This window comes from Canis lupus, chromosome 5 (genome assembly GCF_048164855.1).
Source record: "Canis lupus baileyi chromosome 5, mCanLup2.hap1, whole genome shotgun sequence".
Classification (NCBI taxonomy): Eukaryota; Metazoa; Chordata; class Mammalia; order Carnivora; family Canidae; genus Canis; species Canis lupus.
The window spans coordinates 73,353,105-73,493,898 of NC_132842.1; the positions used below are offsets into that span (position 1 = coordinate 73,353,105).

Consider the following 140,794-nt stretch of genomic DNA (forward strand, 5'->3'; position numbering starts at 1 on the left):
GGGAGGTTAAATGACTCCCGTAAGGTAAACAGCTAGCAAGTGGTAGGACCAGGATTTGAATCTTGACAGGCATTGTAGAACAGTACTTGGCACCAGAGAGGACCATATAAATAATTGTCCAATAAAGGTACTTAATCTCCTTTGGTCCCATCCATCCCCCCACACTCAATCCAGCAATCAATCAGCCTGTAGAACTATCTTCTAATTATTTCTGGAGACTGTTCACGGCTCTCCACCCACATGCCCCCCCCCTTTTTTTTAAAGATTTTATTTATTTATTCATGAGGGACACAGGGAGAGAGAGAGAGAGAGAGAGAGGCAGAGACATAGGCCGAGGGAGAGGCAGGCTGCATTCAGGGAACCCAATGTGGGACTGGATCCCAGGACCCCAGTATCACCATCTGAGCCAAAGGCAGACACTCAACGGCTGAGCCATCCAGGTATCCCTTTGGCCCCCCTCTCATCATCTAGCTCACTACCCTCAGTCCTGGAGGTCACCTACAAGGTCTTCCTAATGGGTTTCCCTGTGTCCACTCTTGTATATTCTCCACACAGAGTCAAGAAGATCTTAAAGCACAACAAAGTGACCCCCCCTTCCAGCTTAAAGTCCCCCAGTAGGTGCCCGTCACACTTAAAATTCTACTCCCTAAAAAAAAAAAAAAAAATTCTACTCCCTTACTCTAGTCTTCACAGTCTTGAATAATCTGCTCCTCCAAAGCTCCAGAGTCTTTCTTCACCTTGCTTCCCCTCCCCCAACTCTCTTCCAGCCATACTGGCCTCTTTTCCCTTTCCAGAACCCTCCAAGTGCCTGCCAACCTCAATGCCTTTACACAAGCCCTTCCCTCTGCCTGGAACACTTTTGTTGCTTCAGGAGTCAGCTCGAACGTAACTTCTCCAGAGATCCGAGCCCCCAATCTAAATTAAACACTCCGTTATCCCAGCAGCCTGTACCTTATGTTCCTAGAATGGATCACGATTGTAATAAAAGCATGATTGGTGTAAGCATTTGTTACTGTCAGACTTCCTCACTAGACTCCGAGCTCCCTGAACACAAGCACAGAGTTCATCATTATTTATCGCTAGCACCCAGCTCAGCTCCAGGCACACAGCAGGCGCCCAATAGCTAGGGTGAGTGGATGGTCCAGATGGATGGACAGACGGATGGGTGGATGAAGTGTGATCGAGGGAGCACATACATTTTCAAGTTAGGAGACTATTCCCCTTGTCTGTATTTCTCAGGGCAGGTACACAGTGTGCGATTCACACGGGGGTTATTGCCACCCCAGAGGAGCCCGCTGCCCCCCGCCCCGCAAGGCCTTTCCCAGGCAAGGCCACTGGGCGGGGCTTCCTGGGCTGCTGCGTGACGTCACGGGGGAGGCGTGGCCGGAGCCCGCCCCTGCTCCCTAATTGGCGGGCGCGGGGTGGAGGCAGCCGCGCTCAGCGGCGCTGCGGGCCGAGCGGCTGTGCGGGGAGTGGAGACGTGGAGGAGTGCGGCTTCGTGTCCGCATAGACGGCCGCCTGGCCCTGCCGCAGCGGCCCCGGCCTCAGCCCTCCGGGGCACCCGGGGCACGTCCACGGCGCGCCGAACGTTTGGCCAAGTTCAAGCCGTTCTCGGGGAAGATGGGACGCGCGCATCGGGCGGGGCAGATGACGCGTGGCCAAGCTTCGGGGGCCCACTGGAGCGCAACTGTTTCGGGGCTCTGACCTCAGAGGAAAGTCCCAGAAACGCAGCCCCACCCTCCCCCTCACTCTCGGAGACGCCCCGCCTCCTACCCCCTCCCCCCCACCTAACGTAGACCCGAAAGTGCTGCAGGACAAGGAGACTGCACACTTGGTTTCCAGCCCTATCCAGTCCCGGGGACGAGAGCCCTACCATCTGCACCTCAGTCTGCTCATCTGCAAAATGAAGCGGTACTTGCCTCACGATCTGGTGTATAAAGAGCCCAGCACTGAACTGGCGCTTGCTGGGTGCTCAGTAGATACTAGTTTCCTTCTCCCTGGCCCTGCCCCTGCCACTGATGTGCTCTGTGGTCCGGAGCAATTTCATTTCACCTCTGTCTGGGGGGCCTCACTTCCCCATCTTATGATGAGAGAATCGTCCTTCCAGCCCCTACCTTCTGAGAGCTCAGACTTACTGACTCACTGAATCAGCGATGAACTGAGACCAGAGCCCACCTCCAGGTGTCACTTGACGTCTCTGAGGTTCCTCAGACAAATCAACTTCCTCATCCTTCCTGAGATGCCTCTAAGGGGGTTTCCGCCAAAGAGAGCTGGACTCCTCAGAGTTTCTGCGGGGTCTTAGGGTCTGCAGGGACTTAAAAGGGCATCCCAGACTACCTTCCTCACTTGGGTCACTACCCTCCCCCCACTTCCACTACCACGGAAAACCCTTTGGTGGCTCCCAGTGGCCCTCAGGCTACTCAGCAAGACCCCTAAGGCTCTAGTCTCAGCCTCGCAGCTCCCCTCTCTCCCAGCCGGCCTCCAGCCAGACTGAGGAGGAGCTCTCAGCTCTCTCTCCTCTCTTCCAGGTGTTTTCAAAGATGTGCTCTATGTTCCCTCCATGTGCTATCCTCTCTCACCTGGCTCACTCCTCATCCTTGACCATCATGGGACAGGGTGGATCCTGACCCCTAAGATGGGTCCCCTTTTTAGATGAGGACTGGTGACTTCTGACCTCACCCAACTCAGCCAGTTTGCTTCCTACCTTCCCACTATGCTAAACCTCTAGTTCCTTCAAAATGCAGGGCTCTCCCTTGCCTCTAGGCATTACACTTCCTGTTCTCTCAGACCTAAACACTCTTCTCTTCCCTATTTTACCTCATACTGGTCCTCCATATCTCAGTTTAGAAGCCCTTGACCAGCCCTCGCACATCAAGTACCCACTTTCTTGCTGCTACATGTCTGTTGAGGAGTGAATCCTTGCCCAGGGCTTGTCCAGTCTCTGCTTACGCACTTCAGAGACAGGGAGCTCACTACTATTGAAGCAGCCTACTTCATCTGCCTATTCTTTGTTAAGATTTTATTTCGGGATCCCTGGGTGGCTCAATGGTTTAGCCCCTGCCCCTGGAGCCGCAGGATCGAGTCCCACATCGGTCTCCCTGCATAGAGCCTGCTTCTCCCTCTGCCTGTGTCTCTGCTTCTCTGTGTGTGTGTGTGTGTGTGTGTGTCTCATGAATAAATAAATAACATCTTAAAAAAAGATTTTATTTATTCATGAGAGACACAGAGACAGAGAGGCAGAGACATAGGCAGAGGGAGAAGCAGGCTCCATGCAGGGAGCCCGATGTGGGACTCCATCCTAGGACCCCAGGATCACACCCTGAGCCTAAGGCAGAGGCTTAACTGCTGAGTCACCCGGGCATCCCATCATCTGCCTATTAGAAGGCCTCTAATTCCTGCCCATTCTCAACCAGTACTCAAGAAATTGCCTGGAACTGAGGCCCGGAGTGAGCCAGTACTTTGAGGTACTTGGTACAGAGCGGGGTCCACCCACCTGTCCTGAGGGCTTGTGGCAGCTCCCCTGACCCTAACAGGCATCAGCACTGGCCAGATCCCCCATAGCCTGGATCCATTCATAGGCCTGGGACTTGAGACAGGGATACAACTCATGTTCCCTTTCACCTAGGAGGAGTGGATCAGCCTCTGCTGGCAACAGGATACCAGCACCCTAGTCTGGGTGGGGAAAGGCCAGGAAGGAAGCACTTTCAGGTAGCACTGGACTCCTATTACCTCATTCAACCCCATGCCAGCCCTGTGAAGATGCTGTTCCCATTTTACAGATGCACAAACTGAGGTTTCTGGAGAGATGCCATTTACCTAAAGTCACACAGTGAGATTGTGGCAAAGCCAAGCTCTTTTTCCTCTGCCCGTTAGCTTGATGCCTCTTATCTACCTGCCCTGCTCCCAGGCCCATTCTGCTCAAAGCATCCTGAAGTCCTGAAGGATCCCATTCTCCTATTCCCCATAGCTGAGTCCTACCCCCCACTGGGGCATCAGCAGCTGTGCCTGGGCAGCAGCTAAGGGCTGGCTGAATGCCAGGAGTCACCTCTTCCTTCTGTATCTGCTCACTCCCCCAAACTGCAGAGGGGCCCAGACCAAAATTAGGCACTGGCCAAGGAACTATCTTATACATACCAAGTCCCTGCAACTGGGCTGGGCCACTTATTTGCAGTGTGACCTTGGGTGAGTTCCTTTCCTTTTTGGAACCTCAATTTATCATCTGTAAAGAGGACAAATTATCCCTCCCTAGGGCCTCAGTGTGCCAGAATTCAGGAAAGCTACTCTCTTTCCCAGGCTATCTCACCCTTGAACCCTCCATCCTTGAGGAACAGAGCATCTCTCCAGGGTCCCTGTGAAAGCAAAACTCCAGCCTAAACTGCACCCTGCCTGGCCTCCATGTGGGGGTTGCAGATCCTGGGTTGGGTGGGCACCAGGTTGGGAGGACTAGCTTCACCAGCTTTAGCCCTTTCCAGCCTTCATCCCTGCCAGGCAGCGCTGGCTCTGTTATCACCACGTCTGCTCCCTCTACTGTCTGTGGCCTTTGCAGAGCCATTCCCCAGGGAGTGCCTCTCCCGCCTCCTCTCGAGTCTCTCCTCCCTCCCTTCTTCCTCCCACAAATGTTTGTCCATGCCTACGCTGTGCAGAGTAAGCTCAGTGCCTGTCCTTGTAAAGCTCACAGTTTAGTGGGGGAGACAGACAAGGAAACTGAGTTACAATCCACTCACCCATCCCAAATCCTGCCGCCTTCCCTGCTGCTGCCCTCACCTGTATTGGTCTGTTCTCCACACTGCAGCCTGCTGAAAGGGAGGTCAGAACCCATTACTCTGCTGTTCAGTCCCTCCCGTGGCGCCCCATCTCCAAGGAAGAGCCAGCGTCCTTGCTGTGACCTGCGAGGCCTGCATGAGCTACCTCATCGCCTCCCACTCTCCCATCTGAACACTCCGGTCCGGCTGCACTCTCTGCCCTGCTGTTTTCAACATGCCAGGCATGCTCCTGGCTCCGGCCTTTGCATTTGTCCTTGGTCCTGCTAGGAATGTCTTCGGCCAGGTATCCCTGTGGCCTCCATCCCTTCACTCAGGTGTATTCACCTCATCCAGGAGCCTTCCCTAGCTACCCACCTAAATAAGACTCCCTGCTTGCCTTCTGTCCTTTTATCGGCTTTATTGTTTTTCTTGGCACTACCAAGTGACATGTAATTATTGTTTATTGTCTGTTCCCCCCTAGAGTATAAGTCCCATGATATCTCCTAAAGTTCCTTACCCTCAGAAAAAAAAAAGGGGGTGGCGTGGAGGGGGGGAAGAATACCAGGAAACTGTATGGTGGGGGAGAGAACAAGTACACTAACTTCACTACCATAGATAATATTTAAACTATTAGTAATTAAAACAACTTGATTTGGATGCAGGAGGAGACAAACAATCCAATAGACTGTCCAGAAATAGACTCAATGCACAGTTATTTAGGATGTGATAAACGTGGCATCTCAAAGTGGAGAATGGCCTCTAAGTTGTTAAGACAACTAGGTAGCCAACTGGAAAAAAAAATTGGATCGGTACGTCACAGCGAGTACCTCACCAAGGATAAGCTCCGAAGGGATCAAATATTTAAATATTAAAAACAAAAACAAAAAAATAAAAAAATAAAAACAAAATCATAAAAGCACTTGAGGAAGACATTAGAGAATCCATAATTTCAGAGTGGAAAGGTCTAACCATGACTCAAGACTAAAAGTTCATTTTTTTTTTTAAGATTTTATCTATTCATTCATGAGAGACATGAGACATAAAGAGGCAAAGACATAGGCAGAGGGAGAAGCAGGCTCCCGGTAGGGAGCCCACTGCGGAACTCAATCCCAGGACCCTGGGATGAGGACGTAAGCCAAAGACAGATGCTCAACCACTGAGCCACCCAGGTGCTCCTATAAGGTCATTTTTAAAAGTTTAATTAGGGAGCCTGCTCAGTCAGTTAAGTGTCTGCCTTTGGCTCAGGTCATGATCTCTGAGTCCTGGGATCAAGTCCTGTGTGTTGTCCTCGTAGGGGTTCCCTGCTCAGTGGGGAGCCTGCTTCTCCCTCTCTCTATGCCTCTCTCCCCATTCATGCTTACTGTGTGTGTCTTTTTAAGACAAATGACAAACTAAAGGAACATATATGCAACTCAGATCACAGACAAAGGGTCATCTCTCTAATTTATAAAGCATTTCTGAAATATCATTAAAGGAACCAACAACCTAAAAGAAGCAGACACAGGATATGAATTGACAGTTCCCAGAAAGGTAAATACAAATGGCTTCTCAACATATGAAAAGAAGCTCAAATTCAGAAGAAAGGAAAATCAGGAAAAACACACTAAGATACCATACCATTTCTTATCAGTCTGGCAAAAGATCCCGAAGTTTAATAATATAATCTGTAGCTATTTCTGTAAGGAAACCATACTCTTGTACATGGTGTCAAAGAGTATTCTCACACACATGAATATAAATTGGTATAGGCCCCCAAAAGGGCATTTTGGCAAAATCTATCAAAATTCTCAATGCATCTGGATATCCTGATTCTGGGAATTTATCCTTCAGATATGCTCACACAAGTGAGAAATGAAGTCTGTATAAAGTTATTCTCTGCAGCACTGTTGTCAATAGCAAAAGACTCAAAATAACCCAATTGTCCATTAGTAAGAAGTTAAGTTAGGTAGAGGACAGTCTACTCATTAAATGGGATACTATGCAACTATGAAAAAGAATGAGGGAGAACTGTATGTCCTGGTAGGGAAAGGGAAAGTTCTTTTTTTTTTTTTTTTAAGATTTATTTATTTATTTGAGAGAGAGAGAGTATGAGCAACCAGAGGGGCAGAGGGAGAGAGTCCTCAAGAAGACTCCCCACTAACGGTGGAGCCCAAAGAAGGTCTCAATCCCATGACCCATGAGATCAAGACCTGAGCTGAAATCAAGAGTTGGTCATTCAGGGCAGCCCGGGTGGCTCAGCAGTTTAGTGCCGCCTTCAGCCCAGGGTGTGATCCTGGAGACCCAAGATCAAGTCCCATGTCAGGCTCCCTGCATGGAGCCTGCTTCTGCCTCTGCCTATGTCTCTGCCTCTCTCTCTCTCTCTCTCTGGTCTATCATGAATAAATAAATAAAATATTAAAAAAAAAAAGAGTTGGTCATTCAACTAACTGAGGCATCTCACTTTTAAAACTTAGTATCCCTTAAAAACCTTGCTGGGGTACCTGGGTGGCTTAGTCAGTTGAGCAACCAGCTTTTGATTTCCACTCAGGTCATGATCTCAGGGTCCTAGGATCAATCCCATCCCCACTACGTCCTCCCCATGGAGTCTTAAGATTCTTGCTCTCCCTCTTCCTCTGCCCCTCCCCCTGCGCGGGAGCACTCTGTAAATAAATAAATAAATTTGTATTTTATTTTTTTTTAAGATTTTATTTATTTATTCATGAGAATACACAGAGAGGAGAGAGAGAGGCAGAAACACAGGCAGAGGGAGAAGCAGGCTCCGTGCAGGGAGCCCGACGTGGGACTCGATCCCGGGTCCCCAGGATCACGCCCTGGGCCGAAGGTGGCGCTAAACCACTGAGCAACCCGGGCTGCCCAAATAAATAAATAAATAAATAAATAAATAAATAAAATATTTAAAAAGTAAAGTATGTGGTGCTTGCCTGGTTTGATGGGTAGAGCATGCTACTGTTGATCTCAGGATCGTGAGATCAAGCCCCACACTGGGTGTAGAGCTTACTTAAAAAAAATAAGTAGGGGTGCCTGAGTAGCTCAGTTGGTTGAGCATCTGCCTTTGGCTCAGGTCGTGATCCTGGGATCCTGGGATCCTGGGATCCTGGGATCGAGCCCCATGTCTGGCTCCCTGCTCAGCAGAGAGTCTGCTTCTCCCTCTCCCTCTGCCTCTCCCAATGCTTGTGCTCTCTCTCTCTCAACAAATAAATAAATTAAATCTTTTAAAAAAATAAGTAAAAAGCAAGGTACAGAGAAGCATATATGATATTCCACTGTTTGTAGAAAAAGAGGATTTTAATATTTTTTGTTTATATATATTTATAATCCTACTGAGTGACAGCATAACCAGTGATTAGGAGCCCAGACTCAGAAGCCAGATTGCCTTAGTTCAAATACACATTCTAGTACTATACTGGGTTGAGTCATGTTACAGTCCACCTGAAATCTCTTAATGTGACCTCATTTGGAAATAGGATCTTTGCAGGTCAAGTTAAAGTCATACCTGACTAGGGCAGTCTCTTAATTCAACACGAGGGACGCCTGGGTGGCCCAGTGGTTGAGCGTCTGTCTTTGGTTCAGGGTGTGATCCTGGGGTTCCAGGATCAAGTCTCACATCGGGCTCCCTGTGAGGAGCCTGCTTCTCCCTCTGCTTCTTATGAATAAATAAATTAAATCTTTAAATAAATAAATAAATAAATCCAACACAACTGGTGTCCTTTTTTTTTTTTTTTTCAACTGGTGTCCTTATAAGAAGAGGAATATTTGGACACAGACACACAGTAGAAAATGCCATATGAAAACAGAGGCAGAGATGGGGGAGATGCATCTACAAGCCAATGAATGCCAAAAGTTGCTGGCAACCATCCGAAGTGGGGAGACAGGCATGGGACAAATTCTCCCTAGAGCCTCTAAAAAGAATGAACCCTCTTGACTCCTCAGTTTTGGACTTCTAGCCTCCAGAACTATGAGAGAATAAATTGTTCTTATTTGAAGCCATCCAGTTTGTGGTAATTTGTTATGACAGCCCTAGAAAACAAATATGGCTATTTAGATAGCTGTGCAATCTTGGGCAATAATTTAGCTTCTCTGTGCCCTAGTTTCCTCATCTGTGAAGTAGAGCTAATAGTATTTACTGTGTAGGGTTGAGTTAAGAGGATTAAATGAGTTAATCTTTTAAAGAATTTAGAATAAAGTCTGACACATAGTAAGTGCTACATAAATGTTAATTAAATATATTCATGCATTTGTATAAAGAGATCTTAGGGCAGCCTGGGTGGCCCAGCGGTTTAGTGCCACCTTCAGCCCAAGGTGTGATCCTGGAGACCCAGGATCAGGTCCCACATCTGGCTCCCTGCATGGAGCCTGCTTCTCCCTCTGCCTGTGTCTCTGCCTCTCTCTCTCTCTCTGTGTCTCTCATAAATAAATAAATAAAAACTTAAAAAAAAAAAAAAAAAAAAGAGCACCCACAACAAAGAATCCTCAGATGGAGACTTCTGTGCTAATAGCTGACATGTCTTACAAGCTCATGATGTGCCAGGCACACCTAGTTCCCACAATAACCCTAGGAGGTAATGGTATTTAGTGCCCCATTTTGCAGACAAGGGGGACCCTGAGGCTTCTTGGCCAATCCAAGGTCTGGCTCCCTGCATGGAGCCTGCTTCTCCTTCTGCCTGTGTCTCTGCCTCTCCCTGTTTCTCTCATGAATAGATAAATAAAACCTAAAAAAGGGATCCCTGAGTGGCGCAGCGGTTTGGCGCCTGCCTTTGGCCCAGGGCGCGATCCTGGAGACCCAGGATTGAATCCCACGCCGGGCTCCCGGTGCATGGAGCCTGCTTCTCCCTCTGCCTGTGTCTCTGCCTCTCTCTCTTCTCTCTCTGTGACTATCATAAATAAATAAAATAATTTAAAAAAAAACCAAGAAAGAAAGAAAGAAAGAAAGAAAGAAAGAAAGAAAGAAAGAAAGAAATCTTAGAAGGACAACCAAGAAACTAATACGTGTGATTGGTGCAAGAGAAGGAATAAGAGGATAAAGGGGAATAAGAATTTGCAGGGCCTTTGCATTTTGGGTATTATTACCCAATGTAATATCTGTTTAAAAATTAAATTAAGGGTGCCTGGGTGGCTCAGTTGGTTGAGTGTCTGCCTCAGCTCAGGTCATGATCCCAGGGTCCTAGGATGGAGATGGAAGCTGGGCTCCCTGCTCAGTGAAGAGCTTGCTTCTCCCTCTCCCTCTGCTGCTCCACCAGCTTGTGCTCTCTTTTTCTCTCTGTCAAATAAACAAATCTTAACAACAACAGCAAAAAGAACTGACATCATAAATTTTTTTTAAATTAAAAAATACAAATTAAATTAATGGGCGCCTGGCTGGCTCCGTCAGTGAGGTGTGAGACGCTTGATCTCTTAGGGTCAAGATTTTAGTATTGTAAGTTATCAAGGTTGCTTAAAAATAAAATCTTAAAAAATATTTTAAAAAATAAATCATATTATTCTCCTTTTTTTTTTTTTTAAAGATTCTATTTATTTGAAAGAGAGAGAGAGAGTACAAGCAGGGGAAACAGCAGGAGAGGGAGAAACAGGCTTTCCACTGAGTAGGGAGTCCAACACAGAGCTTGATCCCAGACTCCTGGGATCATCATGACTTGAGCCGAAGGCAGACAATCGACTGAGCCACCCAGGCATCCCCATATTACTCTCCTGCTCAAAAACCCTCCAGTGGTTTCCCATCACATTATAACAAAATCACATACCGTGCTGTGGCTGACCGGTGCACACCAGAATGTGTGCACCTCTCTCCTCTCAGCTCTGGTTCACATCCCTTATTCACATTCACAGGCGGCTTGTTGTTCCCAGGGCCTACCAGGCACACTCCCACCTCAGGGCCTTTGCACTGGCGATCCTCACACTTTATTCAGATCTCTACTTAATGTCACCTCTGTAAAGAGGCCTTCTCTCACATACATACATACATACAGGGCAGCCCTGGTGGCGCAGCCTGCAGCCCAGGGTGTGATCCTGGAGACCCAGGATCGAGTCCCACGTCAGGCTCCCTGCATGGAGCCTGCTTCTCCCTCTGCCTGCATCTCTGCCTCCGTCTCCCTCTCTGTGTCTCTCATGAATAAATAAATAATAAAATCTTAAAAAAAATAATAAATAAAAATACATACATACATAAATAAATAATAAAGCAGTCCTGACTCCCAATTGCCACCTTGCTCCATCTCCTTCCCTGCTTTACTTTTCTTCAAAGCATGTATCACCCTTGATATTACATATGTGTTGATTGTCTCTTCCCCCTTCTAAGGTCCAATGGGAGGGGGACTGTGTCTGCCTTGTTCACAGCTATAGCCTTAGAGCCTGGCCCACTCCATAAATATCTGTTGGATGGATGGATGAAACGGCACACCACATGTAAAGTGCCAAGTGTGGTGCCTGGCATACAGCCGAAGGTTCCCTACTGGGGCACCTGGGTGGCTCAGTGGTTGAGCGTCTGCCTTTGACTCAGGTTGTGATCCCGGGGTCCTGGGATCAAGTGGGGAGCCTGATTCTCCCTCTGCCTGTGTCTTGCCTCTATGTGTCTCTCATGAATAAATAAATAAAATCTTAAAAAAAAAAAAAAAGATTCCCTATTACTCCCTTCACTTGCCTTGGAGATCCTCACGCTCTTGTTACCCACTCTGCACCCCAGGAATACCTCCCGTGTGATTGCATGAGTTCCTTTTCTCGGCCCCCATCTCCCTCAATTCTCCTCTTTCCTCTCCGGTTGCCTCACACTTGGCTATTGTCCTGGGGGTGTGATAAGTCTCCTCCATTAGGCAACGGCCCCCCCTTTGCAGGAAGTGTGGGGACTGTGGTTCAGCCTCATTCTCGCTCCTTCCTTTCCCAGGTCACGGCCTGTGGAGCCACCCACAGGGACCACCTTGTCATTTCCAACTCTAGTAAGGAACTTCAGGCTTGTTCCCCTCTCTGTTGGTAAGTCCCTTCTGCAGTCTAACAGAAATCAGGCTCACTACAATAAAGAATGAACTTCCTCCTAGTTCCCCAGGATTTCTGAGAGAGCAGCTGGGCAATGTTTTCCTATGTTCTTTGTTGGTTGTCAGAGACTTGGAGATGGGCCCTCATCATGGAATTTCCAGGTCAGGTTCTCTGGTAGAGCCACACCGACCAGATGCTTGGCAGGAAAGATTTCTCCTTTATTCACCTCAGAGAATGTCAACAGGCCCCACAGAGCTGCCAGGTCTCTAGGACGGTGTCCATCAGGTAGTCGGGGGCCAGGCACAAGGTGTGGTGGGCATGGTTGTGATAGTTAATAAAGCTGGATGAGGGGAGAGACTGACCCCTGTGACCTTCACCTCCTTGCCTCCACCTCCCCCTTCTTAATGTATCCATCCATTCATTCAGCCTTTCAGAGTAAAAGGAGCACCAACTACGTGCCAGATACCCACTTCTTATCATCTCTAACCTCAATTTCACTGTTTATAAAACAGGAATAGTAATGTCCTCTTCTATGGCCACTGTGAAGATCAAATGAATGAATGTGCAAATGTACAAAAAGCCCTTAGCGTAATACTTGGCTCATTGTAAATACTCAATAAACATGTTGTTTTCAACATAATCAGCACTGAGAGATGCCAGCTCTGGGCCAGGCTGTCAAGGATCCAGTGGGAAAGGCTCATATAGAAACAATATTTAGGAAATAAACTCCAAGTAACAGGGTATAGTACTTGGGGGCAAGGTGGGGCTGGGAGCTTATGATCCATTCCTTAACACCTCGTCCCTTCTCCTGCACCTGATGAACTCATAAGTGGAGTGATTTCTGCCACCTTGATTAGCCTCTCCCAAGGCAGGATCCCTAGGCAGAGCTTTGTCTCTTTCTTGAAACTGCGGGGCAGGGCTTTGTCTCTTCCCTATGTTCCAAATATTGGCATTACCTAACATTTACTCTGAACACTGAAGTACAACAGGCACTTCACATGCATCATCTTAGTTCATCATATAACATAGATTTTTATTAATATACCCATTTTACAGATCAGGAGACTGAGGTGTCAGGAGTTAAAGAATTTGTTCAAGGTCATTCAGCCAATAGGTAGAGAAATGAGGATTTGTCCAGTGGCCCACATCAGGGTTATGGATGAAGGCAGTGCTAGTCAGTTCAGGTAGACCCTGGGCCAAAATCCAGCTTTTTTACTTATTTGTTAGCTGTGTGACCTTGAGCAAGTCTCTGGAGGTCCCTTGCCTCGGTTTCCCTATCCCTATAAAAGGAAGAACAGCTCTACTTCACAGGGAAATAATGCATGTAGAATGTCTAAAATAAGGCCTGATACACAGAAGGTGCTCGATACAAAGTGATCCCTCTTCCCTTTCTTCTTTTCTTCCTCTGTCAGGGACTCCATGCCTGGGCATATGCCAAGCCAGGCTGACCTAGCTGTCTCAGAGACAATATTTGTGTTCTGTCTTCCCATACTGATAAGGCCTGGAGGACTGCAGGGGGCCCCCCACCCTCACCCCCACCATCTCTCCATTCCCAGGGAGCCTCAGTCTGCTGGGAGGTGAGAAGATAGTCTTTAGTTTGTTGGAGACAGCACATTCAGAGAGGGGAGATACTGGCCCCAGGCCTGACACTGGTGAGAAACCACAGCATCGTGCCACATCATTGCACAGAGCGTGTTGCTAGGATGTAGACACAGAAGGTAGAAATGCTGGTGCGCTGGCAGGGAGGATGTGTGGGGCTCTGTCCTATGGTTTTTGTTTTTTTTGTTTTTTGTTTTTTTTTTTTTTTTGCTCTGTCCTATGTTAAGTGAGCTGGGGCCACTCACCCTTTGGAAGGTGGAACGTGTCATGCGTACAGCAGTTGGAAAAGTTGGCATAGTCCAGCTGATACTTGGTGAAGTGACAGCCCAGTGGGTAGCTAAAGTCTGCACAGTAGAACAAACAGGAATTGACCTCTGAGGGCTGAGGCAACCCAGAATTGGCACACGATCTTCTGCCCACTGCCTACTGACACCCTCTCCAGCACTGAGCCCTCTTGGACCCCATGGGCCTCAGATCTCACAGGCAGCACAGGGTACCAGGGAGCACTGAGGCAGAGTAGGATCCGCCACCCCAACAGGGCTCCCATACTGAGGAAATCAGCAAGCTGTCCCCCTATCAGTGCAGAAGGGACTGTGGGTAGACTGCAAAGAGACTCCTGGAACCAGAAGGGTCTTTGCCCATCAGTGTTCCCTACTTCAACTGGGAATCTCACTCTTGGAAGGGAGTCTCGCCCAGAGGCAGAGGAATAGTCAAGTTGGTCTGACTCTTGTCTGAAAACCCTAGAGCTCAGGTGGGAGTTTGCACTGGGACTGGCTTCTCCTTGGTGCCATTGACTTGGAGGCAACAGCGGATGTTGGTTCCCAAGGCCATGGTCACTAGCATCTCGTTGTAGCCCGTACCACCTATGACTCAAGTGGAGGTGATGACCTGTTCTGGGAGGAGGCAGAAAAGAGCATGAGACTAGACTCCCAGGGATGCCCCTGGAATCCTTGGACTGCAGATTCAGGGCTACGGGGGCTTTCCAGACAGCCTCAGGGCCACATGCAATCCCCCCTACCATGCTCACTCACCTCTGAGATATCCCATCCCACCTTGTAAAAGACTCCAGCCCCCTGTGAAGTACTCCTGCTCCCTCAAGTAATCCAGCCTTTCCCAGGAGACTTTAGCCTTCACCATAATATCCCAGCCTCCCTCTGAGATGCTCTAGATCTTCCTCTTTCCCTGTAACATTCTAGCACCTTGTGAAATAACCCAGCCCTTAGTGACATTCTGTAAACCCCCCTGTACAATACCTTATTTTCTCTGAAGTACTCCAGACCCTGCTGTGAAGCTTCAGATCAACCTTTTTTTATAATTGTTTTGATTTTTTCGTATTTTTTAACCAATTCTTTTTGTTTTTAATTATTTATTCATGAGAGACACACACAGAGAGAAGCAGAGACACAGGCAGAGGGAGAAGCAGGCTCCATGCAGGGAGCCCAATGTGGGACTCGATCCCAGGACTCCAGGATCACGCCCTGGGCTGAAGGCAGATGCTCAACCGCTGAGCCACCCAGGCGTGCCCAGATCAACTTTTTTGGGGGGTGGTTTAGTTTATTATTTATTTATTTATTATTTATTTATTTATTATTTATTATTATTATTTATTATTATTTATTTAGTTTATTTAGCCGCAAAGTTTATTGAGCAATAGTAAAGCAAAGTTTTTTGAGCTGTATAGTACAGAGCTCCTGAAGAGGGAGGGGACCCAAGAGGGTTGCCTTTTAGCTCAACTTTAAAACATGTGCTCTAACTTTCATACCCCAGTCCCCCAACAAACATACCAACACACATAATATTCTGTACCCCACTTTAATACCCTAGCTCTCTCTCTCATTACAGTCCTCCACCCCCAGTGAAAACTCTGCTGCCCCTTCAGGAACACTCTACCCCACTCAGGTACCCAGCACCTCTGTAATGCTCTGTCCTGCCCCCAGGGAAAGAGAGATTCCAAGGCCTGCCCAGGGCATACTGAGCGGTAATACACAATCAGGTTCTTGCTGGTTCTCCTGTCCTCTCAGGCCTCAAATAGCTCCTGGAGATCCGTGTAGGGGAATGTCAACACTCTCGTGGGAGGGATCTGGGAGATGATCTCACTGCCTTCCACATCGTGCTCCCAGTCAAGCACTGCCCTCCTCTAAAAACCTTCCCCTTGGGAAGCCTGGGTGGCTCAGTGGTTGATCATGTGCCTTCTGCTCAAGTTGTGACCCAGGGTCCTGGGATCGAGTTCCACACTGGGCTTCCTGTGGGGAGCCTGCTTCTCCCTCTGCCTATGTCTCTGACTCTCCCTCTATGTCTGTCATGAATAAATAAATAAAATCTTTTAAAAAATAAGAATTGAGATCCCTGGGTGCTCAGCAGTTTAGAGCCTGCCTTCAGCCCAGGGTGTGATCTTGGAATCCCAGGATCGAGTCCCACATCAGACTTCCTGCATGGAGCCTGCTTCTGTCTCTGTCTCTCTCTCTTTCTCTGTGGCTCTTGTGAATAAATGAATAAAATCTTTAAAATAAATAAATAAATAAAAAATAAAAATAAAAACCTTCCCCTCACCCCCAGGATAAGAGCCCCACTAACCAGAAACATGGAAGTAGTCCCCAAAGATTGGGATCACCTAGGCCCTGGGGTAGCATACCCCTGACCTGTCAGGTCAACTTGTCATGAGTCCCCTGGCTGAGCCCAGAGGCAGTCCCACAGGCTCAGGCAGCCCCAATACTCTGCCAGTTTTCCCACTGTCCTACTCTGGGACACCTATCCTGGGGCTCCATGGGTCTGTTGATTAACAGGCAGCTAAGCCAAAGCCAAGCTCCCACTCTGTCGAAGGAGCAGAGCCTCTAGGCTATCAAGGAGCAGAGCTGAACCCTTAGACTTGGGGGGGGGGGGCCCTATCTGTCCCGCTTTGTGCTTGTCCAAGTACTGCCTGCCATGTCACCCTTATGTGAGGGTGAATATGGGCAGAGTCTGGCAAGTCCCTGACCACAAATGGCTGCATGGAACCCATAACTGCAGGGTCTCAGGTATGGGTTCTGCAAGCCAAGGAGCCAGGTTCCAAACCTAGCTCTCCTGTGTTACATTAGGCAAATCATTTTCCCTCTCTGAGCTGCAGTGGCTTTACCCTTGCAACAGAGAAAACCATTATCTTGCCCCTTCCCAGTTTGCTTCAAGGCTCTGAGACAGTGGTTATAGAATATACCTTACATTTATCAAGTATTTAGGTGCCTACTATGTGCTAGGTCTGCTTTAGACATAGACAGAGGGATGCCTGGGTGGCTCAGTGGTTGAGCGTCTGCCTTTGGCTTGGGGCATGATTCTGGAGTCCCAAGATCAGGTCCTGCACTGGGCTCCCTGCATGGAGCCTGCTTCTCCCTCTGCCTATGTCTACCCCTCTCTCTGTGTCTTTCTTTCTTTTTTTTTTTTTTAGTCTCTGTGTCTTTCATGAATAAATAATATCTTTTTAAAAAGATATTATTTATTTATTTATTTATTCTTATTAAAATATTTTTTAAAAAGACATAGAAAGTATTTATGATTTTTTCCCTTATCAATCAGCTTATGAGCACGGAACAACTAGGGTAAGGAGCAGTTGGGGGAGAGATTCTAAAACTCCCGATAGACTGCCCTCCCTGGCTCCTGGAGGCTGGTTTCTATATCTGGTAAAGGTGCTTTCAAAGCGATCATTTCTTCTACTCCTCCTCCTGGAAGATAGGTATTACTGTTCTGATTTTATTGGTGTAGAAGCTAAAGTCTAGACTTGTTAAGTCACTTGCCTAAGATAACACAGCTGGTAACTTGTAGGGCCAGAATGAACCACGCTGCCTTTGACAAGGAAGGAGTTCAGAGCATCACCACAGACACAACAGCCACCACCCCACCCCACCCCACCCCACCCCCCTGGTTCCTGTGCTCTGTGGAGACCAGCCACCGTCTCTTCCTGGGTGTCTGGCAGAGGGGCTTCAGCCAGTACTCTCCCTGTCCTCTGGGAGTCCCCAGTCATCTATAGGCCAAGAGGACCAGACAGGCTTCAAGCAAGACGTCTGGAGATTGAAGAGCCCTCGTTGGATGTCTTGTTCCACCTTGTCCTTGTACATATCAGGAAGCAGAAGCCCAGAGACAACATACTTTCTCAAGGTCATACAGCCTGTGAGAAGCCCTGCCTCTAAACCTGGTGGACTTGACTGCCCATAAAAGGCAAGCATGCCGAACGCCCCCTACTGGTGCAGACAAGAAGTGCTTAAGGTTCAGAGAAAGGAGAAACCACCTGCCTAGAGTCTGAGCCTGGGCAAAAAAAAGAGGCCAACTACGGCAGGCACCTTGGTACAAAGGATTGGTGGTGGGACTTGTTGTGATGTGTATTATCATGCAGGCCCACCCCTTGCCCACTTGTAGATCTCCTCTGCTTGCTCACTCTGGGGCCTCCTGAGACCAACAACTCTGGGGCTGAGCTGTTCTGACCATTATAGTTCTTCCTTCTCTTGATCTGAAACTCTGCCTGCCTGAGCCTCCACCCACTAGTCAGAGTTCTGCTTGTCGCCTGGGGCCCCCGGAATGAGTGTCATCCCTGGCCTCTGAGCCGAGTGGAGTTGTGGTGGGGGTCGTATCAGAAGTTTTGCCTGTGGGCAGTCTCTTTTTTATCCTTCAGAACCCACTTAGATGCTCTCTCCTCTGGGAGGTCACCTCTGTCCCTCAAGCAAAACTGACTCCTTTTTTCATTCCTATTTTCAACCAGCGTCTATCAAGCACCTACTAGGTGTCAGGCACTTGAAAGGTGCTGGGTAGATTTAGAGACAAAACTCCTGCCTTAGTGGAGCTGAAAATCTAGGAGAGAGAGAAAAACACTCTGACCACTACCTTCAATAGTAGGTTTTTCTCCAAAAATATCTAACCAAGGTTCACACGCAATGTTTGGTGGTGATGCCTCTTTGGTCTCTTTTAATTTAGAACGGTTACCCCCTTCCTGCCTTTTTTTTTTTTTTTTTTTAATGACAGCAACTTTGAAAGTGAGCAGGTCAGTTGTCTCATAGAATATTTCATACTGCAGATGGGTTTGAAATTCCCCTCCTAAAAAAAAAAAAAAAAGAAAAAAAGAAATTCCCCTCCTAGTGTTGTTTACCTTAGCCCTCTAACCCCTGTATCTCTTGTACCTGAAGTTAGGTGGAGAGCAGAGGTTGGCACACTTTCTATAAACCCAACTAAATCTTTTTGGCTTTGCAGATCATAGAGCCTGTGTTGCAACCATTCAATCTGCATGGTAACATGAAAGCAGCCACACGTCATACGGATGCCACTGGAGCATGGCTATGCTTCGATACAACTTATTTATAGACATTGAAATTTGGATTTACCATAATTATCATATGTCATGCAATATTATTCTTCCTTTGAGTTTTAAAATATTTATTTATTTGAGGGAGAGAGAGAGGGGAAGAGGAACCAAGCAAGAGGTGGTGGGGGAGGGGGCGGGGAGTAGAGGAAGAGGGACAGGCCGGACACTGAGCTGAGCACGGAGCCCCATGTGAGCTGAGCAGGACCCTGAGATCATGACCTGAGCCGAAAACAAGAGTCTGCCGCTCAACTGACTGAGCCACCCAGGAGCTCCTCTTCCTTCAATTTTTTGGAACCATTTAAAAATGTAAGCCAAAAAAAAAAAAAAAAAAGTAAAAGCCATTCTTAAATTAGAGGATGCACAAAAACAGGCAGAGGGTCATATATGACTTATAATTTGTTGACCCCTTGATTGCTTTTAGATTAAGCACCTGTAGTGAGAATTCTCCCCAGTGATGATGTATACTTTAATAGTCATTACAAGAGAAGGCACATAGTGCCAGCTTACTCCAGTTATGAGATGTCTACTGGGGCTCTCCACTGAAAAGGAGAGGTCCCTTTCGCAAATACCAGGTCAGTTGTTTGGTGCTCCCTCAGCACTGTGTGAACATTCTGTTCTTTAAAACCTTTTCACCTGGTATTTTTAGCATCAACTATTCACTGAATTGTGTTCCCCCCAAATTCATACGTGGAAGACTTAATCCTCGATGTGACTACATTTGAAGATAGGGCACTTAGGAAAGTAATTAGAGTTAAATAAAGTAATGAGGGTAGGGCTCTAATCCAAGCAGACAGGGGTCCTTCTAAGAAGAGACACCAAAGAGTTCACCTTCCCAGGTGCCTTGGTGGTGCAGTCATGAAAGGACTGGACTCTTGATATATCCACAGCTCTGCTCGTGGTCTCAGGGTCATAGTCTCAGGGTCATGAGACCGAGCCTGAGAAATGAAGCCCGTGGAGTCTGTTTGTCCCTTTCCCTCCCTGTCTCTGCTCCTCTCTCATGCTCTCTCTCTCTTTCTTGAATAAAATCTTCCAAAAAAAAAAAGTTTTTCTTAAAAAAAAGAAAAGAAAGAGTTCACCTTCTCTCTACCATGTAAGAATGCATCAGGGGAGTGTCTGTCTGCAAGCCTGGAAGAGAACGCTCACCAGAAACCAGTCCCACCAGACCTAGATCTGGGACTTCCAGCCCCCCAAACTGTAAGAAATAAATTGTTGTTTGAGCCACCCAGTCTACACTCATGGTGGCCCAAGCTAACTCACACATCATTGATGATTCTTGACCAAATCAATTATCTAATTGGAGCTGCAAATGGGGTTTTTCTAGTTCTCACATTCCTCTTGGTGTATTAGTTGGCATTTTTCTGCACACACACACACACACACACACACACACAGGCTTTCCCTCATCAACTAGGAATGAACTGCAGTTCCTCCTAAGAAGGCAGGATAAATGCTTAATTCTCTAAGGGAAGGTTTTTGTTTTTTTTCTTTTCAAATGGGAAATTCTAGAACTTATTTGTATGCTGCAAGGATAATTCTGTGGAGAGGGAGAGATGGATGATGCTTGAGAGGGGGTTACAGAAGGTGGGAAGTGCTCAAAAGGTGAGGGCATTTAGAGGGCCAGTGGGGAGCAGGAGGGGGAAAGGTGGAAGACAAGGAAGGACTTGAGCTGGTTCTCTGGGCAGACGTATAGGGCCAGGTTACTAGGAAACGCACTGGAGGATTGCTACATTAGGTTCATGTCCTTTTGAGGCTGGTAGTTGTGACCCTGCCCGCCCGGTAGGTGCTTTTCTCCTCCACACCCAGAGAAGGTGGGTGGTTGGATTGCTGCAGGCTTGGGGACTTCCAGGCAAGTGTGCTGGAAGGGAAGGGCGGCAAAGCAGAGACCAAGGAGGATATAAGGACTGATGACAGAATGTAGGCTGCTTCAAAACAGAAGTGAGAACAGGAGAATAATGGCTAGATGGAAAATGGATGGCAGGTCTCAGCGGGCTTGCTGGATTTTGATATTTGGTTTTGGTAGAGTTTTCAGAATTGTTTTAAAGGAAAATGTGAGTGGGGGGGCTAGAAGGATAGTGGGGGATTTCAACAGGCCTCTCCTTTTTTAAAGAAAGACTTTATGTATGTATTTATTTATTTGACACACAGAGAGAATCTGCCTGTGTGCACACAAGCAGGGGAGGGACAGAGGGGGAGGGAGAAGCAGGCTCCCTGCTGGCAAGGAGCCCTATGTGGGGCTCCTTCCCAGGACCCTGAGATCATGGCCTGAGCCAAAGGCAGATGCTTAACTGACTAAGCCACCCAGGCACCCCTAATAGGCACCTTTGCCTATTAGGCATGGCCTCTTTGCCCCTATGGCTACCAGTCTTCTGTGCCACATAGAGGGCAAGGACTGGAGCTCGATTCCTATTTGAGACCTCTGCACCCAGCCTGGCACAGAGAAGTCTCAGGAAAGATCTGAGTTTGATTAAATGTTTTTTTCAAAAAGATTTATTTATTTATTCATTCATTCAGAGAGAGAGAGAGGGAGAAGCAGGCTCCATGCAGGAAGCCCAACATGGGACTCGATCCCAGGTCTCCAGGATCACACCCTAGGCTGCAGGTGGTGTTAAACCACTGCACCACCGGGGCTGCCCTTGATTAAATGTTTGAATGAATGATAGCAAACACTCCTATGGCACTTGCTACGTGCTTAGCACTAGTCTAACAGCTCATTGATTTTTCCCAAGACTCCTATAAACTGGGGTGTACTAGTACTCCCATTTTATGGATGGAGAAACTGAAGCACAGAAAGGTAAAAGGTAAAATAATTTGTTCAAGGTCATAGAGTAAGGAAGAGGCAGAGTTGGTCTACAAATCAGGCAGTCTGGGCTCAGAGTCTGGGTCCCTGGCCACTTGGTTATTCTGAATAGATAGATGAAATTCCTAGATTCACCTGCCTGCCTGCCTGTCCTGAGTGATGCTGGTTATCTCTTGAGGTCAGAGCCCTGACCTGAGAAATATATGAACCGAGACTCTTGGAGTCTCATATTTATATATGAAATAAATGAACTGAGAAATATACAATTTTAGATTGTGACAACTGCCACGAAGGAGACAAACTAGGTGCCAAGAGCAGACATGAGGGGACCTCCTCCTTAGATGAAGTGATCAGAGAAGGATTCTCTGAGGAGGTAGCATTTTGGGTCAAAGAGTGACAGGAGTCAGTACTGTGGAAAGCAAGAAGAGTGTCCTAGGAAGAAGGAACAGCACATGAAAAAGCCCTGAAGCAAAAATTCAATGTTTTTCTGGAAACTGAAGGAAGATTCCAGTGTAGCTGAGGGGAACTAGACAGGGAGACAGGGATAAGGCCCACAAGGCCTAGGAGGCCATGACAAGACACTTGAATTTTATCATCCTTTACTATTAGTGCATTTCATTTTATGTTTATTATTCCAAGCAAACTGGGAGATAAGCCATTGGAGAATTTTAAACATGGAACTTATGTGGTCCAATTTGTATTTTAAAAGCATAAGCAGAAAAAAAAAAGCATAAGCAGTTTTGTTCTTCCATTCATTTGCTTATTCAGTCATTGATTCTTAAATTTTTTTCATTCATTCCTTAATTCTTACCTTCAATTATTTATTTTTTCATTGGGCTTCATTTGTTCATCTGTTAATTCCTTTGTTCCTTGATTGATTCATACATTCCTATGCCCAGAGAACATGCTACTCTGTGTCAGTACTACTTTGGGTGCTGGGAGCATTGATGAGAGTCAGAGTCACTCTGAAAATAATAAATGATATGTTAATTAATTGAATTTAAATTTTTTAAAAAAGAGGCAGATTCAGTCCTTGCCCTTGAGGAAAACCCAGGAACCAGTGGTCACTGGTAGAAGTGAGTGCTTCTCACTTCATTCACTCACAGAATGAGTGCTCATTCTGCTGGGGATAGGGGTGGCAGTCAGGGAAGACTTCCTAAGGAGCCAGAACTTGAAGGATACCAGAGAGAACCTAGTAGATTGGGGGATCCCTTAGGGACAGGGACCAGTCTCATTAATCTCTGTATCCCTTAAGCCTGGTACCTGAGAGGTAATGATAAATATTTGTTTGTTAACTGAACACATGGACCAATAGCCAGGTAGGGAAAGCTTGCTGGTGGCTGTGATGCTGCCCAGCTAACCTGAGACCACCATTCCTAAGCTCCTGTGCCTCTACCTCGTCCCCTGTGTCTTCTTCACAAATCCCTCCTTCTGTTTTCCTGAGAGAAACGCATTCTTACCTACATTTCACAATCACATTGGGACATACCTGAGCAGGCGTGCACACGAGTGCACACACACACACGGACATTCACACACATCCCTGCTCAGACATAGAAAACACATGTGTCTGTAAAACGTGTCCCAGTTGTTGATTACAAAATTGCAGTCATCAATTTCATTGCCTACAATCACTCACACACACACACATCTGTGCTCACACACCCTCTCTCCTTTCCCATCATATGCCAATAAACATACTTCTCCACCAAACAGCCCTCCCACACACACACATCTCCTCCTCCCCGGAGGAGGAGGGATTTTCCTAGTCCTTGGTTAAAAGCTGAAGTAACAGTGGTGGGAGGTAGGATTGAACTCCAGGTTGGGGGGTGGGGGGGTGGGTGTGGATCAGGGATCCTTCCTAGTCCCATAGGCTAGGGGAACCATGTTAAAGGATGATGCTCAGTTTCTCTAAATCTTGGGTGTAGGGGGGGAGGCTGACAGCTTCTCCTTCCTCAGTGTGGCCTGAGGGCTGATTCCTCTCAAAAGCAGTCTCCTGAGAGAAAAGTCCCCCGCTGCTCCCCACTGTCCTACATCCCTGTACCCCCGACTTGTCCAGCTCCTGAGGGAGACCAGGGATCTTCAGTGGCTCTGGTGACAGCAATCTGAAGCCAACGGGCTGTGGAGAACTTGGGTAAGGCTTGCCCGCATCTGGAGCACAGTTTTTCCAGCTGCAAAAAGGGGTGGGGGTGGGCTTCAGGGCTAGAGAAAAGCTGCTTCTTAACCTGAAATCCAATCGATCTAAAACAGCAGGTGCTTCTGGGATTGAGGAACCTGCCCCGTCGGAGGGGACCTTTGGGAAGGCTGCCCTGGGGGTTCAGATCGGGGGGGAGGAGTTGGGGTGCAGGCAGAGACGTTCAGGGCTGCGAGGGGGGAGGCACCGGGGGAGGCTGGCAGTGGGAGCGGGCGGGCCTGCGATCCCGAGGGCCCCTCCCCGCCTGGGGCAGCCGGCCTGGGGCTGGGGCGTGACTGTGAATTCTCCCCGCCGCCGCCGCCGCCCCCTTCAATAAGAGAAGTCCGAGGCGGCTTCCTCCTCCCGGCCCAGCGCAGGCGGCGGGCTGAGGCGAGCAGCGCCCCAGGGGCCCCCCGCCCCCCACGACGTCGGCTCTCGCGGCTGCCGGGAGCCCGGCCCGCTCGCCTGGGGCCGGTCGGCGGCGGCGCCCCCCCACCCCCGGGGACCAGGTAGGCGGCCGGCAGGTGCAGCCGGACGCGCCGCGCGGCGCCCCGCGGGGACTGCAGGGGGGCGGAGGGCGGAGCTGGAGGAGCAGGGACCTCGCCCCGGAAAGGACCCCCGGAGGACACCTGGAGAAGGGGACTGACAATCCCTGGGGAGGGGGCCGGAGGAATACGATGAAGCAGAGTAAAGGGACCGGCCCCCTAGAAAGGTCTGGTAGGGAAAGCGGAGGGAACCTGTCGAGGGGAATTGATAGAAATTGGGAAGGGGGCTGAGTCAGGGGTGAGGGACCAAGGGGACCCCCCCCCCCAGAGGGGCAGGAGAATAAGCTGAGGGCGCCGTGAGAGGGAGGATGGGGGAGAAGCTGAGGGTTCTGGAAGAGGGTAAGGGGGGGAGGACCAGGTGAGGGAGTTCGCTGCAGGAGGTCAAGGAGAACCATTTCTGGAAGATGCAGAACAATTCCGAGGGTCCAGGAAGTCCCCTATCCCAAAAGAGGAGAAGTCGCAGGGGAAGCCTGTAGCCCGGTGGGGCGGGGAGGCTGCCCAAACTGCCGCCACCTGCACCCTCCCTTCCCCTCCTGGTGGGCGGGTCCCGGATGGCGAGGGGACTCCTCCAAGAAGCTAGAGGCGTGGGTCCCGGCTTCCTGGGGAAGTCCCCGCCCTCCGCAGGGATGGGCCTCTCTGGGTGCCCCCTTCCCGCCCCCAGTGGCGGCCTCGGTCCACGTTCCCCCTGGGATCCGGGAATTGCTGGCAGCCCCGACGGAAATCCTGCTTTTGACCGCAATTGCCCGGAGAGGCTGTCTCCGTAGCAACCAGAGGGTGGAGAGCCGGAGCCCCGCGAGCTCCGCTGCTGTTGGGCACGTCGCCCACGCAGCCCCCCTTGGTACCCCCACCGCCCCCATTTGGGGGTCCTCAGTCCAGGGGTAGGCTTTTGGACAGAGGAGTAAGGCCATGATGCTGAGTGTTCAGGCATCCTGGGGGGAGGCTCAGCAGTCGCAGGGACTCAGACAGCCCGGGGCCCTTGATTGCTGTGTGACTTTAGACAAGTTACAGGCCTTCTCTGGGCCTGTAATTAGCGAGGGGGAAGGCATTACCTTTGCCCCTACTCAGCCCCTATCCCCCACCCCATCCTAAATCCCCAGAATCAGGTGCTTTAGAAAGCACTTTTGCAGAGTGTCCTGGAGGGGTTAAGAGTTCTTACTGCCCTGGAGGGATCCTTTCTTTCACCTTCTCAAAAGCATGGAGGGGGTACAGAAAGCCTGACAGGGACTCCAGGACCAGCACACAAAGTGACATCTAATAAATAAATGTTTGTGAATCTGTTGAAGTCCCATTCTGGGAAAGTCAACAGGTTTGAGGGTCTATCCTCAACCCCTACAGTACCACACCCAGGGACCTCTGAGTCTTTTGGCATCCTTCCCCTGTGGTGGTGGTGGGAGAACAGAGCTGTTCTCACTTCACAGATAGGAAGAGGGAGGTTCAGCGGTCAAGGGCTAATAGGGCCAGAAGTGGGGACTTGGAATCCAGGGCATCTTGCCCATGATGTAGTGAAAGAAGTAGGTGGAACCGAAGCTTGAGATCCCTCCTCATCCCTACTAAATCCCTTGAAGCCTTGTGGAAAGAGGAGTGGGTGACTGGCGAATTGTCGGAGAAGGTGGGGAGTGTATGGGCTGCATGAACCCTGTGGGCTTGAAGCTATGAGCGAGGTGTCAGTGTTTGTGAGTCTGGTTTGGGCTTTGAGTGAATGAGCACGAGCAGCTGTGTGGGTGTTTGGGTGTTCTCTACAGCCACCTGGAGCTAATGTGGCAAAGGAAGTGGCCAGACCTTGGGAGGCTGGTTAGGGGGACCCCAGAGCTGGAGAAGGAGAAGCCAGGGCCCTTTGTGCACCAAGCATACCAGCAGACCACCTGGTTTGAAGGTTTGACCTGGTATGAGGTGGAACCAGGGGAGGAGGCTTCCTGTCTGACCACATCATGGAATCTAGACTCCTATTCCCTCAGATCTCCCTGGACCACCCATGGCTCCCATCTCCTTAAAACTGGAATCCCTGAAGACCCTTGAAATAGAAGCTGGTGGGTGGGTTTTCAGAAACAGATGAGAAACCACCATGACCCCACACAAGTGGAGAAGATTCAGCTGACACCTTCAGGATCATGTGGAGGATAAAGCTAGTGTGGCAAAGATAGGGCCCCTCTCTCACATGCCCCCACCACACCTGGTGGTAGAGTCAGACTCGGGAATGTCTTCTTGGGGCCTGGGTGTTAGGGGTGGGGTGCTATAAGGCCTCAAGAAAGAATGGTGTGGGATGGGTAGAGGTTCAATGAGAGATGAGGCCTCAGTGAAAGAGATGAGGGTTAGTAAGAGACAGTGGAGTTCAGTGAGGGACAGAGGGCCTCTGCGAATGAGAGATAAAAGCCTCTGGTCAGAGGGCTCCAGTATTGGTGAGGGGATGGGGCGCAGTGCCCTGCCCCTGGCCAGCCCAGAGCCCTGAAGAGTAGCCGGAACTCTTGCAGGATGGTGGTTTCCTGCTGCTGCCCAAAGTCCCAGTTCCCTCTTTCTGAAATCCCCCCAGCGACCTAACCAGCTCAGCCCTCCCACCTCACTCTGGGAACTTCTCTTTCTTCTCCACCCTGCTGCTCCCCCTCCCTGGGCCTTGGAGGGGCCTTCCTCGAGGGAAAGGAGCAGAAGTGAAAGTTCACTGCACACCAGCTGTGTGCCTGGTGCTTTCACATTTGATGCTCCGAAACAACCCCATGAGGTAGAGATTTATATTCCTATTTTCTATAAGGCAAAGAAACTACAGCTCAGAGAGGTGAACCGACTTCCCCAATGTTTCAAGCTAGTTGTCAGGCTGCATAGAAATAAGCTTAAATCTGTCTCCAGGTTTCACAGACACTTGGCAGGGGTTAGGGGGGAACAGGACATCCTGTGTCTACATCGAAGCCCTGACATGGCTTCGGGAAGCATGGACCTCAAGAAAGAATGGGTGGGCCTAGGACTCCTATGTTCAGGAGTAGGGCTAGGCCTAAGGCTGGCTCCCTGCTGAGTGGCCAGCTGCCCTTTGGCAGGAGTGGCATGTTCACTTGGCCATGGGCTGGAAATATGACGTATACTAGTCAGAGACAGCATGACCTGTGCAGGCTCTGAAGAACACAGGGTGTTCACACGGTGTGAACTGAACTCTGGACCTGAATTAATGGTCCTGGCTTTGAATCCCCTGTGGCTGTCTGACCTCGAGCAAGTCTCTTTCCCTTCTACACACAAGAGGGAGATGAACTGATAAATGGTCCCTGGATGAGGGGCATTCTAGCTTTGCTGCTTATGGTTTTCAGCCTCACTTGGCCATTGCACACTGGGTAAAAGCCACATCTCTTCAAGCCTTCCCAGCAACTGCACAGAAGGTACAGATGCAAAACCGGAGGCTCAGAGGGCTTATATCATTCATCTAGAGTCCCGGAGCTAATAATATAATATAAAGAACAGGGATGCCTGGCTGGCTCAGTCGGTAGAGCATGCGACTCTTGATCTGGGGGTCATGAGTTCAAGCCCCATGTTGGGCATAGAGCTTACTTTAAAAAAAAAAAAAAAAGTAAAAGAACAGAGCTAGGTAAGGCTACACAGAGGGAGATGTTGAAGGCAGGAGCACCCTGGTCCAGGGGTGGACCTCAGCTCTAATACCTACCACTTGATTTTGACACAGATGAGGCTATGGAAACTAACTCCTATCAACCAGATATTTAAGAGACATAATCTTAAATATCTGTGCAGGCTCTGAAGAACACAGCCATGGTGTGAACTGAACTCTGGACCTGAAGTAACCAGAATGAACCTGAGTAACCAGAATGCTTATGGCCACTCTTTGAGCTGCTTCCTTTCTGGTGTTAGTAGGCAGCTGGCTCAACTCTGAGGAAAGAGAGGTCTGGATTCAGATTCTAAGGCTATGAAAATCACAGTTGCCTGAGAGAACCCAGGCTTCCCCTCTCTAGGCTATCATGAGGACTTAGAGCATGTAGCACAGGGCCTGGCTCGTTGTACCTCTCAGAGGGACACACATTATTGCTTCTACAGGGGCTGCAAAATAGAAGAGTGCTTATTGTGGGATTGGAGCCAAATGGATTGGGGTTGCATTTTTGTTTTATTTATTTATTTATTTTAAGATTTTTATTTGTGAGAGAGAGAGAGCCCGAGAGAGCACTCACAGGAGTGGGGTGGGGGGTAGAGGGAAAAGCAGACTCCCTGCTGAGCAGGGAGCCCCTGGGATCATGATCTGAGCCACCCCAGGCCCCTGGGGTTGCATTTTGGCCTCCCCTTACTTGCGGTGTGGTCTTGGAGAAGTTACTTACCATTTCTGTGACTTGGGTTGCTTATCTGTAAAAGAGGAGGTAGTAATAAAGCCTATTTCCTCGGGTAACTAAATGAGATCATGCATGGGAATGCGTGCATAATGCCAGGCACTGAGTATTTAATAAATTAGAAACTTTAAACTCATAGTTATTGCCACCCAGACTTCTAGGAAGTCAAATTACTCTCCGAAGAGGGGGGGCAACCACTTAGGACATGAGGCAGACAAAGAGGAAGAGTCCTGGGGGCTGTCTGTCTGCAGACACCTGAGCCCAAGCTGCCTCTTCTGCCTTTTCTCCTCTGCCTTTGACTCTTTAATTCTCCAAGTTTCTCCTAATTTCTCCCTATCTCTTTTTCTGTCTCTGTCACTCTCTGTTGTCATTCTGTTTCTCGTTTTTATCTCTGTTTGCCTCTTTTTATTCCTTCCTGGCAGTGAGCTGCTGGAGCCAGCTAGTCCTGGCTCTGGGGAGCTGATTGTATGAATCTCTTCCCAGCCCAGTGTTCAAGAAGTCACCTCAGTTACTTGAAATCAGCCATGGTAAGAATATTTATACAACAGAAATCAGCAAATGCTACAAATCAGGGCCCTTTTTTTTTTTCATTTTGAGAATCAGTATGCCAGCACACCACGCTGTGTTTCTCTTTGTACTTGTCTCACTCTTTACCTCTCTGTATCTCTCAGCCTCTGTCTCTGTCTTTTCTTTCTCTGTCTCTCCCATCTCTCTCTTTCCTCTGACAGAGCCACATGAGTATGGTCACATATTGCGTGTCTCCCTCAATGCCTTGGATTGTGCAGGTCCCAGACCTTGTGCCCAACCCCCCTCACCCATATCCTCCAACCACTTCTGCATGCTGGCACCCAGAGAGCCATGCTTAACCCTGGACTTCAGTCCCCATCAGGCTGGGAGTGCCAAGTCCTAAGAGCTGCTCCCTACTGTCTGTTCCCTGCACTCTCCACCCTGCCCAGAGCTCTTCCTCAGCCCACAGAACCCTCTGGCTCCTTCTCAGAGGCTCACAGTTTTTGAACCATCCCCACCCCCATTCCAGGCATGCAGAACTTGGGAATCTCATTAGGCTGCCTTAAAAATGTTGTGATAGGGCACCGGGCTGGCTCAGTTAGTGGAGCATGCCACTCTTGATCTTTTGTGAGTTTGAGCCCCACGTTGGGCCTACAGCCTACTTTTATTTTATTTTTATTTATTTATTTTTAAGATTTTATTTATTTATTCATGAGAGACACACACACAGAGAGAGAGAGAGAGAGGCAGAGACACAGGCAGAGGGAGAAGCAGGCTCCATGCAGGAAGCTCAAAGATGCAGGACTCTATCCGGGGTCTCCAGGATCATGCCCTGGGCTGGAGGGGGCGCTAAACTGCTGAATCACCCGGGCTGCCCTACAGCCTACTTTTAAAAAAGAGTTAAAGTGCACCTGGGTGGGTCACTGGTTGAGTGTCTGCCTTTGGCTTGGGTCATGATCCTGGTGTCCTGGGATCGAGTCCCACATCAGTCTCCATGGGGAGCCTGCTTCTTCCTCTGCCTGTGTCTCTTCCTCTCTCTGTGTCTCATGAATAAATGAATAAAATATTTTTATAAAAAGAATTTTAAAAATGTTGTGATATTTATCTGGGTATTTTAGGAAGTGGCAACCTCGTATCTATGTGGGGACCCAAGAAGTTGCACACATTTGTGTCTCTTATAGAGAGGTGCTCTGTGTGGGTCTGTGAATCAGCACAGGGCTCTGTATATCTCTGTGTGTCCCTCTGGGGGCTCTGTGCATCTGTGCATGCTTGCAGGAATGGCTGTAATTATCCGTGTCTGTGACCAGGCATGGGAGAGAAGTGGCTCAGATTCTAGAGCCAAACGTCAGGATTCATTATGTATGTGACCAGGCTCTAAAACTCTCTGTGCCTCAGTTGCCTTATAGTAATAGGCAGCAATAGTAATAGGTCAGAGTGTTGTTATGAGAATAAAATGCAGTAATATATGTAAAGTGTTTAATGCAGTGGCTGGCACCTAGTAAGTGCTAAAATCCTGTATATGCTGTTCTTGTGGAGAGGCTGTGTGTATGGTGTGTGTATGTGCATGTGTGTAGGTGGGTGGGGGCCGGGGGTGTCTGTATATGGGGATGTGGGTATTTGAAGATGTCTGTGTATAGAGGAGCTCAGAGTCTCTGTGAGGTGCTGTGTGGAGCTGAGGTAATGTGTGTATCCAAGAATGTGTCAGGAGGGCTATGTGGATCTGGGTAGAGGCCCTGTGTGCCATTTGAGATGGGTCTGTGTCTTTCTGTGAGAAAACCTCCATTCTCACCCTGTAACCTTTGTTTTCATCCTATCCCCATCTGTCCCCTCAATGCCTGAAATCCCTTCCTTTCCCAGGTCCGGGATGCCCCCCACCTCCACCTATTTTCTCTCCTCAGGCCCAACCAACCCTCAGTGTCCTGGAGACTTTCAGACACAGTGGTTGCACCCCAGGGGAGGGGTCCTGAGGTGAAAAGCACGACAATGGCTTAGTGAACACAGGCTATTTTAGGGCTCTTACCACAGCCTGCTTCACAGTTCGCCAGATGGGTGTCACCCCCCCCATACACATGGGAGAACAGTTACAGTGAAGAGTGAGAGGGGCTGGTGGGTCTAGAGGAAGGGTGGGTCTAATGTGACAGAGCCATCCTCTGAGCGGCTGGATCTGGTGGAGCCAGGAAGGCTTCCTGGAAGAGGTGAGTATCCTCAGTAGGAGGGGCAGGACCCGGAGGGAAGATGAGGAGGATGTCCCTACGGGAACTGGACTTGGGGGCCGAGAGATGTCAGGTGGGAGCACCTGTCACAAGGGTCCTTCCTCAGCCCTCTGGGGGAAATCAGGGTTCACTGGGTTAGCCCCACCCTATAACTCTCCATTCCTCTCACATCTTAAGAAACTGAGCCCTCTCCCCAGCAGTTCCTCTCTAAGTGTTGCAATGGCAGAGTTTCTGGTGGGGTGTGGGGAGCCCTTGCTCAATGATCTGCCTGCCCCGTTGCTCAGAGGACATCACTATCGGGAAAGCCTTAGCTCATTGGAGGGGCTCCTCCCCAAGGGATTCTGGGGGCCCTAGTTCTGATCTGGGCCTTTACCTGATGTGTGGGATTAGGAGCGAGCTCTGGAGGTAGGTGTCCACTTTCAGCCTGCCACCAGATGTAACCCTGGGACTGCTGGAGCTTACGGAGCCCAGGTGGGAGCAGAGGCAGCATGAGAAGGAAGGGCTGGTTTTTAGGAGCCAGTGACCGGGGGGCCTGTGAGTGAGATGAGCATGGCTTGACAGAAATCCAATGAGAGAGGTGGGCCTAACACAAAATTGTGAGGATGAGTCTGTCAACCTATCAGGCAGCCTGTGTGCCTGTGTATGTGTGCGTGTATCTGGGCGGCAGAGCTTGGACTTGCGTGAGAGTTAGTTTGTGTCAGCGTGTTGGTGTTATTGGTGAGCACACTCATGCGAATGTATGCTGTGGGTGTTGGTGTGTGACTGTGTGCTGGGGTGTGTGTGTGTGTCAGGGAGTTGGTGTGTCAGGTGGATATGAGTGTGAGAGAGTTGGTGTGGGTGGTGTGTCCTGTGTGAGGGTGGACATGTAAGTTTGCCAGGGGCGGTGGGAAGGAAAAAGAAGGCAGAAGTCATGCTGGGACAGAGCCCAGGCCTGGCTTCCTGAAGAGGGCAGAAGCTGGCAGCTGGCTTGCAGGAACCTTGGCAGAGCCTTCATCTTCCATGTCCTTGTCTCTCGCCTTCAGGTCTCTGGCCCCTCCTGAGGACCATGCCGCAGCCCCACTGACCCAGGAGTAGGAGCCGAAGGGGTGAGTGGGGAGAGAGGGGGCTGAAGGCTTTCAGGGTCAGGAAAAGGGGTGGGGTGGCCTTCCTGAGCCCCACAACTCTGCATGGCTCCCTCCTCCTACAAGAGCCCTGTTGCTAGGTAACAGATGGGGGAGCCACAAAGAGGCAGCTTGAGAGGCCAGAGGCTGGACCCACAACAGGAAATGGCCTTGATCCCCCTCTGCAGGGAATCTCCAGGTGCAGACACACGGAGCCCTCACACACACTCACACACCAACATGTCTCCATACATAGACATGCACATACACAGAGAGCTACACGCACACATACACACAGGGACATTCACACATACTTTCACAGACCTGTATGCACAGAGACACACATGCATAGACAGGCACGTAGGATCCCACGCAGGGTTATGCATGTGGTCATACACACAGATGCAGAGGCACCTACTCACACAGACCACCTACACGCACAGAGATACATGCGCGCACACACAGGAACACACATACACACTTGCACGGCAACAGTGTACATATGTATATGCTCCTAAGACATGAACACACAGAGCTACCACGTGCACAGGGACACGTACCCACCCACACTTGTATACTCACACAGACACACAAATATCCACAAGAGGCTGCGCACACATAGGCACACCCACAGGCAAACTCACAAATACTTAGAGACACACAAAAGACACACACGTACAAGCACTCTGAAGAAGTGACAAAAACACAACTTTATCGAAGCAATAGGAGGCAGAAATATATAAATAAACACAAGCAGCATCCCAAAGCTGAAAACCAGCCCATTAAGGATATACATCCTCCCTCCAACCATACTCAGGCAGCTGGGAGGTAGACCCAAAGGTGGCCCTGCCCCACCTTTATCCTTCACCAGGGAAGACCCTGAGAGGGGAAACTGCATGCCTGTGTGAGTGTGCGAGGGTGGCCTATCTGGTAGGGGCCCCAGAGTGAGGCATACCCCGTTCTGTAGCAGGGCACCTGGAATGGGCTGTGTGTTCTGCAAGAAGTCGGAGCCGGGGCTCAAGGACGATGTTGGCCTGGAAGGGGAATTCAGGGGCAGTGGGGCTGCGGACCGCTATGGCCCTGACCCTACTCAGGCCCGGGGCGTGTCCTCCTTTGCCCATATCCCCAACTACAACAACTTTCCCACTCAGTCCACCAACCCCACCTTCCTCGATGGGGGCACCATCAGGGGCATCTCAGGTGAGTCTCATGGCTGAAGGCAGACGCTGCGTGGACCCTGGAAGAACCTGGGGGAAGGAGACAGCTGTACGGGGCTCCACTATGACGTGGGAGACACAGCCCCACTTTCAGACCACAGATGGAAACTGTACGGCCCTACCTCAGAAATCCCAGTCTGAGGGGAAGACATAGCTCTGTTTCCATCTGAGATAGGGACCCTGATGACAGGCCTGGGTGGGAAGTCTTGATGGAGAAGAGGAAGAATGGGTGACTTGGGAACTCCTCAGGGTGGGAGGGACGAGCTGGAAGGCATGTACCCTGAATCCATGGGGAACCAAGCTATGAAACCCAAGTCAGAAATCCACTGGACACCAAAAGCCTCTGAGAACCAGGCATTGCAGCTGTGGGGAGGCACAGCACCTGGCTGGGGAGTAAGACTCTGGGGGGTTCAGGCCCCTTGGAGCCCCTTGTCCCATGCCCTACTCTGCTGAGTAGCCCTGACTCTGCAGGGACTGGGGTGACCCTGTTCATCGCCCTGTATGACTATGAGGCCCGGACAGAGGATGACCTCACCTTCACCAAGGGTGAGAAGTTCCACATCCTGAACAACACGTAAGTAACCAGGCCACCTGGCTCAGGACACAGCCTGGGCTGGGAGCAGGACCCAGAGAGGAGTCCTACCTAGTCCCTCAGAAAGCTCCAGTCTAGTTGGGGACATAGATATATGACAATAACAACTCAGAGTAATTGCTACTATGTAGGGGGAACATGAGGACATATGGGCCCAGAAAAGACACTAACTATGGTCTTAAGGCTAGTGATCAGGGCAAGCTTCCTGGAGGAGGTGATTTCTAAGGTGAGACTAGAAAAATACATACAAGAAGTGAGGAGAAGAGGAAAAGAGAGTGAGAGAGAATGAGAATAAAGGATGACTTCTAGAAACCACCAAATGGTTCAGTCTAGGTAGATCATAAGGCATGAGGTGTAGAGTGGAGAGGCCAGAAGCTAGAGAGGCGGGTGGAAACAGATTCTGCAAGGCCTTTTTTTTTTTTAATATTTTATTTATTTATTAATGAGAGACAGAGAGAAAGCACAGAGACACAGGCAGAGGGAGAAGCAGGCTTCACGCAGGGAGTCCGAAGTGGGACTCGCTCCCGGGACTCCAGGATCAGGCCCTGGGCCGAAAGCGGCACTAAACTGCTGAGCCACCTGGGCCACCCTCTGCAGGCCTTTTTAAGCCATGTTGAAGAATCTAGATTTTATCCAAAAGGAAATATGGAAATCATTGGGGGTAGGGGAAGATTTCAATGGGGGACAAAGTGACTGAGTTAGCTGTCCACTGCCTACCCAAACCCCGGCCCAGCTGAGGAGCCAAAGGAGAAAGCCAGGAGGCCCACATGTCCCCAGACATGTTGCTTCTGCAGGGAAAAGTTTCCTGGGGCAGCATCAGTGGCTGAGAGCAGAACAGACAATACCCTGGAGGGGTGTGTGTGTGTGTGTGTCCAAGGTGAGGGGCTGGCAAGGGTAGTCTCCACCTGACCCTTCACAAGGCCCTGCCTGGCCCCAGGGTACTCCAGGGGGCTGGGTTGCCACTGACCCACTGTGTTCTGTGCCTGCAGTGAGGGTGACTGGTGGGAAGCTCGGTCTCTCAGCTCCGGACGAACTGGCTATATTCCCAGCAACTATGTGGCCCCTGTGGACTCTATCCAGGCTGAAGAGTGAGTAGTGGGGGTGGGAGGTTGCAATCCCTATGGACAGGACAGGATTCTGGAATCCAAGGCCACCTCTGAGTCACAGCCCCATTCTGAGCCTATCTTCTTACCTATAATTCTGTGAGGTCATTGTAAGAATAAGAGAATAATGATGATTATGACAATAACTAATATTTATGTAGCATGTATTATGTTCTGGGCACTATTCAAAGTGCTTTCTGTGCATTAACAGAGTTAAGAACTAATATTATTCTCTTTATGAATGAGGCAACTGAGGCACAGAGAAGTGAAATATCCTACCCAAGCTCATATGGCTAGTAAATAGGTGGAGTTGGTATTTGAACCCAGATAGGTCTGGCTGCACTTGTTATGCATTATACATATTGACTCACTGATAACAACAGCATATGAGCTTTTAAAAATTGTAAAAATGCTACACAAATGCAAGGGGACATTGCTTAGAATTAATTCTGTTAAAGGGGTGCCTGGGTGGCTCAGTTGGTTAAGCATCCAACTCTTTTTTTTTTAAGGATTCATTTATTTGTTTTAGAAAGAGAGTATGTGCATGCACCAGCAGGGGGAGGGACAGAGGGAGGGAGAGACAGAGAGAGAGAAGTAGACTCATGGCTGAACTCAGAGCTGGATCCCATGACCCTGAGACTACAACCCCAGCCAAAACCAAGAGTCAGATACCAGCCGACCAAGCCACCCATGTGCCCCGCCATCTGACTCATGATTTCAGCTCAGGTCATGATCTCAGGGTCCTGGTGTAGAGCCCTGAGTCTTGCTCCTAGCTGAGCAGAGTCGCTTGTCCCTCTCCATCTGCCCTTCTCTCTGCTTACACACACACTCTCTCTTGCTCTCTCCCTAAAATAAATAAAATCTTGAAAAAAAAAGAAGTAATTCTGTTCAGGAGGCAGGGAATCATCATTCGTGGTGTACCATTATAGCCTGAGATATGATGACAGGGACTTTACCTACCTTGAGTCATTTAATTCTTACAGTCACACCATTGATATTTTGTCCCCATTTTACAGATGAGAAAACCGAGGCTCATAAACAACTTTTTTATCTATGTGCATATATATATGTATACACACACATATATATATAATTATATATATATACACACACATATACATATATAATTATATATATATGGATCAGAGAGACTGCAGTGCAGGAGTCACCAGGATTTGTTACTAATTTGCCATTGGTTATAAGGAACAGGAGGAATTAAGTGTGATCCAAAGTCTTCTTGAGGAACTAAGTGGGTGATGGTGCCATTTGCTAACGTGGGGAACACAGGAGCAGGTATAGATACCTGGGTTCTGGTGGGGGACTTGCTGAGTTGAGGTCTGTAGAGAAGAACACCCAGGTGAAGGACACTGCCAGGAATTGGATTAGGCTGTGCTTCGTATGAGAGGGCCAGGCTGCTGACTTAGCCCAGAGGAGAGGGCATCTTTTCCTACTTGGCACTAAGGCTCTTTGTTTGCTGTAGCTCTTGCAGAGGGCACAACTGGGCTGGTGTAGAAATCTGGGAGTCTCCAGGATGGAGGTGACAATTAAAGCTGCACAGGAGGGTGAAGGAAGAGGAGAAGAGTGAGAAAGAAATTGGCCCTAGGACTCAACTTTGGAGAAAGCTGCCTTGAAAGAGAAGTTGCCGTTAGGAAACCAGGCCAAGCCAAGTCAGAACAGCCAAGAGGGTGGAGGAGAGGTTTCAGGAAACAAGAAAGGGAGTGTCAGAGGCTGCCACTGGATTTGGCAATGGGGTGACCTTGGTGAGAGATGTCTCTGTGTGAAGTGGGGGTGGAGGCCAGACAGCAGAGCCTGGGAGGGAGTAGGAGGTGAGGAAGTGAAGACCCAAGTGTGAAGTGCTTTTTCAAGTGAAGAGAAGGTGAGAGATATAACAGAATGTTGATGGCAAGTTAGGGCTTAGAACAGTTTTTTTGGGGGGAAGGAAGAAATGTGGGCATATGTAGAGGTTGGTGGGATGGAGAGGCTGCAGGTGGGGGCTGGTTTGTAGGGGAGAGGTGTCCCTGAGCGAAGGGAAGTGGTTGGGGTCCTGAGCTCAGAGGAGGTGAGGCCTTCATCCAGAGAAAGTGGTAGGAGTCATGGAAAAGAGAAGGGTGATGATGCAGAAGGTGGGAGGTGTGGGAGGTTCATGCTTGTGTCCGCATCTTAGAAGCAGTGTCACGAAGCTCTGAGAGACACTCATTGCAGTGCCATGGTTAAGAGCAGCGTTGTGGTTAAGACTGCAGGCCATTGAGCGACAACTGGTGTTCCTATTCTGGCCAACACAGCTTAAGAGCGTGTGGCCTTGGGCAAGTTGCTTAACCACTAGGTATCTCAATTTCCTCATCTGTCTAATGGAGGTTAATAATAGGACCTACCTCACAACGTTGTTATAAGAACTAAATGAATATAAGGTGTTTTAAAGCAGAGCATGAAAAAAAAAATAAAGCAGAGCATGACATAAAATAAGTACTGTTATTATTAAATTAATTATTAAGGAGGTAACTACTCCCATGGGTATGGGTGGGGGCACGGCTTTGAAAAAACTTGCGAATGTGTCCTGTCTACATAGGCCTTCTACAGTTCCTCTTTCCCCATCCTGCCTGCCCACCTGGACACTCTACTTGCCAGTACCTTCCTGTCCCCCAAATTATGCCCAGTACCCAGGTGTAAACTGGTTTATTTATTTATTTATTTTAAATATTTTATTTAGTTATTTGAGAGAGAGAGAGTGCACACATGCACACACATGCATGCACACACACACACACATAAGAGCTAGTGAGGAGGGGGTCGGGTAGCTAGTGGTGAGAAGCAGAGTGAGAGAGGGAGAAACAGACTCCTCACTGAGCAGGAAGTGACACAGGGTTCAAGCTGAGGACCTTCCAGATCATGACCTGAGCTGAAGGCAGCCAGGCGCCCCAGATTGGCCAATTTTGTAATCAAAGGACATCTGAGTCTTCTATGGCACTTGTGGGGCCACTCTGGTTCTCCCAGTGTATTTTCACAGTTGATTTAAGGCTACAGTTCAGTCTTAGGAAAAATATCCAAGACAAAGAAGGAATGCCTGACATCTGAGGTTGAAATCTAGCTTTATAAGAATATCCAAGTTAAAGAGAGTGGAGGAAAACCAGCAGTCAGAGCCAGGCAGGAGCAGTCATGAAGAGGGGAAGAGAAGCAGGAAAGGCTGTTGTTTGGAAGTCATAGGAGGAAAGGATTTGGGGGTAGGGATGGATGGGGAGAAGATTGCCTAGGTGGTGGGAAAAGAACTAGGCTGGGAAGTAAAGCATTTCACGTAGACCTCATCAACCAGTCCTGAGGGAAGGTCACTTCTCCTCTCTGAGCCTCAAGTTCCACATCTGCAAAATGAGCCCTTGGAGGAGTGGTAGTGAGATGCATTCAGAAACTGGTAGCACCCTGATGAGGTCATTAGTGACTGGGGTCCTAGTGATTTTAGTTGAAGGGAAACCCAGAGAGTGGAGAGAAGTCTAACCTTTACTGGGTGGCTACCACAAGCCAAGCATTCCACATTCCTGGTCTCTGTGCACCTCACGGCCGGGCTGTGAAGCAGGTGTATGAGCCCCATTTCACGAGTGAGGAAATTGAATCTTGGCTAGTGAGGTGGTTTTCCCCAGGAGGCTGAGTTGTGGGTTGAACTGGGTGTATCTGGGTGTATCTGACTCTTGCTGGCCCTTCCCAACAGGTGGTACTTTGGAAAGATCGGGAGGAAGGATGCTGAGAGGCAGCTGCTCTCCCCTGGGAACCCCCGGGGGGCCTTTCTTATTCGTGAGAGTGAGACTACCAAAGGTGGGGGCCTGGGAAGGGGCAAATGGGAAGCTCAGCTGTTAGGGTGGGGCTAGGAACAGTGGTGAGGGGCTTGGGTCATGGGGGAGTGGGCAGATGGGACAGGGGTGGAGGTTCAGAGATTTGACTAGGACCGAGTTCAAGGGATGTGGCCATCCAAGTTCTGAGTCCCCAGGCATTTGGGTGTCTCAGGCTCCAAAATGATGAGCGAGGAGGAAAGCAGACTCGAAAACAACCCTTGCCCACAGGTGCCTACTCCCTGTCCATCCGGGATTGGGACCAGACCAGAGGCGACCATGTGAAGCATTACAAAATTCGCAAACTGGACACGGGCGGCTACTACATCACCACACGGGCCCAGTTCCACTCGGTGCAGGAGCTGGTACAGCATTACATGGGTGAGGGCTGGCTTCCAGGGCTGGTGTGTGCTTTGGGTCCCTGAACTAACCCACTAAGAATTAGGGCCAGAGAAGGAAAGGGGTTCCCAAAGCAGTAGTGGCTGGAGCAAAACTGGAACCCAAGGGTTTGGGTTCCCAGCCCAGGATCCTGCTCTGTAGGATTCCAGAGGGAACAGGTGTGAGACTGTCCACGTCAGAAGGGCGCCCCCTAATGTCTAGCTGGGCAGGAAGCCAAATAGACCTGACTTGGAGGATGGGCTGTAGGGTTGAGAGGAAGCTGGGAATCAATGCCCAGGTTTCTGCTTTAGTTATACCAAAGGTGAGGTGCAGGGAAGGGCGAGGGCCTCATGTCCACACCACTGTCTCGAATCCCCAACTCATTTCTACCTGTCAGAATCCCACCTTAACCCTGAAGGCCCAGCTGGAGGCCACCTCCTATGGAGAGGACTCCAAACCCTGCAGGGATCATCCTTCCTTCCCTGGGCACCAACATGTTCACCTACTCAGTGGGTCAGGTTGCCTTTGGCCCCGGCGTGTGACCTCCCCTGTGGCCTAGTTCCTTTCCACTGATGGGGGAGGGGAGCAGGGGAAGGGCTGCGCCTGGGACAGGATGAGGAATGGGTGGGGCGTCCTGGCCTGCCCACTACCTGCAACAGCCCCCCACCCCCCACCCCCGCCAGAGGTGAACGACGGGCTCTGCCACCTGCTCTCGGTGGCCTGCACCACCATGAAGCCGCAGACAATGGGCCTGGCCAAGGATGCTTGGGAGATTAGCCGCAGCTCCATCGCGCTCGAGCGCCGGCTGGGCACCGGCTGCTTCGGGGACGTGTGGCTGGGTACGGAGGTCCCGGGGGCGGGGCGCGGGCTTGGGACAACCGGGAGCCGGTGCTGACGAACCACGACCACCTGGCAGGCATGTGGAACGGCAGCACGAAGGTGGCGGTGAAGACGCTGAAGCCGGGAACCATGTCCCCGAAGGCCTTCCTGGCGGAGGCGCAGATCATGAAGCTGCTGCGGCACGACAAGCTGGTGCAGCTGTACGCCGTGGTGTCGGAGGAGCCCATCTACATCGTGACCGAGTTCATGTGCCACGGTGAGGGGCGGGGTCAGGAGGCGGAGTCCGGGGGTGTTCAGAGAGGTGTCTCTGGGGGAGGGACCCGAGTGGCGATCTGTGATGGGACAGGGGACTTTGGGCAGAGTCCGAGAGTGAGGCCGGGGTGAGGGAAACCACGTGAGTCCTGAGAGTGGAGGCGGGCCCATATTTAGACCGGGCTAGGGGCCGGGGCTGGGGGCGGAGCCTCGGTCGCTGGGGGCGGGGTGGTCAGTTGGTGGGTGGGGTTTGGGGGAGCGGAGACCGAATCTGGGATGAGGGAGGATCTGGGGCGGAGTCTGAGTGGGGCGTGTCTAGGGGGACGGAGGCAGGGAAGAAACGAGCTGTGGGCTGAGTCTGGGTGTCTGTGGGAGCGGGTCCTGGGCGAGATCTGTGAGGGTCTGAGGCAGCTGGCTGGATCCCGAGTGGGGGCGGGTCTAAGGGAGAGGGCTGGGGCCAGGGGGCGGGGCCAAGCTGGGTGAGAAGGAACCTGGCTGGGGGCGGGGCCAAGCGAGGGAAGGCTGGCTTGGAGCTGGGGGTAGTCTTGCCGCTGATTTTCTGAGTTCCTTTCCTCAGGTAGCTTGCTGGAGTTCCTCAAGGACCGGAAAGGCCAGGATTTGACACTGCCCCAGTTGGTGGATATGGCAGCCCAGGTAAACTGGGACAGCAGCCTTTATCTCAGACTGCCCTCCTATTAACCTCCGGAAACCCCTGTGCCCTTAAACACTTGCCCCTGGAAGTACAGTCCCATCCACTGGATCATCTGTGCTACCTGAGGCAGGGCAATGCTCCTCTCTGAGCTTCAGTCTCCTCATCTGGAAAGTGGGGTTTTCAAGTGACCTCATGTACAAGCCATGGTGTTCCCATCTGTCCATACCTTGGCCCCCCCCCCCCCCCCAGGTAGCTGAGGGCATGGCCTACATGGAACGTATGAACTACATCCACCGGGACCTGAGAGCAGCCAACATCCTTGTTGGGGAACGACTGGTGTGCAAGATAGCTGACTTCGGGCTGGCTCGTCTCATTGAGGATGATGAGTACAATCCCCAGCAAGGTGCCCTGCCTCTCCTCACCTTCCGAGAGTTACCCAGTGCACCAAGGGGCTGCATATTCGGGAACCATTCCTCCTACTCCTAGACCACCTGGGGTACTCCCATCCTGAAGTAGTATAAGAGGCCACTCTAAGTTTGAATCCCAACTCCTCTACTTACTAGCCAAGTGACCTTGGGCAAGTCACCTAACCTCTGTGAGCTGTTTTTTTCTCATCTATAAAATGAAAATATTCAGACAAAAGTAAGTCAACAGATATCTATCAGGCACCTACTATATGCCAAGCATTGCTATAATTCTCAAGTGAAAGACAATAGAGTCTAGCTAGAATGTCTGGGAATGAATCCTAGCTACTTATAAACTATGTAAGCTGGGCCAGTTACTTAACTAGTCAGTGCCTCCTTTTCCAAATCTGTACAATGGGGATAATAATAAAAATAATATTTATTTCAAAAAATAATAATAATAATAATATTTATTTCACGGGCTTTTTGTAAGGTTAAGTGAGTTAATGCATGTAAACCACTTTAAAACAGTGCCTGGCAGGGGCGCCTAACCAGATTGGTTGGAAGAGCATGCAACTCTTGATTTCAGGCTTGTGAGTTTTTTTAAGTTTATTTATTCATGAAATCTCTACACTCAACATGGGGCTCAAACTCACAACCCCAAGATCAAAAGTCACATGCCCTTCTGACTGAGCCAGTCAGGTTCCCCAACATGCCATTCTCTTAATCCAGCTATCCCCAGGGACCTCCCCAATACCCTTCCCTTCTCTCCCAATCTCTGCAGGGGCCAAGTTCCCCATCAAGTGGACAGCCCCGGAGGCTGCTCTCTTTGGCAAATTCACCATCAAGTCAGATGTGTGGTCCTTTGGGATTCTGCTCACTGAGCTCATCAGCAAGGGCCGAGTCCCCTATCCAGGTTTGCTGGGGTGGGGAGGTGGAAGGGTGGGTGGTCATGGAGGGGCTTTTCCTGGTTGCCTCTTTCAGAGGGACTAGGCCCCCTGAATGACAAAGCCCCACCCTCCAGGCATGAATAACCGGGAAGTGTTGGAACAGGTGGAGCATGGCTACCACATGCCATGCCCCCCAGGCTGCCCAGCATCCCTATATGAAGCCATGGAGCAGACCTGGCGTATGGACCCAGAGGAGAGGCCTACCTTCGAGTACCTGCAGTCCTTCCTTGAAGACTACTTCACTTCTACAGAACCCCAGTACCAGCCTGGGGATCAGACATAGCCTATTTGGTCATCAACCACCTTTCTGGGGTACCCACCAATCCCCCTTCCAATCCCCAGGGCTCTGATCCCAAAGCTCCCAGGCTTAGAACCCTTTAGGGTCCTAGCATTTCAGAGCAACCTGCTTGCCCCTCTAGGGCAACAATCCTCTCATTTTAAAGATGGGGCCAGTAGAGGCTTAGAGATCATCCCTCACTCTGGCTCCAAGCACTATTTCTCCTCTTCCCACTTAGGCGCCTACCTCTAGATTCTCTTCCCACCTCTCCCTCAAAAGAAATGCTCAGACCTTGTCTAGTTATTTATAAAACTGTATATCCTTTCCCTCACTTACCTCCTATCTCTGCTTTTTTACCCTATCCATCCCACTCTGAATTTACCTCCTACTCAATTCTCTTGTGTCTGTTAATTGCAAGACAGGGAAAGTTTTTGCTGGATCCCTTTCCTGCTGGGTGGACACTGTAGTCCAGGACTGAGGTCCAAGCCCAGGGTGAGGGAAGGCTTGCTGAGGGCTCACCATCTCTCTGAATCATGTGTGTGTTTATTGCTTTTTGTAAATAAGAAAAGTGACAATACGAATCCTTGAGCCATAAAAATCCCTTCTGTTAGGGGAAATGGTGGCCAGAGGAAGGGGAGTGTGACTGCTTTGGCTGCTGGGAGGAGGGAGAGGTAAGAGAGTACCCTAATGCCTACTGAACAGAGGGAACTCAAAGTGTGTTTTGGGATACTCAGAAGTCCTGATGCTCATCCCCATGTGAGTTTAGGACAAGCTGAGAGATGGATACAGAAGATAGGCAGGCAGAGATCAAAATGTCCCCCTTCATTACTAAAGTGGCTTTCAATCTATGTGCAGTGGGTCTGCTAATTCTCTACTTGATTTCAGCAGATATACCATTCATCACAGGCAGAAGAGCATAACCTGTTAGACCTCTTTTGACAGGGACAGTGGGGAAGACCACAGAGGACTCTCTGCAGCTCCTCAAAAAAAGACAGAAGGGAAGGGAAAGTAGAGGTCTGAGAGCTAGTCTACCTCATTGGATTTCACTCCAGGCAACTCTGCTCCCTAAGGGGCTTTGGAGAGGGTGGAAGGCACTTTCGTTGGTCACAAGGACTGGGGGCTCCTACGGGCATGTCGTGGGCAGGGATTGGGGATACTAAATAACCTGCCATGCACCTGTGCAATGAAGAATATTCCTGTGCCCTTGCTGCCGCTTTGAGAGACTCTGGCAGCTGATGTGCTTCCAAGCGGAAACAAAAGTAACGGAATAAGGGTTCCCACCTCTCCCATCAGGAAATCACAGACCCCTGACTTCCTCAGGGAATGGACTGGGGGAGGATGGTGGGGAAGAGTCTGGGAGCTAGGAATCACTGCTGCAACTGGCCAACAGTTACGAAACATAACTCTGGGAAGGGCCCTTTGGTAGGTAGGACCCCAGGAAAACAAACTCCAACAAGACCTATCTGTCCCAGAGGAGTCCACAACCAGGCTGGGGAGAAATAGTAATAATAACTCACTTGTTAATTGTCTGCTGCATGCCAGATGTGTTTACATCCATCTTTTCATTTAATCCTGAGTCTGGTTCTATGTCCAGCCCCAATTTACAGATGAGGAAACTGAGGCTCAGGGGTTACGTGATGTATCAAGGTCAGCCGGGTGCATGTGACAGAGCTGGGACTTGAACCCAGGTCTCACACCAAAGACCATGATCTTTCTAGACTTCAGTCTTTGAAGGGATCTTATCTGCCCCACGTAGATATTTGGAAGATCTTTCTCCCTCTAGATATTGGTAGAAAGGTTCCCAGAAATCCCTCCAAGTTGAGGATCCTAAGGAAAGGAGACAAGGTGACCAATGCAGATGGAGTGTCCTGCGCTGAGCCCTGTGTTGGAGACTGCTGCATGGGAGCAGTAAGATGAAGAGGCCAATTGGCTGCTGAGAGAGGTGGTCAGAGGGGTGGGAGCCCTGTACATTTGTGCTCTCTACACACTTGAACTCAGGGGCCATGGCTTTCTGAGAGCCTGTTTCTGGCTGACTAAACTCACAAGAGCCTGACACAGAAGCCAGAGGCCAGTGTGTCCGCTTGCCATGGAGTAAACAGATAACTGCACAGCTCTGGAGCTGCAGTGCCTGGTGTGAAACCTGCCTCCACCATTCACTTGTGAGTGAGGCAAATTATTAATCTCTCCAAGCCTCAATTTCCTCCTCTGTGAAAGGACAATAAAATGTTCAACTCATGTTCACCCTCTTTGTCACGTCCATTTATAAATTACTTATCCTATTTATTTCAAATGAAGGCCCAGCAGAATAGTGAGCCTCCTGGAGTTTACCAGGCCCTTGGTGCTCCCCAGCAGAGACCAGAGCCTGGAATCCCTGTATCTACTGGTTCCCTGTCCCTCCCTCTGGTGCAGCCAAATGAATTCTCCCTTGTACCCCCTTTTCTGTGCATCCTTCTGTTCCCTTCTGATAGAGCACAATGCAATTGATTAGGCCTCTGTTTTCTCAATTTCAATCACATCCTGGCCCTGCCTCCCTGAGATTACAGGCGGGTCACCTTGATTGCGGTTTCCACTGTTCACAAAACTCTTCAGTCGTTTACAAAACCATCTCTCGCCTCATTCACTCCCCCACCTGGCTCTTCTCCTCCGTGATGCTGTGTGGATTTTACTGGCTTAAGACTCAGAGGGCAATTTTATTTCCAAGTTCATGGTGGGGGAGGAGGATACCTAATTGGCTAATGCTGGGTGTTTCACATGCATCATCTAATTTGATCCTCACCACAATGAGTGCAGAAGGGTGATTATTCCCATTTTACAAAACAGGAAATGAAGACTCCGAGAGGCTACAACATTTGCCCAAGGTGACACAGTTGGATGATAAGAGTCAGGATTTTAGCCTATGGACTTCAAAGTCTCATGCATCGCACTGTATCATATTTATTCCTTATTTGATGGAGCAGTATGGGAACATATAATACTAACCCAGAGTCAAGTTCAGGGAGAGCATGGTACAGACAGGGGTCTGGAGTAGCCCCATATATATACATAGGATTATATTCATAAGAGAACCAAGTCATTTATTAATTTTGCACACATTTACTGATGTCTCCTGTAGGCTGGTCCTGTCCAGGAGGCAAAACAGTAAACCATTACAACACTTAGGGGGCAAGGCCAGAGTGGAGGCCAGGGGAGACTTCTTGGAGGATGTGAAAGAAAAGTCAGCCCAATGAAGCAGCCAGAAGGTGAGATCATCTCCCATGGAGGGAACAGCATGTGCAAAGGCTCAGAGATACCGTAGAGCATGGCCAAGTCAGGCAAGTGCAAACAGTTATGTATGGGAGGATTGAGGGTACAGATGCAGCGCGGAAGAAGGTTGGAAGGTCAGAGGCAAAAGGGTCGGGAATCCAAGGGGTATGGAGTGTGGAGAAAAGTAAGAAAAGAAATGTGTGGGCAGGACTTACTGGGGGGGAGTCTATCCTGAATCCTATTGTTCGCGTACTAAGCTGGGTGGACCTATTATCTACTCCAGTAGTTCTCTCCCCCTTCCCATCTCTCTCTCTCCCTCCCCATCTCTCTCTCTCTCTCTCTCTCTCTCTCTCTCTCTCTCTCTCACACACACACACACACACACACACGCCCCAGCTCCTGGATGGTCCTGCAGTGATGTCCATACTCCCTCTAGTGTCAATTCTGGGTACTACACCAAGAACTCCAGGAAACTTTCCCCTGGGATGGGAAGACTAGGTCCCTTTAGGAACTTCCCACCACAGGACCGGAGCTAAGGCACAGTTCCTGCTCTCAGAGCTCACAGTTTAATGGCGGTGAGGTGAATAGGACCGGAATGGGCTGAAAATTTAGAATAAAGGGCGTGTGGGAGAACAGGGGAGGGTCCTAACCCAGTTGGACAGGGGGAAGTCTGGAAGACTTCTCAGTGGAGGTGTTGCTTCATTGGAGATTTGCAAAAGGAGTAAAAGTCTGCTTGATAAAGAAGAAAGAGAAGGACATTCTAGACTTGACAGAATTAAGTGAGCTCAGAGGCAGGAAATAGGACCGTGCAGGGAGTTTCAATTAGGTAGGTGTGACTGGAGTGTGAAATTTGAGGGGCATTAGTGGCTAAAGATGAAGAGAGCCAGGTAGGCATGGGTCATGTCTGCCATGCATTCAGGCTGGGATTGCAAGCCTTGGACAAGGGGAAGCCATAGGATTTTGATCAGGGGAGTAACAAAGTCAGATTCCTTTTTCAGAATGAACCCTCTTGTGACCAGAGGAAGGAGGGGAGGGGAAGCGGCAGGAGAAGGAGATCCCTCTTGATGCAAAGAATCACACCGGGTCATACTAATAGGAGGATACATAGCTCTGAACAAATCTGTGAACGATACATATCCATACATGTGATCTCACCTACAAACATGTCAGTGAGATCCCAGGCTGAGCACCCACAGACAAACAAATCCATACTGATAAACACTCAGATGCACAAGGCAGACCCGTGAGCCCAAGGGAACCAAGGACATACAATTACCTCCAGACACAGGCTAATGGTGAGAACCACATGTATGCTGACAGACCCAGGAATTCACACACACACACACACACACACACACACACACTCACACACACTCACACCCGCAGTGTGGCTGTCAAGGGTCCTACCCTGCCCCCCTTCGTGTCCCCATCCCCCCTCCCACCCCCGTCCTTCACCACCTCCAGCAGGAACAAAGCTGACCTTTGCCCTCTGGCCTCTGGCCTCTCCTCCCACACCCCCTGCCCAGAGGGAGGAGCTGTTTGAAGTCTGGGCTGCAGCTGGGGTTTCCTGTTGCCTGGAGGAATGTGGAAGGACCTGTGAAAGGAGGGGGGGCGCCTAGCCCAGGAGGAGGGATAATGGGGGCCCGGGGACCTTAGTTCCCCTGTACCACAAGGAGGAGGGGCTTCCTGCTTCCCTGGTCTCTTGGGTCCCAGCTCTGAGCTGTTCCCATCCTAAGGAGGGGAAGACCAAGGCCAATCCAGTGGGCCTCTTGATCCTGGATCTGTGGCTCAGAGGCTTAGAAGAGTCCTTCAGTCTCTCTCAGCCTCAGTTTCTCCTTCTGCGGACTGGGCTGAACCACTCTAGCAAACCACACCTCCCCTGAGGTGAGCTCCAAGAGTGGGGCTAGCCCTCAAACTTCTGTAATCGGGGAAGGCAGTGTCCACTCCCACCCAAGGCTCACTTCATTCTGCTCTCTCCATGAGCCCCAAGGGCCTGGCTCCAGGCTGCTGTGACCTCATCATTATAGTCATGATTATTATCATGACTCAATCCCTCAGCAGGCCCTTGTCAGTTTTCAAAGTGCTTTCATATCCTTGTGCTCAATCTCCCCAGCCCTGCCTGTAAGACAGGGAAGGAATTACTCTTCTATTTTATACATATGGGAATTGAGACTCGCAGAGGTGAAGGACACACTAGTAGAAGCAGAATCAGAACAGGTCTGGCTGGCTCCTCTTCCACATGGCCTCCAAAAGCCTATAGCCCCACAGTTTTATCCCTAGAATCTCACCTCCACTTCCCTAAGGTCTAGGTATACCTCCTGCTACCTTGTAACAAAGGGGGTTGGAGTGAGCTGAGCTCAGAAAGGGATGATGCAGGTTTTTCCAGAACCTGGGTCCTCTCCTTCAAGCCTACCCTCTGGGGGAACTTCCAGCCACCCTGCCCAGCCTGCGGTGACCCTGACACCGTTTCTGAAGACTGGGTTAGCCCCCCTTTCAGTCTGCAGCTTCTGGAGCAGACATGGAGATTAGACACTAGGTGGCAGCAGCAGCCCATAGGAAGAATCAGCTTGCGCTCCGCTGGAAGGACCGCCCCCCCCCCAACCCAACACAATTTAAAGAAGCTCCAGGAGAAAGACCAGCCTCTAAATGACTGGAAAACCTGGTAATGCGTCAGTTCCAGCGATGTTCAATACCTAAGGGGCTAACAGTACCCACCTTCTCTGTGAAGGGGGCAGCTGAAATAGCCTGGAGCCGAAGGTGCTTGCTTGTAAAACACAACCAAACTTCTCTTTCTCACACAAGGGGCCATGGCCCACCCAGCTGATTTTGCCCTCTGTACCTCCTCACCACACCTCTCCCTTTTCAGGCCTTTCCCAAATTCCTTTTCATCTCAATCTACTTGGGGTTTCCCTCTCCCCTAAATGATCCTGGACTACCCCACCCAACGTCCTCCCAAAACTTGATTCAGACTAGGTAGGCTCTTCTGGGTCTGTGGCAAAGCCTAACTGGTAAGCATGTATGGGGGGGGCGGCGGGGGGGGGGGGGAGGATGTGAAAGAAAGGGGAACCTGAGCCTCTTCCACCCTTCCAGTGCTAAAGTCTCTCCTATAGGGTACCTGCTAGAGTAAGATGCTAAAGCCTCATCTATTTCCAATAATTCTAGACTCAGGCTTTGGACCCGAAAGGCCCCTAACAACCTAAACCACTGCTTTCATGAATATCTGACCTTATCGTACTCCCCATTCCATGAATAAATCTTTGAGTCCAAGGTTTGCCTGCAAAGAGAACCTGCTCCCAAGTGAGGGGCCTCTCCAGCTGGCCATGCCAGCCCCCTAATGCCAGATCAATAGGTGGAGTGTTTAGAACCCTAGATCTCTCTCACTGCTGCTGCCTCCTCACTCACTTCCTCCCATCAAAGGGTAAATAGAGAGTTCCCCCCAGAACCCTCTTCTTTTGTCCTTCAGGGGTTTCAGACTGTCCTAAAGGAGGTGCCTGGAAGGGGTAGGGGTGTAGGGAAGGTGGTGACAGGCAGTTGCAGTTGGAGAAATGTCACCACCTGCCTTTGTCACACTTTGGCCATCACCCTGCTGGGCCAAAGGAGGAGTCAGAAACAGCTGGGCCAAGGACAAAGGCACTGCTGGAGGAACTTCAGACATGGGGCAAGACAGACAAGGCCAGGGGACATAGGGCAAAGGAATGTCAGACACACTGACGAAATGGGGCTAGCAGAGTATGGGGCAAGGCTGATGTTGGTAGATATGTAGGACTGCATTATTCCTCTCAGTGTCCCCAGTGAGCCCATATCTTAGTTAACATCTGTTGAGTTAAAGTACCAAGGGAGGACACACAGATGTTGAGAGTGAAGGTCAGACAGACCTGGGAGTCACAACTCCCAGCCACAGCCCAGAGGTTTAAAAGTGGGCTCTGGGATCAGATAATCCCCGGTCTAGCCAGGCTTTACCACTTCCAAATGAGGGGACCTGGGCCTCACTGCCCTCATCTCTAAAATGTAAATGACAATAGCACCATTTCAGGGGGTCTTTGCAGCTGATCAAGGGGCCCTGTTGTGTCCAGTAATTGGCAGCAGCAGCAGCAGCAGCAACAGCAGCAGCAGTTTCCCTTCCAGGGCCGCCAGCTACTTTCCCCTTGGTAACTAGGCCCAGGCAGGGCACATTCCCATCTGGGGGGATAGGCCAGGCAGGGGGCCTGGAGCTAGGGGCTGGATAACAGATGTGACCTGAAGAGGAGGTAGGTGAAAGTGCTGAGCCCAGCCCCCTGGCCGCAGCAGGAGCTCTGAACTGTTGAATCTGAATCTTGCTTCCTGACACTACCAAAATGCGCAAATTCAGGAAGGGGGAGGGGTGCTGTTTGTGGATCATCCAGGACTTTTGTGCCCTGGTCAGCCTCGGATTTTTAGGAAAACTAGGAATTGGAGGGGCTAAACCGAAAGCTCCGAGCCTGGACGGGGGTCCCTGAATGAGGTGGAAGCAGCAGTGGAGCTCTGAGATTTCTGGAGCAGCCCTCCCGTCAAGAACGTCGTGCTTTATTCAATAGGAAACCTTTTCAGAAAGGTAGAACGTCCCTTTCTTAGAAAGGCCGTCCTCGCCTCTCTCTTCTTGGTCTATCATTTAATTGGGGCGCCCCAGAAAGTCGCAGGCCCTTTGGCTAATCCCTTGATTCCCTATTCGACTCATTCCATTCTCAGACCCCGCCCCTTCGCTCCCACCCACAACCTCCGCTCCAGCCAGAGCCCCCCGCAGGGAACAAGGAACGTGGGAAACAACACTAATCCTGCGGGAGAACCAGCACCCGTGGCAAACCAGGACGCGCTCCCGCCTTCCCCCACGAAGGGACGGCGCGCAGTCCCCGCGGGCTCCCGGCCGCGCCGTCGGGGCAGCGGGCTCGGCCCCGCCCGCCCCGCACGCCGAGCGGCCGGGGTGGGGACTACAAGTCCCGGCGTGCCGCGCGCGCGCTCCCCCCTGGGGTTCCGGATGGTGAGCGGCGAAGGTAAGGCGAGCTCGCAGAGGCAGCGGCGGCGGCGGCGGAGACGGAGAGAGGCAGGCAGGCAGGGCGAGGGCGAGAGACGGAGGGAGGGAGCGAGCGAGGCAGACCAGACAGACAGACAGGCGGGCGGGCGGGCGGGCGGGCAGAGCGAGCCACCCGCCAGGCTGCGCTCAGCCCCGCTCGCAGCGGAGAGAGCAGAAGGCAGGAGGAGGGAGGGGAGGAGGAGGAGGGAGGGAGAGAGGGAATCCAGCTACCACCACCCAAAGCCAGCGTCTGCTTTCTGTCCTCATTTCCTTTTCCCACCCAGCTCGGAAAGCAGAGAAAGGCAGAGAGAGCGAGAGATAGAGACAGTCAGAGAGACAGACAGACAGCCGGAGAGCGGGAGGGAGGAGGGCGGAGGAGGAGGAGCAGGAGGAGGACTACGCGGGGCGCGTTCCCTCCCAGGTTTGCAATGGGGGGGTGGGGGCGGGGGTGTCCAGGGCTGTGAGAGTGTGTGCGCGGCGGGGGGAGCGAGGGGGGCGCAGGGAGCGAAGGAGTGATCGAGGTGGGGGGGGCGCCGCGGGAGCGGGGGGCCGTGTCCAGCGGAGTTAGCGGCGGAGAATGTGAGCCGAGACGCGAGCCATGCTGTCAGCAACGGCGGGCGGCTCAGGGCTCCTCCACGACTCCTCTCCCCAGCAGCCGGGCGCCCGCGTCGCTGCCGCCGCCGGAAGACAGACGCCCCCCAAAGCCCCTCGCCTGGCTCGGACCCACGGAGCCGGCAGCCCAGCACTCCGGTGAGTGGCGCCTCCTCCCGAGCCCTAGACCCCGCTGGGGACCGGCCGGCCGGGCTCTTTTGTGCAGCGCGCCGGGGGTGGGGGGGCCCGCGCCCCCTCCGCGCGCCCCGGTCCGGTCCGCGGGACCCGGTGGCTGCGGTGCCCGCGGTGCGATCGGTCTTTGTTTCCACCGGGGCCCGCGGCTCGGCTGGGCTCGGCTCGAAGCCTGGCAGGCAGCGCCGGGAAGGGGGAGGGGGAGGTGGACGAGAAGGGGGGGCGGGGAGGGGGGGTTCTCGGGTTTCCTGGCCGCCCCGCAGCTCCCCCGGCTCGGGGGCGAGGTGCGCGCCCAGCGCTGCCGCGCGCCCCCTCCTCCTTCCTCCTCCCTCGGTCTTTGGATTTAAAACTGCAATTTGCTCTCCAGCTTGCTGAGAATGGGGGGGGGGGGAATGAAGGGGGGACCGTGGGAGCGGAGAACAAGGCTGGATTTTAGGAACGGCGCTGGGAAAGGGGGAGACTGCGGAGGGAGGAGCCCCTCCCCTCCAACCCCCAAATCCCAAGGTTCCGCTGGTGCTCTGGGAGTTGAGGGGCGGGGACCTAATGACCCGGAGGGGGTGTGGGGCGGAGGAGGGATTTGGGGGTGGCCAGGGCCGGAGGGGTTGGGCCGCGTGCCCGGTTACCTGGCGAACAAAGTCGGCTCACTTTTGCATAAATAAATAAATAATCGCCTATCAATGCGTTTCCTCTGGGGCTCTGATTGAATCGGGCCCCCTCTTCCCCAGGGGGTGGGGTGCTGAGTGACAGCTGTCAGCCCCCTGGGCCGGGAGCTGGGGGTGAATTGCTGAATCCCTATGCCTTTTGGCTAAGGGCGCCTTCTCCTGCTGGGTCCTGGTCCCCCGGCAGAGCCAGAGGGGCAGGGGGCTGGCTCTGAGTCTAGGAAATAACCTTGTTTCCTGTTCTACAGGAAAAGGGACAGTGACCCAGAGTTTGGGGGCTGGGGATGAGGACTAATGGGAGCTGGAGGGGTTCTCTAGCAGCCTGACCCCCCCAGCCTCCTGCCAGGCGAAGGGGCCAGCTGAGGGAGGAAGGATGTGGGCCTTGCTGGCCGGAGGCGGGAGCTGGGGCTGTCCCTGAGGCGGGCAGCGGGCACAGAGCGGGAGGAGGGAGAGAGAGAGAGAGAGAGAGAGAAGCGGGGGCGGGAATTCTCTACCGCAGACCCTGGGGGCCAGGGCCAGATGTGGAGGGGTGGGGAGTCCCCCCTCCCTCCTAGCTTGGGGGCCCTGAGGCTGGGCTGGGAGGGGCTGAGCCTGGTGCCCTCGGTTCTGCACCAGTGCCTGACTGGCAGGGCCAGCTGAATTTGGGCCCAGGCGTCACCCTGGGAGGCAGGGCCAGGCTGCACCAGCCTGGTCCCTGAGCACAAGGAGGGACCCTTGGGGGGCCTGTGCCTGTCTGGCTGGGCAGGCGTTTCCCGCCGGACCAGTTGGTGTCAGGCGGGACTTGGCCCCAGCTCCCTGGGCAGAGCTCAGGGTGTGAGGACAAGCTTTGCCTCCGGGTCAGGGTGGCCACATTTTGTCCGCTGCTGCTGCTGCTGCTGCTGCTGGCGGGGCGGGGGCATGTGCCCGGGCCTGGGCAGAGTCCTGCCAGGAGTATTTGGGGTGTTTCTATTGTTGGCTTGTTCCTGTTCCGTGTGGCCCCGTGCCTGTGTGTGTGTGTGTGTGTGTGTGTGTGTGTGTAGCTGTGTGAGCTGGGGCTTTTAAGTGAAAGATTACCAGTCTGTCCATCCCCCCCACCCCTGGCTTGGATGGGGGGGCAGGCTGGGTTGTGGTGGTGAGCTGTGGGGGGACCCCCCAGGTGGCATGTGCATGCCGCTTGCCATCTCCCTTCTTTGAGCAGATGTATATTTATTTTTATAGCAATGGAAAATCAAACTGGATAGTAAGTTGAATTCATTTTTTTTTCTCCTGCTGTGTCAATAGTTGGAATAACCCCCAGAGACTGGTGGTGAACTTCTTGCCCCAGAGCTGCCACCCTTCAAAGGTTGCAGAGATCAGTGAGGGTGTGAGCTTAGGGGGACTAGTGGGCAGCAGTCCAAACCAGTGACTCTTGTCCCTCTGGGTCTGGCACTGGGGCAGGTGCCCGGGTGGGCAGGTATTGCCCCCATCCCAAACATTCCCCCCCTATACCCCAGGGTGTTGTCTGGCCTCATAGCCACCCTCCGTGGTCAGCACCTAAGCTGTGCCTGAGCCCTCGGGAACGTTCTCCTGGTGGGCTCCCTCCTCCTGCCTGGGCTCCCAGCCCACGTGCTGATATTTATTTTCTGTAGTAAAATCCATTTTTAATGCCGTTACTTTTGAAATAATATAGAGAGAAACAAATGTGATGTGTTTAAGGTGCCCTCTGTGAGTTTTTAATGTGATCTATGGCTGAGGTGGTGATGGAAGGGGAGCTGCTGGGCTTGGAGAAATTTGGTGTCATAAAGCAAAAGAGCTTGCTGTTTATTACATTTGCTGGGCTGGGGGGGTCTGGAACAGGGTTGGGGGGCAGGGAACCCCAGCACCCCCACATGCTGTGGACAGACAAGGTGGCTTCTCCGTTTGGGGGTGTGCGCAGTCCAGGGTTATCTCTCAATTGCTTCCCAGACCTTGACCGGGACTTTGGTGAGGGGGCTTGGGAGTTGGGGGGCTCTGTTAACCCCATTCCACCTGCCTAGATCTTGGCTGGGAGGCTTCTGGACCCCCTGCTGAGCTAAGTGGAGGTAGACTGTTGGGAGGTTGGACTTGGACCCTACGGGAGATTAAGGGATGGGATCTCCTCCCGAGGTTGTGGCTGTGCTCCAGGCTTGAGGGGCCAAGTGTCCCTGGCTGGAAACTTGGGAGGGGGCGGTGCTGCTCTGGACTGGCCGAGTCCTAGAGGGACATTGCTGGTTCTCAGATCAGCCTGGAGCATTGACTTCCAGCCACTCCCTCTACTTGCTTCTGTTTCTCATTGGATAGGGGCTTTCTCCAGGCAAACCTGATCTCCCTTGTTTCCCTTCAAACCCCCACATCCCACCCCCCAGGCCAACTTTTTTGTTGGTTTGTTTGTGGAATACAGAGCTCTGTGTCTCATGCCAGTCACCCAAGACCAGGGGGTGCCGTGCCATGCCTTCATACCAGATGCCCAGACACTTCTGGTCTGGTTGAGTGAGGTCAAGCAGACTCACTATTATGGGATGGAGCCCAGCTCTGTGTCTGGGTCCCCTGGGTCTCCCGGGACAGCTCCACAGAGGGGGCAGCTGGGATGGGGACTACAGGAGGGAGCAAGGATAACGTTGTTGCTAATGTCAGCAGATGGGCCCCCCCAGGGAGAGAGCCAGGGGATGGAGGAGAGGGGAAGAGAGAGACCCAGACAGCCACGTGCCAGGTGGAGAGAGAAAGATGGTGGCAGAAGCCAGGGATGAGGGAGTAAGAGAGCAAACAGTCAAGAAGGAGAGCCAGGATCACAGCCCCTGGTGGGGGGGGGCCCTAGGGGACCCAGAAGGCCTAGGCTTGTGCCATTCCCTACCCCACAGCCTGGAATGAGCAGGCATTGTTTTTGGAGGAGAGACAAGCAAATGTCTCTGGGAAGAGGGAGGCGGACAGGTGGAAGAGAGGGAGAAACTCCCACACGGGAAGGGAGGATAGGGAGACCCCGGGGATTCCAGGGGTCACTTGACTAATAGTCCTGCCCCAGGGCAGCGTCTCCCCTCTGCCTTCTTGGCGAGTCTGGGAACAGAGAGGAGCTATTCTTTGGACCTGGGGGGCGGGGCCTGAGGCAGGTACAGTGCCCCACAGGTTGTGTGTGCTCTGTGCCAAGAGGTGCCTGGGATTTTAAAGGCGGGGAACATTAGGGTCCAGGGGCATCATCCAGTTGGATCCCCCTCACGCATTGTTCTACAGGAGAAAACCAAGTCTAGAGAAGGGAGCCATTTGCCCAGGGTCACAGATACTTGGCAATGCCAGGCCTGGGACCTAGGCTGTCTGCACTCTAGCACTCTGTAGTGAGAGAAGAAGGACAGCTGCAGGGGGCCTCCTGGGTGCAGAGGGGAGCTGGAGCCCAGAGGGAGAGGAGCAGGCGGGCACCCTTGTGGCCAGAGCCCCCCCAGGGGAGGGGGAGGCGCCGCCGCTGGGAGAGAGAGGGAGGGAGGGGAGAGGGGAGGGGAAACAGTGAGTCAGGCTTCCAAGAGCTGAGGATGAGAGAGCCAGAGCTGGGAGGGAGAGGGCAGGGAGGACTGCTCAGAAGCTCAGGGAGGGAGGGGGCCCAGCCGGGGGCAAGGAGAGCTCTAGAGGGAGGGAGCCAGCCTCTGGCCCCGGCCCAGTTGTAGAGCAGTGCAGAGGGAGCAAGCCAATATGGACTTTGCTCGTGACAGGTCAGCGTCCCTTTCTCTGCGATTCCATGCCAGGGTCTCCGAGGCATAGCTCTCTGGCCTCTCCTCCCTTCCTCAGTTTCCCCATCTGTGGTGGGACGGCAGGGATTTGGACTATTCTTGGAGAGGGAACAGGAGGCACAGAGCAGCCTGGGAGGGGACTGAGGGATGTCACCTCTAGCTGCTGGCTGTGTGCTGGGGAGACTCTTGGAGCCTGCCACCAGTGCGGGGTAGGGTGCAGGTCTCTGGGGGAGGGCGCCTTCTCAAGTCCTCTGAGTTGCTGGATGGGAGAGTGGGGGTAGCAGGCCATGAATGCTGGGGTGCATTTCTGCGCGCGCTTGTGTGTGTGACAGAGAGAGAGAATAAGGTGCTGGTCTGGCAGTAGTAGGTGGGCTACCTGGGGCCTCTCAGGATGGCCAGTGCCCTGACAGGATCAAGATCCCCATGGACCAGAACCAACCTCTGCTTGGGGAGGGGAGATACTCCTATATTCCCCCTGTATCCCTGTGGGTCAGAGGCTCTGGAGAAGCAAGCTGGGAGGCGGAAATGGCCCCTGTGGGAGCCAGTGAGGACTGCCCATGCAGCTCCACATGCCTGGAGCTGGAACCAGAACTAGAGCCATCCCCAGGGACTGCCTGGAAGGGAGGAGAGAAGGACACCCCCCCCTCCAACAGCTGACAAGAAACTGTGAGCTCTTAGCCCCTCCTTCTCCCAAGGTCTGGCACCCCCCCCACACAGCCCCTCCCTCCTGGATCCCAGCATCTCTGCCTTTGGCTAGGGGATAAGTAAGGTGGGTACAGAAGATCCCTCTCCTGCAGGGCCTAGCTTGGGGGGGGGATTGGTGAAGTGAGGGTAAAGTGAGGCCCCCCTGCCTCCCCCCCCTTACAGAGGCATACACTAACTCACTGCAGCAAGGCCCTGCTTTCTCTCCTCTTTCTGCTCTGGGGTCCTTGGCCTGGGAGCCCAGAGGAGGGGCCGCTTCTGCAGCTGGCTGGCCCCGAACTCCCAGCTCAGCCCAGCTGCTACTGAAGCTTCCAGAAGCTGCAGCTCTGCATCCCCTCCCCACCCCCTGAGCCGGGAGAGGCCTTTGCTGACCTGGGGGAGGGTACCTTGGGGAGCGAGTGGGCACCCTTAGAAGGACTCACACAGACAACCAGACAGATGGGTGGTGGAACAGATGGACAGGGACACCCACGCGCAGGCAGACGGAGAGAGACGGACAGATGGACCAGGACAGGGAGAGACGGACAGACAGAGGTGCTGGCAGAGAGAGGAGGAGTTTGAAAAATGGAAGGGCCTGGGGAGAAAGAAACAGAGAGCCTGAGACACGGAGACATGGAGATTCCAGAGGGGAGACAAGGTGACTGAGATAGGAGGAGGAGAGACACGAGGAGTGAGAGACAGGAAGAGATAAAGAAAGGGGAAACCCAGACAGAAAGAGAGAGGGAGAGAGAGAGGGAGGAGAGGCAGAGAGGCTTGAGGCTACAGACCACAAACAGGGATTTGATGAGAATCTGGAAGGTGTTTTCTCCTGCTTCCCTCCCCAAACCCCAGGGCCAGCCAAGTCTCCATTGCTTCCACCCCCGGCTCAGTTTCCAGCTGCTAAAGAGGTCAGAGAGAAAGAGAACAAGAGAGAGAGAAGCACGGAGAGACCCCTCCTCCCTGCTCTTTTTGTAGGGGAGGGAGTTAACCAGAGCAATGCTCCCAGCCCTGACCCCCACTCCAAGACAGGCATGTCTCTTGTGTCAGAAAATACCACATTCAGCACTCACTGGGTGTCTCCTTGTGTAAATGCACCCCTACATTCATACCTGTCTGCACAGGCCTTCATACACACATGCACACACACACACACACACACACACACACACACACTTTGTGACACATGAATCTCTAACCCTCACACTCATCCTGCATCTTATGAATGTAACTGGGGAACGCAGACCTATGCTTCCTTATCCATATAGGCAGTGACACACATACCTCTTCACGGGGTCTTAGGACATGTTGACACACACGCACACACAATCACACTTTCACATATACGGTGGCATTCACACCAGAGCAGAGGGAGGGTTCTTTCTTGAGGTGAAGATCAGTGTTCCTAGGTGTCTGGGTAAGGGTGGTATGCCCTCCCCCCTCCCTCCCAGCTGACAGAGTGGGGAGGCTGGGGGCCCTTCTCAGCCAGTGGGAGCCTTCCTAGGGGTTGGCTGGTGGGTTGAGTGCCGTGAAAGCTATCTGAGAGTTGGTAAGGGTGAATGTGTGCACATACAAACACGTGCACATATGTACAGGTTCAACACAGCAAGTGTCTGTCATGGTGTGTGTGAGAAAGAGATGGTCGCCTGTGGGATATGGGTGTGACAGGGCGATGGAAGGTGCATGGAGTGTGTGGGTGTGTATCACGTATGTATGTGCAGATGTATATGTCACAGGTATATGTGACCACCTGGTTTTGCAGAGTGGGTGTGTGTGTAGTGGGTGTAGGTACATGAGAGTACAGGGCCCCAGGAGTGAGCTGCATGTGTGTGAGGGTGCAGTGCTATGCAGATGTGAAGGTGGGGGGGGTTGTGTGTGGGTGTAGGCAGTGTGTATGTGTGAGGGGTAGCTGCCTGTGTGAGGCTGTGAGCTTGCAGCCAGGGCTGGAGGGCTGTTTTCCAAGGCCAGGATGCTGCTTGAACAGAGGCCATCAGCATGAACACATGCGAAGGGGCTCTGAGGCTCACAGTTGGGCACTGACCCACACAGACGCACAAGGACAGACATACCCGCCCCTGTCCTCCCTCTTCCTCTCTCCTGGCGTCAGTGGTTTTCAAAGGAGCCTCCACGAGGACTGTTTGCTGTGTGGTTCCCCCCACCCCCCAGCCTGTGCCTCTTCAAACACAGTGATGCCCTCCAGGCAGCTTTGTGGAGGCTCCTGCCTCAACCATCTGAAGGCAGATGGGTGGGTTGAGATCCGCTGCTGCCCCCCAGGGAGCGAGGAGGCGGCTCTGCTCCTCTGGCCTGGGCACAGGCTGAGACAGATGGACGAACCCCCCCTTCCCGTTCTCCACACCCCCGCACCGGGTCTGGGGGTGGGCAGGCACCCCACCCCCCCAGAAGAGGGGTTCTAGCAGGCAGCCCCTGAGCAAAGGCGAGGACTCTGCCCATCATCTCCCCAGAGGGGCACCTCCCCTCACCCTGAGCCCCATTGAGCATCTGAGCGAAGGGACCCAACTGTAGCCCCTGACACCTGAATATACAGCTGCCCCTGCTATGCTCACGGCTCGCACAGCCCTAAACACACAACTGCTCCACTTACAAACACATAGCCCCAACACTTCCACAAACATGCCACCTTTCTGACATCCAGGTGCCCCATAGGCTCACTTAGCCCCCCCATGCCCTCCAAACATGCAACCGCCACACACCTTCCCACACAGACGCATAGTTACAGCCCTAGTAATGAACCAAAACCCAGATTTTTATGATCCCCAGCACACTCCCAACACACACACACATTTATCAACTCCCTCTTCAATCCAGAACCTCCCCGAACCCTAATACCTTCCACATATTCAGACTCTCAGAGCACTAACACCTCACCAGACACACACATAGGCCCTCCACATAGCCCCAACATTTTCCCCCCAGCCACAGCCCAGCACCTCCCTAAACACACCAATCCAACCGCTATACCTTTCCAAACACCCAGTCCTCCCCCCCGCCCACATCACACACACGCTGCCCACTCAACACCCACTCAAACAAGAACACTCTCTTCAGCCACACCATTTACCTCAAAGACAGACATAGCTTCAGTTCTAGTATACTTCTAAACAGATACCGTCCCCCCAGCTTCTCATGCCTTCCCAGGCATGCACATGCACGCACACCTGCACACACACGCACGCGCCCCCATAGACCCAACACCTCAACAGGCTGTCCTCTGTATGTCCCCAGCAAGCCCCAGCTCCAGTCCTTTCCTTAGCCACATAAGGGCCCCAGACCAGCCCCCTACCTCTCCAGGCACACACAGACAGCCTCAGCTCAGTGACAGCCCTGTGCCCCCATTCACCCCTTGGAGCTCACCAGCAGCTCTTCCCTGCCTGCCCCCACCAGACCCCCCCCCCACCTCACCAGGTCACATACCCCAGCTCAGTTCCTCTGCAGCTCTCACTCCAGGCCCCACACATACCAGCACACCTCCCCCCACAGCACTCTCCATCACGGCTCTCTCACCCCACCTCTTCTCCAGGTCCCCCTCCCCCAGACAGCCTCAGTCAACCCTGCACACACACTTGCTCACTCTTATGTGCTCTCTCTCCCTGTCTGCTGTCCAGTCCTCCCCCACTTCCCAGAGCCTCCCCTGCCTGGGGAGGCGTCTTCACCCCCCCTCACTGCCCCAGGCCTTTCATTCCTGGACAGTGAGGCTGTACATCTGGTTCAAAGCTGCCCCACCCAAGACCCTGTGCTCTGGGCACCCTGGCCTGGGCTTTGGGGGTTTGGGGCCTCTTTGGGGGCTCTTGGCACCTGGTCACTCTAGTCTCTCAGCCAAGAACTCTGAGTACCCAGCCCTGCCCTGGCTCTGGCATGTATGTTGGGGGTGTGGGGGGTGTAGGGGGATTTACCCCCAGCCTGCACATTCTCAGGTACTTGCCAACCTGCCCCCACCCTCAGCTTACCTGAGAGGGACAATGGGCCTGGGGCTTCAGGGAGAGATGGGTGAGGTGTTGGCTTGATATGCTCCCCACTCCCCCCCCCATCTGGGCTTCGGGGCTTGGTCTCCCTGGGAGTCAGTTCCGACAGTGAAGGTTACTTTACTAGATGCATGATTTTAAACGGAATCTCCACCATCTGTTCCACCCCCTAATTACAGATGCACAGAATCCGCCTCAGAGGGCAGCATGAGGGGAGTGATTTAGAGGCTGAGCTGCTTCTGCCTGCATTAGGGCTGGGGAGATTGGGGGGGGGGCTCTGGGTATTGCTCACAGCCCCCCAGATCCCATTTCTTTCCCAGGGGCCCCTCATGCCTCTTCTTGCTGGGGAAAGGCTCAAAGAAAGTTTCCCCCGACCCCAAGACCTGAAAGAGGAAGCAACTGCAGTGCTGAGGAAGGGGTCCCCAAGCCACTGTCTGTGTCCCAGGCCCCAAGTCCTGGGATGCCAGCTCCATTAGAGCCTTAAAAAATTCAGTGGATCGATCTCCTGCCTGCTTCTTTGCCCTGGGGAGCCACAGACTCTGGCCTGGCCCAGCTGTCTGCCCACCCCAGGGGTAGCAGAGATTGGTGAGGCAGAGTGGGGGTCAGAGCAGAGGTGGGGGCAGCTAGGTTCTGGCAGGCATTCCAAGACCCATCAGGTGTGTTTGCAGGTATGTGCCCATCTACCTTGGCACAACTGCATGCCTGACCCCAGCTTGAGCCATGCTCCGCGGGGCTAGCCCAGCGCTGGGGACCGGAGAGGATGTGCCAGGGCCTGGGCCTCAGGGTGCTGAGCGCCACTGGGTCCCATACACACCGAGGACCGATCCACCTCTGCCCAGAGGTGCCAGGGACCTGGCCCCCGGCCTGCTTGGTGGTGGCAGCGGCGGGCACACTGCGGTAAATGCTGGAGCAGTCACTGCAGGGAGAAAGGGAGCAAGGTTGGGCTGGAGGAATTTTAAAGATTGCTGCAGGCAGGAGGGTCTCTGGAACCCCGTGGAGCGGGCAGTCATGCAGAAGTAATCCTATCGCCGCCTGCCTGGAGGAGTGCAGGGGAGAGGGGGCAGGGAGGGGAAGGATGGAGCTGCTGGCCCTTTCCCACTTCGTCCCTTCCCCAGCCAGCTGTGGAGGGCACCAAGGACCCCAGGGGCCTTCCCTGAGGGGCACCTCGTCTTCTTGGTTCCACTGTGGCACATGCCCCCTGGAGGAGCAGCATGGCAGCTGTTGCTCAGCTCCAAGCTCTGGGTATTATAAATAATGCAGCCCAGAGGTGGGGGCCCAGCTCAGCCCCCGGTCACCTTGGGTCACCCAGTGTGGCGTCTCCAGCTGGCAGTCTTGTGGCGGAGCCCCTCACCCTTCCAGCCGGCTCCTCCTCTATTGCTGTGTGAGCTTGGGGCAGAGGCCCAGCCTCTCTGGGCAGGGGCAGGGTGGGGGCCCAGGGCCAAGGAGTCTGGAAGAACCCAGAAAGCCCTGTCCTTGTGTCCCACCCCCTGGCCCTCACAGGTTAGCTGGTAGCTGGCTCAGCCAATCCAGGCCAGAGAAGGCTGGCCTGCTCTATAGGGGCTTCACCCATTCTGGCTCCTCCATTTTGCAGATGGAGTCACCGAGTCCAGAGAGGGAAGGATGGCCAAGGCCAGCCAGCTGATGAACCCCTCCTTCCTTCCTGCCCCATTCTGCTGTCACTCAGGCTCTTCTCAGCCTCAGCTCAGCTAAGAGCAGGGCCTGGGGGGGGGGGTGGGCGGGGGATGTTTGGGAAAGTGGTTGCGGCTGAGAGGTTGCCATGGCGATGCTGCAGGATGCCGAGCTGAAGTGGGGGTCCTACAGGGTCTCTGGGGCCCCCAGCTCCACACCCCTGTGGTCTTCTCCTCCCCATCTCCTGTCCCCCACCCAGATGCCTGTCAGGCGGCTTTGGTGACAGGCCGGGTGGGTGACAGGTGGTGCAGGTGATGGGCTGGGTGGGTGACGAGCTGGGTGGGTGACAGGTGGTGCGGGTGCGAGGCAGGCAGGTGACAAGCTGGGTGGTGACGGGCCCTGCTGATGACAGGCAGGGGGTGTGGTTGGCGAGGATGCCGTCTCCTGGCTGGTGGCCTGTTGCAGCCCCCCACCCTCATGCGTGTGCACACACATAGACTCTGGGCACAGAGCTTGGGGCTAAGATACTAATGAGGCTTATTACGTGTGGAGGGGCAGGTGCCCAGGCTCACTAATGAGAGGCCTTTAACAAATAGGGGAGACAGCTGGGGGCTTCAAGGAATTTGGCTGGCCCTCCTGAGCTGGGGCCCTGGGAGTCCCAATATGGCTGGAGGATGGCTCATTCTCCAGCCAGGTTGGGACCTCTCCCCCCCTCCCCTGTGGCCACTTGGGTTTCTGTTAGTACTGCCACAATCGTGATAGTTACCATCATTCAGGCATTTGCCACGCTGCACCAAACGCTTAACGTGCATTTTCTCATTTCAACTCAACAGTTACAGGAGGAAGGCCCTATTGCCCTTTCTACAGATGTGGAAACTGAGGCTGAGAGAAGGCAAGGGACTTTTCACATGGTTTCTGGTGCAGCTGGAATTTTAACTCAGGTCTTTCTGTCTCCAGAGAACATGCCCTTTACCACCCCTCGAGTAGAAGTCAGGTTATGGTCCAGACTCAGACCCTTTTTCAGGGCCTCAGTTTTGCTCTTCTGGAAAATGGATGTGTGGTGGAGGGGTCATCACCATGAGCTCATCAGCTCTGACTTGGGTGGCTTCAGGGACTCCTCCAGGTAGCTGCCCCAGTCTTACCCCGAGTGGCCCAGATTCTGGACTGGAGAGGGGTCAGGGCTAAGTGCTAAGGGCACTGTGCTGAAGAGGGGACACCTGGGATATGTGAGCCACTTCCTGCATCCTGCGGTGGGGAGGCTGAGGCCTGGAAAGGAGCAGCAACCGCCCAAGGTCACACACCCTGTGAGCTGGAGGGCCTGCAGGATCCCAGGTCTCCTGGCCTCTTGAAAGGGCGGGGCTGGGTGTGGTGCCTGAGCTGGGAGGCACCCTCCTCCTCGGCCCCACCCACCAGCCTTAGCGCCTTCCCTGGAGTTTCTGAGCCAGCTCCTAGGAGGGTGTCAGGGGCTGTTGGCTACCTCTTTAGGGCCATGCCCCCTCGCCATCAATCTGGGTCCCTAGTGTCAGTTGGGCCCCTCCCTTTGGAACCCATTGGGGTGGAAACTCCCTGGCAACAGCTGATGGATGGGTTAGGGCCCTGACATTGGCCTAGGGCCACAGCATGACCTGGAGGGACCAGGCTGGGGCTGGGGCTGGGGGCTTGGAGGGGAATTTAAGGGAGAAGAATTAGACTCATAAATCTTGGAGCAACTCAGTTCTCCTCCTCCACCTTAATCTCTTACCAAACCTGCTCTCCAGCTGTGCATCCAAGGCTGGGGGTTGAGGGATTCCCATTCCCCTTACCCTCCAACTGATGCTCGGCCCCTCCCAAAATTGTACCCCCTATAGGGAAGAAAGAGTTGCAGCCACTGCTGTTGGGCAGGATTAAGACCTTGTGTGTCAAGACTACTGGATTTGGCCTTTGATTCAGAGTGGCAGGTAGGGCAGAGGGCTTCAGTGCCTCAATTTCCCTAGCCTTGAGTTTGAAATTTTCTCTTGGTGCCTGTCTGCTCAATCAGGAAGGAGCATTAAGACCAAAAGGGATTTCGCAGCTGCAGGACACATGGCCCTGTCCTCAGAAGCCCCAGTCTGAGATGAGAAGCACAGCCCTGGCCTTGGGAGCCCTCAAACCCAGAGGTGAGGTCTAGAACCCAGGCTGGGTGTGTGCTGAGGTTCAGGTGGGGAGCGGGTGGTGCTGGGTGCCTGGCCGGTGATGGCTTCCTGAAGCAAAGGCTTGGGCTAGGGGGAGGCCGAAGGACGGGTGGTGATTTGCCTAGGGGCCTGGAGAGCCATCTTTGGTTGAAGGGTCGGTGGGGAGCCTGGAAGTGTCTGGCTTTCCCACAGGCCTGGGCAGCAATAAACTGGAGTTCTGGGGCCCTTCTGGCTCCCCAGGGAACCCACTGCTGCCTGGCCCTGGGGACCCAGGCGTCCTGGCGGGTGAGGGCGGGTCTCCAGCAGGCGCCCTGCCAAACCCCGCAGCCTGCTCACCAGGAATCTTGTTGCTGAGAGATGGAAAATCCCGGCCGGGCCTGCAGCTCATCCCTCCCCTCCGGGAGGAGGAGGGGCCCAAAGATTCCTTCCTGCATTCCCCCTCCCATTTGGGGCAGGGCTCTCCTTGGTAGTGGGTGGGGCTGGGGGGCCCAGGACAGGCCTCTAAGGCTCTCGGTCACATGTCCTGGAGCCCAGCCCAGCCCAGCCCACAGTGGGCACCAGGGCACTCCAGAGGCAGAATGGGCCTGGTGCGGCTGAGGAGAGGTGGGGGTGGGGTGCTGAAGCCAGAGGGGGCCTGGATGAGGGCCGAGCCTGGCCCTGGCCCCACTGGCTCCCCCAGGGCGGAGGGTGAAGAGTTGGTTCTCTTCTTGGACAGGAAGACGAATGATCCCATTATGGGAGCGTGATTTTATTCCACGTGTCACGGAGTCTGAGATTAACTTGCTCACCAGTCTGTGACAAACCCCTCACACCCTCACACCCTACACACACGCGCACACACACACACACACACAGAGACACACACATCCTTGGTCTTACAAGCGCACATCCCACAGGCACAGATAAACATTTCCATACTACAACACACAGCAGAGTGTCAGATACAGAGACACAAGAAAGCACTCACACTTCGATCTAGACCCACAGCCTCAAAAGCACAACATTCCCTCGCACCAAGGCCGCATAGACCCACAGCTACAAACAGGCAGTCCAGGGGGATGCTTGCAGCCCTACTTAGACAGGCACAGACACAGGACGCACGGTGCTCCGTAGACACGGATAAACTTAGACACACACACACCCAGACACAGTCATGCGGACAGGCACAGACCAACAGCCACACACACTGAGACAAAGGCCCAGATACGTACAGAGACAAAGACAGGCACAGACACACAGCGGCAGTGCGCACACAAGCACAGGCGTGCACACCCGGACACAGACAAAGACAAATAAATGCCCAGAGGTTTGGCTGTGGACAGATGTAAGGAGCACGCACATCTGGGCCTCTTCGACCTCCTTGCCTGGGGACATGGTAATCTGGCGCCTGTGGCTCCAGGGAGAACTCTGAGGAATCTTGCAGTCAGAGCCCCCCACCCTGGGCCCAGGGCCAGCCCCCACCTCTGGCACAGGGCCCGTGGCCGGGGCCATGGCAGCCACACCCTCAGCAGAGCTCTGACATCTCTCACCCTACCCTGCCCGTTGGACACACACAGGCACGCCATCTCCCCCTGCATAGGCTCACAGCTCTCCCCCGCCCCCCTGCCCCAGGGCCCACACAGTTTCTCAGGCGCACCCCTCCTCCGGTGTCCTCTTCTTGCCTGTGGTCTTTCTCAGACACTCTCCCCCACCACTGCCCGGCCCCGACCCCGAGCACACATGCACAGATTTGAGCACATACACCCACAGCCCTCATGACACACACCCTCACCTTGCCTCACACAGACCCACAGATCTAGCACACAGGCTCTCTTTCACATGCACCCTCGCCTTCTCACCCAGACCCCCACAAGCCCACACACATGCACTCCTTTACATCCTCACCCTCTCTCTCACAGACTCATTCACAAATGCAACACACACACACGCACTCCCCGACACACATCCTCACCACTTTCTCACATGCGTGCATGCGCGCGCACACACACACTTTCAGAGCCTCCCTCACACCATCGCTTCCCTTCCTCTGTCTCTCACAAACACTCCCTCTGCCAAGAGTGTAGCTCTGCTGCAGAGCAGCCCCTGACAGTATTTGTCACTGTTCTCCACCACGTCCTTGGCCTTCCTGGCCCCGGTCTCTTCCCCTCCACCTCCAGCCCTGGACACTGTGGCCTTGTATTCTTCTGTCCTTTCTCTGTTTAGCCAACAATTATACACGGAGCATTCATTCAACAGTGTTGACTGAGCACTGGTTATAGGTTAAGTGTTGGGGACACCGGTGACACAGGCCCCTCTCTCATAGGGCTGTCAATTCTGGGACCAATTGGTTTGTTGCTTATCTCACCTGATGAGATTTTGAGGTAACCCTTGATCTTGTATGTTGAGGTCTGTGTAGGAATTCACAAGAGGAAAAATCTGGGGAAGGTGGTCCAGACAGAGGGAACAGCATATGCAAAGCCTGGAAATAAAGTGTGGCAGGAAAATGGGGATCAGAGGGGAAGCTACATATAGGGCAGAAGCCAGAGATGTCACAGAGTTTAGGTGCCTTGCTCACAGATTTGGATTTTGTCTAGTGGGCCACAAGGACTCATGGGAAATCTCTAGGGACAAGACAAGGTGGGGAGAGACTGGAGACAGGGAGGCTGGTTGAGAGGCTTGAGGAGTACAGACGGGAGATGATGGTGGTCTGATCTAGATGAGGGATGGAAGAGGAGACTCATTTAGGAGCAAGGACCTGTGGCATTCCAGTTCTAGGGCTGTGACCTCAGGAAAGTCACTCCAGCTGTAAGCCGGGTCCCTCAGGTGAGGATGGGACAGTATAGGAGCTGGGATCTAGTAAATGCCCAGTCGGTGGTAGGCATTGTTGTTAGCATCACTAGGGCAAGGGGGACATCGGGTGAGGAGGCAATTTACTGAGCACCTATGGAGTGCTGAGTACTGTGCCAGGTGCTGGGGCCCAGAGGTGAGGTGGTCTGCGGCTCTGGGGAGCTCACACTCCCGATAAGCACAGCTCACACAGACCGGAGAGGGCTGAGCATGGGGCACGCAAAGCACTCTGGAAGGCCAAAGGAGGATCAGAAGCACCCAACAAGGTCTGGGTGGCTCGTGGAGGACCTGGCATTGAGCCAGACCCCAAAGAGGCTGACCTAGGCAGAGGTGGAGGGAGGAGCTTCAGGTTTAGGGAACCATGTGGCCAGCAGCCCAAGGGCAGGCCAAGGAGTCTAATCCAGCTGCTGTGTGAGACGCAAGACTGGGGAGTCTTGGAATGGGATTATGGAAGAGAGGCTGGCGGGTGGTCAGCATGGGGTTGAGGTGCATTCTAGAAACCTGATTTGTTGGTAGTGAAGTGGAGTGCCCATTAGAGACTCTGCTGCAGGCTCTGCTGCTATGCCATTGGATGACTTCAAATAAATGCCTTGTCCTCCTTGGTCTCAGTTTCCCCACCTCTGTGGTGAGGTGATAAGTCTTATATAGGAGGGGATTCTGGTATCACGTCCTAGGGGTTGGTCTAGCCAGCTTTGTAGGGCATCTTCTAGCCTGGAATTCTGGGCTTCAGCAGCACTTTCTTAGCATTCTGAGCAGAAGAAAGGAACAAATGGTTCCCCCAGAGATAGGTTTGGGGCCCTCCCAGTGAGGAGCCAGGAGCTTAGCATGAAAAAGAGGCGTCTTTGCCAGGATCTGACTCCTAAGTCCGAGAGGGAACCAGAAGAAAGAGAAGGCCAAGGTCCCTCTTCTCTCCTGCCCTGACCCCATGTAGTGGTAGATGTGGGCCTTGTGCCCAATCCTTGGCCCAAGGGGTGTCAGGACCCTTCCTGCCTGCTAAGGAAGGAACAGGGCTGGAATTCAGGAAAGTGGCCTAGGGCTTGGAATCCCTTGGGGCTGAGGAGCCAGGAGGCCCATCTCAGGGTGACAGAGGCAAGTGAATGCCTATGGGTTCCGCTGTTGATATTTGGGGGTGCCAGGAGTTGTGGTATAAGGCAGGTTCTGGTCACCCCCCCACCCCCCGCCCTGGATCCTAGCTGCAAGGGGCCCTTTAAGCATCTCACCTGTGAGGTGGGGCTGGTAGAGAATTAATTTCCTGTGCTATTTTAATTTTGCTGTATTTAATTCGCTGTTTATTTTAATTAATTAACGGCGGGTAATCCTCTATCCTAACTTGCTGCCGCTGGCTCCTCTTCCTTTTCAGAGGGGTGGAAGGCCAGGCCAGGTGATTGCTGAGTTAGCTGTGGGAGAAGAGAGAGAGAGCCCTGGGGGCATGTCCCGTTTCCCCTTTCCCCATCTCAACCCAGGGATCTTCTCCACTCTCCCTGCTTCTCCTCCAAAGAGCCTACCCCTCCCTCCTCGCCTGTGGGCCCTCCTACTCCTCCTTTCTCTTTCCCCAGCATGGCTTCAGGGCTTCATGTTCAGTAACTTGGTGAAGAGAGCCCTGACACAAGGCCCCTGCTTACCCCCCAGCAAATATACTTTAATGTCAGGGTGGTTGTTTCAAGGATAGGAAGCTTGGCTTGCAACCCAAGTAGTCCTTAGGGGCTACTTGGGAAAAATTTCAAAGAGGGTCTGCTTTTTGAATGGCAGCCCCCTTGCCCACTCCAGTGCCCAAACAGCACACCTATCTATGTGGTCAGGCCTGTAGGACACTAGCATGTCCACCCACCTGTGAACACACCCTTGGCACGTTCTCCATTATTAGTTAATCTTTAGGATGGACCTCTAGGAGAGGATGATCCCCTGTAGAGATGAGGAAGCGCAGCTCTGAAAGGCTAAGTGACTCGCCCAAGGTCACATAGCAACCAAGAGAAACAGGGCCTGGGTTCTGGATGTAATCTGGCTGCATAGAAAGAGTTAACAGTTGGAGGGCTGGGAGGGGAAGTGGCTTGGAGATTAGGGTAGGGGGTATTAGGACCAGGAAATGGGGTCCTCTGGCTTTGGAGGATGTGGGGAGAGGAGGAGTGGGTCCTTGCCACAAGGGGCTTTCCGAGGTATGAGGTCTCAGCCACCTGCTTCCATTTCCCTGTGTGTCTTCGGTTGTCCGTTTGGAACTAGGGTTTGCTCTGTCACTCGCACTGTACCCTACCAGGGGGACCCTTCCGTGGCTAGGTGGAACCCTATTTTTTTTTTTTTTTAACAAACACTTACATAGCATTTACCATGTTCCAGGCACTCTCTAGCTTTATAAATAGATATTCATTTAATCACCTAGCAGCCCTATTATTATCATCCTTATCTTGCATATCAGAAAACCGAGGCTTACGAAGGTGAAGTAGCTTGCCCAAGGTCCCACAGCTTGTACCTGGTGGACAGCCTTTGAACTTGGACCACTGGGATCCAGAGTCCTTGTTCTGAACTACCATACTGCCCTCTCCACTTCATGCTGTGGTTGGGAGATAGCCCTGAATTCCCCAGAGATAGGGCATCCTGGGGGAGCCTCTTGCCTAGGCTGAAAGGGAGATCCACCCACCCTCAGCACCCTGAGTCTACTCGTTGCATTGGGGAAGCAGTCAGAACATCAGGGTGTGCCTGGCTGGGAGGTGCGGATCAGCAATTGGAAAGCCTCCGATGGAACCTGGACCATGCTGTGCAGTGCTGGCTGGGGTAGGGTGGGGGGACAGCAAAGGTGGGCCTCAGATGACACCCTCAGAGAGCTTGCCTTCGGGCTGGACAAACGGTGTCTGAACAGTTACCAGCAGTTGTATAAGATAGCAGGAGAAACACGTGATGCAGAGAAAAAGAATTTTGAGCTCTGAATCCCATGTAACTTAGTTACTTGATGCCTTTCTGAGCCTCTGTTTCCCCATTTGTCAAGGGGAAGTAAACATGGCATTGACTCTATAGGATTTTATGAGGCTCAAATGAGATAAAGTGGGAAGGGTTTGAGTTCAGAAGTGGGGGCTCGGTGAACATCTCTCTAGATGCTGAGGTCCAATTTCTGGAGTAGGAGAGGGTCCCACCCCTGGGACTGCCATTGGAGCAGGTCAGGATGGGAACAGTAAGGATGTGGAAGGCAATGAGAGTCTCACCTTTGGGGTCAGGCTGCTTGGGTTTAAATCCCAAACATGCTGAGCCACTTGCCCTCTATGGGCCTTGATTTCCTTGTCTGCAAAATGGGTATTATAATAGTACCTCCCCCCATAAGGTGTTATGAGTATTAAACCAGTTAATCTCCTTATTCAGTAAGCAATACTGAGCACTTGCTAGGTGCCAAACATACTACTACCTGCTGCGGATAATAAGTGGTAAATACATGTTAGCAATCTTATTATTGTCATCATCATTCATATTGGGGGTGGCTGTTCAGAGAGGAGGCTGAGGCTTCTAGATCAGGGATGAGTGACACAGTAAAATGCTACAGAAGTAATAACAGGCTGATTTATTATTGAGCACTTACTATGTGCCAGGCATATCAGCTCATGGGGCACGTACTTGTCCCCATTTTGCAGATGGGAAGCAAGTTCAAAGAGGTAGAGTGAACTGCCCAGAGAAACACAGCTAGTAAGGGGTAGAGCTGGAGACTGAGAGACTCAAAAGCCAGGCTCTTAATCACAGAGCTATAAACCTGCTTAAGAGATGGAGTAGGGTAGGGGCAGTGATCCAGCAGAGGAAAGAGGGAGAAACCTGGCCAGGAGAGGGAGAAAACTGAGCGAGACCTCCAAATTCAGGAAACAATGAGGGAATGGACCAAGTCAGCATATGCTCCCCCAGTAGCCTATCCCAGCAGTAAACAAGGCATGAACTCAGGGACAGGAGCGAGTGAAGACCGGAAGAGGTAGCTCTCGAGAAAAGGGCACAGTTGAAAGAGATGGGGAGCCAGCTCAGTCCAGGTGGAGGACACTGTTACTGTATCAGCAAAGGCTCTGAGGTGAGAATGAGGAGCTTGGCTTAGGGCCAAGAAGCGGAGGAAATGGCTGAGAGAGGTCAGAATGAGGGTTGGGAGGACTGATGGCCTCAGGGGCAGAGGGACAGTGACAGCCCTAGGGAAATAGGGAGGGTGACGATTTGAGAGACTTCACTAATGGAGAAATAGAAATAACCCCCCATCTGGACAGGAAATAGAGCATAGTGATCAAGAGGGCAGGCTCTGGAGTCAAATCCTAGCCAGGCTGCTTCCTACCGTGTGATCAGAGCAAGTCATTTGAGGTCTCATTTTTCAAAATGAGGAGTAATGAAAGTACCCATCTAAGATGGAATGATCTGTGAGAATTGGTTAGCATGGCACCTGGCACATGGGGAGCACTTGATTCATTCATTCATTCATTTGCCTCAACTCCCAAGTGCATATTTAGTGTCAGGTACTTTCCTAGGGCACACGGCAGAGAACAAAGTAGATAAAAATCCCTGCCCTCAAGAAGCTTAAATTTAGAGGGTGAAACAGTTAACACAAAAAGAAGTAAAACACACAGTATGTTAGATATTGTTAAGTGCCAAGGAGAAAAATGAAACAGGGAAAGAAAGGGCTTGGGGAAGGCCAGGGTTTTGAGGCGATTGGAGTTTTCAGTAAACTTATAAATGGGGGTTATTTTTAATATTATTCATATAGTAGAGTTTTTTTTTAATGTTTTTCTTTCTTTTTTTTTTTTTAAGATTTTATTCATTTATTCATGAGAGACACAGAGAGATAGGCAGAGGGAGAATCAGGCTCCCTGTGGGGAGCCCGATGAGGGACTTGGTCCTAGGACCCCTGGATCACGCCTTGAGCCAAAGGCAGATGCTCAACCACTGGGCCACCCAGGTGTCCCCATATAGCAGGTTTTTAGTATAAAGAGTACCTTTCAGTTTTGTAAGGTAGTTTTCCTTCCTGAGAATCACTCAAGGTGTAGGTATTGCTGTCCCCATTTTATAGATGGGGACACTGAGGCTCAAAGAGAAGACGCTGACCCAGGAGTCATAACTCTGAGGACAGTGCTGACTCCCTGGGACTCCCAGGGACAAGGGAGTGTTATTCCCAAAAGTCTAGAGGACCAAAGTTTCATTGAGGTGGGTCAGTGTCCGGGGATGGAGCGGAGCTGGAGAGCAGAGGCAGAGGCCTGCTTCCTGGAGCCAGAGCTGCAGTCAGCACACCCCAGCGTGGCCTGATCAGGGTTAGTTCAGAGAGTGGCTGGACCCAGGGGCAACCCTGAGGGCAGAGCGGGGGCAGCGGGCTGGGCCTGAGACACTGTGTGATTGAGCAAAGGGGCAGAATCTGTCCAGAACTGAGTGAGTGTGTGGGTGGTATGGAGACTGTGGGGGGGGGGGGGGAGAGAAGAGAGGGAGAAGTCAGCTCCACTGACCAGACAGGAGGCCAGAGCGAGGAGGAGGAGGTTTGGTGGGGGCCAGAGCTGGCTGTGAAGGCTCTTGAATGTCCCGCAGAAGACCTCGGCAGCAATAGGGAGCCATTACAGGTTTTTGGAGCAGGGACATTGTGTCATGAAAGTGAGACTGAGGAAGATGAATGTGGCACGAGGTGGAGGAGGTTCAATGGAGGCATTCTGGAGGTGGGGAGCCTCCTGGGGGACCCTCATTGCTGAGCCAGCGAGAAATGGTGAGGTCAGATCCGAGAGACAGCTTAGACCTATGGAAAGAGGAGCCTCAGAGACAAATTCCTGGCCACTAGCCTTCTGAAGTCTGCCTCACATTTTCTGAGGGGCCCTCTACTAATCCTTTTCCATCTGTGTGCTCATTTCCCCATTTGGATTGAACTAAAGACCCTTTTTCCTCTTTTTTTTTTTTTTAAGATTTTATTTATTTATTCACGAGAGGCACAGAGAGAGAGGGAGGCAGAGACACAGGCAGAGGGAGAAGCAGGCTCCATGCAGGGAGCCTGATGTGGGACTCGATCTCGGGTCTCCAGGGTCATGCCCTGGGCTGAAGGCGGCGCTAAACCACTGGGCCACCGGAGCTGCCCTCCTCTTTTTTTTTTTTTTTTTTATTTTAAGATTTTATTCATTAATATGAGAGAGAGAGAAAGAGAGAGAGAGGGAGAGAGAAAGAGAGAGAGAACGCGTGTGCGAGCGTGCACATGCACACGTGAGGGGGGGTGGGAGGGAGAAGCAGACTCCCCGCTAAACAAGGAGTTGGATGTGGGACTCTGACCCTAGGACCCTGAGATCATGACCTGAGCCAAAAGCAGATGCTTAACTGACTGAGCTACCCAGATACACCCAAGACCTCTTTTCTTTTCTAAACATTTGAGCTAAGGATCCATTTTGAGAAGATGATAGGCCTTCTCTTCAGAAAAAAATACAAAAACAAATTTGGGTTAAAATTCTGTGAGGTTTACAAACCTGCCAAAGTCCATCCATGGAACCAAACTAGATGATCCATAGTAATAAAAATAGAAATAGCAGCTAGCACTAAATGCTTGTTATGGGCCAGGGGCTGGGCAAAGTAATAGACCTCATGATCTTGTTAAGTCCGGTAGGTAGGTACCGTTATTACTATTCTGACTTACAAATGGGGAAACTGAGGAAGCCTAGAGAGGTGGAATGATTTGTTCAAAGTCAAACCTAGAATGGAAGCCTGGGTCTGTCAGCTTGAGAGCCCAAGATCTTCACCGCTAAAATTAAGGCAAGAATTCTAGAATGGGGGAAGGGGACATGGCAAGGAGGGGGCAGATGTGGGAGGATTTTCAAAGAAAGCTGTGGAAAAGCAGAGCTAGAAGCAAACTGTGGGAAAGGGGCATAATGGTGCCACTCAATCCTGAGGTGACAGGCATCCGGTGGTTGGAGGTGTGGAGCTAGAGATGAAGACTCCATTTGAAGCCTGGTCTAGCTTTTGGGGGGTTGGTATCTATCCCGCATGACTCCCAACTAAGTGACCTGCTCTGGAGCCAGCTGGGAAGAAGTAGGGTGTGGGGCTACCCTGTCTTCTAGGTCAGATTCTGCTCTGACTGGGAGGGCTTACTCCTGACTCTTTGACTCCGCTTCCAGTGCTGTCCCTGAAATCAACCCTCCTTCCCCATTCCCAAAGCCTGACTCTTTGACTCCGCTTCCAGTGCTGTCCCTGAAATCAACCCTCCTTCCCCATTCCCAAAGCCACTGAGAAGGGTCATTGGGCTTTGATCCCACTAGGGGAGTTCAGAAGTAGAGACACCCTTTGCATCCCAGAAAAGAGCGCTGGGGCCCATCTCCTGAGATCAGAGTGGAATCTGGAACCCAAACAGCATGTGGTGCATGTTAGGTTCTGGTTTAGACCCTAAACCAGGAGGAGGTGATCTAGATTAGACTAGACCATAGTATTAGGCTGGAATCTACATTTATGGTGGGTTGGATTTGTTGGTCATTTTGAACAGAGTTTGGCAAAGAGTTGGATAGTAAAAAAAAAAAAACTTTAGGCTTTGTAGACCACTGGGTCTCGGTCATGAGTACTCAACTCTGCTATTGTACTTTGAAAGCAGTCATAGAAAATGCATAAATGGATGAGTATGGCTGCATTCCCATCAAACTAGAATCATAAAGACAGATACCAGGTTGGATTTGGTTCTCGGGCCATAGTTTGCCATCCTTTTATCTAGAACCTCATTCTTCCTAAGGGTGTCTAGTCTAGATCTTAAATCTTACTAGACAATGATCTAAGCAAATAAGGTTGTGGTGTCAGACTATAAATAAGGTTGATTAACGTGGAAGATGATATAGATCCACAGTCTTGCTGGGATCTAGACATTGGGAATTGGTGAACAAGAAATGTACTAGACAGTGGTTTAAAACAGATTATAAGCCATAATCTCCGGCTGAGCCTAAATTCACAGAAAGCTGAGGTGGGGTGGTGTGGAGTGGTGAGATTTAGACCAACACATAAGGTTGTGGTCTGAATATAGGGAAGTGGGTGAACTAAAGCCACACAGATATTGATCTAGAGCAGGCAAAGTCTTGGCCCTAAGCCAGAGTACCATATGATCTAGAACAACATTGTCCAATGGAAATGTGATGGGAGCCATATATATAATCTAAAATTTTTGGTGTCCACATTAAGTAAAAAGAAATAAGTGAATTGATGTGAATAATGTATCTCCTGTAACCCAATATATCCAAAATATTATCATTTTAACATAGTCTTTATAAAAAGTATTGAGGTGTTTTTTTTCTTTCATATTTAGACTTCAAAATCTGATGCATGTTCTATGCTTGCGGCACATCTTAATTCCAACTATCCACGTTCCCAGTGCTCAGTAGTTAGTTTCTACCATATTGGGCAGCATAGGTTTAGAAATGGACTTTTCTTTGGGACCAGGATCCAGAGGAGTCATAAGCCAGAATGATCTGGAGTAAATAGAGGTTACACTCTTAGCAGACTTGAACTAGGTGTTGACTAGCTCACTCTGAGAGAGCATCTTTTGGCTCTGGGTTGGGAGTTGGAGGGGGTCCCTCCTTTGTAGTCCTGACCAGGTGGCCTCCAGCTCTTCCCTCCCTCATCGAAGTGTCACCTCTGAATCTGGAGTCTGGTTTGGGCTGGCAGGTGGGGGTGGGGCAGGGTAGCAGCTGGACCCTTGAGGGAACAGGAGCTCCACCCCTCCAAGCCAGCTGCTGCCAGCCTTCCTGGACTGGCTCTGTGGAAACAGGGGGCCCAGAGACAGAAATAAACTGCCAGGTTTCCGGGGCGGAGTGGGGGGCCTGCCAGCCTTTGTGCTTCCTTGCTGGAGGTTAGGGGGGGCAGGAAGCAACTCCATGCCCTGTCCTAGGCTGTTACCCCTCCATGCCATCTCCCCTCATCCCCAGGTGCCTCCAACCTCCATGGCTAGGCAAAGTCTAGAATTTAGTGGACTAGTGAACCCTGTGGGCCCAGAAGGCTGCTGGGTCAGTCCCCTGGGAACAAAGGGTGATTCCCTGGGGCCCTGGACACAGCTTTGTGGCCACGGGGATAGTGCCTGTGTGCTCATTTCTAGGACTCCACCCTGGGAACCCTGTTAGCTGCTCCAGGGCAGAAGCAGAACAGATTCAGAGGGCTGCAGTGAGGTATTAGACGAGGAATTGGAAGATCTGCGTTGGATGCTCACCTCTGCCACTAACTACCCAAAGGCAACTTTGGGCAAATGACACTTTGAGCCTCAGTTTTCCCCACTATAAGAAAGCGGGCTGTGTTTGTCCTGCTTGTCTCAGGGCACTGTGGTTCAGTGGCTAGCTCAGACTCTGGAGGCGAAGTTTATCGGACTCTGGCCTCTGCTAGTGTGTGACCTTTGGTAGGTCAGTTACCCTTCCAGGGCCTCAGTTTCTTCATCAGCCAAAGGGGGATATTAACCTACTTTCTGGGAACCTTATATTCAAGTGAGTTAATGCATTTAGGGCAAGTGCTCAGTGTTGGCTATTACTGTCGGGTAGTTGATAAGTTCAACTGGGTTGTAAGGGAAAATGCATTATTCAAACGTAAGGGGTTCTTTCCCTGGAAAGAATTCTCTCAGAGCCCCTCATTTTATGAACGGAAAAACGGAGGCCCCCCGAAAAGGAAGGCATTTTGCCCAAAGAGAGGCACACAGCAAGCGAAAGCCGTATTTGGTACCCAGGGTATAAAGCCAGGTGGCACATCCCCAATGTACAGGTAAGGAAATCGAGGCTGGTGATTGGCCGCTGGCACACAGTGGCGCTGTCCAGTGAGGCCAGAGTGCGCCGCTGGGGAGGGAGTGCCCGGCCGTCGGGGCTCTCCCGGGGAGGGGCGTGCAGGTAGCGGGCGCCCGGGAGCCGCAGCCCAGCCAGGCGCGCTATTAATAATCCCGCCGCTCCGTCCCGGCCGCGCGCGCAGGTCCGGGCCGCCGCCGGGCGCCTCCCGGGCCTGGGCCGGGGCCGGAGCCCGAGCCGGATCGCGGCGGCCCTCCCCTTCCCCCGCCACGTGACCCCCCCTCCCACTCCGCGGGCAGCCGAGGGCCCGGGCTGGCGGAGGGCGGGCCGGGGGCCAGGAAAAAGCCGAAAACACCGAGGCTGGGCCGCTCCCCTCCCGCTCAAAATAGCCCCCGGCCGGGGCTGCCACGCATTCCGCCGGGCCCGGGGCGCGGGAAGGGGCGGCCGGCCGGGCCCCCGCCCGGCCCGACGTGGCTGCCTCGCCGGGTTGGAGGGGGGGACGAGGGCGGGCCGCGCGGCCGGCCGGCATGTGGCTCTCCTTCGGGGAGCCTTGGCAGCCCGGGCTGCGCGCTGCGCCGGGATGATGGAGAGCTTCTGGAATTTCCTGCAGCTGGAGAGCGCGGCCGGCCGGGGGAGCGGGCTGAGCGCGCGGCTCCGAAAGGGGCGCCTCGCGGCCCGACCCTAGGGGGCGCCTCCGCGGCGAGGGCTGCGGGGGGAGATCCCCTTACCCGCCCCAGGCCGCGGGAGCGGAGGGCTGCGCACCTCCCCTCCCCCGCCGCTCCTTTCGGGTCTGGCGGGGGTCCAGTCCCGCCCCTCCCGGCCTGGGCGGCGGAGAGGGGCCAGGTGCAGGCAACGCCCCTCCCCCAGCCGCCTGGTTTCCCTCTCGGCCCGTCACCTCCTCCAGGAGTCAGAAGCTCCGCGGCCTCATCTGGGAAGGGGGGGGTGGCAGGGATCAGGGGGCAGCGCGGGCCTGCCAGGTAGCCTGAGAGGCGGCGGCGGCGGCGGCGGCGGCGGGAAAACTCGGAGGCGGACCGTTCGGGCCCGAGAACGGCCGGGCTTACGGACCACAGCCTCCTGCTCGAGCAAGAGGCGCCCCAGGGCTCCTAGGAGGGAGGCGAGGCCGTCCTCTCCCAACAACCCCCTCCCCAACTACCCTCACCCCCCGCAACCGCGGAGCCGGTGGGGGGGAGGCGCGGACGTGCCTGAAAAATCCTGGACAGTTTTCTGGACGTTGGCGGCAGCTTTCTTTGGGGGCGGCTCCTGCACCTTGCAGGTCCTGAAGTCCAGAAAAGGGCTCCCGGGAGGGAGGGGGTTCCCTTTACAGGAGCCCCGAGATCCGGGGGAGTAGGTAAGTGACCTCTCAGGGCTCACTCTGGGCAGCGTGGGGATGGGGAGGGAAAGAGGTCTACCTTGCCCTTTGTGGGGGAGGGGAAGGGATGCTTTCCCACACTTTGCTAGTTCCAATACCATTTGGCCTCCGCACACTGTTGAACCGTTTGGCAACTCAGGCGCCTCCCTCGCCTGGGGTGGACTGCCTCTCCCTCTGCCAAGGGTCCCTGTTCGACTTCCATTTCCTGCCCCAGCCCAGCACACCCTCACTGTGTTAAACAAAAGCAGTGGAGGTAGGCACAGTTCGAATCCCTCCTCTGCCACTCACTGGCAGTGTGACCTTGAGCTAGTCCCTTCACTCCTTAGTCCCTTTGCTCATCTCAAAAACTAGATAATAGTAGGTCGGCCATGGCCTTGTGGAGCTTAAAGCTGCACAATGTTGAAAGCAATTACCATAGTGTCAGCACATAGTAAGGACAGGAAATAAAGGGCACCTGTGTAGCATACAATCTCATTCAGAGCTCTTCAAGTATTTGAATACCCCTCCCCTCTAGCAACCCTGTGAAATTTGGCTTCCCAAGGTAAGTAGTGACTCGCAGTAAGGCCCAGGAGGATGGAAAGATGTTGGTTTTATTTATTAAGTGTTCACTTATTCGCTGAGGACACAGTTAACATTGTTCTCAACTAGCTCCAGACTAGGGGAGAGACATCTAAATTGGTGCTGGGAACTGAAGACTAGGACTGGTCACCAAACTTCGTTAAAGCTGGAAGGGTCCTCAGAAGTCCTTCCTGCTACGTTAGCTCTCAGTACAGGTGGAGAAACTGAGACCACCAGAGGGGACCTTGTCTCCTCACAGTACTCGTTCTGCTGTTCCTAAGGGGTGGGATAGGGCCTGACAGAGAGCTCTGGGCTGGGGGAAGCTGGAGCAGCCCCTGGCCTGGCTCCCTAGGGTAAGGCCTAGGCAGGCTGAGAGGCTAGTGGAATTCTGCTTTCCTCTCCCTCCCATCTCTATGCTGACCTTTCACTCCACCTCTGCTAGAGTGGGTGGAGGTGGAACCCAGATACCCAGATTCAAATTCAGATCCCTGTTGGCTCCCTCCTCAGCCCAGGATGTTGGGCCTGGGCCTGGGCCTGGGCCTGGGCCTGTGTCAACTCCCACCCTTCCCTCCCCCCCATGCACCCCCCCCCCCCCCAGTTCTCCCTGTTTCCTGTTGGATTGGCCTTCCTTATGTACTGGAAGGAACTCAAGGCTCCATTTGTTGTCTGTGTGAACTTAAGCAAACTACCTCGCCTCTGTGAGCCTCAATTTACTTTTCTGCAAAATAGAGTTGACTTAAAAGCTACATAGCAGAACACCTCTTTCATGAGCATCCCAGAGGCTTCCTGGCAGAGATTTATTTAAATAATAAAAGGCAGAGATTCCCAAGTATCTACCAGGTATGGAGAATAGCTCAGTCTTCCTTCACCTTTGGTTCCAGGGATGAGGCGGGGTAGGGTGTGGGAGATGAGTATCCACTGGATCATTTTGGCATGGTCCAGATTTGAGGACATTTATGTGGCCCAGATTCCAGGGTTGCCAGGTGCCTGTGTCTCTGAATGCACTGTTGGGCAGTTATCATGAACTCCCCTCTAGGACTGTAGACTCCTTTTCCCATCAAATCCAGCCCCACCTCCCTCTGCTTCCAGTAAACCCTCCTGGGCTGCCTCTACCTCCAATCCGTAGAGAGCTCTCAGTGAGGGACTGTGGAAGAGAAAGGGGCTGGAAGCCACAGTTGGGCTGTGTGACTTAGGGAAGCTGCTTCCCCTCTCTGGGCCTTGGTTTCCTCCTGCATAAGCAGAGGAGGCTTGGATCAGTGACTCCCTGAGGCACCTTCCAGCTCTGACAGGCTGTGTTGACTGATGTATCCTAGGAGATAGGAGCACACAGAACCAAGTCAGATGGGAGATTCCTGTGGAGGTATCCCCACCTCCAGAAGACTGGAGTGCCTCCCTTCCCCAGACACAGATTCAGGGACGCTGGCCGAGATTGTGGTGGGCAGAAGGGACATATCACCCAAGTGAATGGCATCACCGATTCCCAGGGCCTAAAAACAAGAGCTTGCATCCATCAGAGCTGTGAGACCGCCGGCTTCTAGGGGAAGGGAATGTGTGTGTCAGTGACCAGTCCAGCCTCCAGGGAGTGGGGGATGCGGTGTTCCAGGCAGCTAGCTTGTGGGATGGTGTGTCCCGAAGAGCCATTGCAGGGGTAGCATATTGGGGTGTGTGCAAGACAAGAGCTGGTGACAGTAGAGAAGGAAACATAGATGAAGCCGAGAGCCAGGCTTGGGGGTCAGGGCAGGCAGTTCGGGGAGGGCTCCAGCCTTACCAGGAAAATTCAGCACAATCTGACACAGTAGTTTCGCCTGTGCCTAGATCTGCCGGCTTGTTTATAGGTGTTGAGCTGAACTGCACTGTTCTGAATTGCCAGTTGTCATGTTCTATTGTAGGGGTATCCGTGTAGGGGTGTTGTCAAGGTTTCCTGAACAGTGAGTGTCTGGCTGTTTGAGGGGTATGTGTGTACAGGATGGTATTTATCGTCCAGCAATAGGCAGCTCATGTCCATTTGGGGTGCTTATCAGATTGTACTAGAGGCATCAGTTCTGGCTGTTAGAAAGCTTAGGCTACATTAGGGAGATTGCCTGGCTGTAAAGGAAGGTGTTTTCAAGCTGTGAGCAAATCCTGGCCATGTTTTGGGTGCCTCTTCCCCCTCCATCTCTTCGGGGAGGGAGGTCTCCTGTCTTAATCAGTGCCTCCGCAGGTAGGCAAGCAGGCAGTTGCTAGCCTGCTCACACTTGCAGTAATTTTACCACGGTGCCTAAGTCAGGAACAGGCGTGAATTGACCTTTTAACCCCTTCCCCGCCACAGGATTAGACTCTGTTTCCTGTTCAATCTCCTCCAGAACCAGTTCCATCCCGCCTGGGGGGCCCCCCCAAGGAGCGGATAAGCAACCCCCCCAATCTCTTCTCTCCTCCCTCCCTTGTCGAGCCTTGGGGGGGCCCCCGAGGGCCAGGCTGGTGCAGGGTCTGGCAGGAGCTGAGGGCCCAGGCGGGAGTGATAAATATTGAAGAGGAGGGATTTCGGTGTGGGCTGGAGCAGCTGCAGTGGTTCGAGTGTCACACTATCTCTCCCCAGGTTTACTGACCCATTTCCATTCACGCGGCTGCTGGTTTCCTAGCAACGGCAACAGTCCCCCCAGAACAGGCGGAGTGTGTGTCTGCCATTAGCGACTGCCGCAACTGTGTCAAGGTTACCCCGCTCCCTGCAAACCCACCCCGGCGGGTTTGTTTTCTGCCAGCGCCTGGCACTCACAGTGCCAGCCAGGGAGGGGGGAGGGGAGGGGGCTGGGGGCCAGCCTAGGGGCTTGGGTGGGGGTGGGGGCCTGAGGAGGAGCTGCAGTTCCCGGTCCAGTGGGAGCCAACTTGGACTGAGGCCGAAGCAGCTGCCCCCCCCTTGGCTGGTGGAATTCCTGAGCCCGAGGGGAGCAGGGGGCGGGGCTGTCCCTCAGCCCTGACCCCCGAGATTCCAGAGCCTGGGGGGAGGGGTGTGGGCCGAGGGGCCTCCGGGAAGCCTGCCTGATCTGACCCCACCTGGCTTGTTCTGCTCCTGCCCTGGCTTCCTCCCACTCCTGCGCAGCAACATGCTCTTCTCTGCTCACAGCTCTTTGTCCCAACCTCTGTGCCTAGTCTCCCCCATCAGACTCCCCAGGGCAGGGTTGTATTTCTCCCATCAGACTAGGGGCTCCTGAGGTTGGGGTTCATGATTTGTTCTTTCCTTCTCTCCCTCCTCAGTACCAGCCCCTGACTGTTTTTCCAAATGTCATGGGAGATGAGATTAAACAGTTGGGGTGGCAAAGCATAATTTTTCTTAACAGAGCCTAGCAGGGCAAATGCCCTCACTCCATCTCCTCAGTGAAGTCCGTTTTGCTGGCACCCCCCTCCTCCCCACAGCACTCAAATGGGAGGGGCCATTGGAAGTAAAGTTACCTCTCCTTTTCATCCTGAAAGCCCAAATGCAAAGGGTTAAAGCAGTTTCGCACACACACCCCCACTTTGCCTTGGTATGTGAGCTCCCCCAGGCTGGGGGGATGGGAGGATGGTGGGGGGGGTCTGTCGCCTTATAGCCACTCGCGTGGTCAGCTCAGACCTGACCAGTCAACATTCCTGCCCAGGAGGACTGGGGCTTGAGGTGGAGGGGCAGGAGCATGGAGGGGGCCAGGTTGGTAGGAAGGGAAAAGTGGGGTACCAAGAAGCGGAGCATGGAAGCATTGTGCAATATATACCCCAGGAAGCCTGGATCTCCCTCCCATTCCTGTAGGCCTCAGTCTCCCTGTCAGTCTTCCCGGTTTGCACCTGCCAAAACATTCCCGTGATCCACATAGCTGTGATACAGGTACAGACCTGGTCCCAGTTCTAAACAAAGAGAAGAGTGTGGCAGAAGCGGTTTCTGACATGCAGGGCGGCACAGAGACTTCTGGGTGACTTTCTGGTGCTTGGAGGAGGTCGGCTGGGTTTTTGGCTGGGTCAGAGGCTCTGAGATCTAGGGTACAGAGCAGGCTGTGCTAGACAGTAGATAGAGACCTGGGCGGAGCCCCAGGAAGCCTGGTTCTCTGCCCAGCCCAGTGCCTGACTCCCGTGGCCTCAGTGTCCCCATCTGAGGGGCTTAAGCCTGTGGTCTTTAAAAGTCCTCCTGTCCTGGAAGTCAGTGGCTCTAGGTTAGGGGTGAGGAGTGAGGGGCAATGGTGTGGAGGGATGTGGGAAGCTGCCAGCTCAAGGGGGAGTTTGCAACGCGATCCCAGAGCGAAAATAGCCCAGGTCATTTTCAGCTGCTTAGGCTGAGGGAGGTATCTGATCCTGGCAGGGCAGGGCAGCTTGGGCAGGGGGTAGGGAAGAGCATTCTGTAAAGCTGTCTGGGAAACCGGACCCCAGGATGGAAGGGTGGGGAAAGGTTGGCATGCTCAGCTGGGCTTCCTAAGACCCTGTGGGTCCTGGCAGCACCCTGCCCCAATGAAAAGAGAAGGAATGCAGAGGGTTAACAGGAGGTGAGGGCTGTACTCTGGGCCCCCTTTGGGTCCTGGCCTGGATGAGGTGAAAGGTCAGCCCCAAGGAGTCCAAGCACAGCTGGGGAAAGAGTAACCTGATCCTTCTCCTCAGCCAAGCTCAGGGGATCACAGAGCCGCCTCCCCCAGGAAAGGTGCTTTGACATCCCCAGGAAGGAGTTTGTTTCGACTTGTTCTCAGCAGGGGTTGGGGGCTAAGGGAGGATCTTGGCCCAAGGGGTCAGGGAGAGCTGCAGGCCTGGTGCCCCAGCCAGTCTGACAGTGCTTTGTCATCCTGGGGTCAGGGGAGGTGGAGGTGAGCCTGCTGGAAAGGTTAGAGGTGGCCTGCTCTGGCCCTGCTCTCACTCTCGCCCCATTTATAATGACTGCGGGCCAGCCTTAGTGATGCAAAGCTTAGGAGGACGAGACTCTTTACCCCCCTCAGCACACAGACACTGAGGAGTGAGAGAAGCAGCCTGGTCCTAGACTCCTAGACTGTGACATTGATGTGTGTTTGGGGTAGTGAATTACACCTTGACTCTGAGGTGGTTTTGCTGGCTGTGTGTGTGTGTGTGTGTGTGTGTATGTGTATGTGTGTGGCGGGGTGTTAGAGTTTAAGGTGGTGTGATGATTGGCAGGGGCTCTGAAGTCAGGTTTGACTTGGGTTCAAATCCTTGCTTCTGCCTTAGGCGGGCTAGTTAACATAAACTTCAGTTTCCCCACCCGCAAAATGAGACTAATACCATTCCCCACAAAGGGTAATTATAAGGATTGGCAGAGAATAAGTGCTCAGTAAAAAGGAACCTTAATGGGTTTCATTTTGTGCTAAGGTCTCACATGGCATGGTGACCCTAAGAACCTCGAGGTCTGACTCTAGAGCAGGAAAGAGTTGCTGAGCTACAGATGGTCTGAGGGAGAGGGTAATTAGGAGAAATGTGACTGGATCAGTGTCCCCAGAGCTGCCTGTGAGGCTGTGCGAGTATCCAGGTCACTCAGGGTTGGATGGGGGTGAGATGAATGGTGTTGAGCCTGTGGCAAAGGGTGGTTGGGGCACCCTTTCTTAAAGCTGCCCTCTTGGGCTGGCGACACTCCCCCCCCCCCCCACGCCCCACCCTGGCAGGCTTTGTGCAGCAATGTGTGGGTGTAGCTGTCCCCGGAGTGTGGCTGTAGGTATGTTTGAGAAGGCGCAGGCATCCCAAGAAAGAACAAGTCGCCTTTTGTAAGCATCCAGCCCGAAGCTGGGCTGGGCCCTCTCTGGGGGATCCCCTGTTTCCGCGCCCAGCTCCCCGCCCACGGACAGCGCCCCAGCCCCGCCCGCCACCTGATAGGGGGCGGCCAGGTGGCCTGAGCGCCCCCTCCTGGAGACCGTACTTCGGGCGTGGGGCAGGGGTCTGGGACCTGGGGCAAGGGGAGTGCCCGAAGCCATGACCCCGCCCCTCGTGACATCATTCCAGGTGCTACCAATCTCCGGGAGCCCTGCCCACGAGCGCCCCTCCCTCCCCTCCAGGCACCAATCTGCTATCCCGAGGCGCAGTGGGTGGAGGAGGAGGCCGGCCGGTTTGCGGGGCAGGGAGACCACAGAAGGCCGCCTTCCTGCTCTGGGAGGGGCTGAACATGCGATGCGACCCTGAGATCTTAGAGCTCAGCTCCCCTTGAAGGACCTCACAAGACCTCCTCTCTGGAGCACTCTACCTCCTTGCTCACCTGTCCAAATCTTACCAGGTACCACTTTCTGCAGGACAGCCTTCCAGAACTGGCCTCTCTGGCCCCTCCCCAATCTTTTTTTCTGATCACCTACACCCTTTTAGTGACCCTCAGTGATAATGGGATACCAGTACTGCTACTACTAACTGGCTGCAGTCCACTGGACAGTATACCGTGTGCAAACTGCTCCGGTTTTTCATGAAACACCTTACCTGATGGATCTCAGATTGTTTTCTTGGGAGTTCCTCTGGGCAGGGGTTCCAGACACAGCCTAGCTCAGAATAGGCGCTACTGAATGTAGAGGATGGATGATAGATGAGGCAGGCCACAGAGGGGGAATACCCAGAAGTCCCACAGCAAGTAGGTAGAACCACCAAAACTAGAAATGGGGTCTCCTGGCCCTGAGTCAGGTTTTTGGTTCTGGTGTGTGACAGAGTCAGAGGTTGCACAGAAAAATACTATGGGCCTTTCTCTAGGAGGGCCTTTGCTAGCCCCCAAAGATGACAAGAGCCCAACGTCTGTCCTCCTTTGCAACCTGTACACCTACATTCCAGAATCTCTGACTGCTGAGAGGCAGAGGTGGAGATGCTGGGGGAACTGCAAGGGCTTTTGCAGGCCAAACAGGCAGTTCTGGGCTGTACTGTGGGCCCAGTAACTGGGGGTACTGGTTCTGAGGACATAAGGATTTAGCTTGCAGGTGGGAGGTTCCAAGTTGGGCAAAGAGGAGTGTTGGGAGCCAAAGTATGTGGGGGTTCAGTGCAAGAGAGGCAGAGATTATGCTGGGCCAGCACTCCCAGCACCGAGCTGGCCCAGTGGAATGCTGGGAGGCCCGGGGGATGGGGCCAGGCAGCCAAGGTGTCTCCGGTGGCACAGAAGCAGTTAAGAGCTGCCTCAGCCCGTTCCTTCAGACAATTAGTGACATCTCGCTTGACAACACCACACTGAGCCGATGCAGACCTCAGCCCCCCTCCCAGCCCCCCCACGGCCGCTTCAGCTGTTTATTCTTGGGCTTTAACAATTGGGATTCTGACTTGGAGGAGCGGGCGCCCCGCGCTGCCCTCTGACCCTCCGTCGCCTTGGCAACTGGAGCCCGGTAGGCCTGGGCTCTGCGTTAGGATTACAGATCCTGAATTCACAATCTTGCTGCTCCCCTGCAAGCAAAAACAGCAGCAGCAGCATGCAGGATCTTCAGCTAGACTGGAGGGGCTGGAGCCGGAGGGTCCCTAGGGGCTAGCCTGAGCCCCGGGTGGGAACCTGGGATACCCATAGGCGACCTGTGGAGTAGTGCCCGCCGCCCCCCCCCACACACCCACCACGGGGTGGAGAGAGGCCCAGAGCCCTCTTGGGCCCCAACATCTCCCATCCTGTCTCTGGAAACTTTCTTCCTGGTAGAGCCCCAAGGGCAGGGGCGAAGAAGCTTCTTCATTCCCCCTCCCCCCCCCCCACGCTTTTCCCCTCAGTCAGCCCCCTACCATGCCCAGAACTCCAAGTGCCAGCCGACTGTGCCCCTGCAGTGCCCGCAGCCATGGCAACAGGCCCCCCTCCCTCACCGGCTCTGCTCCTTCCCCCCCCCCCCAGCCCCCTCAGCAGCCAACTGCCCCAGCTGAAATCGGAGCCGATGCATCTGTGAGCCTCATGCCCAGACCCACATTCCATTTCTGTCCTCTGTCCCCCCCACCAGCTCTGGCGACGACATCTCCCCCCCTCCTCATGCCCCCTCCCTCCTCACTTGGGGCTGTCCCCCCCACCCCCTCCCACACACTCTATCACTTAATGTCTTCCCCTTCTTCCCACCCCGTTCTCTGAGTGTGTCTCACCCTCTTCGACTGTCTCTGTTGGTCTCTGGGTGTGTCAGACCCTGTCTGTCTCCAGCTCCCTGTGTCCTTAGTTCTCTGTGCCTTGCCCTGTCAGTGGCAGGCTCCTTCTCCATCTCTTCCCCTCTGTGTGGATCTTGCTCTCTCTCTCTCTGTCTTTGTCTCTGCCTCATCCTGCCTGTCTCTCTGTGTCTTTGTCTTTTTCTTCCTCCTGTCCCTCTCTTCTGAGTCTCTTTTGCTGTGTTCCTTCCTCCAGCATCCTATCCTCTCTCCCTCTCTCCCTCCCTCTCTCTCTCTCTCTCTCTCTCTCTCTCTCTCTCTCTCTCTCTCTCGTCCCCTCCCTCCCCATCTCCTCTTTCAGCCTCATTCTGCCCCATGTCTCTTGCCCCCACACTCTTCCTTGAGCTCTCTCTTCCTGAATCGGTTGCCTTGCCTTGCCCTTGCCCTACCTTTCTTCCTCTTCTGACTGTTTCCACCAAATACATAGATTTTTTTTCAACTTGTCTTCCTCTGTTTTCCATTTGATGATTTCCTCAGGGTCCCGGGTTTGGTACAGGGTTGGGGGCCCTCCAGAGTCACCTCGAAGGAGCCCCCTTTCAAATAGGGGCCAGATGTGCTGGCACCCCATTGGACATCTGTAGTTGAATCGGAGATGGGCAGGGGAGGTTCTAAGGTCATTTCCTACAGGAAATGGAGTGTCAGAAGCCAAGAGTGCCAACCCTCCATTTCCAGAGTTTTAGAGCACAGGTTCCCATCCATCTAGTCTACCTTCGACCACCCCAGGTCAGGCAGAGGGTAGTTCCAGGGACCCAAGAGCCCCCTAACTGTAAGGACTCAAAAGAAGAACGTGTGTAGTTGGGTCTCACAGATTCCTGGGATTGGTCTCCTCCCCTGCTACAGTGATGCCTGTCTCCCGCTATGCCTCAGTTTCCCCCAGTGGCACAAGGTACTACTACCCATGTTCTACTTCTGACTTCTTTATAGTACTTTGAACTCCTGGAACGGTATTAAAGTTATGCGGAACAAGGAAGGGGTAGAGTGACTGCTGCCCCCTTGCTCACCAACACCAGGGCGACTCCAGCACAGAAGAATCTGTCTCAGGGCAGGGATAGAATACAGGTCGAGTCCCCTTAAGTATGGAGTGGAGGGCAATGCCCCTCCCCCAGGATGACCAGCCCTGGCTGTAAGGCCCTCCCTCCCAGTCAGGGTGGTGGCCTCCGGCCCCCCTCTGCCACCCCTCTTCAAGGAATGAACTTGGAGTCATGGGAAACAGGCCCTGGCATGGGGGTGCCAGGTCTCTAGGGCCTAGCCCTCGCTTTCGGGTGTGATGAGACCTGGTCAGGCAGACAGTTCTAGGACCCTGGGGTCTGGGCACTACTCACCAAGGGGCCAGGCGGGGGAGTAGGGGTGCTTGGGGGAGGCGGGTTGCACGCAAGGCATGCTGGGCCCCCTCGGTGGGTGGGTGGGGGGAACAAAGCTGGCATCGAGGCCTCAGCTAAAATTAGCCGCTTCCCTGCGCGGGAGCGAGCATGCCTGCCAGCCGCCCAGATCGCCGCTGCCTCGGCAGGCCATCTGTCGCCACGTTTCGCTCAGTCCCCCAGGGCTCCCCAGCTCCAGCCATCCCCAGGGGCTAGAGGGACTCTGCTCTGAGACTGTCCCTGGTCAGGGCTCTGAGCTCTGCTGCTGTCATGCTGTGTGACCTCAGGCTGGGCCTGTCCCTCTCTGGACTCTAGCACGATGAGCGGCCTCTGGGCACTGACCTCCCGGGTACCCCCAATATTCCAAGCAGCAGATACAGGCACCGGTCATGGGTGGGCTGGGTTGCGGGCTGCCTCCCTCCCTTAGAGTTGGCCCTTTGGTCCAGTGTTTGAAGACAAGCCAGGTGAGGTTCCCGGTGAAGGTCGGGATGTATGACAGACTCCTTTCCTTTGGTCTTCACTGGAGAGCAGGGCAGCTCTGTAACCAACACCCCAACATCCACTCCGTAATCCCTGCCCCCAGCTCATTGTGGATCTCCAGGCAGTCTTAGAGAAACAACCCTAGGTGGGAAACCAGGAGTTAGCTAGAGGCCAAGTTCAGCTGATACTAAGTTGCCCTGTGGCTTGGACAAGTCTCTCACCCTCTCTATTTTCCCTCCTCAGTAAGAAGCTCCCATTTTTGGAGCACCTGCCCACTTCATGTCACATTGTCTTGTGAGGCTGACATCATCCCTACTTTACAGCTGAGGAAACTGAGGTACAGAAAGCTGAGATCCCTTGTGAGGAAGCAGTGGAGCCAGGGATCGTCTGGATTGGTGGGTTGTCCTTCCCATGGCCCGCAGTGCTCTGCTTGCTGGTCTCCAGCCTCAGCTTCTCTCTGGCACTTTCCTCACCACTGCCCCTTCCCCCTCCCCATAAGCCATAGAGACTGAGCTGCTGCTCCAAGGTCACTCAGCTTGGCCTGGGAGGAGCTCAGACTTGAACCCAGGCCTCTTGGCTCCTGGCCTCCCTCACTCTCTGGCCAGCAGGCTGGGCCTGTTCCCTGGGTGAGTCATGCCCCTGGACTTTGGCCTCCTTGTCAGGCTCTGTGGCCTGAATTTGGAGAGGGGGCCTTCCTAAGGACCTGGGGCTCCCCGGCAGCAGTGCAGTAGTGCAGGTCTGAAGCTGTCATCACACGCCCTCTTGGTCCTGGGGCCTAAGGGCATGATAGCAGCAGCCCCCAATCTACCTCTCCACCACCCATCTCTGAGAAGTCTTAGAGGAACAGCTCCTCGGGCCTCAACAACAGCCCTCCCTCCCCGGCTCATTCTGCCCCTTCCCTAGATAACATTCAGTTAGAAATGGGGCAGGGGTGGCAGCCTGGGGAGATGGCATTTCTAGGTTGTCTGTGTGCCCGGGCAGCTTCCTTTCCAGCACTCTGTCTCCCCCAGCACCAGGCAGCTGAGTTACCCAGGAGGGAGGCCACAGGCGCCTCCCCTCCTGGTGTCCAGGGACCAAGGTCACGCCCAGAGCCCTGTGCGTCTCCACCTCCTCCTGGGGCCAGTGGTGTTTGTCACTGGGGCAACATGCGGCTGTGCCCGGCTCTGGCAGTGCTGGGGTGACATTCATGCCCTGTGAGCTGTGACGCCTCTGCAGGCAGAGGACGGCACCACCCAGCCTGGCGACAGTGATGGGGGAGCAGTGGGGGTGGGTTGTCACCTGTCTGAAGCAGTGAGAGGGGTGATATGTCGTGTACCCATCTGGTCGTCTGAAGGGAGGACTCCTGGGGAAGGGGTGAGGCTGTGTCCCTGACTCGTGAGGTTGGGGGGGTCTGTACCTTCCTCACACCTGGAAGGTGAGGTGTGTGTCAGAGAGAGAGAGAGAGACAGCTTCTCTGCATTTCACATCCCATTGGTGGGTGTGGGAGTTCCTGGCTGTGTGTTGGTTGTCACCTGTGTCCCTGTCTCTTGTTGTCTGGGGGTATTGGATGTGCCCATCTCACTGGGGGAGTGATAGGTTATGTACTTAGCTCCTCCTGTTAGGAGGGTCTTCACCAACCCATACGCCTGTCTCTGACTGTTGGGGATGTGTGAGATGTCACCACGCACCCATCTCATGCTGTTGTGGGGAGTGACATGTGTGATTATCTCATGCTGTTGGGAGGTTGTCAGTAACTTGGGAGCTTGTCTCTCACCCTAAAGAGACAACATGTTGCCCAGTGGTATGTATGGGGCCCACTGTTGGCAGGGCCTCCCTGTACAGATGCGGACCACAGGGCCCCCAAGAGCTGGCCAAAGGAAGCATTCGGAGCCCTGAGCACAAGGACGATTGTGGTGGGTTGGGGGGAGGGAATGGTCTGAGCCCCCTGTGACCTTCCTTCTGGACCTAGGTGCTAACCCTTGGGACCGTTTCCCAGTAGGAAGGACCCCGTGTTTTTCAGGCGATGTGGCAGGAGCAGGTGTGGCTGGAGGTGGGGCACCAGACGGCTGGCATGGGGGTCTGCGGCCCAGCAAGCATGGGGGGACCCCAGTCCCTGCCTCTTCAGCCCCTGAAACTGTTAAACTAATTAAGGCTGTGGAGCCGCAGGATTAATCGGGGCAGCTCGGCGCGGGCCGGGAGCTCAGGTAGTCGATTAGTGCGCCGCGGAGGATATTGGATTTCTGAACCGCAAGTCAGCACTATTCGGCCTGTTATCTCGCCGAGGCTCGAGGGTCAGGAGGCGGGAGGCTCCGGAGCCGGCCGCCCCCGCCCGGCCGCCTCGCAGCGGCCCCTGCCCCTGCCCCTGCCCACACGCCGCGTGGCCATCGCCGTGCCCTCAGCCGCCCCTCACCCTGTGGCCCTCCGGCCCCTCCTGGCCACACTCGCACTCCGAGCCTCTGGCCAGCATCTCCACCTGCGCCTCCACCTCCCTGTGCGCCCCTCCCCATCGCCAGCCTCTGCCTCTCTGCTTTGTGTTCTTGTGTGTCTGTCTCTGGCTCCCGAGGCTCTCGTGGCTCTATCTCCCTTTCCCTCTGTGTGTCTCTGTGCATCTTCCTCTCTGCGTGTCTTTTGCTTTCCCTCTGGGGTTCAACCTCTCCCTCTCTGTCTTTCTCTCTCTCTCTCCCTCGCTCTCTCTCTCTCTCTCTTGTGTGGTCTCGGCTGGTGTCTGCAACCAGAACAAATCTCCCCCAGCCAACACCCCCTGAACAAGGAGGCCAGAGCAGCTAATGGGAAACATGTGATACTGCCTTGCGCCTGGAGCACCGTGAAGGGAGCCCTAGTCCCAGCTCAGCCCCCCTCGTGCCCCCCTCTGCTGCATTCCCCCCCACCGCACTGCCCCCACTCCCAGCATCGCCCCCAGCCTCTGTGGGCACGGTTGCAAGTTCCCCAGTTATTCCCATTTTAGGGGGTGGCGGGGAACTGGCGTTTATCAGTTGGGGAGTATCAGGTTGTGGAGGGGCTGGGAGCAGCTTTGCTCCTGAGGTCCCTCCAGCCCACAGGGCCCGGCAGACCCCATGCAGACTCCCCACCCCCCCCCCCAGCCACCACCACCATATGTAGGAGAGCAGGGCCAAGATGCGCTGAGCTGTGGGGGCCTGGATGGGGGGCAGCTAGTCCACCCCCACTGGAGGGCTCTGGGGCCACCCAGATTTCCATCTTTTCCGCCCTCCTGGGCCTCTGGGGAACTGCAGAGGTGGGGGCTCCCTCAGGGCTTGGGAGCTGCCGGGCTGCATTTCTGTGCCCACCCAACCACGGGGAAAGGGGGATGGATCAGAGGAGGGAGGCTCTGGCAGGTTGGAATTCTTCTCTGCCTGTGGATAAATTGTCCCTAATCCAGGCTTGGGGAGTTGTCTGGCTCCTACAGAGAGAGAGAGAGAGAGAGAGAGAGAGAGAGCAAGCACAGGAGATAGGGAGGGAGGAGGGAAGCAGGCACACAAACACAGTGACACAGACACACACTGTCTCACAAAGGGTCTCTTGCGTGCAGTACACATGCACACACATACTGAAGAGTTACACAAAGGTACCGCACAAACACTGAGGCACTTGTGCTGACAGGCACACCATGGCACCCAGACCCTCTCACACATGTTGACACTGACATATAGCTCTTTTGGGCCCAGACATAGTGATCTGGCACAAGGACCCACTGACACGCAGGCACACAATGATAAGGTTATACAACACACATATGCGTGGACACACGCACGAGCACATAGTGACCCACAGCAAAACAGACCCATGGGAACACCATGATCAGTCACACTGTCAGCCATGACCCTGAAAACCCAGAAAAAGGCAGAGGTAGGAGCGAGGTAATGTTGATCCACAGTGACACCAGTGCCCGCAGTCACAGGCCTCGAGATTGGAAACCTGCAGGGACAGCAGAGGATCAGCCGCACGCCCCCCCCACCTCCCCCCAACCCATGCATCCAGAGAGCTCAGAGACAGGCAGAAGCCGGTTCAGCTCCTGACACAGCGAGATGCAGAGAGCCAGGCAGAGCATGTGCACACACACACACACACACACACACACAGAGGCAACACTCCTACCCCAACCACAGCTGGAGTCAGGGTGCTCCCACATAGGCAGACGCACATGTACATGTCCTCACAGGCGTGCAAACACAGGCTCAGCTGGACACAAAGCTGAACAGACCCAGGAAACACACCCACACGTGTAACTGAAGACACTGAACCCAGGTACATGTTAGCCCTCCCCACACAGACACACACACATGGCTAACCACATAGACCATAACTGAGCCAACATAGGATCCCGTGCACGTACACTCTTCAACACACATGTACATCCACAGACACATTTAGAAATGTACAGAAGGCTAAATAGACCCAGGAGCCCACATACAGGTGTATTTACCCAGACAGCTGAACATTCACAAAGGTGCATTTATACAGGCATGATCTCTGCCACACATACAAATTCCCAGGCAACCAGAACCTGTAAGCAGTCCATGAGGCCTAGTTCCCAGACCCCCTCTGGGCTCCAGCACAGACCTCAGTAAGGCAGACAAATAGGCAGGAAGCAGGAGGGTGGTGAGAAGGGCCATGGATATTCAAGAAAACAAGAGACATAACCAGTTGCTGATGGAGAAGGTAAACGCCAGCTGCATACACATCTTGCTTGAAAATCTGCATTTACCATGTCCTTGAACAGCAGTTCTCACACCTGCATTCTAAATAAGCCGTTAGTTTGTATAGTTTCCCCAAAGTGTTCTTCCCCCATTTATAAGATCTCCCCATTTTATAGATGAGAAAACTGAGAGCCAGAGAAGTTAACTGACTTGCCCATGATCATACAGTGAGGGTTGAGCCAAGGACTAGCTGGCTCCCAAAGGTCAAGTTCTTTCCACCATAGCATGTGTGTTCATGTTCATCCATGTATGTACCTACATATATATAAAGATACTGCTCCCCAGTAGGAACCTGGAGTTTCAACAGATGGGCTCATAGTTCTCCAGTGAAATGAGGTTGTAAGTGATCTCATTGTATCCAAGAGTGGACCCTGTCCAGGCTAGCCTCCTGGTCCCTTTATCTGGCTTATCCTGTGTCCATGCTTATGCATGGGGTGTTTGTTGTGTTTGCTTCCACAGATGGGAGCTTGCCTACCTGTCTGCCCATTGGCCTGGACCCCAGAGCCTGCCCAGCTAAGTGCGAGCAGAGGGCCCCGTTTTCGGGGCAGCTCTCAGGCTGCCGCAGAGACCACCCTGGAATCACTGGTGAAGACAGGCCTTTCCTGCTGAGCCGGACCTTGTCTACACAGCCTGCTCAGGTAACAGTGTACAGGGAAGCCAGGTCTGTGCCTGGGCCCCAAAAAGTGGGGATCTGGGGGACTTCCTTCCCAGTCTTAGCAAGAATCCCTTCTCCCAGCTTAGGCCAAAAAGAGGCCCTTTATAGAATCAAAATGTATTAACCCAACTTACTCAAAACTCCCCATTATCCAGAAAGGGGAACTGAGGCTCATGGATATACAGCAAGTCCTACCCCAGAGTCCTGCCTCCTAGTCTGGGTACTGTTTCTGGCACCTTGTTGAGAGAACTGGGAAGAGAAAGGGGTTATGACAATGACCAGAACTCAGGGCAGAGATGGAAACCAGAATGCCTGATGTTTGCAGCTGACCTCCCCCAGGACCCCTGCCTACTGGAGTCTGTGGAAGCAGAGAGCTGGGAGGCCAAGGTGAGGTGCCAAGAGGACCTGTGTAGTTCAGGTGTACTAAGTCACCATCATAAGATGAGGTAGGGTGGGGACAGGACCTGCCTCCCTGCTCTTGGCCCGGATTAGCCCACCCAGGCTCTAGAGCCACCGAGGCCAGGTGGGGCTGCCCTGCCCTGCGGAGGCAACTCCCTGAGCTGACACATGAAGCCTCTGGGCTCCAGGAAGCTCCCTAGAGCCCAGCCTGCCTGGGGACTCCACCCAACTTCCAAAAGAGCATTCCTGGGGCCTGAGGTCTAGGGGTGGGGCCTCCTGGGATGGTAAGGGTGGGAGGTGTGGTTATGGGAGGATGCAGGGTTATGTGTACCCAACTGTAAATGCACGGGGCATCTTGTGTGCAAGCAGGTGTGTGTAGGGCTCTGTCCCTAGGTACACAGCGTTCTGTATACAGGAGTTATATAAGTGGACTGGGCTGGGGGGCATTGAGGGCTGTGTAGGTACTACACGGGAGTGGGGAGTGTGCAGGATTTGGAGTGTGGACTGGGTGGGTGTAGCAATGCTGGAGTGTGGTGTATGTGTGCATGGCGCTGGTATATGTTGGAGAGGTGTATAAACAAGAATCTGAACATGCTGGGGTGATATGTGGGCACACTGGGATGGTGTGGAATGTGCACACAGGATCTCTCCGCATGTTACTGGGGAAGCTTGTGTTCAGGGTTCTGGGTTCTGGGTGCACACTTGTGGGTGGTGTGTGCATGTGGCTCCATTTGTGCTTTGGAGGTGGGCTGGGCAGGCCTTCAGCTGAGCCCGGCTCAGCAGTGCCCAGCCTTGTGGCCAAATCGCTGAAGTCACTTCCTTTCCAGCAGCAACTTTCCAGGAGGAGGAGTTCTTCAGACCTGGGCGGGGAGGGGGGGGCGGACCCAGGAGCTCTCAGGGGAAGGAGGTGGGCGGGGGTGAGAGGCTGTGGGGAGGGCCTGGTGGGGCTGGAGGAGGGGAGCCCTCCGGGAGACAGAAGGAAAGACTAGGACAGGAGTCTGGAAGGGCCAAGAGCAGGAGGGGATGGGGGTGGAGCAGGGCGGGAAGCACAGTCCCTGGGTGACCTCGGAGGGAGGAAGGGAGGGCCGCCCGGCAGGGTGACCCTCAGGTTCAGCCAGAGCTGGCGGTGGTGCACGCAACACCTGGCACCCAGGGCAGGGGGCTGGCAGGGGGCGGGTCCAGGGAAGACCTGCTTGCCAGGTGCCCTGCTCTGGGCAGGAAGGGGGTGGGCGAGGGCTGCACAAAGGAGCTCTGTGTAGCTAGGGGTAGGGTGGGGTGGGGTGTGCTATACGGTAGAGGGGGGGGCCTGATGACTCCAGGAGGCCAGGCGGGACTTGCTTCCCCTTGGGGGCATCGGTGGCTCTAAGGGGACACCTAGTGGCGAGGGAGGGTAGTGCGTTTAGATGACTGAGGTGGGAGGGGATGAAGAAGCTGGGAGGGGGTAGATTAGAAGTCAAAAATTAGAACTGGTGATGAGGATCGGGACTGTTGGAGGAGGCTGCAGGGGAGGGTGCTGACTCTCTGGACAGTGAAGAAGTTTGCCTTGTTGGAGCTCAACACACCTAAATTCAGACTCCAGCTCTTCCTCGTCCTGGCTGTTTGTCCTCAGGGGCATAACTTAACCTCTCTGTGCCTCTCTGTGCCGCTAATGCCAAAATAAGTGACAGCAGCTGTTATTATTTTCATCATTGTCCTCTTTGGTAGGATTTTGGGCTGGAGTCAGGTTGGCAGAAAATCTTTGGGCATGAGTGGGTGGGCGGGAGGGGGCTGAAGGAGATTGAGAGGGGTGCTGCAGATCCCCAGGGGGGCAGATCCCGGGGGAGCCCCGAAGGGAGGTGATAGGGAGGGGCTCTTGGAGGCTATAGTAGTCCCTTTTGATACAGTGTTTTCCCTTTGAGGACATCCCTGGGTCTGCAATCCTGGCTGGGAGGGAAATGGTGTGGGGGGAGGAGTGTGCCGGCTGGAGAGAGGGTCATGAGGCCGGAAGTGAGAGCTGGGGCTGGCAGCCTGGCTCCCCTGGGGAGGCTGCGGGTGGGGGAGGGGGAGGCGGCTGGGGAAGGGGTGGGGTGGTCACAGCCGCAGCGGGGGAGGGTGGGGCGGGGGACGCAAGGATGTGGGCTGGCGCTTCCCGGCACCGTGCTCTGCAGGTTGGGGCCCCCAGCCCCCTCCCAGCCGGTTGGTGTCCCCACAGGCAGGCTCAGACACACTGACCCAGAAGCAGACTGTCAGACACAAGGACCCTTCTGACTTTGTTCACAGACATGGGATAGGTGGTGCCCTTGGGAGGGGTCCAAGAAAATGGCGGCCTGGGTGTGGTGGGGAGGGGAGCCAGCTGCTTCCCTCAGATCCTGGAGGCTGTGAGAGAGAGCCATGGACAGAGTCAGGAGGGCTGGCCGGAGGACATGCCCAAAGGTCTTCACGGGTGGGTGGAACAGAAGCAACCACTGGAGAGGAGCTTCTCTCTTCTGCCAAGATCACACCCTCCGGCCCCAAGTGGGAGGTCTCCAGGGCAGGGAGGCTTGGGGAGCCCCACCCTCAGGAAGGGAGGCATCTCAAAGACTCTCAGGAGCCACGGGTCAGCGGTACTGTTGAAAATGGGGCTTGGAGATGCCACAGCCTGAGCCCCTTCCCTCCTTTGTGAAGTCACCCACAGCCCTTCTTGCAAGACCAACGGGTGAGAGAGCCTGGCCTGGGAGGAGCCAGTCCACAGTCCACAGCTAGTCCTGGGAGAGAGCAGGACCCTGAGTGATGGAGGGGGCAGGACAAGTGAGGAGCAGCTGAGGCCTGGGAACTGCAAGAGAAGAGAGACAGAGGACAGGGATGTTCTGTCTGGATAAGCAACATCTTGTGACCTTGGGCAAGGCCCTTTCCCTCTTTGGATCTCAGTTTCCTTGTCTGTGAAATGGGAAGAGTGCAAGGTGGCACTAGAAGAGTGTACCCATGGGGAAGCTGATTAAAAATACAGATTCCCAGATGTCCCTTCAGATCTGTGAGTCAGACTCCCCTGGACGAGGGCCTGGGTATCTGGAATGTTGCACAGCTCCCCCAGGCCCAGGGTTTGGAAGCCAAATGGCTTGGCGATTTGAAGGTTCCTCCCAGCCTTAAATTAGACCTCAGCTCTAGGAGCAGCACTTTCAGGAGTGGCTGAAGGAAAGTTGCTAGAGCTGGGAGGGGAAGAAGGCTTTGGGCTTAGGGCAGAATTAGGAATCCTGCCACTTAGCAGCTATGTGACTTCAGGCAAATCCCACAACCACCGCTCCGAGCCTATTTTCTTCTAGAGCACAGGGATAATAAACCAGGCCTCCTGGGTTGCTGGGAAGATTCGGTGGGTCATATGTGTGGAAGTGCTTTGTAGATTGCAAACTGCTGCCCACCACAGGGGAGTGGAAGAGTGTTCCTTCCCACACCATCCTGTCCCTCAGTCGGCTCCGTGATCCTCCTGTGGGGTGACAGCCCTGGGCAGTATGGCATCTGGTGGGAGTCTACACGTCTGGGGGGGTGGGCGGTGAACCCTGGGAATCAGGTCAGAGCTGAACAGTAAGGACTGATCGGGGTCCATCTTTAGGACCCTCCCAGCGGTCAGGGCACTGAGTCCCCAGGCTCCCTTGGGAGTCAGACATGCCTGGATTTAAATCCCAGTTGTGCCCTGACCAGCTCAGGGAGTTAGTAAATATTTATGTAGCATCCAAAGCCCAGGCCCTGGGGTCAGGGGATACAGTGATAAACAAGACAGATGCAGTGCCTACCCATGAAGGGCCCACACTCTGTGGGGGAGACGCACCGAAAAGCCAGTCTTAATGACTGGCTTGGTGACTTGGTGCAACCAGTAATGGGTGAAGGGGAAATAGAGAGGACTCAGTGCAAGGCAGGGGCCAGATTATGGCCATAGGTGCAGTAGGGGGAGAGATCAGAGAGGGCTCTCTGATAAAGATGGGAGAGAGGTCAGAGAACATCCCTTTCCTCACGATTGTCTCTCATCCTCTCTCCACACCCTTCTGGGGGTCCCACCTTTGGGTCTGAAGATGAATAAGAGGGAACACATGGGAAAAGGCAGGGCTAATGGCTCTGTGCACCTAGTTCATTCATTCATAAGAAATAGTAAATATTTTTTGAAGCATGCTTGTGGGCCACGTGCTGATCAGGGCATTAGGAGATAGACACAGAAGTGGACAGACAGAAGTCCTTATCTTTGTGGTGCTCACCCCCTTCCGGTGGCTGGTTTCCTCATCTGTAAAAGTGGGGATAATAATCATACTGATCTCAGGTCTACACGGGGCTTAGATGAGATAACCCACATAAAGTGCTCATTAATAGCCCAACATTTGGCAATGGAGAAGTTACCCCCCCAAGTGTGAGCTTTTATTGTTGTTGACTCCCTAGTATGACTGTCAAACCTCTGACCTGAGGCACTCTTCACTTTTTCTTTGCAGCTCTTATCCCACTAATAATTAAATCATGTATGATTATCTGATCCCTGTTTGTCTACCCGGTCTTTGTGCAAAGTAGGCACTCCATAAATAATGAGTATATGAATGAATGATGTTGCTTCATCTCTGAGCCTCCATTTCTTCATCTGCAAGATGGGGTTATTAATAGCCCCTACCTCACAGGATTTGTATGAAGAATTAAATGAAACGATGCCTGGACAGCTTCCAGCCCAGTGCCTGGCGCGCAGTAGGTGCTCACTAAACCTGAGCTGCGATGGTCCTTTCCAGGCGCTGTCCACGCCCCGAGGCCTGGGCTCAGGCCGAAGTTGCTCCACAGCACCCCCAGCTGACAGCCAGCAACTGGCAGAGCCCCCGGGCACGGGGGCCCTCTCTCTCCCAGGTCAGCCGGGTGTGTGCACTGGTGGGGATGCCAGGGGAGCCGGGGGAGGTTTGTGGAGGAGACCGGGCCTGTGGGTAGTGAGTGGTTGGGCTGTGGCCACCTGAAAATTCAGATCCCCTATTGCCCATCTTGTTGCCCACAGAGATCTCCAGTGTGACAGCCCAGGCGGCAGAGCCGAGGGTGAGTGGCCAGGCTTCTCTTAGAGCCCTGGGGATGGGGCAGGTGCGGGGGGCGGATGTGAGGGAAGAGATCATGCCCTTTATAGGATTTCCTGGCCCCCTCCTTAAGTTGGATCTGGAGTGGTTGCCCCAGCCTGCTGATGGGATTCCCCCTGAGCCCACAGCCAGGTCTAGAAGTGGGTGAGCTGTCCAGTAGCGGAACTGGGGCCCCTCAGGGGTTCACGGTGCATGTGGTGGTTTTGGGAAAAGGCAGAGAGTCATTCAGGGGATCAGACTTGAGGGGACTCACAGGAGGGGTGCAGGGGGCTCACTGAGGATGTGGGAAGCTGAGGTCTTAGGCATTCGGTGAGGGCTCTCTTGCCCGTCCCGCCCCACAGGTCCTGGTCCCGGCTTCTCGCACCCTCATGTCAGCCCCGGCCCCGCCCGGCGGCCCGCGGAGGACAAGGTCAGGATGCGTGTGAAGCCCCAGGGCCTGGTGGTGACTTCCAGTGCCGTGTGCAGCTCTCCTGACTACCTCCGGGAGCCCAAGTACTACCCCGGTGGCCCCCCCACCCCACGGCCCTTGCTTCCCACCCGGCCCCCTGCCAGCCCACCTGACAAGGCCTTCGCCCACACCTTCTCCGAGAACCCACGCCCACCCCCACGCCGGGACCCCAGCACCCGGCGCCCACCAGTCCTTGCCAAGGGGGACGACCCGCTGCCCCCTAGGGCAGCCCGTCCCATCTCCCAGGCCCGCTGCCCCACTCCTGCGGGAGACAGCAACAGCTCCCGACGTCGCTGGGACAACGGGCGGGTGAACCTGCGTCCGGTGGTGCAGCTGATTGACATCATGAAGGACCTGACCCGGCTCTCCCAGGACCTGCAGCACAGCGGCGTGCACCTGGACTGCGGTGGCCTCAGACTCAGCCGCCCACCTGCCCCGCCCCCCGGTGACCTTCAGTACAGCTTCTTCTCCTCACCCAGCCTGGCCAACAGCATCCGCAGCCCTGAGGAGCGGGCTGCCCCTCATGCCAAGTCCGAGAGGCCTAGCCACCCCCTCTATGAGCCGGAGCCCGAGCCTAGGGACAGTCCCCAGCCTGGCCAAGGCCATAGTCCTGGAGCCACAGCTGCAGCCACCGGTCTGCCCCCGGAGCCTGAGCCAGACGGCCCTGATTACTCGGAACTTGCTGACGCCGACATCCTCAGTGAGCTGGCCTCCCTGACTTGCCCTGAGGCCCAGCTGCTGGAGGCCCAGGCCCTTGAGCCACCATCTCCCGAGCCAGAGCCCCAGCTTCTGGACCCCCAGCCCCGCTTCCTGGACCCACAGGCCCTAGAGCCACTTGGGGAAGCTCTGGAGCTGCCACCCCTGCAACCTCTCGCTGATCCTCTGGGGCTGCCAGGCCTGGCTCTACAGGCCCTGGATACCCTGCCTGACTCCCTAGAGTCGCAGCTGCTCGACCCTCAGGCACTTGACCCTCTGCCCAAGTTGCTTGACGTCCCTGGCCGCCGCCTAGAGCCTCAGCAGCCCCTGGGGCCCTGCCCACTGGCCGAGCCCTTGCGCCTGGACTTGTGCTCGCCCCATGGCCCCCACGGGCCTGAGGGTCACCCCAAGTACGCCTTGCGGCGCACTGATAGGCCAAAGATCCTGTGTCGCCGACGGAAAGCTGGACGGGGACGCAAGGCAGACGCCGGACCAGAGGGCCGCCTGCTGCCCCTGCCTATGCCTACGGGGCTGGCGGCCGCTTTGGCCGAGCCCCCGCCACCACCACCACCACCACCACCTCCTGCCCTGCCGGGCCCAGGCCCAGTCCCAGAACTGGAGCCGGAATCTTCCCAGACTCCAGTGGTCCCCACCCGCAAAGGCAAGTGCCGGGGAGTGCGGCGCATGGTGGTGAAGATGGCCAAGATCCCCGTCTCGCTGGGGCGGCGGAACAAGACCACATACAAGGTGTCATCCTTGAGCAGCAGTCTGAGCGTGGAGGGCAAGGAGCTGGGCCTGCGCGTGTCAGCAGAGCCCACCCCGCTGCTGAAGATGAAGAACAACGGCCGGAACGTGGTGGTGGTCTTCCCACCCGGGGAGATGCCCATTATTCTCAAGCGGAAACGCGGCCGCCCCCCTAAGAACCTGCTGCTGGGTCCTGGCAAGCCCAAGGAGCCAGCAGTGGTAGCGGCTGAAGCGGCAACTGTGGCTGCGGCCGCCATGGCCATGCCAGAGGTGAAGAAACGGCGGCGGCGGAAGCAGAAGCTGGCCTCTCCCCAGCCGTCCTACGCAGCAGACGCCAATGACAGTAAGGCCGAGTACTCCGATGTCCTCGCCAAGCTGGCCTTCCTGAACCGCCAGAGCCAGTGTGCCGGGCGGTGCTCACCCCCCCGCTGCTGGACACCCAGCGAGCCCGAGTCGGTACACCAGGCACCCGACACGCAGAGCATCTCCCACTTCCTGCACCGGGTGCAGGGCTTCCGACGGCGCGGTGGGAAAGCAGGCGGTTTTGGTGGCCGGGGCGGGGGCCACGCAGCCAAGGCAGCCCGATGCTCCTTCAGTGACTTCTTTGAGGGCATTGGCAAGAAAAAGAAAGTGGTGGCGGTGGCGGCTGCTGGTGTTGGGGGTCCCAGCCTCACCGAATTGGGGCACCCGCGCAAACGGGGCCGGGGGGAGGTGGACGCCATGACCGGGAAGCCCAAGCGCAAGAGGCGGTCCCGGAAGAATGGGACTCTGTTCCCAGAGCAGGTGCCTAGCGGCCCCGGCTTTGGGGAGGCAGGCGCTGAGTGGGCCGGGGACAAGGGTGGTGGCTGGGCCCCTCACCACGGGCACCCGGGCGGGCAAGCTGGCCGAAACTGCGGGTTCCAGGGGACCGAGGCCCAGGCCTTTGCCTCCACTGGGCTAGAGAGCGGGGCGTCAGGCCGAGGCAGCTACTATAGCACCGGCGCGCCCGCGGGCCAGACGGAGCTCAGCCAGGAGCGCCAGAACCTCTTCACCGGCTATTTTCGCTCACTGCTGGATTCGGATGACTCCTCCGACCTCTTAGACTTTGCCCTCTCAGCCTCTCGCCCGGAGTCCCGGAAGGCATCGGGCACCTACGCGGGACCCCCCACCAGCACCCTGCCGGCCCAGCGGGGCCTGGCCAGCTTCCCCAGCCGGGGGGCCAAGGCCAGCCCAGTGGCTGTGGGCAGCAGCGGGGCTGGTGCGGACCCCTCCTTCCAGCCTGTCCTGTCCGCTCGCCAGACCTTCCCGCCTGGCCGGGCAGCGAGCTATGGGATAACTCCAGCCACGTCCGACTGCCGGGCGGCCGAGACTTTCCCGAAACTGGCTCCCCCGCCTTCGGCCGTGGCCCGCTCACCTACCACCCACCCGCCCGCCAACACCTACCCACCTCAGTATGGTGGCTACGGGGCCGGACAAAGCGTTTTTGCCCCAGCTAAGCCCTTTACGGGCCAGGACTGTGCTAACAGCAAGGACTGCAGCTTCGCCTATGGCAGTGGCAATAGCCTGCCTGCCTCTCCCAGCAGCGCCCACAGCGCCGGCTACGCCCCACCACCTACCGGTGGCCCCTGCCTGCCACCCAGCAAGGCCTCCTTCTTCAACAGCTCTGAGGCCCCCTTCTCTGGTTCAGCCCCCACACCCCTGCGCTGTGACAGCCGGGCCAGCACCGTCTCCCCCGGTGGCTACATGGTACCCAAGGGCACCACAGCCTCTGCCACCTCCGCTGCCTCTGCCGCCTCCTCCTCCTCCTCCTCCTTCCAGCCCTCGCCTGAAAACTGTCGGCAGTTTGCGGGGGCTTCTCAGTGGCCTTTCCGGCAGGGCTATGGAGGCCTGGACTGGGCCTCGGAGGCCTTCAGTCAGCTCTACAATCCTGGTTTCGACTGCCATGTCAGCGAGCCCAACGTGATCCTGGACATCTCCAACTACACGCCGCAGAAGGTGAAGCAGCAGACAGCTGTGTCCGAGACCTTCTCCGAGTCATCCTCTGACAGCACCCAGTTCAATCAGCCGGTCGGCGGCGGTTTTCGGCGCGCCAACAGCGAGGCCTCAAGCAGTGAGGGCCAGTCAAGCCTGTCCAGCCTGGAGAAACTGATGATGGACTGGAACGAGGCATCCTCTGCCCCCGGCTACAACTGGAACCAGAGCGTCCTCTTCCAGAGCAGCTCCAAGCCGGGCCGTGGACGGCGGAAGAAGGTGGACCTGTTCGAGGCCTCACATCTGGGCTTCGCATCATCCGCCTCGGCCACTGCCTCAGGCTACCCATCCAAACGAAGCACCGGGCCCCGGCAGCCGCGGGGTGGACGGGGTGGTGGGGCCTGCTCAGCTAAGAAGGAGCGGGGCGGTGCAGCAGCCAAAGCCAAGTTCATCCCCAAGCCACAGCCAGTCAACCCCCTGTTCCAGGACAGCCCAGACCTTGGCCTGGACTACTACAGTGGGGACAGCAGCATGTCACCACTGCCCTCCCAGTCGAGGGCCTTCGGTGTGGGTGAGCGAGACCCTTGTGACTTCATGGGACCCTACTCCATGAACCCGTCCACTCCTTCCGATGGCACTTTCGGCCAAGGCTTCCACTGCGACTCGCCTAGCCTGGGTGCTCCCGAGCTAGATGGCAAGCATTTCCCACCTCTGGCCCACCCGCCCACGGTGTTTGATGCCGGTTTGCAGAAGGCGTACTCACCCACCTGCTCACCCACTCTGGGCTTCAAGGAGGAGCTGCGGCCACCACCCACAAAGCTGGCCACCTGTGAGCCCCTCAAGCATGGGCTCCAGGGGGCCAGCCTGGGCCACGCAGCTGCAGCCCAGGCCCACCTCAGCTGCCGGGACCTGCCACTGGGCCAGCCCCACTACGACTCCCCCAGCTGCAAGGGCACAGCTTACTGGTACCCGCCGGGCTCGGCAGCCCGCAGCCCACCCTACGAAGGGAAGGTGGGTACGGGGCTGCTGGCTGACTTCCTGGGCAGGACGGAGGCCGCGTGCCTCAGTGCCCCACACCTGGCTAGCCCGCCAGCCACTCCCAAGGCCGACAAGGAGCCGCTGGAGATGGCCCGGCCGCCTGGCCCACCCCGTGGCCCTGCTGCCGCCGCCGCTGGCTATGGCTGCCCACTCCTTAGTGACTTGACCCTGTCCCCTGTGCCGAGGGACTCGCTGCTGCCCCTGCAGGATACCGCCTACAGGTATCCAGGCTTTATGCCACAGGCGCATCCCGGCCTGGGTGGGGGCCCCAAGAGCGGCTTCCTGGGGCCCATGGCGGAACCTCACCCTGAGGACACATTCACCGTCACCTCCCTGTAGTGCCAACTGAAGTGCCGACTGGACCTCGAGGTTTTGTTCCTGGGTGAGTCTGGGGGTCTGGGTGGAGCAGGCGGGGAGGCCTGGCAGGGGGTGGGGTGGAGGATGAGGACATTAGAGTTAAGGCAAAAGGAAGAGATACAGTGATAAGCAGGAAGGGTTTAAGGACAAGATCAGGGACCTTAATAGGTCCTTAATAGGAAGTTGGGATTCAGGAAGGAGTCCAAGATTAGACGTTGGGGACAGCCTTCAGGAAAAGACGGGAGCACCTAGGTAGGGAACCCAGCCCGAGGCTCGAACATTCAGTTACTAAAGTGGTCTGAGAACCCTTAGATTGAATGGGGCCATCAGGTTTGGGTCATCAAATGTTTATTTCCCTTGTCCATGCTAGGTCTGGGGCAGGCGCTGCCCGAATCCCAGGAAACACTCACCACTTGAACTCTTGCATTTACATGACCCTGTGTGAGATGAGTGAAGGGTGAAGCAGGGTGGGTAATTTAACTGCCAGGGCCCAACCGAGGTACCGACCTGGCCAGGCTTGCTTGTTTCTCTAGGAGCTTCATTTAGTTCAAGATGCAGTCTGGCAAGGGCCAGGATGAGGGTGTGGTCACTACATCTTGGTCACACTCTGCAAGGGCTTTACACAATGGCCTAAAATATCCCCCCGAGTTTCTCGAGGTACACCCAAAGATTATTTTTCAATACCTTTGACCTGAGATAAGCTCAGAGTGGTCAGAGGCACAAAAGGGGGAAATGCCTCCAAAGTGGTAAAAAGGGACAGGGTCAGAAGAATCACTTTCTCGAAGCACAACCTGCTCCAGAAATAACAGCCACCACTGGCCCATCAGATCCCACTATTTGGACAGCAGACATGTCACAAAATTGCCTCGGATATAGTGGGTGCTGAGTGGGTGGTGGGGAAGTGGGCTGAGGGCCTGTCTGAGCCCCTCATCCTCCACCTCTGTTGTCACTGCAGCCTCCTGGGAGTGTCTCTTCCTGGAGAAGGAATAGCAGGGCTCCTGGAAAGTCCCATCCCTGCTCTGGGGAGGTCATTCAAGGCCAGGGTGACTCAGGGTCCTGAAGTCATGTCAGTGGAAACTTGTTATCCCCTTTCTGCCTGACCCCAGGTCCCTTGGTGGCTGAAGGTGGCAAAGGGCAGCATGTGGGAATCAGGAGGCCTGAGGAAACACCATTCCCCAATTGGCCGTCAGCGCATACATGTCCTTCACCATGCTTTTACTCCCCCCAGCTCTGGGCCTCTGTTTCCCCATCTGTTCAAGAAGTTTGACTTTGATAATCTCTTAGGTTTTGCAATTCTGCGTGGCATAGACAGTGGACCAAACTTTTTTTTTTTTTTTTGGCAGCATATTTTCCTCCTAATGAAGCCAGGCCAAGATTAAAATGGCCTTCCATTCCCCATGCGTCTCACTGCAAGCAGCAGAGCTGCAGATCTGAAGCAGGCCAGGGAGAAGCTGCTTAGGGTTTAAAATGTCAAACTCTTGATCCTTCTCACTGGAGGGGAGATGTCTCCCGGATAATCCAGAAATGTGAAATAATCCAAAAACCGTTCCTCCTGGGCTCTGGATGGGAAAGTAAATGAGTGTGGGGGCTGGGTGTTTGAGCAGGTCACAGCTCAGTGAGATACATAATGGAACCATCCAGTGAGGCCTGAACACAGGAGGAACTGGGATGCCATCCAGCCCCACATTCTGGCCACGCTCTCCACTCAGAGCTGGGAGCTGAGAGCACTGTCCTCGGACCAATGCATTCAGTTGTTCTGGAGACATCTGTCCAGCACCTACGATGAACCAGGCATTGGGGGGCACCACAGTGAACACCACAGATGAGGTCCTGGCCCTTAGGGGGCTTCCAGTTTAGAGAGAGATGGTGTATAGAATGACGCGGGGCATTTGGTAGCACTTAGCATAGGAAGGGCTGCGAAAGAGGAAAAGCTAGGAGGTTATGGGAGCCTGCAGCAGGCTGACCTGATCCAGAAGCTGATCCCTGAAGGCTGAAGGGGCATCAGCTAGATAGGGAGTGGGAAGAGCATTCTGGGCATGGGGAACGGCAGTGGGGGAAGCCCTGGGGCAGGAAGGAGGTCAACCTTGGGGCATTGATAAGAGAAGACAGTAACACTGAGTGAGCGGGTGAGGTGGTCAGGGCCTTGGAAGGAGTTTGAAGTATATTCCAAGACCAGTGGGGAGCCATTGAAGAGTTATCAGCTAGAAGGCTCCCACCCCAGGCACACACACACCGCAGAGCAAGTGTTGGAGGGAGATCTGCTCATTTGCCAATGGGCAGTGAACATTCTGACATGGGACACCCAGAGAAGCAGTGGTTTGGCTTAGCCCCACCTCATGAGCCCCTCAATGTCCATCCCAGTTCCCGGTGTAGGGGAGACAAAGCAGACATGGTTCCTGCCCTTGGAGCTCAGCATCTACCTTAGGAACCTAAGATGCAACCTGAAAACACCTAGTGGCAAGCAGCAGGTGCCTAGAGGCAGGGGGTGGGTGTTAGGATCAGAGGTCCTCTTTCAGACCTTCTGGTGAGAAAAGGGACACATGTCTGTGCTGGACCCTTCATGCCACACTGCCCCACTGACCCTTCACAGCAGGCTAGGAAAGGGTCGTGCCCTGCCCCTGCCACATTAGAGATTTGAGGAGGCAGGTGCAGCTATGAACCTTGCCCAGGGGATCCACAATTAGTAAATGGTAGAGTCAGGATTGAAACCCAATACTGCCCACCTCCTGCCCAAGAACCTGGGTATCCCACCATACTACTCCCTCTGTACCTCGCACCACTGATTCCCCATCTGCAAAATGACAAGTTGGTTGGACACTCCCTACCATTGTTGCTGGGTCTGATGTTTTACACAGATCTTGAGGTTCTGTGGAAGAAGACGCATTTGAGCTCCACCTTGAAGAATAGGCAAGATTTGGACGGACAGAGACTTGGCGGGGGAGGGGAGACATTCCAGGCAGAGGGAACTGTGGGCAAGGGGAGGGTCACACCCCTCTGTGAATTAGAAGAGGAAAGCTCAGGTGCTCACTTCAGCAGCACATATACTAGAAGAGGAATGCTCAGGGGAGTCAGACTGAGGACTAGGGGACCCCCTTGGTCTGAGTACTGAGCCGCCAGACCAGAGAAGGAAGGGGTAGAAGATGGGGAGCGCTTGGGCCCTCATGGCTGAAGATCAGCCCTACCAGACCCTGGGGCTGGGTATGCAGTCAGGAAGTGCCCTCCAAGGCTCTCAGGAATCTCTAGTCCCCCTCTCCTGCCCATTCCCTCCCAGGCATGGACCTGAGGCCAAGAGAAATGTCACAGGTCCTCCAAGGTTATACCAGCCTGGGGCCTGACCGGAGCAGGAAGCAGTTTCCAAGGCCACCAGCCAACCAGGGTCAGCAGGCATGCCCGGACCTGGGCCAGGCCCCAGCTGCTCTGGGCTTTGTTTCTCTGTGTCTTGAAACCTCAAGAGGTCACTTGATCTTGCCTCTGGCTCTGAGCAAGAAGCCCTCACGTCAGGGGTCAGCCATCCCTGCCCGGCCTCTTGTGGGCTTCTCTTCACACTCTCTGAGGCTGTCCTCCCTCCCATCCTATTTCTTGCCTCTCCCACGGCCATTTTCAGGCCAGGCCATCTTGTGCTGAGCCCTCATTTCCTGGAAATGTAATATCTTTGTGAACATGCCCTCTCACGCTCCTCCTCTCCCGTCTCCCCACATCCCTGTGCACCCGGAAGAGCCCAAGGGAGTGAGGCCCTGAGACTGGAAGGTGGTGGCGAGGAGCATGCCTGGAGGCACAGAGCAGCCTCTGTGCAGAGCCTGGTTCCATCTCTTACCAGTTATGTGACCTGGTGAGTCACATCACCTTGCTGTGTCTCTTGTGAGAACTAATGAGATTACCCATGAAGCCCTTAGCCCCGTCCCTGGCCCCCAGTAAGCATGTAGTCATCTGTTGGTAAATGGGTGGACAGCAGCCTCCCACCAACTAAATTCTGTCACTCAGTCTGTGTGACACACACACCTCTGACCTTTCCCTCCTTGCTCAGGACTCTGTAGTCAGCCTCCCTTTACCTGCTACCCCTATTGCCTCCTAGGCAGGACTTTATGTCCCGTGTGGGTTTGGGTCCTTTGGTGGGAGGCTGTGAAACTCCACCTAGTTTTTGGCCTTAGCAACTGAGCAGGCTCTTCCCTGGGGGCCCAGAGACAAGGTAAGTCACAGGCCCCACCCCAAGGGACCTGAAGCCTAATGGGCAATAGGACCCAAGCTTCTAAATGACCCTGGTCAGCTAGAAACCTTTCCCATGCAGTTCTTCACACCAATCCCCTCTCAGCGCAGGTCACCTGAAAAAGATTGCTTTATGACTTTGTCATAAGTCATGGCTTTTTCTCCCAGGAGATTTGACATCTTTGTCATAACTTTTGCTGCCATGGTGCCCTCTGTGCGAGGGAGCAAGGAGAAATAGGTTAATTCTGTGTTCATCGCACATGAACTAGCCACCTGCCCTGGGCCAGGATACCACTGAACAAGACCAACAGGGTCCTGCCCTCATGGAGTTTACAGCCTATAAACAGGTGTTTATTCAAAGTCTCCATGTAGGCGTCATTCTCCAGAGCAGGGACTGAACTAGTCTCCCTGGAAATCCCAGGGACCGCCTCTTGAACCATGAGCAAGGCAGGCAGCAGGAACTTCCTGGAGCCAGAAAATGGGTCTTGAAGGGCACTTGGGTGGCTCAGTTGGTTAAGCGTCTGACTCTTGATCTCAGCTCCAGTCTTGATCTCAGGATCATGAGTTTAAGCCCCGTCCGTGGTGGAACCCACTTTACAAAAAGAAAATGGGTCTTGAATAAGTCAAAGGCTTCCGAAGCTGTAGCCCTGGGTCGGTGCAACTGATGGCTGCCATGACTCTGCCTCAACACCCGCCCCCAACCCCAGACTGTTCCCTTCGTTGTGTCCACCATAGTGCTTGTTCTTCAGCATTTCTGAATATGTGGTGTCGGGAGCCCCCCCCCCAAATATTTACTGGATGAATTGGTTCAAACCCCTTTGGTCCTGTGACTCCATTGCTTACTATCTGTGGATTTCATACTTCTCCCTGTCCCTGTTCCCGCGCCCCCACACACACACATACCAGTCTCCTTGTCTACAGCTGCTGGCCTGGTATCCCAGGTATTCAGGTCCTTTTTTGCCCTGACGTCTTTCTCACACACCCTTGCTTTCCAGCCCCAGAATGTGGATTTAGGAGGGAGTGCCCTATACCTTTTCTCTAGCTGTCCCTGGTCTGGGCTGCCCTTTCCTGCCCACCATCCATCGCCCACCTGTCAGTTCCTATCTTTCATTCAGCCGTCACCTCCTCCAAGAAGCGTTCCAGGATCCTTCCCAGGCCCACTTAATCTCCAGCGCTTTATGCATCCATGACAACCCTTCCTGAGAATGTCCTCACCACATCATCGGCCCCTTTAGGCTGGTTGCTCATTGCAGTGCACGCTCCCTGTCTTCCCCGTGTCTCATCATGCCTGGGACATTGTTTTTTGCCTTGAGTCAAAGACATGCATGTAGACTAGAGAGAATTGAGAGCAGAAAGGGCAAGCACTGGGGAGTGGGTATGAGACCATTCCTGTCACTCTCACTGTCCTCAGATATGCTCCTAAAATGGGGCTGGGGAGGGGCATATAAATAAACCAATTCAGACTCTTCGGGCTAACTAGGATTTTGGAGTTCTCCAAGTACAACCCCACCCAGTTTACAGACAGGGTGGGGGAACTCGCCCAAAGACACAGCCACCCTGGCAGGAAGCATAAAATGATAGAGCCAGAAAGGGCCCTTGGTGATCACTCAGTGTCAACAGCCCATGGCCAGGGCCTGTCTTTACAGAGGCCTCTCTGATCAGGAAGGCAGAGAGTGTGAGTGTTGGGTGTAGAGCCTCCTAGGACTTGTAAGCAGTGTGCAGCTCTGCAAGGTGGGAGATCCGCACAAGCTTGGTGGGTGACCATGGCTGTGAACTCTGTCTGGTCCCATTAGCATCCCCCGCTATGCCCAGCAGTGGAGAAGGTGGGGAAAGATTCTAAAGGAGGGAATGACTGCCAGACCTAGAGTTTAAGGAGTACCTCTGGTCACTGGTAGACACAGATTTTGAAAACATTCCCTGGAGTGGGGAGGAGAGCCAGACCCACGCCCTACAGTCCGTACATCCTCCCAGAGGGTGTCTCCCATCTGTCATGTGTGGTCTGAGCCCCAGAAGCAGTTTCCTCCCCACATTTGAGGGGCCTACACACCTAACTGGATCAGCCTTTGGGCAGCTGTGGTTTGCCCCTGACCCCTTTGGGGCCCGAATATGCTCCCCATTACCTGTTCAGCCCCCAATTTTATATAGAAACTGAAGCCCAGAGAGGGAAAGGACTTGCACGGCAAATCCAACTTTCCTGCATTCTCTTTGCCTTCTGCTCCACTGCCTTGTTTGACGTTAAAACCCCCTTCTGGAGGGCAGAGACCAGAAGGTGGAGGTTAGACCTCAGCTCCTGGCCTGGCAGTTGGTGGGTGTGAATACATGTCTGCTGGTCCCTTAAATGAATGCATGAATGTGCTCCTTTTGAGGGGGAGAGCAGCTCTCTGAGGACAGCCTGATTTATATATGATCTGCAGCACTGTGGATCCCCGCTCAGCTATCCCTTGATGCTCCTGGTGCCAGCCCCTACTGACAGGCAGAGACCAGTTAATGCCTTGGCACCTCAGACGGTAAAACTGCTGGAGCGCAAGGACTCAGTGGAATGTGCTTCTGCAGTTGTTCATTATAGAGGCACTAAAAGGTTAAGTTTCAGGAACAATGGCCGGTGTCCTGGGGCCCCGGGCTCATGCTGGCATTGGGGATGTGGAGGTACCACACACAGGTCTCTGCCCTGGAGGAGCAGGGAAGGGAATGACAAGTGTACCAGTAGCTATGGTAACAGGGTGGTCTAAGGAGGCGTCCTGGAGGTGTGCAAGACCTGAGCTGGACCTCACCACGCTGATCGGACTTAGACCGGTCATTGCTCTGGCATTCAGTCAGCACATACTCTTGACCCTGGCGTGTGCTGGGCACCATGCTAGGCAGTGAGTTGAAGAGCCATAGTTCCTCCTGCCAAGGCTGGGTTAGGTGCCCCCTCAGGCCCCCCCCCAGGGCTCCCCTTGGCACAGCCCCCGTCTCCCTACATTGTAATTGCCTGCTGTGGGGTCTGCTTTGCTTCCCTCTCTGCCCCTCGAGGGCAGAGGGCAGGGGCCAGATCGCCTCTTCTGCTTTGTCCTCAGTGCCCAGCACGGGGCCGCCTGGCACCCCAGCACTAGCTCTGTTTTAGGGAGTTAAACCCAGAGAGGTCAAGGGTTCTGCAGAGCTGCAGCATCCTCCCTTCTCCCAGCTCGGGAACCTCTGGTTCTGATTCTCCCCAGGCCCCGTCCCCACCATCCCCCAGATTCTGGCCCAGTCCTGAAAGGTAGGGAGGGCAGAGGGAGGAGGAAGGTGAGACTGGGAGGGCTGAGCAGAGGGTGAGAAAGCCTCCCTGCTGCCTGGCCGCCGGCACCGCGGGAATGGTTCTGGCAGGAGCTGCCTGCTGGGCTGAGATCACCATGGAGACCTGGCTTGGAGAGGGTCACTGGCAGTGGCTAAGGGCCGGAGGGGGCGGGGGCGACAGGGATTTGTGCAGAGGCTCCCAGCCTGCCCCGGGGCCCTTAGGGGGAGCAGGGAAGGCTGGGGTTTGGTACAGTCCACTTGCTGAGTGGTTTGGGGCAGCCAGTCTTGAATCTCCTCCTCACTTGTCACCCCAGCACACTATACCTGCCACCCCAATAAAGGTTCCTTATCTTGGCAGCTGTTCTTCAACTGCAGTAAAGCTGCCCTACAGATAGATGCCTCCAGCACATCCCCCCCCAGCTGAACCCCTTCCCCCAGATACAGTAGTCCTGTGCCCTAATGATACCCGGCTTATGGCTACAGCTGTTCCTGTTTATCACCCTAACTGGAGAACTGACATCCATCCCAACAGCACCCCCTACCCCAAGAACTGCTTTTCTGCCATTTGCCCTGGTTATAATACAGCTGCACCCTAACAGGGGCACTTCTTCCCCCTCCCCTACAGCTAATCCTTCATCCTCCCTCACCGCCCCCCCCCCCCAAGAGACCTGACAGCTTAACAGAGCTGCACCTCCCACCCTTCCCCTCCCAGACTCTGCTTGCCACCTGGGCTGATAGACCAGGATGGGGGCTTCCCCTACCTCTCGGGAGCCCACCTGGTTCCCCTGGCCCTGGGGGGAGTCCTGGCAAGTCCAGCCTCAGGACAAAAGTCTTCCCCAGGGCTGACTGCCCAGCAGACAGCAGCCGAGGCTGAGCAGAATTTAAATGTGGCCCTGTTGGGAAGGGAAGCCAAGAAAGGACAAGAGAGGAAAGGCTTTCTGTGGTCGCCTGCTTCCTGCAGGGCTGGGGGAGGGAGGGTGTTCTGTGAAGGGGTCTGAGAAGGCAGTTTTAGCACTTCCCACCCCATAATTCTGGTGGGATGGTCGCTCACCAAGTGTGGGGACAGGAATTTCAGGGCTCTTCAAGGGGGCCAGACCCTGAAAGGGCCAGGCTCCTGACTGCAGGTCTTGAGGATAACCGGGCATCTTCCCAGCAGCCTCAGCAAAGCCTTGGGTTCTGGATGGGGAAGTCTGAAGAAAGGGTACATCAGACCTCTGGTGTCTGGTGATTATAGGGATGGGACCTTAGAAGTTCCCCAGCCTCAGGAGGTGGCAGGGGTGCAGCCAAACATAGATAGTATTGCACAGGGCAATTTCTTTATTCAGACAGACTTTCTGGTCACCTTGCCTCTGTAAGGAACAGAATGGCGTTGGAGGGGACTGGGAAGGGGCTGGAATTAGAAGAAAGGAAAATGCACAGGTGTGCAGTTCTTGCCTCTGCTGTACTCAAGCCCTGTGTTCCCCACTGTGTCATTCCTCACCAGAGCCTAGCTTGGAGGAATTACTAAATTCATTGTTGCATGAGGAAACTGAGACTTGGGGCACCTAGCTGGCAAATAGGAAAATAAGGCCCCAGGAAAATAATGATGTATAATCAGTATCTTTTTTTTTTCATGTTTCATGTGCCAGGCTTCATCCACCCCTAAGCCACTGAATCCTCCAAACAAACCTATGGGATAGTTGGGTTATCCCCTTTTTACAGATGAGTAAACTGAGGCTCACAGAGATTCACTGACTTGTCCAGCGTCCTAGAGCTATCCAGGGGTGCTAGCATTTGAACTCAGCTGTGTCTGACTCAGAGCCCAAGTTTTTGTAAAGACTTTATTTATTCATGAGAAACACAGAGAGGCAGAGACATAGGCAGAGGGAGAAGCAGGCTCTGCACAGGGACTTGATTCCAGGACTCTGGGATCACCACCTGAGCCAAAGGCAGATGTTCAACCACTGAGCCACCCAGGTGTCCCAAGAGCCCAAGTTCTTAACAAATTGTGCCACCTGGGACCCCGACTCCTCTCCCAGAGCCTCCTTTACCTACCCCCTGAGGCTGGCCTTGGATACAAACCTATTTTACAGATGGGGAAACTGAGTTCAGAGAAGGCCAGAAACAGTCCATTGTCTCACGAGGGGCTGTTTGGAGTCTTCAGGAAGAAGGAACAATGTGGTTAGCTTCTCCCAGAATCCTGGTAGGAACAGGGTTGGGGTCCTGCTCCATTCTTAGAGCTCCATGTCTGCTTACCACTGACTTCTGGCTCTTCTTTTGTGTTTCTTTGCAGCTTTCAGAAAACCAACGCCAAGACCCCTCCCAGTGTCCACATTGTCCTCTGGCAGGAGCGCCTGCCCCTCTGCCTCCCACCCTACCCCACCTGTACCCCCTTGCACTACCATCTCCCCCCACCCTTCCCCGCCCATCTCCTCCACGCAGAAGCCGAAGGTGAGCCCTTTCTGCACAAAACCAGCAATTGTAAATACTTTTTAAAAATGTACAAAACTTAAAAACAAAACACAGTTTTAGAAAAAGACAAAAAAAAAAAAGAGAGAGAGAGAGCGAGCGTGTGCAAGAGGTTGCGAGCGGGGCCCCGAGGTGTCCAGAGCCCCTGCAAGTATGCACTGAGAAATTTATCTACAGGTCGTTTGACAAAAATGAACAATATCCTATTTATTGTATATACTGTTTTATTATAAATCGTGGATTGTATATTGCATTCTGTAAACCTGCTGTGGTCCCGTGGTGTGCAAATTCGCATGGTGGGGGGGAGGGAGAAGAACCTCTTGCGGGAGCTTTTTTTTTTTTTCTTTCTTTCTTATTTTTCACTCTTTTGGGTTTTCTCTTCTGTTGTTGTTGTTGTTTTCTGTTTTGGCAGGACACACCCAAAGATCCAAGTTTGTATTAAAAAGAAATGAAAAAAAGCAAAAAAAAAAAAAAAAATCACCTTGTGTCTTGTGAAAGGGGGTGAGTGAGGGTGGATGGAATGGAAGACACCTGGCTGGGTTTTGTCACCAGACACTGGTTCCCCAGAGTTGAAATACCTTCATATGTTCCCTCCCTCTGAGTTCGCCCTTCTGCCTGAGATCTGAGTCTGCTTGGCATCTGGGAACCGCCCCCCCACACCCAACTCCCAGATTACAGTGCAGGCCCTGCCACTGGGATTGCCAGCCTGCTCCCTAGGGCTTCGAGGCCCCTGGTCCACGCATTATGTCCCAGATCCAGGGATTCTGCTTCCTAGGTCCTTGGTTTTGGTCCTGGGTCTCACCTCTTGTGTCCCATGCTCCAGGACCCCACAAGTGCAGGGAGGGATGCTTGCCTCTAGGACCCATGTTTTCCCCTCAAAGTTTCTTCTCCCTGTGGGATCCCCAGTATGAGTTAGGTCTTGAGGCCCTCTGCTCTGGACCCCCATTCCATCCTAGATCCCAAGTCTCTTGACTCCAGCCCCTTCATTGTACTATGTCACCCCAGCCTTTGGGCCTTACAATTCTACTGTGGTTCGGAGACACCTGTCTTTGCAGCTCTCCTGCTGTCCCAAGCCCAAGAACCCTTGTGGGGCGCCCCCTTTCCCACAAGGACTAAAGTACCCCCCTGTTTGTGTATCTCCCATTCACCATGGATCCTGGATCTCTGTCTCCAGGCTCCCCATTTTGCATCACTACACCTGACACACCTGCATCTGCCTGTGCAAATTCCAGAGTTTGACTAGGCCCATAAGCCCAATATTTCTGCCTTCCCCTTTCCACCCTGAACCCCAAATGCCGGGTCTGTTTCCTCCCTGCTTTTGTAAACTTTGTATAAAGAAAATTCAATACCATGCCTATTTCTAGTGGACCTGGAAAGTCTAAAATTGTTCCCTACTCCCTGACTTTGGGAGCTCTTGGTTGCCCTTGATCAAATAATGCCCACTTTGGGCTGCCTGGTGTTTATCAAGCAGCTTTTCCCATAGATCCGCTTCGTGCTAAAGCTTTGCCAAATATGGCTCCGTGTCTCCCCACTGAAGGTCAGGGAGACCCTGAGGGACAGCTCCAGGGGGCCCACACAGCAAGGCTCTGGCCTTGGGAGAGTGAGGGGGGCCCAGACCACCAGCTGCTGGGAACTCCTATCTGAAAGAGGATACCAGAGGATTCCGATGGGGCAGGTAAAACAGTCCCCTAAACTACAGCCTCTGTGCTGGATGTGAGGCTTATCCACCCGCCAGGCCCCCTCTATGCATCTCAAGGCTCAAATGAAGCCACTGTCACCTCACTGCATGATAAGGCAAGGATGTCAACTCGAAGCTCAAGGCTACAATCCAGTAGCCTATGTGGTGCTGCATGTGGGGGCAGGGAGCCGTATGACCCAGTCAGGGTGGGGAAGGGGGACTTTGTTCCTGGAGGAGTAAACCACTTGTGCAGAGGCCTGGCAGGGAAGGGGGCAGGTGGAAGCCACACGAAGTTAGGTCTGTTTGGAGAGGGGACGGGGAGAGGGCTTTGGCAAGGTCACTCTGGGGCCTGGCTGAGGCTGGTTGGAGTAGGTGGCGTGGACAGAACCAGTGCAGGAGACCAGAGAAGCTTGTTTTCAGCCCCATGAACCACCTGCAGGGAGAAAATGAGTGTTCAATGCTGCTGAGGAAGGAGAAGCAGCTTGGGGACGCTGTCCAGGTGGGGACAAACTGTGGGGTGAGGAGGTCGGGGGCAGTGAAGGTGCCCGGAAGCGTTTCAGTGAGGAAAGGGGACGGTAGAGGGGATTCAGTGGAAGAGAATGGGGCTCTACTTGAAATGGGGAGGGAGGGCAGTGAAGGTTTGTGTGCCCAGGAATTGGTGGGGGTTGGGAGGGACGACCCAAGAAGGAAATGGGAGTTTAGGGAGGTGATTATAGCCCAGCGAGGGGGCTCGTTAACTAGAAGAGGGTTTTGGAGGAGGGATGGGGATTCACAGCAAAGTGGGGAGCTCCAGTTTCTGGGCTGGGAGAGAGACTTGGAGAGGGAACTCCCGGAAAGTGAAGTTGGGGTGGAAGGGCAGGGAGAGAATAGGAGCTCGGGAAGGGAGGTATCTCAGCCTGTGGCTTAGTAAGCGGTGAAGAGGGTAGAGGTGTATTTTGGAGAGCAGACTTGGGACATCTGCTAGGACCAAGGGCCCAGCCTTGGGATAGAAGCCTCTCTGATCCTGTCCAGGTGGGTGGGGCAGGAATGGGGGTCACCCTATTTTGATCTGTTCTTTTCAGAAATTGCAGCCTTAACCACAGCCACAGCCCTGCACCTTACCTGATTGCAAAAAGCATCAAAGTAGTGTGGCTGCCAGATGTTTGGGTTTCACCACCATTATTAAATACTTCCCTGGAGTTTTTATTCCTCAAAACCTATCCTTGAGGTAGAGAAGATAGTCACTTCGTTTATAGATACAGATTTCGTCTATAAATTTATTTATAGATATATAGAAGACAGGTTCAGAGGCCCAGAGTAAGTGACTTGTCCTAGACCACATGGGAAGTGGGTGTAAGTAGTATGAGCCCTCGCTCTTTCATAACAACTTTCTTAAAAGATTTTATTTATTCGTGAGAGAGGCAGAGACACAAGCAGAGGGAGAAGCAGGCTCCCTGCAGGGACCCTGATGTGGGAATCAATCCCGGACCAGGATCACACCCTGAGCCTAAGGCAGCCACTCAACCACTGAGCCACCCAGGTGTCCCTTTCATAACAATTTAAAGGGGGAAAAAAAGCCTACTTACAAAAAATTCTTTCAAAGTTTAAATAAATAACAAGAATCGGAAATACTTTATTCGATTATGGACCAGGTACTCTGTGTGTGTGTGTGTGTGTGTGTGTGTGTGTGTGTGTGTATGTAAAATTCATGCCATCTCCACAACAATTCTATGATAAGGCTTTATTGTGATGATTATTATCCTATTATCCTGTTTTACAGACAGGAAACACAATTTACAAAGACCACTCAGTGAGTGAATTGTGATAACAGGGTTCAAATCAAACCCAAATAATCTGGTTTGGGAGTCTGCTTAGCTGTCCTGTTAAAAGTGAAAATCCACTCTACCCACATCCCTGCTAATAACCCACACGTCCACACTTTCAGGTCCTTCATCAAGATCAGTGATTCTCGGCCCAGAAGTTCTTATTTCATTGGGCTGGGTGGGGCCTAGGCAATGAGATTTTTAAAAGCTTACCCTGGTGGTTCTAATGTGCAGAGTTGAGAACCACTAATCCAGCTATTGTGCTGAGTGTTTGCACACAAGCAGCCACCTGTGTGCACACACCTATACTTAATGTGTTGTCCTAGATGTTCGTAAGATGCTTTCTTGTATATACACTGTGGTATCCATTAGTGTTTTTCCGAGTGGCTGTAAATTACTATGGGTTCTCTGAGTGACTGTTAGAAACAACTATAAACACATTCACTCAACAAATATTTCTTAAGCACCTACAAGATTCCAGGCAATGGCCCAGGCACTTGGGGATGCAACAGTGAGCAAAACAGATGGGGTCCCTGCCTTTGAGTGCATTGTTTTTTGGAATTGACAAAATTTGGTCTTTTGTCTTTGCCTATGTGTGGCAGGGGGATAGTTGCCCTTGGTGGTTGCTGAAGGGGGAATGGCTGGCTGGGAGAGCTTAGGAGGGTGAGACTTGCTGGTTGCTTATGCATCGGGAGCCCCCTGGCCCCATGTGCAGATGTGTTAGAGAAGGAGACCTAGGGCATGTTTCTGGGTTTGAATGAGTGTGGCTGACTGTGGCACGTGTAAAGATGGGCATGATAGGAACCTGTGAAAATGTAGACAGCAGTATGAAGGGGGCACGATGAGGAAGGGCTGTGTGCAAGGTAGGCACCAGCCCAGGACAGCACACGGATGATGACACATGCATACACACGTACACACACACACACACACACACACACCAGCCAACTGCTATAAGGAGGAGACTGGTTTCCAGTCCCAGGGCACAGACTCCCAGGGCCAGGAGAACTCTGCTTTGGGTATGTGGAGGAGGCACAGCTGGGGCTGGAAACTCTAGAGTGGGAGGAAGGGAGGGAGAGCGAGGGAGGGAGGCTGGGGAGCCACATCCTTGATCTCTGGTCTGTTTCAGCAGTTCCGGACTCTGTGCTCTGGGTCTCTGTGACTCTGGGTCTCCCTCTCTCTGATGTCCGGATATTGGCATCACTCTTTCTCTCTTCTGGGTCTTAGGCTCTGAGGCTGATCACATGACTCTGGGTCACCACCTCTCCAGCCTACTTGGCTCTCAGGGTCCCCCCTCCAAGTCTATCTCTGCCTCCATGTCTGCCTCTGTCTCTGTGTCCTTCCTTGTCCTTGCCAGGTGGGGGAAGGGGCCCAGTGCTCAGGGAGCAGGTGTCAGCTCACTCAGGCAGCAGGGAGTGAAGCCAAGGAGGGCACAGAGCCAGCAGCCCCTGGACACGCAGCCACACTCCAGGACACACTCAGGGCTCTCACAGGAACGTCCAATGACATACATGGAGAGATGGGTTCTCAGGGACAAATACACAGGTGCACAATTCAACACGCAGCTAAGCCCAGAAACACAAGGATGCCAGACAGAGGGTCACACGCAAATACTAAGGGACCAGGCACACACAAACGGACAAAACTCAGGCACACACCAAAACTGTCGCAGGCACACCCCGGGGCATTTTTCCAGAGGAAAATCCAGAGCCAAGAGCAAACAAACACACAAACATGCACACGCCTGAAGGAGTGTGCAGACACACAGGTTCAAAGACCGCAGCGGCAATCACTGCACCACACATGTACAAAGGCCCAGGTCCACTCAGGTACACCTGGGCTGTCACACCCAGAGCCACACACATTCAGGACAGGGAGGCAAATGAGAGACGGGCAAATCCCCTCAAGGACAACCAGAGACGGAGGCACGACGGGCACACTGAGGGACACACCCAGGCACAGGCAGAAGGGCCTCAGGTACCCCCTCCCCCCCAAGCACCTGGGGACACGCCCACAGGCGGCGCGAGCAGCGAGCGGGAGCGGCGCGGCCCCAGCGCACCTGGCGCCCCCGGCTCGCCCCCAGGCGCCCCGAGTGTGCGTGCCCGTGCGTGCGTGCCCGCCCGTGCGCGCCGCCACCTGTGGGAGGAGAGGTGCGCACTGCGCCCGGGGCTGCCCGGCTGGCGCGGCGCGGGGGGGGTGCGGAGCGGTTGCCATGGTGCGCGGAGCGCGGCGCATACTAATGGGGCGGCCCCGGGCGCTGCCCCCTCGCCCGCCCGGCCCCGCCGCCCGCTCCTTCCTTGGGCCGCGACCCGGGCCGGCGACCCTCGGCTCAAAGGGCCGGAACCGGGGGGGGCGGGGGGGGGCCGGGGGAGCTGTCAGGAGGCCCGGGGCCCGGCCCGTCGCCTGCCCCACTTCCCCAGGGAAGGCTCCGGCCGGTACCGGGAAGCCGTGCGAGGGCGGAGCGAGGCCTGGGGCGCTGCGGGGGCTGCTGCTCGGCCCGGGCGCGGGCACCAAACGGGCACGGCAGCTGGGAGCGCAGGTGCTGCCTCGAAATGGGGGTGGCTATCCTGGGAGGGTGGGAAAGAAAGGGGGAACTTAACCCTTTGGTTGCCAGAGGGCCCATCAGTCTGTCTTCCCCAGGCTGGGCTGCGGGGGGGAGGGGAGGGGGGCGGGGGCGCGGACGGGCCGATGACCCGTTGACTCTTGACCAATCGTAGGACAACCCACACCCCTCTCTGCATCCGCAGGGCTCCAGCGTTGGCTTGACCTACAGCGGAGGGGGCATCAGTCACCATCCCTTCAGTTCTGCCTGTAGTCTGACCAGGGATGTGGTGGGGTGCCCTGAGGCCTGAGGGGAGGGGCCCGGTGGCACCGGAACAGTTAACACCTCCCCGTACCTGGACCCCAGTCCCAGAGTCCCCCTTTCATACAGCCTTGACCCGCTACCCCCTAAACCCCACTGTTTTAATTGGCATGGAGGGGCACGGCGGTACCCTGGGATGGGGGGGGCATCCAGCAGAGGGTTTGCAGGTAGAGACAGTGGGAGGGGGGCCTAATGGGGGGGGAGCCAGGCGGTTGCCTAGCAACTCCACAGCTGTCTGTTGACCTAGAAGAAGCTGCGCTGTCTTGACACAGCTGGTGTTTACATGTAACCGAGGCTCTGGCTTAGCGCTTGCTTGGAGGAAAGCTGAGGCAGGGCCCTCGTGGCAGCCTGGCCCCGGCCCCCGGCTGCGGTGGGCTCTGTGCCTGCCTGCCCTCTCTGCTTCAGCTCCCACCTCAAGTCCAACCAGGGAGAGGGTGGGAGGGCGGATCTCAGAGCTGGAGGCTTTGGAGCTGGGGAAAGTTGATGGGCACACACACACAATCACACAGGCACACACACTCAACCTGAAGGCCTTTAACACAGAAATGGTGGGAGACTCAGAAAGGGACAGAGGAGGGAGGTGCCCAGTTTGTGCACAGATTTCAACCCACCCAGAGAACACCCACATTCACAGGAACACATGAACATACAGACCCCCAAGATCAAACTGACCTAGGCGCATGTGCACACACACACACACACATACACATATACAGGCACAGAGATACGCATTGACATGATGACATCCAGACAGACACACAAACACACAGTAACAGTAATTGAGTGATTGAAACCCTGACCCGCAGACATCTTGATACAGAAGATAAACAGGCACTGACCATCCAATAGAGACACACTCAAACACAGACATATATCCAGAAACCCCCATGGACTAACACCAGCAACTCTCATGTGAACACAGTATATCCCAGCTAGAGTTTGCAGGTCTACGTTATGACCCACATACAGAGTTACCCACATGCACACAGAGAAACCCACAACTCCTCAAACCTTTATTGATTGCCCTAAGTACACAGTCACTGACACCACTGCTTCGGCAGAGACACACCCAGGAGCCCAACCTGTGAAGAGGCACAGGTCCCTGAAAGACCACGGGCCCTGACATGTCCCACCCGCACCCACACAAATACCTGTAGCACAAACACATGCCGGCCCAGGGTGTGGGCAGAGCTGAGACTCCTTCTGGCTCAGAGCCCTGAGTGTCAGCAATTGTGCCTTGAGGTCAGAGAGCCCTAGTGGCCCCAGGACCAGTGCCAGAGGAGCCCATATATCCTGTGCTCTACCCCTGACCATCAGCTGTAGGGAGAAAACCACCAGCTTTTGCTGGGAGCACCCTGACTGAGGGAAAAGATACAACTCCCGCCCCAGGAGCCCCTGTCTGAAGTCCTTTGGAATCCCTGGACAAAAGAGGCACTGTCCTGCTCAGATGAGCCCCAGTCTGATGGAGGCCATATCTCCCTCTCAGGCAGCTCTGGACACACTAGAGACAGACACACACAGACACACACACTAGCATGTGGCAGCTCCTGGGGGGGTTCTCTAGGGCTTCCTGATAGAGGTGAGCCTGGGACCTGACTTTGGAGCCCAAGAAGAAGTGGGGGAGAGGCATGCTGAGGAGAGCCTCCTTTTCTTACCCCACACCCCGCCCCTCATCCAGCAGTTCCTCCTCCCCCCAGGGCCCAAGGGGCCTGCTGGGGCCCCACAGCCCCAGCAGCCCAAGCAGTGAGCAGAGGAGGAGAGCGGATATTTTTAGCTTCTCTGCCACTGACATTTCGCAGCAGGCGACCTGGGGTGAAGCTGAGTGAGTGCTGAAGGCTGGGAGCAGCCGACAGCGCCTTCCCGCCCCCATGCACACGCACACACAACTGTGCACACACACAGCCACATCCCTCAACACCCCAATGCTCATATAAGAGGCACAGCTTCAGGTCACACACCTAGACACACATGTGCACCTGTGTGCACAGTTGGTCACATGCCACTTATGCCTAAGACCTCACATACCTGGACACAAAGTGTGTCCATTCACACACCCAGATACACACACAATTCATACCTAAAATGCGCCTCCCACATCTAGCTCAGTGTATACACACTTGTTTGTCATTCATTCAAGAAATAAGATTCAGTGACTACTGTATGTTGGCACTATTCTAAACACGAGGGATACTGTGAGCAAAATCGACAAAAATTCTCCAGCCCTCACAGAGTTTACGTTTCAGTGAGGGAAGTTTGACAATAAACAAAAAATCAATAAGCAAAGTATTGCTTCAAGAACCACACATATGTCCCAATCCCCCAAAATATACAACCACACATGTGAACAGCTCCCCACAAATACACATAACTGTACACACAACCTGTGGCCAAGACTCATAAAGACACACATGTACCTCGCAACAATCACCAACATGTGTACACTCCCACACACGTATGCAGTTACACGCTTCACATATAAAAACTTATGCACCTCAAACACATGATACACATGCACAAATCTAGCCACGCACAAACACACACTATGCAGAGCTGTACGCTTTCCTTACCTACATATGCAGAATACAACCTCCACAAGAGCATATAGGTGCAGGATCACACAACCCTGCCCCCCCACACACACACACATACATGCACAGGACCACTCCCTCAGGTAAGATTTCTCTCTCTGCCTATCACAGACATACACATACACGCATTCCTATAATCCTGCCCCAACCCAGTGAAGTCCAGGTGGGTGCCACACATTCACAGGTATACACACGGACTCCCAGCACACTCACAACTTTATATACACCCAACTTCCATGCTCTAAAGAGGCCTCGTGGGATGCCTGGGTGGCTCAGCGGGTTAGCGCCTGCCTTGGGCCCAGGGCGGGATCCTTGATCCCGGATCAAGTCCCACATTGGGCTCCCTGCATGGAGCCTACTTCTCCCTCTGCCTGTGTTGTGTCTCTGTGTCTCTCGTGAATAAATAAAATATTAAAAAGAAAAAGAGGCCTCATACCCTAAATCAATACATACTCATTCTCTCACTCACAGCCACTCCCTCATTTCTCATGAGGTGAGTATGGTCACTGCACATCATACGTGCACCCAGAATATCCCTGAGCTTCCAATCCTGATGTCCTCATTCCAACCCCCAAGGGGCAGGACTCCCTCTGAGCTCAGAGTTTGCCCCTGGTGCCCAGGCTCAAGGTGGAGGCAAAGGAGAGTCTATGCTTCTCAAATCTCCCCCTAGCTCCCTCCTTCCTCTCTCCTTGAGTTCCTTTTATTTCTCTATCTCCCTGTCCCACCTCCCCAGTAGCCCTTGGCCCAGAACCAAATTCTCTTCTTTTCCAGGTTCTGCTGTCCTAGAGGATAATAAAAAAAAAAAAAAAAAAAAAAAAGCAAGAGTCATTGTCAAATCCTGAAGTCCTGGGAGAAAGAAAGACATAAATTCACCGAGGGAGAAAAGGAGAATAGGACTGACTGGCCCATGGGCCAGCATGCACAGCTGGGAGAAGCAGCCCGGGTTCCGGGTTCTTGCCTCTGCTGTGTTACACCGGATCAGTTGCTGTCCCTCTCTGGGCCTCTATTCTGCCTCTGTACAAAGAGGGAGTTGCAGAAGATGGTTTCTGAGGCAATGAGATTCTCAGAGACACTGCAGTGCTTGTCTAAACAGGGAGAAGGCCTGGAGCCTTGGGAGTCTGATTAGAACAAGAGCCCCCTCCCCAGAGGCTCCCCAACCAGAGCTGCATCCTCCCCCTTCTAAGCCTGGGTTCTGAGAGGCCACCAGCACCCCCCTGCCCCCCAACATGTATAAACACATGTGCTCCCCTCAACCCTCAGCCATGTCCTCTGCCCTCTCTGGACCTTTGGCATCCAGGCTTGTGTATTTGGGGCTCACATTGGGCTCTGTGCCGGTGAGCCAGTCTATGTGTGCACTGTCTGTCTGTCTGTCTGGTTGCCAGCAGCCTTCAGGCGCCAGGAGGGGAGGCAGCAGTCGGGGAGGTGGGGGTGGGGAAGGAGGTAGCGTTGACAAGTTCCAATGTCTGGCTTTCCCTCCTGGAAACCCCGAGCTGGGGCTGGCCCCCCCTTCCCTTCCTGTCTCTCTCGCTCAAGCACGTCCCTTCTAAGAGCCCCTCTCTGCAGACACCCCCAGTGGAACCAAGCCCGGATCTGCTGCCAAGAAGGCCGACATTTCTTAGACTTGCCACGTTAAAGGGGCCTGCACAGGCACGCACTCAAATCCCCCCTCCGCGGGGTCCTCCTCCTGCGCACATTCAGACGACCCGAAACACACAAAGACACGGTTGGACACAGCGGCCACCTGTGCACACAGGAGGTAGCACATGGAGCGCATCTGACCCTGGGCTCACGGACAAGTACAAACACAGCCATGTACTCCCCCCTCCTTCCCACACTCAGCTTTCCACAGACTCAGAAGCACGCACGGTTTCCAGCACACAGCGCTCACAGACACACACAAACATGATCACAAACAGGGCCTTGTTGTGCGGAAAAACAAGTGCAAACCCATAGCATATTGTCTCCCTGCACAGCGCCACCACCATGGCCACCATCGCCACCGCCACCGCCACCGCCACCACCACCACCCTGGGCAGCCGTAGCACAGCAACACAATGCCTATGCTTTCTGGGCCCTTGTACACAAGGCCGAGCACATCAGTCCCACACAGGGATCTCCTGCATCGCTGTAGGTAGCCACACGTACAAAGGCTGCTGGGCACAGAGACACAGTGTGCCCACGCCAGGGACATTTGGGGTAGCCCACACATTTATGGACACACGCATACAATCACAGCTCCCCCAGCATTCCTCTGCGCACACACAACCACTGTCCCTCGGGCACACGCAGATGAGCTTAAACTCACAATCACATCATTATCCTCTTGTGCACAACGACAAATTCACAGGGGCCCCAAACACACCCAGATGTGACACGCATGAACTCAGACACACATACTGACCCTTTAGTGAACACACAGATTCCTTGTCACTAACAGTTGGTTTCCACATGCACACACTGGTAGACGCAGTGTCTCTCTGAACACAGGCATGTGTTCAAACTCGGAACACATGCGGCTTTTCCTTGTGCTTACACAAACACACAGTGACCCCCTGTGTACGCACGAACCGGCACAAACACACACGCGGCAGCATCTGTGCACACCGAGGCAAACACAGACTCACAAATCTCCCCCAACACGCTCTTCTCTGCATACGAAAGTATGCACGCTCCCCCGGACAGACCCAGCTCTCTGAACCTCACACACACAGACACCCCAGCCCTCTGGCTCCCCCCCAGGCTCCTGCGTCCCTCCCTTGGCTGGTGAGGGTGGAGAAGGACTGGGAAGGCTAGGGGCTGGCTCAGCCCTTGTTCCCTCCCTCTGCCGGCTGGCTCGCTCCCTCCTGTCTGGCAGAGTCAGCCAACCCAGCCCCGGCTCCAGCAGCCCTGGCTGTTCCGGGCAAACTCTCGGCGGGTTGGTCTCGGCTGATGCCGCATCAGCAGCAGCAGCAGTGGCGAGAAGGGTGCAGGCGGCTGCCAACGTGGCAGACGGCGGGCAGGGCGGCAGGAAGGAAGCTGGGCCCGCTCTGCGCCCACTCGCTGGGGGAGACAACACCAAGGGGGCTGGATGAGCAAGCGATGCAGCTGGGCAGGGGCCCCTTGTGCCCGGCCTGGGATCCGGGCCCACACCGGCCCCAGACTCACTGGGCAACCTTGGGCAACTCACTCCCCCTCTCTGGTCCCGGTTCTTCCTTCAGTGAACAGTCTGGACCGGATGCCTCTTTCAGCTCCAAAACCTCGCATCCAATTCAGGGTAGACAGCTCAGAGGAGGGAGATGTGAGTTCACTCTGTGGCCTCAGGCTGGTCCCCTCCCCTCTCCGTGCTTGGCCTTTCAGTCCCACAGTAAAAACTCCTGCGTTCTCTTACAGCTGTCACTGTTGACAAAGCATTTTCATTCTATAAAGGTACACCATTTTACAGATAAGAAAACTAAGGTTCAGGGGATCTCTGGGTGGCTCAGGGGTTTGGTGCCTGTCTTGGGCCCAGGGCGTGATCCTGGAGTCCAGGGATCAAGTCCCGCATCAGGCTCCCTGCATGGAGGGACTTCCCTCCCTGCTTCTCCCTCTGCCTGTGTCTCTGCCTCTCTCTCTCTCATGAATGAATAAAGAAAATCTTAAAAAAAAAGAAAAAGAAAAAAGAAAAAAGAAAACTAAGGTTCAGAAAGGTCAAATGATGCACCCAAGGCTACACAGAAAGTGCCTGCCAGGGCCGTAGGGACAGGAGCTCACCTCAAGAGTTGGCCCCTGCAATCAACACTGCTCCCTCATCTTTCAATCATCCCACGCCCCCACTGGTATCTGGGCTGCCCCCTGGAGGCTCCCCACCTCCCAGCCCTGGGCCCCACCGGAGCCACCTGGTTCTGCCCTGGGGAGTGAGGGTTCAAAGGCCAGACAGGCCTCCCACCAGCATTCCAGCTGCCACTGGGAACACAGCTGTCAGCAGAGCCAGGAGAGCCAAAGCCGCCTCCCAAGCAGACCCACATAATTGGTACATTGTCAACTCAAAAACGGAGCTGCTGTGGGATCCTGGGCAAGCCACAGTCCTCTCTGGGCCTTAGTTTCTTCATCTGGCAGCAGTTGATTGGACTAGATGATTTCCAAGGGCCCTTTCAGCTTGGACAGTTGCCTAGGGAGTGACCAAGGAGAAACATGGTGGGGAGAGGCAGCTGTCCCAAGGTCCCTGGTAGGCCATGGGCGTGCCCCAGGTGTCTGGACCAAAGAATCTGGCCTCCCCCTCACTCGTAGGCTGGGGTCACTTCTAGGTCCTCTCTGAAGTCCCACTCAGAGAGGATTTGCAAGATGGATGGATGGACAGACAAAAGGACAAACACAGGTATGAAAGACAGAAGGGAACAGAGGCCCTCAACCCGTGTTCTAGGGACACAGCACCCCTTGAGGAGGAAAGAGGACAAAAGGCTGAGGGAGGCTCTCCTCCTACCTGCCTCCTTTGTTTATTCCACAATTGTCCCTTGAAGGTCGCTCTGCCCTACCCTACAGGCCAGTCTGTAGGGAGGACAAATCTGGGGCAGCTCCAGGAGGGTGGTGAACCCTGAGGGATTAGGCCCGAGGCCTATGAAGGAGGCTCCCAGCTCCTCTGTGAGGGTGAAGGAAGGCTTCTGGGTGTTGAGCTTCTGGGAGAGGTCAGAGTAAGCCTAGGGAAGTATGCATGCCCGAATATATGTGTCCGTGTGGGTGCAATTACCATCCCATTTTGCGGATGGGGAAATCAATTCTCAGAAGTGGAGGGACAGAGCCAGGCCGTACATCCAGGCCTGCCTGACTGTAAAGCCAGTGTTTTTTGTGCTATGCCACGCTGCCTCCCGAAGGAGTGAATTGCTAATGGTGGCATTTCAGATTTCAGATGTAGTGACAGCAAACTAGGGAAGAGGTTCTGGACAGATGGTTCCCAATCGGGTCCCTGCCTCGGGCTAGCAGAGCAGAGGGTTGTCAGGGCAAGCGAAGCGCCCTCCCCTCCATTCCTCTTGTGTGTGGGATGCAAGCAGGTCCCCCCCACATACTCTCCTCACCATCCCCCTCCAGCCCTTTGGCCCTGCCTGGGTGACCTGCATGAGCTCAGCTTCCCAGCAGCCCTGCGGAGGAGTCGGCCAGGGCAGAGGCTGCCTCTGCCCTCTCGCTGCTTGGCAGTGCCAAGGGAGGCGGGGCCGGGGAGGGGCAGGGGAGGGGGGCCTCCCAGCCACCAGACCTCTGGTCCTATCCCCCAACTCAGGCACCCCTGGGGTTTGCTGCAGAGGCCCAGGCTGGGCCAGGTGGTGCGGGGCTGGGACACACTGGTCAGGCCTGTCCCCGTTGCTGCAGCCTTGTTGAGCTGCCATTAACAAGTGGCCGGAGGTTGCCGTGTCTCCATGGAGACCAGACAGTCAGTGCGGCTCCGGGGTGAGGGCCGTGATTAGTGAGTGTCAGCTTTGCCAGCTCTGCTCTTCCCACCGCCCGCTGCTGGGCTCAGAGACAACAGGGGGGGCTGGGGGGGTGGGGAAGCACTCCCAAGCCCAGGCCCAGGTGCTGTGTCTTTGTCTCCCCCAGTGGCTCTTCAATTCCCCCTGCCTTCTCTCCCAATCAATCTTCCACACAGCCCCCAGGGGGGAGCCTTCTAAAACACAAGCTGAATCCTGACATTGCCTTCCTTCAAGAACTTTCCATAGCTCCCCATTCCCTTGAGGCTAAGAGTCAAATTCTGTATTGTGGCATTCAAGGCCTTCGCTCATTCATTTCTTCATTCACTCATTCACATAACACATCTGTTTTTGCGCACCTACTATGTGCCAGGGAGACTGCCAAGTATACATGGTCAGTAAAACGAGCAAGATCCCTGCCATCGCATAACTTCCAATCTAGTGAGGAAGACACACTGTAGACAAAATACAAATCAATAGTTACCTGATTACAATCATGACAAGGACTGGGAAGAAATGGAGAGATGTGTTGGCAGAGATTAATCTATAGGAGGCCGGCCTACCTAGGGTGGCAGTGTGGCTTCCCTGAGAGGGCAACAGACATCACATCGATGGCGATCCACCAGTGAGGAGACAGGGAGGAAGAACTTTCCAGGGAACAGCCTGCGCCGGGGCCCCAATCTCTCCGCCTGGCCTGCTCCTCCACCCCCACCCATGTTTCCTATCTTGGTTAATACATCAGGCTTATTCAAGGGAGAGCCCTCCACGTTATGGCCAACTCTCTCCCATTCCCCCCACCCCGTGCTCACCTGTCATCAATCCCCGGTCCTGCCAATTCTACTGCACTCCACTGTCTTTCTCCTCATTGCTACTGCAGACCCCATCATTTGCACCACAATCACACCTGACCCCTAAGGGGCTTATCTATCATTCTCTAGTCCCTTTGCCCATCTGATCATGCACTGAGCGCCCCCTATGTGCTGGGCACAAGGCCGGGCCTGTGGACACACCAGGAAGCAGGACCACGCAGTCCCTGCCGCCTGCCGAGCCTTGTCTGGAGGACAGGCAAATCCACAAGTCCGCAGGAGGAGTAGGAGGACCTAATCTGGAACAGAGGTGCCTAGAAGAGCTTCCAGGAGAAAGTGTGGCTAAACGGAGACCTGAGGGAGGGTGAGGAATTTGCCGCAGAAAGAGAGGGGGAAGGAAAGAACATGTGGGCAGGCCACATGGGCAGGCAGGAGAGAGAGTCTCATGTGCAGGCTGGTGGGGGCCACGGGGACGCACCCTCAGATCTGCTCCCCGGCATCCGTTTCACTCTCCACACTTCAGCTGGAATCTTTCTACAATTGGCACAACCGTGTCCCTTCCCAGCTCTTAAAATGCTGTTCTGTCCCCAGTCTTTTAAAGTCCAAACCTTGGGCAGCAAGTCACTTGAGGGCCTTGAAACCGCCTGGCCAGCCTCATTTCCTATCGCTCCTCCTCCCAGCCGACTCTGCTCAGCCACACCCGAACAGGTCATATCCTTTCACGGCTCTGGGCCTTTGTCCATGTAATGCTGGCCTCCCAGAATGCCCTCCCGCACTTCTCCAGGTGAAGTCTTCATGCTTTGGGGCCCAAAGCATACTTTTCTCCTCCAAAAAGCTTCTCCTGACCCCGTCCCCAACAAGAGTAAGTTTCGCTTATGGCCCCGTTACACTTAATTACAGAGAACTAATATTCTTTTTTTAAAAAATATTTTATTTATCCATTCATGAGAGACACAGAGAGAGAGGCAGAGGGAGAAGCAGGCTCCCCACAGGGAGCCCAATACGATTCCCCCAGGGTCGATCCCTGATCCCAGGATCACACCCCTGAGCTGAAGGCAGACACTCAACCGCTGAGCTACTCAGGTGTTTCTTTTCTTTTTTTTTTTTTTTTTTTTTTTTTAAGATTTTATTTATTTATTCATGAGAATCCGAGAGAGAGAGAGAGAGAGAGAGAGAGAGAGGCAGAGGGAGAAGCAGGCTCCATGCAGGGAGCCCGACGGGGGACTCAATCCCAGGTCTCCAGGATTACACCCTGGGCTGAAGGCGGCGCTAAACCACTGAGCCACCCGGGCTGCCCAGAGAGCTAATATTCATTGGATGCTTTTTCCTCACTGTTCAGGCTCCTGGGTGGATCAATTGGTTAAGCGTCTGCCTTTGGCTCCGGTTATGATCCTGGGGTCCTGGAATCGAGTCCCTGCTCGTTAGAAAGGCTGCTTCCACCTCTTCCTCTCCCTCATGCTTGTGATCTCTCTCTCTCTCTCTCTCTCTCAAATAAATAAATAAAATCTTTTAAAAAGAGAGAGAGAAGTATTTCATGTTCATGATATTCTTTACAAAAGTATCTTATTATCAGCCTCATTTATTCATGTGAAACTGAGGCTCAGAAACTTGAAGGGAGGGATCCCTGGGTGGCGCAGCAGTTTGGCGCCTGCCTTTGGCCCAGGGCGCGGTCCTGGATATCCGGGATCGAATCCCACGTCGGGCTCCCGGAGCATGGAGCCTGCTTCTCCCTCTGCCTGTGTCTCTGCCTCTCTCTCTCTCTCTCACTGCGTGCCTATCATAAATAGATAAATAAATAAAAGTTTAAAAAAAAAAAAAAAAGAAACTTGAAGGGACTAACCTAGTTTCCAAAGGTAATAGGTGGTGGGATCCCTGGGTGGCTCCGCGGTTTGGCGCCTGCCTTTGGCCCAGGCCATGATCCTGGAGTCCCAGGATCGAGTCCCACATCGGACTCCCTGCACAGAGCCTGCTTCTCCCTCTGCCTGTGTCTCTGCCCCTCTCTCTCTCTCTCTCTCTGTGTCTCTCATGAATGAATAAAGAAAATCTTAAAAACACACAAAACAAAAGTAACAGGTGCCAGAGCAGGGACTCAAACCCAGGCCCTGGCTGCCACAGCTCATGTGCTTAATCTCACCCTCTAATAAGTTTTTCTAGCAACGTATGTGCCTCCATTAGCATACCAGCAGCACTTGGAGGGCAGCATTCTTGTCCGATTCACCTAGGCTCCCCAGTGTCCAGCATATGACTCCACACACAGGAATGGGTACAGCTGTGTGCAGAGTGAATGAAGAACTTTAGCCAGAAGGCTACTAGAGGGTTGTGCTCTGGGCTCCCACACAGCTTGCTTGCTTGCTTGCTTGCTTTTTAAAGTTTTATTTTTTTTATTTTGGAGACGGAGAAAGAACAGGAGGTGGGGCAAAAGGAAAAGGAGAGAGAATCTCAAGCAGACTCCCTGCTGAGATCATGCCCCAAGCCAAAACCAAGAGTTAGACATTCAATCAACTGAGCCACCAGGCACCCCACAGACAGCTTTCTGAGGATGGATGAAACCTCTCTGCCCTGAGTGCTTCTGGTCCTTACCTGGGACAGACACCATGCCCAGTCCACTTCCTGGCCCAATGCCAACAAGGGGCTGCTGGTGACCTTGGGATTCCCATCATTTAGCAGGTAGCCCCCTCAGAATCAGACAGATCCAGCTTTAAAAAAAAAAAAAACAAAACAAAAAAAAAAACAAACAAAAAAACAAAAAAACCACCATTTTATTTATTTATTCATGAGAGACACAGAGAGAAGGCAGAGACACAGGCAGAGGGAGAAGAAAGCTCCTTGCATGGAGCCCATTGTGAGACTCCATCCCAGGAGCACAACCTGAGCCAAAGGCAGATGCTCAACCACTAAGCCACCCAGGTGCCCTCAGATCCAGCTTTGAATCTCAGCTCTGCCCTTACCTATAGCTGTGTTACCCCAAACAAATTACTTTACCTCTCTGAGTCTCAGTCCCTTCATCCTCAAAATGGAGTCAGTAGTGCCTCCTTTTAAGTGTTGGCTGTGAAGATAGTGAATAGCAGCCATTCTTGCCATTCCCCATGTGTCTGCCCCACACTATGCTGGACTTTGTCGTTTATTCTTGAGCAATGTGAGCCTTCAGCCAGGCAACCTGCATTTCAAAGAGCCCCCTCAGGCACTCTCCACCCGACCCTTCCCTCTGGAGCTCGGATCAGAGAGGCTGGGTGGCCACACATACCTCTAACCACTTGGAGACCACCTCTGGGTTCCCAAACCCCGTACTCCCTCTAACCACTTGGAGACCACCTCTGGGTTCCCAAACCCCATACTCCCTTGAGCAAGCTCCAGGGGCCTAGGTGGGTCCTCGCCTAATCCAAACCCCACCACCAGGATAGATTTCCAGACCTGAGGGTTGGCCAAGGGACAGCTGGTTGCTGGGAGTGGGTGAGCTTGACCTTGAACTTGCTGGGGGTGGGACAGGGAGGGGAATGGGAGAGAAGAAGGGTCTCTGGTGTGCTCTTATTAGGGACCAGCTTGCCCTTACTGATCTTTACACACGCCCCCAAAGAAAGGAAGTATTAGCGCCATTTTAGAGAAAAAGAAACTGAGGCTCAGACCGGAGGAATGGACTCCAAAACCTATTCATTTTCTTGCCTCTGAGGCGACAGTGCTTTTTGTCTAGGTGCTTGCATCTCTCATTTCATCCTCACAACAAGTCTCTGATCAAGCAATATTGCAACCCACTCTACAGGTGAGGAAACTGAGGCACAGCAGGGTTAAGGGACTTGCCTGAGGTCACACGGCCCAGAAGTGCCAGAGCTGGGAGTTCAGTCTTGGCAGTCCAGCTCTTAAGGTTAAGCTCTGCTGTCTATTACCACCACGACTTATAACTCAGTGCCTTAATATGGCCGGCAACCACTGGCTCAGGCATCTGTCTGAGGGGTGGGTATGGTAAAAATGCCTCCCGCCCCAAGGCTATAAAGCCAGGAAGACACAGAAACGGGATCCAAGCTGCAGCAGGGCCATGTGGCAGTTGCTGGGGGACTGGGCCTCCTCACCCCCTGCCCTGCAGGCCCAGGAGAGCTGCGCAGGCCCCGGGGCTACCCGGAGGGGCTCCTCTGGCCTGGGCTCAGGACTGTCTTCCCTCCCAGCCTGTGGCCTGAGAAGATGGCGCTTTCTCAGGGCCAGAGGCAGAGGCGGCAGCTCCCCCTTCCTCTCCAAGGCCCAGCTGTGGGGCGGCTGCCCAAGCTCCACCAGCCCCGCCTCTCCTACTCCCTGGCCAAGTTCTGCTCTGTGGTCACCTGGACCCAATTTCCTCCTTCCTGCCTCCTCCCATCTCTGGGAAGCGCCCCTGGGCTGCCCTGCCAATTTCCAAAGGCTTCTCCCCCAGGAAGCCTTCTCTGTCCTCCCCCCACCCCCAGCCCCAGGTCTCCTACCCCTACTTGGAACGCTCCACCTCCTCTCCCTTCAGCCCCACACATAGAGAATCATTTGGACCATCAGTCCATTTTCCATTTGGTTCCTGGCTGAACATTGGGTCCCCCTGGCCAGACTGTGAGTTCTCTTCCCCAAGGCGGTTATCACATCATGTGTGCTTCTCTCTCCCCCCACAGTGCCAGGCAGGGAGGAGCCCAGAGCTGGAGCGGCCCATGCTCTAGGAATTGATCCTTGGTGCGCAGAGGCCCGAAGCAGGCATCATTGTTCTTCAAGCTTTCAAGATCAAAGCACCCCTCCTTTTAGGAGAGGAAACCCAGAAGGTGCAGGGAGGAGCAGGGACTTGCCCGAGGTCACCAAGAGGCCAGGCCAGTACTCACACCCGGGTCCCCCAGCTCTCAGATGCAGCTGACACTCTTTTTCTTTTTTAAGATTTTATTTATTCATGAAAGACACAGAGAGGGGGGAGGGGAGCAGAGACACAGGTAGAGGGAGAAGCAGGCTCCATGCAGGGAGTCTGATGTGGGACTCGATCCTGGGTCTCCAGGATCACACCCTGGGCTAAAGGCACTAAACCGCTGAGCCATACTGGCTGCCCTCTGACATTCTACCTTGATCAGGTTTCCCATCTTCCCAGTCCTCATTTTTAGGCAGGAGACCAAAAGGGTTTCTAACAATGTATTATCGGAACCTGGGGGGTTAGTTCTTCCTCACATGCCAGATCTGGAAAAGCTCCAGAGAGATGATTGGTCCAACCCTCCCTCCATCTACCCCCATTTCATAGACAAGCAAACTGAGACCTCAAAACCAGAAGGGACCTCCTCAAAGTCACACCAAGTGGGAGCTAGAGCTGAGACTGGATTCTGTGTCAAGTTCTCTGAAGAAAAAGTAAGCGTCACCAACTAGTTCATTCATTCAACAAAGGTTGTTTTGTTTTGTTTTAGAGCCCATTGCTGCCAGGCTTTATGCTGGTTGCTAAGAATATAAGGGTAAAAAGAGACAATCATAGCTGGTAGGGATATGAGGGGCCTCCTGGGCAGGAAATGTTTGGCATCTTGATCTAGGTACTGGTTACATGGGTGTGTTCAGTTTGTGAAAATTCATTGAGTTCTCCATTTTGAGATGTACACTTTTCTGAATGTTTCAATTTTTAAAAAATGTTTATACATTTTTTTAAGATTTTATTTAATTATTCATGAAAGACACACAGAAAGAGAGGAAGAGACACAGGCAGAGGGAGAAGCAGGCTCCACTCAGGAAGCCCGACGTGGGACTCGATCCCAGGACTACAGGATCACGCTCTGAGCCAAAGGCAGATGCCCAACTGTTGAGCCACTCAGGCATCCCTCAATTTTTAAAAAAATTTTTAAAGATCTTATTTATTTATTCATGAGAGACAGAAAGGCAGAGACATCCGCAGAGGGAGAAGCAGGCTCCCTACAGGGAGCCTGATGCAGGACTCAATCCCGGGACTCAATCCCAGGACTTGATCCCAGGACTCCAGGATCAGGATCACACCCTGAGCCAAAGGAAGACGCTCAACTGCTGGAGCCACCCAGGCGTCCCTGAAAAATGTTTTTTAAAGACAGTCACAAGCACTGAGCCTACAGAGCTACAATATAGCAGAGGAGGTGAGATGTTAACTAATGATACAAATCATTGATTAATTACAATTGTGACAAGTGCACAATGAAAGTAGAGGGTATTAAGGGCTGTGGAGTAGGAGAACTTGATCTAATCTGAGGGTAGCCAGGGAAGGCTTCTCAAAAGAAGTGAGGGATAAACTGAACTATACAGAATGAGCAGGAATTTAGAAAGTAGGAATAATTCTCAATAACCCCTACTTTACACGGCCTGAAAATTAATTCAAGATGGGGCTCCTGGCTAGCTCAGCAATAGAGCATGAGACTCTTGATCTCAGGGTCGTGAGTTTGAGCCCCACAATGGGTGTAGAGCTTACTTAAACGAAATAATAATTCAGGATGAATCATGAACCTGAATGTGAAAGCTAACACTATAAAGCTTCTAGAAGAAGATGCATGAGAATATCTGCATGATCTTGGGAGACGCAAAAATTTCTTAGGCATCAAAAACCGCACATAAACCAGAATTGTCAGGGGATAGAGAAAAAGCATTCAAGACAGAGAAAACAACATGTGAAGGCCCAGAGGAAAGAAGGGGCAAGATATGTGAGAAGAACTGAGAGAGGGCTAGAAGAAGTGAAGGCAGGGGGAAAGTGAAGTGTGAGAAAATCCAAGAGGAGATAGGAGTCTGACAAGCCTGGGCTTTAGAGTCTGGGTTAGGAACTGAGAGTTTATTGGGAGGGCACTAGGCAATCGGAGATGAGTTTTTAAGTTTTTCTTTCTTTCTTTCTTTCTTTCTTTCTTTCTTTTTTTAATTTTTTTTTTTTATTTATTTATGATAGGCATGCAGTGAGAGAGAGAGGCAGAGACACAGGCAGAGGGAGAAGCAGGCTCCATGCACCGGGAGCCCGACGCGGGATTCGATCCCGGGTCTCCAGGATCGCGCCCTGGGCCAAAGGCAAGCGCCAAACCGCTGCGCCACCCAGGGATCCCAAGATAGGAGTCTGACAAGCCTGGGCTTTAGAGTCTGGGTTAGGAACTGAGAGTTTATTGGGAGGGCACCAGGCAATCGGAGATGAGTTTTTAAGTTTTTCTTTCTTTCTTTCTTTCTTTCTTTCTTTCTTTCTTTCTTTCTTTCTTTCTTTCTTTCTTTCTTTCTTTCTCTTTCTTTCTTTCTTTCTTTCTTTCTTTCTTTCTTTCTTTCTTTCTTTCTTTCTTTCTTTCTTTCTTTCTTTCACCTTTTCTTACCTTTCTTACCTTTCTTCCTATCTCTACACCCCATATGGGGCTCAAACTCACAACCTTGAGATCGAGTTGCTTTTCCTTTTTTTTTTTTTAAGTTTTATATATCTATTCATGAGAGACACAGAGAGAAAAGTAGAGACAGAGGCAGCCCCGGTGGCCCAGTGGTTTAGCGCCGCCTTCAGCCCAGGACGTGATCCTGGAGACCTGGGATCGAGTCCCACGTTGGGCTCCCTGCATGGAGCCTGCTTCTCCCTCTGCCTGTGTCTCTGCCTCTCTCTCTCTCTCTCTCTCTCATGAATAAATAATAAAATCTTAAAAAAAAAAAAAAAAAAAAAAGGTAGAGACATAGGCAGAGGGAGAAGCAAGCTCCCTGCAGGGAATCCAAAGTGAGACTGGATCCTAGGACCCTGGGATTATGACTTGAGCTGAAGGCAGATGCTCAACCAGTGAGCCACCCAGGTGCCCCAAGATCTCCTGCTTTTCTCCTGCTTTTCTGACTGAGCAAGCCTGGCACCCCAAGAGAAGTGTTTTTAGTTGGGGAGTGGCTGGAGCAGCAACTGAAGCAACAGTTGGGGATGATGTGACCTTAATCTGGGTTTGCAAAATCAAATGTTACCTTCTTCGATATGCCCAGGACTGCCAGGTAGGGCCTACGCAGAGCAAGGGATAAAAGGAAACTCCTCCCTTTCTCCCTGCTCAGCAACCAGACAAGGCCAGGCTTGGATTTTGCTTCCTTGCAAATCAAGATGTAGCTTTACAACTTGAAAAGTCACTTAATCCAGGTGCCAGGATGAGGCGGGGTGTGGCAGGTGGGGACTTGGGCTGTGAGGCCCTGTCCTTCGAGGCCGGCCCTGGTCTTACAGGAGCTGGAGACTGCCAGCTCCCACCCACACCCCAGCTCTTGCTATGGCCCCACCTCACCCCTGCTCAGCACCTGGATCTTCATGCATCCTCTCCCTTCTCTTCCCTTGGAGGACTAAGGAGTCTCACCGGGAAGAGCCCAGAGGTCAGGAATTACCTCCACCCCTCCCACTGCCCCCCTACACCAGTATACCCGGGACCAGGGCCCAGCAGAGTCTCACTGTCTCACCACTCAGGCCTTTCTCCTGCAAGCTGCTCACTGGGGCAGTGAAGGCCCCATTCAATTCAACCAACATTTACTGAGCACCTGCTGCATGCCAGGCAGGTACGTGAGTTAAAGGGTATTATTCCTCCTTGCCAGGGATGCTTGGGGTGATGGGGGAAAGAGAGAGCAAAACATACAAGTGCTTTATAGAGGAGCAAAGGGCAAGTGAGTGTAGAAAGGGAGACTGGCTTCACCTGCAGAACAGGATGTGAATAACCAGGAAAATTTCCTCTAAGAGGCGACATCTGAGCTGGGTCATAAAAATAAGTAAAACTGACAGTAAGAAACGCTCTCTGAGACAGTGGAAAGTGTAAGAATGATAGGGACCATTGGGAATGTCAGATACTGGACTTCACACTTTCTGTATTCATTGACCCCTTACGATGACTCAGTGAAGTAGGTATTATAATTATGCCCATTTTCGAGATGCAGTAGCGCGAAGCTTAGAGAAAGGAGAATCGATTTGCTTACAAACTCTCATAGCCATGCGTGGTAGAAGCAAGACTTGAGGCCAGGTCTCTCTGCTTCCATGCTCTTAACACTTACTACATAGAGTGGCTTGGGCAAAGGACATGTGAAGGAGAGAGGCAGGGGGTGAGGCCGGAGGGGTGGAGGCAGGGCTCCGGGGCAGGAGCCTTGGTAAGGAGTATGGGCTTTATCCAGAGAGGAATGGGGAGCCATGGAGGGTTCATTAGTGAAGGAGGGGGTAAAGAGGCATAGCACTCACATGCAGCTTTCTATATGAAGAGGCCCACTTTGTTTTTTTGTTTTTTTAATTTTTATTTATTTATGATAGACACACACACACACACACACACACACACACACACACACACACAGAGAGAGGCAGAGACACAGGCAGAGGGAGAAGCAGGCTCCATGCACCGGGAGCCCGACGTGGGATTCGATCCTGGGTCTCCAGGATCGCACCCTGGGCCAAAGGCAGGCGCCAAACCGCTGCGCCACCCAGGGATCCCTCTCTCTCTCTCTTAATAAATAAATAGGGCAGCCTGGGTGGCTCAGTGGTTTGGAGCCTGCCTTCGGCCCAGGGCGTGATCCTGGAAACCCGGGATCGAGTCCCACATCGGGCTCCCTGCGTGGAGCCTGAGTCTCCCTCTGCCTGTGTCTCTACCTCTCTCTCTCTGTTTCTTATGAATAAATAAATAAACTATTAAAAATAAATAAATAAAACTTAAAAAAAAAAAGCCAAGAAAGAGATGAGGGTTGAAGATGGAGAAGAGGTGGTACATGGGGGAGAAACCAAGGAGAGCTGGGGGACTGATCAGCTTTGCAGACAAAATAGAAGGTGTAGTTAAAGATGACATCGTGGAGATGCCTGGGTGGCTCAGTGGTTGAGTGTCTGCCTTCAGCTCAGGGCATGATCCTGGTCTGGGGATCGAGTCTTTTTTTTTTTTTTTTTTTTAGATTTTATTGGGCAGCCCTGGTGGCTCAGCGGTTTAGTGCCACCTTCAGCCCAGGGCCTGATCCTGGAGATCCAGGATCAAGTCCCACATCGGGTTCCCTGCATGGAGCCTGCTTCTCCCTCTGCCTGTGTCTCTGCCTCTCTCTCTCTCATGAATAAATAAATAAAATCTTAAAAAAAAAAAAATAAAAATTTTATTTATTTTAGTCATGAGAGACACACAGAGAGAGAGAGAAGGCAGAGAGAGAAGCAGGCTCCATGCAGGTGCCCGACATGGGACCTGATCCTGGGTCTCCAGGATAATGCCCTGGGCTGAAGGTGGTGCTAAACTGATGAACCACCCAGGCTGCCCTGGGGATCGAGTCTTGTATTGGGTTCCCTGCAAGGAGCTTGCTTCTCCCTTTGCCTGTGTCTCTGTCTCTCATAAAAAATAAAATCTTGGGGGATCCCTGGGTGGCGCAGCGGTTTGGCGCCTGCCTTTGGCCCAGGGCGCGATCCTGGAGATCCGGGATCGAATCCCACATCAGGCTCCCAGTGCATGGAGCCTGCTTCTCCCTCTGCCTGTGTCTCTGCCTCTCTCTCTCTCACTGTGTGCCTATCATGAATAAATAAAAAAAAAATTAAAAAAAAATTATTATTAAAAAAAAAAAAAAAATCTTGGGGATCCCTGGGTGGCGCAGCGGTTTGGCGCCTGCCTTTGGCCCAGGGCGCGATCCTGGAGACCCGGGATCGAATCCCACATCGGGCTCTGGGTGCATGGAGCCTGCTTCTCCCTCTGACTGTGTCTCTGCCTCTCTCTCTCTCTCTGTCTATCGTAAATAAATAAAAATAAAATTAAAAAAATAAAATAAAATAAATAAAATCTTAAGGGATCCCTGGGTAGCACAGTGGTTTAGCGCCTGCCTTTGGCCCAGGGCGCGATCCTGGAGACCCGGGATTGAGTCCCACGTCGGGCTCCCGGTGCATGGAGCCTGCT

The 140,794-nt window shown here is 53.7% G+C and overlaps 2 protein-coding genes across 14 annotated transcripts; both read left to right on the forward strand.

Moving 5' to 3' along the window:
• Positions 1-23,391: 23,391 nt before the first annotated feature.
• FGR (FGR proto-oncogene, Src family tyrosine kinase) lies at positions 23,392-44,987 on the forward strand. 7 transcript variants are annotated; one of them, XM_072827579.1, is made up of 13 exons: positions 23,392-23,555; positions 32,189-32,251; positions 33,234-33,466; positions 33,955-34,057; positions 35,065-35,163; positions 38,876-38,979; positions 39,225-39,374; positions 40,055-40,210; positions 40,288-40,467; positions 41,041-41,117; positions 41,365-41,518; positions 42,304-42,435; positions 42,544-44,987. In XM_072827579.1, the coding sequence occupies exons 3-13, from the start codon at positions 33,247-33,249 to the stop codon at positions 42,750-42,752; spliced, it is 1,584 nt and encodes a 527-aa protein (XP_072683680.1). In that variant the 5' UTR covers positions 23,392-23,555; positions 32,189-32,251; positions 33,234-33,246; the 3' UTR covers positions 42,753-44,987. The 7 variants fall into 7 exon arrangements, with proteins under 7 accessions (XP_072683680.1, XP_072683683.1, XP_072683678.1 ...); XM_072827582.1 differs by lacking the exon at positions 23,392-23,555 and adding an exon at positions 23,995-24,103 and having other exon boundaries at positions 33,237-33,466; XM_072827577.1 differs by lacking the exon at positions 23,392-23,555 and adding an exon at positions 23,996-24,103.
• Positions 44,988-51,023: 6,036 nt separating this feature from the next.
• AHDC1 (AT-hook DNA binding motif containing 1) lies at positions 51,024-114,962 on the forward strand. Of its 7 annotated transcripts, none has more exons than XM_072827585.1 (7): positions 51,024-51,049; positions 51,671-51,765; positions 94,078-94,256; positions 99,388-99,499; positions 99,642-99,679; positions 100,056-104,972; positions 114,678-114,962. In XM_072827585.1, the coding sequence occupies exon 6, from the start codon at positions 100,130-100,132 to the stop codon at positions 104,927-104,929; it is 4,800 nt and encodes a 1,599-aa protein (XP_072683686.1). In that variant the 5' UTR covers positions 51,024-51,049; positions 51,671-51,765; positions 94,078-94,256; positions 99,388-99,499; positions 99,642-99,679; positions 100,056-100,129; the 3' UTR covers positions 104,930-104,972; positions 114,678-114,962. The 7 variants fall into 7 exon arrangements, with proteins under 7 accessions (XP_072683686.1, XP_072683685.1, XP_072683684.1 ...); XM_072827584.1 differs by lacking the exon at positions 51,024-51,049 and adding an exon at positions 51,176-51,436 and having other exon boundaries at positions 51,668-51,765; XM_072827583.1 differs by lacking the exon at positions 51,024-51,049 and adding an exon at positions 51,176-51,436.
• Positions 114,963-140,794: the final 25,832 nt, after the last annotated feature.

Coding starts and splice junctions, on each gene's coding strand:
- FGR (XM_072827579.1), top strand. CDS start 33,247: ATGGGCTGTGTGTTCTGCAAGAAGTCGGAGCCGGGGCTCAAGGACGAT. Junction 35,164..38,875: donor GACTCTATCCAGGCTGAAGA/GTGAGTAGTGGG, acceptor CCTTCCCAACAG/GTGGTACTTTGGAAAGATCG. Junction 38,980..39,224: donor TGAGAGTGAGACTACCAAAG/GTGGGGGCCTGG, acceptor CCTTGCCCACAG/GTGCCTACTCCCTGTCCATC.
- AHDC1 (XM_072827585.1), top strand. CDS start 100,130: ATGCGTGTGAAGCCCCAGGGCCTGGTGGTGACTTCCAGTGCCGTGTGC.